The sequence below is a fragment of the Micromys minutus genome, assembly GCF_963924665.1.
Source record: "Micromys minutus genome assembly, chromosome: 3".
In the NCBI taxonomy this organism is placed as follows: Eukaryota; Metazoa; Chordata; class Mammalia; order Rodentia; family Muridae; genus Micromys; species Micromys minutus.
Window position 1 is genome coordinate 98301533 of NC_137972.1, and position 144179 is coordinate 98445711.

At 39.2% G+C, this 144179-nt stretch overlaps 1 protein-coding gene and 3 pseudogenes across 4 annotated transcripts; 2 read left to right on the forward strand and 2 right to left on the reverse strand.

Moving 5' to 3' along the window:
- The first annotated feature begins 3114 nt into the window (after nt 1-3114).
- Nucleotides 3115-3671, forward strand: LOC308418976 (diphosphoinositol polyphosphate phosphohydrolase 2-like; annotated as a pseudogene). Its single transcript has one exon. The product of its transcript is annotated as a diphosphoinositol polyphosphate phosphohydrolase 2-like (transcript).
- A 42999-nt stretch (nt 3672-46670) lies between these two features.
- LOC308418977 (PRAME family member 20-like) lies at nt 46671-53061 on the reverse strand (annotated as a pseudogene). The gene is made up of 4 exons: nt 52775-53061; nt 51733-52290; nt 50403-50945; nt 46671-46926 (listed from the first exon to the last, which is right to left on the reverse strand). The product of its transcript is annotated as a PRAME family member 20-like (transcript).
- An 8945-nt stretch (nt 53062-62006) lies between these two features.
- Nucleotides 62007-64072, forward strand: LOC308418979 (PRAME family member 3-like; the record flags this gene model as incomplete). Its single annotated transcript, XM_080914473.1, has 3 exons — nt 62007-62293; nt 62765-62980; nt 64006-64072. 3 exons carry the CDS (start codon nt 62007-62009, stop codon nt 64070-64072), a joined length of 570 nt encoding a protein of 189 aa, XP_080770599.1.
- Nucleotides 64073-133459: 69387 nt separating this feature from the next.
- Nucleotides 133460-135368, reverse strand: LOC308419181 (serine/threonine-protein phosphatase PP1-gamma catalytic subunit-like; annotated as a pseudogene). The gene is made up of 2 exons: nt 134416-135368; nt 133460-133530 (listed from the first exon to the last, which is right to left on the reverse strand). The product of its transcript is annotated as a serine/threonine-protein phosphatase PP1-gamma catalytic subunit-like (transcript).
- Nucleotides 135369-144179: the final 8811 nt, after the last annotated feature.

Here is a 144179-nt window from a genome sequence, read left to right on the forward strand (position 1 = left end):
TTCTCAGCAGTCCTGTACCTTTGGGGACTGCTGGTTCAGGTCTGGTGGTTTCTTCTTAATCACCACTAGTTTCTTTTCTCCAGCTATCCAGCATCAATTGTTTCAGCATTCTCTTATATTCTGGACTAAACCAAGAGCTATGGGGCCAAAGCACCGAGTTTTGCTCCTTTCAGGAGCTGGAACATATCCCCCTTGTTCTATTTCAGTTTCACCAGCTTTCACTTTTCCAACTCTTTCACTGCCTAAGCTTCTCTGTCCTGGATCTTACTCTGTAAATTGACCTGGAACTCAGATCTTCATGTCTGTGTCCTGTGATTAAAGGTTTGGACCACTCTTTCTCTATGTAAGCTTCTTTTCACCTAAAACTTGCTCTGTCTCAGGATAGCCTTGAACTCAGTGGTCTGCTTGGCTTTATTCCCTCTATTAAAGGTATGTACCACTATGCCTGGATCTAAATTTAGCTGGTAAGGATCTTGCCAGAAAGTCCCACTCTCTTTTATTTTTTTATTGTATATTGTCTGTATTTACATTTCAAACACTGTACAGAAACACCAGGAAACTGAAACAAATCAGAGTGCAGAGCTCACCAGTGACACTACCACAGGAAAAAAGTGTGCAATGCAGGGAAAATGGGCATAAGACAATGGACCTGGTGCTACATTAAAATCTGGCAGTTGCTGTGCACTGAAAATGAGATAGAGTCTTTCCAGATCTTAACTAAAGGAACTCCTCCATTTCTTTGAAGAGGAATACATGATGACCTGTTAACTAACTGGTTTTTATCAGGGGACCTAGCCTCTGCCTTGCAGGGTAGGGTTCTGATGGGAAATCCTCCACCAAAGCACTGATACCCTGAGATCTCTCAGACACTGAGTCACCAACCAAACAGCATACAGCAGCCTATATAAGACCCACAACACAACTTAGGTCACTTGGGTCTGGGTTTAGTCAGTGAAGATGCACCGAAACCTCAAGAAGACTGGACGCACCAGAGGATTTGGAGGTTTGAGAGGGTGGGTGGGGTGAAGACATCCTTATGGAAAGAGCAGGGTAGGGAGGAGTTATGGGATGTGTAGCACTGGCTGGGTGGAGTTCACTATGTAACCCATGGTGCCTGGAGCTTACAGAGATCCATCTCCGCTTGTGGATTTTGGGACAACAGGAGTTTGACACCTGACAAATAAAGCTGGACTTAAGAGTGAAGACTTGGAATGGCTTTTTTAATTCTTAAAAACACAGCCATTGCACTGAATAGGGCTTAAAAAGTATCTCCTCTCAGCTGTATCAGTATACACAGTGTATATAATACACAGTATATAGCCTCAGCCAAATATCAAAATTATTACCAGAATCAAAGGAAAAGCAAATCAATGTAAAAACCTCAATCCAATAGAACCAAAAACCCAAACCCCAAAGCAAAGAAAACCCAAACTAAAACTCAGACAAACAAAATATTAAGCAGTATTCTCTCGCTGCAGTTTAGTGGCACTGAACTACACCATGTGGTCAGCCTTGGAGACGGGGGAGAAAGGCAGTTTTAGATGTAATAGCCTTGAAGGCAAGTGTTGCCATGTCTCTTTGGGGGCTTTGTAGGTTAAGACTTCCGAAAGGCCAAGGATGATACTGGATATAGGCTTTTGTTCAAAATATTTTATGTTTAGTTAACTCAACCCCAGTAAATATTCATGGTGGCCCATTAGAAGATGTATAAATTTAATATTGGGCTTTTTCTACTGAATTCTGAGCAGCTCTGGCTGTGTTTCTGCCTTATCTGAAGCTTTTCCTGGTATATCCTCAGCAAGAGAGGAATCCCAAACATCTCTGTGTGGAAACCACCTCCCATGTCTACCTGGGACCTCATGTTACCTCTGCTCAAAACTTTCTACTTTTAAGGAGAGGAATACCTTCTTGATATACACTAATAATTTTGTAACATACTATAATATATTACATAATAATATAATTATAGAATAATTTTCTAGAAGTCTTGTGTACACAGAACTACACACACACACACACACACACACACACACACACACTGAATGAAGCAAACAGCACAATCCAATAACTACATACGTACAAATATACATGAATATATACATGTATAGAAACCTAATGACAGATATATACATTTTCACACAGAATGGCTAGAGCAATGGTGTAACAAGTACACTCCAAGTATTCCACACATACATACATAAATAAACACAATTGGTAGAGTGTAGGAACAATGTTCCAACCCCCTTTTGCACACACTTTGCATGTACACACATAGGCTGTGGACGGGAGAGACAATGTTCAAGCCAAACCACACCATTTGTTATTCTTTCTTCCATGGCTTGTATATCCCAGCAAAATCTTTCAAGCAGTATACAATTACAATGTGATTGTAAATAATGTTTCAGTTTCCTTTTAGTGAATGATTATGATAAAACAATATGTTTTCTACTGCATTTAAAAGAAGTAACATTACATAATATTGGTAAAGAAAACAAATTCTTCTAAAAATCTAATGTACATTCATAACCAAGCAAATTGTTTTAGATTAACAAAGTGTAAACAAGCAAAGTAGTTTTCTCAGCCCCTTTCTTCTACTGGAAGGCAGCAATTTTCTGTGACAAAGAAATAAGTAATTATTTTGTTATTTTTAAAAGTAATCTTGTAAAAAATGTAAAAGAATCACAAATCAAAACTTTTATATAAAAATCAGTCCTATCTACCTAAATTCTTAAAATTTGTATCTACTCATCAGCAATTATTAATAAATGATATTAGGAGGCTGAGGGCAAAAATGGGTATAAGAAATCAATTATTGATCTTTAGCATCTCTGCCAGGTCCCTGCCTCTGCTTCCAACTATCTCCACTTGGCATGAGCCTTGAGCTGCATTGTTTCCCCAGCAGTCACCAAGGGGGTGGTTGCAGAGGGTGCAAAGAGCGGCTGTGAGAGGCAGCGGGCTCCAGGAGAGCCGTGGGCGCCCTAGTCAAGGTGGCGTTCCTACTTAGGTCAAGGTGGCAACGCAGCCTCACTGTCCCAGACTTCCCTTCACTGCCCTGCCACTTCCTTAGGTCCGACTCCCTGGCTGGTGTTCCAGCTGCAGGAGCCCAACTCTAGGATGAAGTTGAAGCCTAACCAGATGCAAATGTATGGCTTCATGAAGCTGGCAGCCTGCCTGTGCTCCACAGTTTGGAGGAGGAAGTGCTGTTGGTGAGTAGCAGTTGGTACCCAGACCAATGGATTGTTTCAGGAGGAGGGATGGAATCAGAGGAGTAGCCTGGTGGTGCTGCTGTGAGGGAGGTGTATGAAGAGGCTGGAGTCAAAGGAAAATCAGGCAGGCTCCCAGGAATATTTGAGAATCAACACAGAAAGTCCAAATGTATGTTTATGTTCTGACAGTCACTGGAATATTGGAAGACTGGGAAGACCCTGTTAACATTGGAAGGAAGAGAGAGTGGTTCAAAGTAGAAGATGCCATCACTGAGGTTCTTCAGTGTCATAAGCCTGTCCATGCAGTATCTGGAGAAACTATAGCTGGGGTGTTCTCAGACCAATGGAAATTCCAGGGTCCCTTCCTTCCCAGATAACACCTTGTTTGTGACTGCTGCACAGCCCTCTGGGGTGCCATCTAGTAGAGCTGGGGACCCTCCCCTATCAAGTCATGGCACATGCTAAAGAGGCTTTTTTACTTTTTTTCTAACACTGCTGCTGGCAAACTCTAAATTTGTCATGCAGGGGTTTCAAATACTTTGGGAGTATTTCAGATGCTTTCAAGTCTTTTAAAATAAATAACAAAATAGCAAAAATACTTTAAGGTGCCAAAGCCATGTGGATGGTTTTAAAGACTTACTTGTAACTCTACCTCATTACTCTGGTTTTCATTTTTATAACCATTCTTAAATATTCACTTTTGTCCACTCAACATTCTATGGTTTATTTTGACAGATCAACTGATTGTTGGGTATGGTTTTGCCCTAATATTTTTCCTTTCAGTATCAAATAGTCACAAATAGTTGGAAATTAATGAAAATATTCTTGGTATTTAAAGGAAAATATCTACTTCAAAACTTGTTTAAGAGAGACATGCTCTCCAACTGCATATTTCAGCTCTTTTTGTATGGGCCAGTAGCCTTTGAGAAAGCACTTCAATTTACTCTTTCTGAAAAAATTTTCACAGCCATAAAAATGTTCCCCCTCTGACACAATGATTTGATATGAAATAGAGTGCTCTGTCTTTAGGACAAAAGGTAACTTGAATGTGGCTCAGCACAATTCATCCTGAAATTGTGTTTATGAAAATTCATTTAGCATGCTCAGCTGCTATACTTCCCATTCTAATCCTTTTGACATCGACTATATTATGGGCCACATTTCCTTTAATGGCCAGTGCTTAAATATATTTTTAGTTTCTGATTTTGTAACATTGTTTATCATTGGATTAGACTCTAACCTTGGATGCTAGTAAGTGATGACTGTATGACCCTGAATAAAATTGCTTTGTTCACCTCTTCTAGGCCTAAGACACTGTCTTGAGTGTCAGTAAGTGACTTGTCAGATAAGTGAACTGTGGGGAAATTGGAACACTTGAGTCAAGAATCATTGTACCTTGTCTTTGTGCTCACTCAACTGGCTACTCCATGAAAAAGTACCTGCATTTTCTTCATGGAGTCGTGGATTAAATGAAAGGGGTGGGAAGAGGAAAAGATCCTTAGCCATTATTAGCCTTTTGAAAATATTCTAACTGGCAAGCATAAAACAGTGTAGTTAAGACATTGGTTTTGTAGCTTGTTAACCTTTAAAGTGTAATGCCACTGTGGAAAACATTCTTACCTGTAAGGAAGACTGTAAGTTCTTGTGCCACAAATACAGCAGGACTAAAAACATTAGGTTACAAAGCAGAAAAAACTCAGCCGGTAGTATTAATTTTAAATTATGTAGTGTAATCAAATGTGATCGTCAAGACTTTTTATATTTTTCTTTGTACAGAGGTCTCATCCTCTGAGTGTTTTAAAAGAAGCATTTTAAAGAAGCCCACAGATTGACATTTTCTATTCTTTGGTTTTCTCATGATTCTCTGCAATTTCTCCATTACTGAACACAACAGAAACTGGACAGTTCTGTGTATAATACTGCTTCCAGCTAATAAACCATCACAAGTGCTTGGGAGTTGATATGTACATGATACTCTCAGAGGTAATAATGTATAAACTAATTTTATAAACTCTTCAACTGTGTAAAATACATATATATTAATGTCAACCATCTCTTTAAAAGTTAACCTACAGATATGAACATTGTTGTACAATTTCTTTGGTCAGAAAGATTTGGACTAAGGCATGTTACCTGGGTTAGGACTTTCTTCAGTGCCATTTAGCAGACACTATTTAGTCTATGCAAATAGCAAAGAATTACAGAATGAAACCTAAAGCAAACTTACAGTTAAATTTTACATAAAATTTCCTCATTATGGAATCCAGACTTTCAAAATTATAAAGGAAAGGACCTAAGGCAGTCATATATTTAGCTTCACAATTAATACTAATGCAAGAGGAGCTAACCTGTACTGCTGTAGAAAAGAAAGTTAACTTTTGTTGGATGGGAAAAGAACAAGTTGGACAGAGGAGACAGAGAGTTCTGGCCAGAAGCACAGACAAGTGGATCCAGGGGGTCCTTGTCCTTGAAGCAAAGCCATCTGAACAAGTCCCCAGGCTGTGTAGTAGAGGCTTGGTTGCCCAGCAAGGACCACCCCTTGCTCTCACTCACTGTTTCACAGTTGCTTCAAGACAAACTGCTTTCTTCATAAGAAGCTCCCTCATGCACAGCTTGCTACACTGTGCACAAAGCAAGGAGCTCAGGAAACTAGAAAATTCTTCATAATCAGGAGGCAAAATAAAACATTCCTCCACGTAAGGTGATTGTGCCAGTGATTTGTCTGGCTATCAAAAGGCTGATGATCTCATAGCCAAATGAACGCATGCATTATTTCATACTGAAAATATTCTAATAAAGGGCCAAAAATGTACACATTGTACATTTCATTCTTTGACTGATGAACATTTTGATAGTTTCAACTTTGCAGGTGCACCGAGAAATGCTGCTAAAATGTAGTGTCTCCATTTTCTCTGTGGAAACTGGCTTTTTAATCGGGAAACACTAGGTCACCTGAAGACTAAAGTTCAACTTTTTGAAGGATTGCACATGACTTCTCACAGGGCTCTGTCACTTAATGCCACCAGCAATATCTAAGGCCCTTATTCCTCCCAACTTTCCATGAAGACAATTTTAAGTCAGTGTGAACATGTTTGGAATAAAAGCAGTGACTGAGTGCAACAGGTACAGTGCATTAGACTGTCCTGGGCCTCACTTGGCTGTAAGTGAACACACACACACATATGCAGGAAACCATACACTTGTGTATATGAGCACACAGAGACACAAAGACAGAGACACACACAGACACAGAGACAGACACATAGACTCACATTCTCACATAAAAGTATCCACACCCACAAAAACCTACATAGGCACACATACCTACACATATACTTAACATGGGTACACAAAGTTCTCCCACGCATATACATGTATGTGAATCCATGTATACTTACACACACAGAATATTGTACAAAGACCTAGACATATGCCAGGCATGCTGGCGTGTGCGCACACACATACACACACACTCACACACATTCATATATACATAACCACACATAGAGGGAGACTCAGACTCACACTCATACAATCACAGAAATACATAAGAACACACCATAAATAAAAGCACAAACAACAACACACACAGAGATACACATTCACACAATCCCTCCATTACCCAGAAACGCCAGAGAGAAGACTGGCTTCTTTCTGCTGCAGGAGCAGGTATTGGGTCCTGTGATATGTCTACAAGGTTCTTAGATTCAGCCAGGCTCTGATGGCCTGTCTTGAAGTTATTTCCCTTTCCAGGATTTCTTTTCATCCTGAGACTCTCTGATCCTCAATGTAAGTTACACCCTCTGCACAGCAAATCTGAGCACACAAGAGAAAACCTTCAAGAAGAAGGACTCCTAACAAAGCCTCTAGCTAACTGCAAGTTGAGCCATCAGAGTAGCCTCACAAAACCTACAGCAACTTTTCAGTGGATTACAGCATATAAAATATGAAAACAGCAGCCAGGTCAGTCAGGAGACCAGTGAAGTTCCCTACAATTCTCTTCTAAAATGTAGTGATGTATAAGTCTGAGAAGGAAGCTGCACTCATTTTCCATTTGCCCAGAGCTCTCTTTCTTGCAATCTGCTTCAAAACAAATGACCCACAGTCCCCGGACCTCACTCTCTCAAAGCTGTGCCCTATTTCCTAAGTACCTGCATAGCAGCCTGCCTACCATAATGACATGTAGGTGATATGTGACAGTCCCATGTCCTTCAATAGAATTCTGCTTCTAGCATAGTAGGAGGGTTTGCTTGTCAATCAACCAGCTTCTTCCAAGAAGCTAACACCCCAGAAAGATTTGTTAATGATGACAGAAATGAACAGTTGGATGAGATTTTACATGGGTGGATGTAGGTATATGGTAGTGTGTGTGTGTGTGTGTGTGTGTGTGTGTGTGTGTGTGTGTGTTTAGACAGGTAGAGAGCCTGCTTCCACTGTCTCAGCCTACCTGACCCTGCTTTGCCCAAAGGTCACAAACCTTCTCATGAGACCTCACTGTCTCCTAACCTCCTTACAGGACTCTTCTAGCAAAATCTGCTCCTCTTGTAAGTTTCTTTTCTACCATCTCAATGTGTTCACTTCTTTCTTCTTCTTCCTTTCTGGAGACAGCTGTGAAGGGTGCTGAACTAGCACCAAAAAATTGTGAGCCTCAGCCTGCTCCCATCTGCCCCTTGCACTTCCAAGTACTTCTGCCAACTCTGAAAGACAGGGCTAGGCTGGAGCCCACAGTAGCCATTCCAGCATTTCCAGGAGCCAGACTAAGTCCAGAGAAAAGCCAAATTCTAGAAGATTCATACTATTTCTAAAAATTCTAATGCCAAAAGTATTGATGTACCTTTTAAGAACTAGATGTGGCTCCCACCTAATTTTAACTGTCTGTGATATTGAACAGTCATCAGCAGGTAGAACACAAACATCATCTGAGAGAAGACAGAAGACCTTCTCCATTTGGGAACACGTTCCATCTATGAGTCCCATAGAAACGAGCTCTGAAAAGTCCCTGCCAGAAACTCAGAGGCCCTTGGGTGTCTGGCATTCCCTCATAGTACAAAACATTTTTTTAATCCAGAGACTCCTGAGGCTGCAGAACATGCTAGAAGGGGTTCACAGATTTTTTTCACACTTAGCAATATTGAGTCAAAGAGATATAGGCCCAAGTCTACAAGGCAGGCTGCTTTCTAAGAAGCAGACAAACTAGAACCAGAGCCCTCACTATGGTTCACAGACAAAAAAGACAGAATCAGTACCTCCCATGATCCTGGGTCCTGGCCAGGTCAGGTGATTATCAGCAGAATTTGCATCTAAATCACTGTTATTTTCAAGTTAAGTATCCACTAAGAGAATATGAGGAGGAAAGGAAAGGGATGAGACTCGGGGATTTTGCAGCATATAGCTTTATTAAGGCCCCATCTTAGCTTTCAGCTTATCTTTACAGTGACTGTCAAAACAATCCAGCCATGGCCAACCTTGAATGAATGTTCTCCAGATTTCTGGTCTTTTTCATTCCAAAGCCTATTCCATAGACCCTAGGATGAGAGGGAGGGAAAATGGCGTCAAGTGTTAGAAAAAGCTGGTTGCTTTTGCAATACTCAAAACACCTAGAAAAGAACGATAGATACCCATGAAGTACCCAAAGATGTCAGAAGTGGATGACAGCTTCCCATGCAGTGACTTCCACATCCATGAGGTCTATAGCTTCACAGGCAGTACTAGTACTGACAGTGGGTAAAGAGGGTAGTGGATCTTCTGCTATAAGAAGCATCTAGAAGACATTTATATAGTCCACGTGGGCCCCAGAAAAGGCCAATATCTACATCCGAAGACATCTAAACAAGGTAATAGTTCCCAAACCACCCAGAACAGATGGATATATTTGCATGCAGTATCCCATGCATCTAGAAGATGGAGAAAAAGTCCACATCCAGTGTGCAAAGCATTAAAGTCCACTTCATTACCAAGAGCAAATAGAAGGCGGTGATATAGCATCATGTAGTACTCAAGTCATGCAGAACAGGAAAATACCTTTCCATATGTACCTTCCAGTAGTTTCTTTAGTATATAAAGATAAATGAGCTTGTATGGCTGATTAGCATAGGGCCAAGAGCAACCATGTTGAGGTCCACTAAAGATCTGAGTAAGAGGAAATGCTTGGAATCCACTTATGCCCCTAAAAGCAGAGCAGCTTTCCTCAAGTTGGAATCCTGTTTCCAACCACTATGGTTGGACCTGTTGCTCAGGCCATGCTGCAGTTCTACTGGCTCTGGATGCCATAAGCTAGCCCAGCCATGCTGTGCTTGGAGGACATTGTCAGCTAATATATGATGTAATCCAAGTATGTCCAGAGTACCTAGTGCTCAGCACCACCATGCTGTGATTGCCTTTGTCCAAAAGGAAAGCACCTGAATGTCCAAGACCTTGGTGCATGTCTACGGGGAGTTATTTTCTGTGTTATGGGCATCAGATGTCCATAAAATTTAAAGGAATCCACTAAGGATGCCATGCAGCAAAAGCTTACTGATAGAAACTCTTCAAAGAGGACCAATTGTGTGTGTCTGTGTGTGTGTGTTTGTGTGTGTGTGTCCCTGTGAATCCTTGGAGCACTAAGTCTATACTGGAGACTCTTTGCAGGTGATGTTCTTGCTGAGGGTTAGGGAACCCCACTTTAACCAGCACTGTCTTGGTGGTACATTAGAATTGCATGGAGAGATTATACAGCAGTCCTGATGCTGAATATCCTCCCTGGAAACACTAATTATTTGCACCAGACTTCTGTGGAGCACTAAGAAGCCAGGATTGAGAATAGGTGTTTTGAAGACAGAAAGAAAACATTAAAAGTTTTCATGTGGGCCAAGACCAGTGTCACAGACTCCTTAGGAACTTTTTACAGAGCTAGTCTTTCCCTTAAGGGATATGGTAGACTCGCTGGATCCATTCCTAGAGATTCTTTGATTTACTGGGGTCAGGATACAAGGTTTCATAAGCAATAGAAGTTCCAATATGATGGAGTAAGATGTGGCAGCCACTACATGAGGTTACTTCAGAACATATCTCAAATTCACATGAACCTTGAGTCCTGTGTTCATGAGTACTTTCGGTGACCTGAAGAGTGAGGTAGGTTCACTTATTTGCCCAAGGCAGAGAGAAATGGATGAGAGCCCCCCCCCACACCCCATGCAGTATGAAAATCATCCAGAAGAGGGAGCAACATGCTCAGTATCTAACTATCCAAAAGAAAGAAAAAGGCAGCTTTCCATGCAGTACCAAATCATCCAGACAGCTTCTCTGGTCCAAATACAGTTTGTGTATAGTCCTAAGAACAAAGAGAAGTCTGCCTCCTGATGCCCTTCAGTATGTCATGCAGCCTTCCCTCTAATCCTTTCTTGTCTGTTGCTGCCGTCTCCAACCAGCAGAAAGGAGCGATGACACAGCGTTCTTCTCAAAGTGGTTTATTCAGGAAACTTACAGCATGCAAGTGTCTTTCTGTCTCCCCTTCTCTCTCTCCTCCTCCGCCCACAAATGCAGTCCCTTGTATCCTCTCTCTACTCCACCTCCTCAGTCCATGTTGCGTGGCTGCAGTTCATAGGTCCGCGTCATCTGGCCTGATCTCATGTCATGGGTGTGCCTGCGCAGCTCAAACGGTGGGAGTGGCTAATGGGGGGGGCAGGAGGAAGTCAGGTGCTAGTCACAAGACTTGGCCAAAGTCCCAAGTGCCATCTTTGGAATGCTGCCACACCCGCTCTCCACACTTATCCTGGTCACTACAAGATTGTACTGTCAATGGAGGCATGCATGCATGCTTGCACACACAAGCACACACACATACACACACATACACACAAACACACAAACACACATTCTTAAACTCTTAAACTATGTATGTTCTCATAATACAAGCATAGTACATTTTAGTAACCCCTTTATGTTCCCAGTAATGCTAATATAAAGATTCTCCAGGATACTATGGAGGCATAAAACAAGTCTTGAATGGGATGAATATATAGTGGGCATATCACTTAGTGACCTAGATCAGTGATGTGCTTTCCACTCATAAACCAAACCTGGAATCAGGGTTCTTGACCTATTATACAATCTGCTTTAGCAAATTCCCAAAGCTGTGTAGAATAAGTTGTTTCCAATAAAAGATCACATATTGGTGGGAGACCAGCCTCTTGTTCTTGGTCACTGCTTCTGACATACACCAAAGTAAATAGCTTTTCCAATAGAAGTTCCATTTACCACAGCCTGACTGAATTTGTGTCTAAAGCTATGAGCCCTAAAGGACTCAGTAAGAGGCCTCCCAAATACAGGCTTCTTGTTGCCAAAGATAAATATTTTTGTAGAATCCTGTCCTGACAGCAGAAAGGTCAACTAGGGTGCTTATGGGTCAACTCTTTTGGTGCAGGTCTGAGGCCCTGGGTATCTGGGAAAGGAAGCAGCACACACTAGCTCACAGCTCTCTCTGCGGCAACCGCTGGAACTGTAATAGGACTTTGTTTGTTTGTTTATTAGAAATGCCTACAAACTTGCCAGAGTTGGCATATGGTTTTCATCTCAGCATGCAAAACATTTTAAATTGTTCGTGTTCCTGTTGTTTTGATTGGGTAATTTTTAAGTCCCTCCCCCCAGCTAATTGCTCTGCAGTGAGAATGTTAAGCTCCTGCTCTGGGAGCCCTGTTATTCATCTTAGTCAATGTTTTCATTCTCACCAACCACTCCACAGATGGTCCCATTATTTGTTTTCAAATAAGAAAACAGTAATAGAAAATTAGTTAATCTGAGTGCTCTTATATACGCTAGATATCATGACTGTACGATGGCCCATCCTTTCTTTTGCATTTTCTAAGCTTTACTTGTTTTAATTTTTTGAGAGGTCACTAAGACAGTAAAGATCCTGAAATTTCACTTATCAACTGAGAACCTGGAGCCATGCCTCCATCAGTCAGAAACATGACCTCTCCTATGTTTCTCTTTTCAGTCTACATCCTGTGCTCTGTTGTGCACTAATATCATTTGACATGTGAGGCAAAAATTTTAGAATTTTATAGTATCTTTGGCTCCATTAATCCAATCCTGTACAACCAGGTAAACATACAAGTTGATAGGAATCTACACATACAGACACATACACTCACACACACAACCACAAACACACACAAGGCACATAAACACATGAATTAATATATATATATTTGCCTGTACATGCATATGCAAATCTAAAAATGTATTTATTATTTTTATTATGACCCTTAAATGTTTTTTACAGTCTGAACTTTATCCTCCTCCTGATCTGCCCTCTGACAGGTCCTCATTCCATTGCTGCTTCCCCATCTCCAATGAGATATCCATGCCTCCTGAAACTCTTCAGACCCCACCAGGCCTCTCCATTCCCTAGGGTCTCAAGTCTTTCAAAGGAGAGTTACATCTCCTCACATCAAGGCCATTCCTGGTTGTCCTCTGCTATAGGTGTCAGGGCCTTGGGCCAGCTAGTGTGTGCTGGCTGGTTGGTGGCTCAGGGTATGAGATTTCTCAGGGTTTTGGGGATGATGATACTTGGAGGAGTTGGAGACAAATGGATTCTGTCTGGGATTTAGCTTTTTTTTTTTTTTTTTCTTTTTCGTGGTTCAGCATCAGGTACTGCCACTTCCTGAGTGAGTTGAAGCACAAGATAAAGATATTGTGAAATGAGAACAGAATGCTGCAAGGTGAGCAGATTGCTCTGGAAGAGTCCTGTGAAGAGGCCAGCATGAAGTTCTATGACATATGTGCAAAACAGCAGCAGGTAGGATGAATGAAGCACAGGGCAAGTTGTCTTTCTGTCTAACTGTAACCCAGTCAGACTCATGAAACCCATGAAACCATTCTCCTCTTTACCCAGGCGCTCTACTATGTCTCATCCGGTTGTTCATTTATTTGATCATTGACAAGACTGCCATTGTGTTAGCCTCTTGCAAGAAACTGAAGGATCGTCAAGCAAATTCTTCTGCTCAAATACAAGATGCATTTTAGTAAGGGAGGTAGGTTGATCACACATCACACACTTACATACAATTATGTTGTAAAGATGCTTTGTGGGAGCCTCCTTTAGAGTAGCACAGAGCTTTGAGTGATAAAGTCAAGGCCTGTAGCTCAGTTGTTTGCAAAAATTATGTGAGGTTACAGACAGGAAGCAACTTGGAAGATTATAGCCCAGTGTAATGCCCAAAAATCTCTCTCTCTCTTTTTTTTTTTTGTCTTTTTGGAGGGAGGGGGACTTTCTCTCTCTGCAATGCAAATGCTCTCTTCATCCTGCCCATATCTTATTTCATATTGATAGAGCCTGAGTAGCAGATTGTCAGTCCTGCTTTATAGGAGTGATGCTGGAGTGTTCTTTCATGGTGCTTATATGCTGGAGCTGACTGGATGACCAGGGATGCAGGGAGTCTTCCCACATACTGAGCAGTGTGTGAGAAATTTGGGGATTCAAGAGAAAATTTATTTAATTACTTCAACAAACTTTGACCAAAAAGTGTCTTTCCTAAGCATTTTCAATCAGCAAGGATTGGACAGAAGAGTTCAGGGTCTCACTTGAAACATTAAATTCTGGTGTTCCTCCACCACAGTGCTCTCTGCAGTGCTTTCTGTTCATTCATGTTTTCTGTGGTGTGTGTGTGTGTGTGTTTATTGTGATATGCATGTGTGTGCCAATATATATGTTAATGGTTGGGTTAGGAGGTGAGTTAACGACAATAAGTTTGGTCCAGTCATTCTCTGGCTCAGTCCTTAGAACCCTGGCCTCTCACTAACCTTGAAATTCCCTGCGTTAGTTAAGCTGGCTAGACAGCAGTCTTTGCATCCCCTGTCTCCTCCAAGGTACAGCTCCCTCTCTTGTATAGCCTCAACTGATTGCTACAAGGTTTAACTGCCCAGAGTGGAAGCACACAGTGGCTTTCTCTGCATTTTTTACATCTTTGTTGTTTTGTGATGAACATGTTTAGAAATCAATATAGAGGTTAAGCCACATAGATGTTTTAAAAAATTAAATATAAAATACATTTTTTTTTACTACACAAAGATAATCCCCTGGAAATTTCTGGTTTATTTCATTGCCCTCACTGTAAGGATGCATAAGATCTTACAGAGCAACCCTCTGCTGACACTGTGCTGCTGAGGATATCATGGGCTTTGTTTCTGGACAGATTCCCTCTCATAGTTGTGCACAATGCTGCTTTTCAGAAAAATCATTCCAGGTTAATTCACTAGCCTCCTTTTGAATGGCATTAAGTATCTTTCACTATCATATGCATTGTAATATGCATTGTTAAAAAGCTACTGAATGTTGACCATGGGTTAGTGGTTCTCTCTGGTGTTACCTAACGAAGGTAGGTATTGGCAGGGGACTATGACTGTTCGACTTGAAGCTTGCTTGAGGCTTTTCTTTGAACTCTCTTTCTTCAAAACTTGGTTTTGTGTAATCCAGCTTAGCTGTGTAGACTTTCTAACTTACCTGTAGGATCAGTGAGTCTCTGCATAGAAAAAGCCCCCAAAGAGGATAAAAACCCTATATTTCTGGGCAGCAGAGCATGGCTGAGTCTCAGAGCCATGTACACAGCACAGGTCTCACTACCTCCACATGCTGCAGGAAAGCTATCTTTTTGTGGGTGTTTGTGGGGTTGTGAGTGAGTGTGTGTTTGTGTGTGTGTGTGTGTGTGTGTGTGTGTGTGTGTGTGTGTGACATGTGTGAAGGTGCCTGCAGAAGTGCAGGCATTTACTCTTTCCTGTGTCTACACATATGTAAGTTCGCTTGTTCATATATCTTAAATAATGGTAGCCATCAACTTATTGCAAAACAAGTTCTCTGTCATTTCACTGTGTGTCCACCAAACACCAAACACAGCAGCCATCATTCTGCGTGTGCAAACAGGTCCCTAGAATTAATGGGGGAAAAAGCATTGTAGTATCATATTTTCAAGTATTGGTAGAGGCAAAACTGTTCATCTGCATAGAAATTCTTTGCAGGAAACCAGAGGACTGTCTAACAAGGTAGTGAGGAGCAAGCTGCCTTATAAAATCCATGTGCCTGAGAGATAAGAAAGGCTGACCAAGGGTTTCTATCTTTTTCTGCTCTTGATGAATAGTAACTGGAAGGTCAGGTGTCTCAATATATCTTCTCAGCCTCCTGGTTTGCTTTCCTCATTGCCGGCTACAAGTTTTTTTTTTTTTTTTTTTCCAGCTTTCCATAAGCTTCACTCACATATCCTTGATCTTGTAGTTTTGCCTAGAATTTATTATTTGGAAGATTGCATTGCTTGGAGTTGCATCTGCAATGATAAGATGCACCCAGCTCTGCTGATGTTCAATAACTGGTCTGCCTCTGACAGACCCTTAGGCTCATGACTATCTAAAGCACTCACCCTGTGTTCAATCTGTATCACTCTGTAATTTAATTTACTCAAAATCAGTCTCAAGGAGGGTTGGGAAAACTGAGGACCTTCATACATTGCTGGTAGATGTTGTAGCAAACACGACCTTCAGGGGCCATAGCCTGAGCCCAGTCATGTGCCTGTGGTTGATAAGGTTTAGACATGACCCTCAGAGTGCAAAACAGTCAAGAAAATGATAATTTGTATTTTAAGAACAATCAACCCTTTCTGAAGTTTTTTAGAAAAAACAGAGTCTGAGGACACCATCAATTATTTACCATGAAGCCCTAAATTCTAGTTGAGAAAATATAGGTGAAAATTATGTGGTTAATCTTTACTTCAGAGGCATCAGTAAATGGTGTTCTCTTGGGTAGTTGGGTGTTAAAGTAGCATGTAAAAGAGAAGTGCTATCTTTAAAGATTCATGCTTCTAAAACATGCAGTGTGACTTGCCATGGACTGAGGTAGACACTAACCCATTCCCTGTGAATCACTGACTTGCTTTCTGGTATGCAGGATTTATCCAGGATATGAAGTGAAGACTTCACAAGTAAGGTAAATCCAGTGTCAGGGACAGAATTCATAATTCATATTTCTCTTTTAATAAAGGATTCTTATGAATGATTAATGCTTACATTTTCACTTTTAAGAGGAATGATCTGAAAAGAGCAACAATTGAATCTCATTGCCAAAAGGCTTTTTTAGAGATGTCTACTGGCTCAGTTTTTACCTGTGCCTGCAGTTACTTAGTTCTCTAGGTTGTAGGACTATACAAAGTCATTATTGCATATAACTCTGTAGGGACAGTAACAGCTTTGAGAATATTGAAGCAGAGAATCTAAGAAATGTCACTTTCAACAGGTGAATGTGAAAAACAGAGACTTGTGAATGGTTAAAGCCTGCAATGCATAAGATTTAGCATCTAGTTCAGAGCTGAGAAAGAAGCACTCTATCCAGACAAGCAGTATTACATGCACGATATGTTAGTAAAATGAATAAGTTATGGGCTTCAGGAAAAAGACTTAAGTGAGACTGGCTGCTAGCATCTGTATGCTACAAAATTATTGGTAGATATTGGTAGAAATCAGGAAGATAAACTTTGAAATGTTTATCTCATTAGAAATGGAAAGATTTGAACTGAGTAACTGCTGTGGACCATGTAGAAAAGAGTAGTGTGTTTCCACTAAGAGATAAGAAATCCCTTCTTGCTGAATGCTCACCTGAGAGGGTCTCAGAAAAGTGCTGAGGCACCTTAGAGCTGCTGGCCATCCAGGAGGGGTCCGAGAGCGTAAATGGTTGTTTGTCTTGATTGGTCATCATGAGTAGGTTCATGGAGGTCAGTCAAGAGAATTTGACAGACTTCCAGCCAAAGCCTCTAAGATGTCTCATGCTTAGCCTTGGAAGACTGTGACCATTAAATCCCCTAAGGGCCATGTCTACAACCATCTTGAAAAGGGTATTGCTATCAGTGACTCCCTTCTCACTATGATTCCAATGCCAGCCACAGGTGGTAGGTCTGTGCAGCTAAATCTGCAGTAATAGAATACTGCTTAGTTTAATTATTGTGTTTGGTTTTGGGTTAGAGATTTGATTGCTCAGGGTATTTTGTTTTCTTTCTTTCAATTTCAAGTTTGGTTATTTTTTTGTTATCTATTTTTCTGTAATTGATTTGCTATTTTGCATAGGTTATACATTGTAATTAATGACTGCCCTTTTAAGCCCCTATTGAATAGAATGAAAATGTTTTATAATTTTGATTTTTTTACTAAAAATATTAAGTACATAGTAGTCAAATTCTCTTACTAGTATCATGCTTAGATAGTCAATGATTACTTGCTAAAGAAATTGAAATTTGGGTTTGCTGGAAAGATCACATTTTATTTTATATATACATGAAAACATTTCATGAAGCCTCATTTCTTCTAATAGGTTGTTTATATAATTATAAACCATATTTATGATCTATTTAATAGATGCCTTTTGTAAATTTTACCTACTAATATTATATGATTTTGTACAGATTATAGATTGTCTTTTGTTACATAATACATATATGTATATAAAATCCAGCCATAAAATTAAGGGAATTCATGTGATTCCAACATTCAGTCACTTTGTTTTCTATGTATATTTCATTTTCTGTCTAGATAAACTGATAGCAACAGAAGAACAGTCAAATTAAGATTATATCCAGAAATATGACCCATGATAGTTATACTAAATATCTAATAATGATGCAATTTATTGTTATTTAATAGCAGTGTAAAATAAAATTATATTATCAACTCTGTGTTTGGAGAGTATTGATTGAAATAGAAATAATAGAACTGTTATAATATTTTGAATATGGAAAAGAAATACTAGCAATATATTTTTGATGATGTTGAATAAAAGTTTCTATGACTGATTAAGTTCTGTGAAAGAAACTGGTATGGACATAATACTTATATCTAATATTGAATAATATTGGACAGATTGCATTTAGTCTTTTCTCATGTAACATTCATACAATTGATTATTTTTGTATTCTAAGCCTGAGACATGATGTTTCATGAGAATAGTATTGGAATATCACATCAAATGACATTTCATTAATCTGTAAAGCTTTTTTGATTTTATGTGTACATTATATATTTCAATTTTTGAATAGTTTAAAATTCAAGGGAGAAATATTTTTGTGCTTTCTTTAATTGCTTCTAAAGCATTTTTATTAATTATTTTATTACTTTACTTCCCAAGTGTTGCCTTTCTCCAAGTCCTTCCTCCCAAAGTTCTTTTCCCCATTCCCCCTTAACTTCACATCTGAGAAGGTGTGCTGCCCCCTCTCAGCCACTCCCTACCCAACATCATCCTTTCCTGAGTCTCAAGTCTCTACAGGATTAGATGCATCTTCTTCCACTGAAGACAGAAAAAGCTACATGTGTTACAGGACATCAGGATGCAGGAATGTGTCAATATACAAAAATCCATCAGCTTAATCCACTATGTTAAAAATTCGAAGAAAAAAAGTCACATATGCTTCTCATTAGATGCTTTTTTAAAAGCCTTGAAAAATTATTCTTTTGAATAAAAATGTGTTCTCCACTCTTAAGTCATAGGAACCTTTTTTATTCAACTGTGATGACATCATTCTGTAACCCCAGAACTATCACTCAGAGAAGGCTCTCTGTAAGTCCCATTAGGCTTGGGTAACATAATGAGTTCCCAACCAGCCAGAGCTACACAGGGTCTTAAATTCTTAATGTGAACAATGTGTTTAACTTTGTGGATACCAGTAAAATAGGTTTGGACCAAAAATCTTCCAAGAAGCATAGCAAGACTGCCTAGTCATCAGAGTGATGAACTAAGACTCTGAGGTTAGACTATATCAAAGCCAGTAGTAGCTACAATGAGACATATCCAGTTGTCTAGTGAAGGACTAAAGGGCTTTTGCCAGAAGGATCAAATTCCTGTTCCTCTGTCAGTTCATCTTTCTTCCTCCAGGTGTTCCCTTCAAGGCAATCATTCCAAACATTCTGTCCTAATCACCAGCTCCATGTCTGCTCTACCTGTATCAATGAACTGCACCTGACAACAGCTTCTCAACAGCCAGGACCAAACTGCTAACAAGGTTCTGTAATCAGTGGGGCTCCACAGCCTTGAGACAGTCAACAATGTACGGCTCAGTGCCATAACCCAGAGACAAGTTTTGAATTCATCTTGATCCTTAGTGCTTAGGGTACTTATAAATGAAAATTAAAATTATTTTCTTCAAGTAAACTCCCACCACAAAGAGAAGACTTTCTTGACTGTTAATAGCATACACAGGAAGATTGGTCTAGTCCTATTAGATCTCAGAATCTTTGGAATATTTATTTGTTAAAATTAAAGACAAAACTGTATATTATGTACACATATACATATACTTATACAGTTATATATTTATTCTTGCATGTTATTACCTTCTTGCATGTGTGTGTGTGTGTGTGTGTGTGTGTGTGTGTGTATGATTGTGAAATTTCTTACAAAGCTAAAAAGTTGGATGTTTGTAATGGATTTGATCAGTGGAGCCAAATATACTGTTAAAACACTGCCAAATTTTGCATCATGTGCCAAAAGTGATATTGGGGCATATCAGAGCACGAGATGTATAATGACCTCAGAAATAGGATGGTCATGGCTCTGATGGAGAAGCAGGCTTACTGGTGCTGAGTTTATCATAGAAATTGCAGATTCCCAGCTTTCAAAGACACTTATCAATGTCCTCTAAAAACCAAAAATAAAAACAAACAAACAAACAAACAACAACAACAGCAACAATAAAAACGAGTCCTAGAAAATTCAAAAGATTGGATGTTTTCTTACAGTCATGATGTGTTGGTTATGTGAGTGCAAAAAGGTTAAATACCTTCACTATGACTGTTTTTTTTATTTGAAATTAATAATGGAATTGTCTGTAGTGTGGTTGACCAGAATAAAAGCATTGATTAATATGAGTTATAGGCCCTTACAGAGCATGGGCTGAACATTTTAGGTACTGAACTAGTACGCAGCTGTGAGGGATAAAAAACAAAATCCAAAAACACAACCAAAAGAAAAAGGACACAAACAGGAATTCCTAAAATACCTTCTCAGTGCTGGAAATAAGGCATATGCAATCTCTGACCAGCTTTGTAGATATTTCTAATTCAGAAACCCTAAAACAAACAAACAAATAAAAACCCTCTTAGAGTTCCAGCAGTTTTAGCAGAGAGACTTGTCAGCTGGGGCGTGCTGCTCCATTTTTCCTGACACCCTTGAGCATCAAGTCTTTACCAGGCAAGCTGGGCCTAGGACCGTACTAGGTGACCATCTTGCTACCATGGTATGAATCTGTAGAAAACATTTATTGTCATCAAGGTTCGTGGGTGGTGGAAGCCTCTTTGCAGAATATCTAAGATTACTTGACCCCTAGATTTTCATATGGGATAAAGATAAACCCAGTTCTGCCTCTTAAGAAGTCTCTTGACTGGCTGAATGAATGGCAGTCATTCATTGTTAAAGAATTTTTAACTTCTCTCATTAGGTATGTGCCATTTACTGGGATACTGTGCAAACAGGAGTGACAGTCCTTACTTGAGTCATCTGGGGGCAATCACCATTCTTGGTCTCAAGCTGTATTACAGAGCAATAATAGTAAAAACTGCACTGAATTGGTACAAAGACAGGAAGGTAGATTAATGGAATAGAATCAAAGACCCAGCAATGAACCCACACACCTTTGGCCACTTGATCTTCGACAGAAAAGCTATAAGCATCTGGCAGAACAAAAAACAGCAGTTTCAACAAATGGTGCTGGTTGAACTGGCAGTCATCATGTAGAAGATTGCAAATTGATCCATTGTTAGCTTTTGTACAAAGCTCAAGCTCAAGTGGATCATGGATCTCCACATAAAGCCAGATACACTCAAACTAATAGAAAAGAAAGTGGGGTAGAGCTTAGAACACATGGGCACAGGGGAAATTTACCTGAAGAGTACATGAATGGCTTATGTTCGAAGATCGAGAATCAACCAATGGGACCTCATAAAATTGTGAAGCTTCTGTAAGGCAAAGGACACTATTATTTGGACAAAATGACAACCAACAGATTGGGAAAAGACCTTTGCCAATCCTACTTAGAAAAAGGGCTGATATCCAATATATACAAAGAACTCAAGAAATTTGACTTCAGAAAATCAAATAACCCTATTAAAGAATGGTAAACATAGATAAAGAATTCTAAACTGAGGAATACCAAATGGCTGAAAAGCACCTAAAGAAATATTTAATAACCTTAGTCATCAGAGAGATGTAAATAATAACAACCCTGAGATTCCACCTAAAATCAGAATAGCTGAAATTAAATACTCAGGTGACAGCCAATGCTGTTGAGAATGTGGAGAAAGAGGTTGTGTCAGAACATGACAAATACAAATGCAGATGCTAACAGCCAACCATTTAACCAAGAATGGAATACTCAGTGGAGGAGTTAGAGAAAAGACTGAAGGAGCTGAAGAAGTTTGCTCCCCATAAGAACAACTATACTCGTGAAGTGGAGATCCCAGAGAATAAACCAACATCCAAAGTATACACACGGACAGACCTATGGTTCCAGCTGCATTTGTAGCAGAGAATGGCCTTGTTGGATATCAATTGGAGGAGAAGCCTTTGTTCCTCCCAAGGCTCAATGCCACAGTATAGGGCAGGGAGGCAGTAGAGGGTGGTTTCAAAAGTGGGTGAATGGGTGAGTGGGGTAGTACCCTCATAGAAGCAGGGGAAGGGAAATAGGGAAAGGTGATAACATTTGAAATGTAAATAAAATATATCTAATAAAAATATGTTGCTGGACCTTCAAAGGAAAAAGAAGTAAGAAAGAAACACCTAGTTCATCTCGATATTTAGAACTGCCCAATGTATGTTAAATGTAAAAGTAGTGAAATATCACTTTGTCATAAGTTTTTGCTAAAAGGAATGAGAGTAGAATTAGGAAGCCCTCTGTGGACTACTGTCTGTACTTAGTGGTTTGGAGGAGGTATTGGTAGGCACAAATACAGGCCAGGAAGATGTATTTATATGGGACATTTCATAAGTCATTTCTACATATTTACAATTTGTTTTGTTGTGTGTTACATACACACGAATCCTGGAGAAACAGATGGAATAGGGTCTAGACCAGAACATTGCAGTTTGAAAGGTAGTTTCTGACTACAGTCTTTCTTAGGTATGCAGTCTGTATGATGCAGTGTATACATGCTGGAAAAACTGAGGTACTTATTGGAAATATCTGATGTCAACTACTTTAATGTCACAACACTTTGATGTAGTAATGAGTGTGTTTAATTCTAGGTTCAGGGAGCTGTATCCCTGTGTTCCAGGCCAGCCAGGTCTATATGTACTATGCCACAAAAAGGTCAAAGAAATGCATGTAAATGAACTGGTGGGATGGCACAGCAGGTAAAAGTGCTTGAAACCAAGCTAGTGACCAAGTTTGAAGTCCAGGAGTCATACGACAAGAGAAAATTGATTCAGAACTTGTTTTCTAGGCTCCACACAAGTGGGATTACACACAAGTTTACACGTGGAGACACAAATCCATAACTGTACAAACAATGCACAATATGTAAAAAAAAATCGAGGGAGGCACCACATTTTTTGAATTGTTGTTTCATAGAAATCATTACACTGGCCAAAATGTGTCTGTAATAAGAAGACACGCTAGTCTTCAAAAGATTTTCCTACCCATGCCTGTAGGTTCTCCTTCCCCTTCCACTCACATGGGACTCCCTTAAGTTAATCATTAGTTGCTAGAGAATGGGGTTGATATGGAAGGCACAGGACACAGAGCTAACCTGATGCAAAACCTTTGTAATCAATGCATCCTAGAATGCTTAGGTTTTTCCTAGCATAGACAAGGTTAGCTTTACCTGTCATTACACTGTGTCAAGTACATGATTATTTTCCTTCATGCTTACAGCAATCTTCTGAGATTAAAGAAAACCCATAGGAAAGACACTGAAACTATCTAAACAACTGAATTCTTTCTCATATTTTATACAGGCTTGTCCCTACCAGAAGGAAAGTTAGATTCTCCAGTAGTCACAAAGCTAAACATTAGAAATGACCTACAAAAAGACAATCATGGTCAGGTTTTAAAATTCACATTGAAATGTGCAACTACCTATGAGATAAAATTCTCTTTCTTCCAAATAAAATTGCAGCCACTGCATTCACTGAGGATTTTGCAGGCATAGTCTATGCCTTGCCTCCACATTTGAAATATACCAAGCAACTTTTACAGAAGCTGCTGTTTAGGAAGCTGAGAAAAATCACATAAAAAGTAACAATAGATCCAGGCCTTATCCCAGGCATGATGTCACCCTCAGTTCACTTAATCATATGCTTCTCATGCTGGCTAAGAGTCACTATCGTTTCTGATTTGCAAATCACTATCATTTCTTGAATTTTCCTTTGTAGAGAAACCTAGCCCTGAAAGATGCTCTGCCTCTTGAGAAAAGCTGCCAGGGAAGTGGAAATGTGTACTAAAGAAACACCTGATTCCTGATTGACCCTGCTGCTTTTAAAATCTGCCACCTGATGCTGATCCCCTAAATTTTCAAGAATTCTGCTTGCTGAACTCATTGTTAGTCTTCACCTTGTGGGGACATACAAATAGGAGTGGCTTCAAGAGTGGTGCAAACCTTGCCTTTTCCCAGCCTCCTGCTTGGCTTATCTGACCAGACAGTGTTAATGTAAGAAAACCATATAAGCATTTTCTAGTTTCATGAATCCACATTGAAATTTGCCATCAACTCTTGGCAGAGTTCATGACCACCAGGAACACCTGACCTTCCTTCTCTCCTTTGTCACCTACTGGGTTCCTCTCCATTTTCCTTTCTGTTCCTTTCCTGATTAGCCTTGGATACTCAGATTATGGGAACTTATCCCTTTCCTTCAGACTCTGTGTATGGACTCTGTCTCTCTTTAACCTCCTATGTATCAGGCTGAGTATCTGCTCTGCAGAACCAGATACCCACAGGGGCTTCATCCCAAGAATATCTGTTTGCACTGCTTACTCCACTGCTTCCCAGGTTCAGATGTCAACAGTTTGCCAAATCTCTATTTGGTTTTCATTGCCTAGGCCATTCAGCTTTCTTTCTTTCTTTTTTTTTTTTATTGAAGAACTTTATTTTAAAAAAACAAAGATAATGTACAAATTTTAAGCATTTTTTTTTAAGGTTTGATACTCTCTGCATGAAGGTCTTACTAGTTACAATGAGCAAAAAGTACATGTAAAACAGGATGTAACCCTGAATTAGTCAACGTTTTCTTGGTGTGTAAGGATTGAGCATAATGTGTTTTTTTTTTTTTTCTTGAACTTCACACAGTTTGTGAGTTGTTTGAGGGACAGTCCAAGCCTCTGGGGTTAGCATCCCACTATCAGTGACTGCATATTATGTCTGTTCTTTTATGACTGGGTTATCTCACTCAGGATAATATTCTCTAGATGCATCCATTTTCATAAGAATTTGGTCAAGTCATCGTTTCTGGTGGCTGAGTAGTACTCCATTGTGTAAATGTACCACAATTTTTGTATCCATTCATCTACTGAAGGACATCTGGGTTCTTCCGAGCTTCTGTCTATTATAAATAGAGCTGCTATGAACATTGTGGTGCATGTATCTTCGTTGTGTATTAAAGTGTCTCTGGGGTATATGCCCAGAAGTGGAATAACTGGGTCTTCAGGTAGTACTATGTCCAATTTTCTGAGGAATCACCAGACTGATTTCCAGAGTGGTTGTATAAGTTTACAACCCCACCAACAGTGGAGAAGTGTTCCTTTTTCTCCACAACCTCGCCAACATCTTGTGTCATCTGAGATTTGGATCTTGGCCAATCTGACTGGTGTGAGGTGGAATCTCAGGGTTGTTTTGATTTGCATTTCCCTGATGGCTAAGGATGTCGAGCACTTCCTTAGATGTTTCACAGCCATTCCATATTCCTCAATTGAGAAGATTTTGTTTAGCTCTGTACCCCATTTTTTAATAGGGTTGTTTGATTCTCTGGTGTCTAGCTTTTTGAGTTCTTTGTATATCTTGGATATTAGGCCTCTGTCTGATGTGGAGTTGGTAAATATCTTTTCCCATTCTGTTGGCTGCCATTTTGTTTTCTTGACCATGTCCTTAGCCTTACAGAAACTTTGCAATCTCATTAAGTTCCATTTGTTAATCTTTGACCTTAGAGCTTGAGCCATTGGTGTTTTGTTCAGAAAATTTTCTCCTGTGCCTATATGTTCTAAGGTTTTCCCTACTTTCTCATCTAATAGCTTCAGTGTATCTGATTTAATGTGGAGACCTTTGATCCACTTATACTTAAGCTTTGTACAAGGAGATAAGAAATGGTCTATTTTCATTCTTTTGCATGCTGAGAGCCAGTTGGACCAGCACCATTTGTTGAATAGGCAGCCCTTTTTCCATTGAATGTTTACAGCTCCTTTGTCAAAAATCAGGTGACCATATACGTAAGGGCTCATTTCAGGATCTCTTCTATTCTATTCCATTGATCCATGTGCCTATTTCTGTACCAGCACCATGCAGTTTTCAGCACAATTGCCTTGTAATATAGCTTGAGGTCAGGGATAGTGATTCTCGCAGATGTTTTCTGGTTGTTGAGGATGGATTTCGCTATTCTAGGACTTTTGTTATTACAGATGAAATTGCACATTGAACTTTCCAACTCAATGAAGAACTGGGCTGGAATTTTGATGGGGATTGCATTGAATCTGTAGATTGCTTTTGGTAGGATGGCCATTTTTAAAATGTTGATCATTCCAATCCATGAGCATGGGGAATCTTTCCATTTTCTGAAATCATCCACAATTTCCTACTTTAGAGGTTTGAAGTTCTTGTCAAACAGGTCCTTCACTTGCTTAGTTAGAGTCACACCAAGGTATTTCATAGTTTTTGTGAGTATTATGAAGGCTATCTTTTCCATAATTTCTTTCTGCACATGTTTGTCCTTTGAATATAGGAAGGCTACTGATTTGTTTGAGTTAATTTTGTATCCAGCCACCTTACTGAACTTGTTTATCAGCTGTAGGAGTCTGGTGGAAGTTGTGGGGTTGCTTAAGTTCACTATCATGTCATCTGCAAATAGTGATGTTGTTACTTTTTCCTTTCCTATTTGTATCCCTTTGATTTCCTTTTGCTGTCTAATTGCTCCAGCCAGGTCTTCCAGTACTATGTTTAATAGGTAGGGGGAGAGTGGGCAGCCTTGTAGAGTCCCTGATTTTATTGGGATTGCTTCAAGTTTCCCACCGTTAAGTTTGATGTTGGCTGTTTGTTTGATGTACATTGCTTTTATTATGTTTAGGTATGGGCCTTGCATTCCTGTTCTTTCTAAGATGTTAACATGAAGTGGTGTTGGATTTTGTCAAATGCTTTCTCAGCATCTAGTGAGAAAACCACGTGTTTTTTTTTCTTTGAGTTTGTTTATATGGTAGAATACATTGATGAATTTCTTTATATTAAAACATCCCTGCATCCCAGAGATGAAGCCTACTTGATCCTGGTGAATGATCCTTTTTATGTGCTCTTGGATTCCGTTTGCAAGGATTTTGTTGAGTATTTTTGCATCAATGTTCATAAGTGAGATTGGTCTGAAGTTCTCATTCCTTGTAGGGTCTCTGTGTGGTTTAGCAACGAGGGTTATTGTAGCCTCCAAAAATGAGTTAGGTAGTGTTCCATCTGATTCTATTTTGTGGAGCAGTTTGGAGAATATTGGTAGTATGTCATCAATAAATTTCTGTTAAAATTCTGCACTGAACCCATCTGGACCTGTGATTTTTTTTTTTGGATGGGAGGCTTTTGATGACTGCTTCTATTTCTTTAGCTGTTATGCGATTATTTAGATGATTTACCTGGTCCTGGTTTAACTCTGATATCTTTTATCTGTCTAGGAATTTATATATTTCCTCCAGATTTTCCAGCTTTGTTTCGTATAGGCTTTTGTAGTAGGATCTGATGATTTCTTGAATTTCCTCAGTCTTAATCATTATTTCTCTACTTTCCTTTCTGATTTTGTTAATTTGGATACTCTCTCTTTGCCCTCTAGTTAGTCTGGCTAATGGTTTATCAATCTTGTTAATTTTCTCAAAGAACCAGCTCTTGGTTTTGTTGGTTCTTTCTTCAATGGTTTTATTTGTTTCTATTTGGTCTATATCTGCCCTAAGTTTGATTATTTCTTGCCTTCTACTAATCTTGGGTGTATCTGCTTTCATTTGTTCTAGAACTTTCAACCGTGCTGTCAGAAAGCTAGTGTATGCTCTCTCCAGTTTATTTTTGGAATCACTCAGAGCTATTAGTTTTTCTCTCAGTACTTCTTTCATTGCATCCCATAGGTTTGGGTATGTCATATTTTTATTTTCATTAAATTCTAGAAACTCCTTAATTTCTTTCTATATTGCTTCTTTGACCCTGCTAGAGCATTGTTTACTTTCCATGTGTATATGAGCTTTTTGTTGTCTTTGTTGTTATTAAAGACCAGCGTTAGACCATGGTGATCTGAAAGGATGCATGGAAGTATTTCAGTCTTCTTGTATCGTTTGAGTGTCTGTGTCCAATTATGTGGTCAATTTTCGAGAAGGTGCCGGGAGGTGCTGAGAAAAATATGTTTTTTGTTTTTTGTTTTTTTTTTTTTGTTTTAGGATGATATGTTCTATAAATTTCTATTAATTCCAGTTGGTTCATAGTCTCTGGTAGTTTTAGAGTTTCTGTTTCTATGATCTGTCTATTGGTGAAAGTGGGGTATTAAAGTCTCCCACTATTAGTGTGTGGGGTTAAATGTATTTTTTGATTTTTAGTAGAGGTTCTTTTAAGAATATGGTTGCTTTTGTATTTGTAGGATATATGTTAAGGATTGAGATTCCTCCAGACAGATTTCCCATGTAATGAGTAAAAAGTGTCCTTCTTAACTTTTTTGATAACTTTTGGTTGAAAATATACTTTATTTGATATTAGAATGGCCACTCTAGTTTGCTTCTTGGGGCCATTTGCTTGGAAGGTTTTTTCCCAACCTTTTATTCTGAGATAGTATCTGTCTTTGTCTTGAGATGAGTTTCCTGTATGCAGCAAAATGCTGGGTTTTGTTTATGTATCCCGTCTGATAGCCTATATCTTTTTATTGAGGAGTTGAGTCCATTTATGTTAATAGATATCAAGGAATAGTGGTTGCTGTTTCCTGCTATTGTTGCTTTGGTAGGTTGAATTGTGCCTGTGTGTCTTTCTTCTTTTGGTTTTCTTGCTTAGCAGTTTTTGCATGTTGACTAGGATGTAGTTCCCCTCATTGTATTGGGTTTTCCACCTATAATTCGTTGTATTGCTAGGTTTGTGGTCAGATATTGTGTAAATTAAGTTTTTTCTTGCAATATCTTCATCTCTCCATCTTTGGTGATTGAGTGTTTTGCTGGGTATAGCAGCTTGGGCTGGCACTTGTGCTCTCTTACTGTCTGCATGTTGTCTGTCCAGGCTCTTCTAGCTTTCATAGTCTCTGTTGAGAAATATGGTGTGATTATGATTGGTCTGCCTTTATATGTTACATGACCTTTTTCCCTTACTGCTTTTAGTATTCTTTCTTTGCTTTGGGAACTTGGTGTTTTGACTATTATGTGCTGGGAGGAATTTCTTTTCTGGTCCAACCTATTTGGTGTTCTGTAGGCTTCTTTTATGCTCATGGTCATCCCATTCTTAAGGGTACGGAAGTTTTTTTTCTACAATTTTGTTGAAGATATTTAATGTGCCTCTTAGTTGATATTCTTCTCCCTCTTCTACTCTTATTATCCTTAGGTTTTGTTTTATCATTGTGTCCTGGATCTCCTGGACATTTTGCATTAGGAGCTCTTTGGTTTTTGCATCTTCTCTGACTGTTTTGTCTATGTTTTCAATGTTGTCTTCAGCCCCCGAGATTCTCTCTTTTATCTCTTGTAGTCTGTTGGAAATGCTTGCATCTGTGACTCCTGATTTCTTTTTTAGGATTTCTACTTCTAGGGCTGTCTCTTTTAGTGTTTTCCTTATTGTGTCAATTTCCATTTTAAATTCCTTCTTCCATTCCTTCATCTCTTTGGTTCTGTTTTCTTCTAATTCTTTGAGTTCATTGAGTGTTTTTCTTGTTTTTTCTTTAAAAGCTTCTAATTCTTTATGCTTTTCCTCCCGTTCTTGTTTAAGGATCTCTATCATCATCTTGAGGTAGGATTACGTGTGTGAGTCTTTTTTTTTCTGGAGTGTTTTGCATTCTGCTGTTTGCTGTGATGGGAGAGCTCAGTACTGGTGTTGCCAGATTGTCTTGGTTTCCCTGGGGTAAGTTCTTTTGCTTTTGTCTTGCCATCTTGTTGTCAGTGATTGGTTCTTGCCTTTCCCTTGTACCTGGCCTGTGTCCCTGGATCTCTGCTATTTCTGTTTGCGGATGGTCCAAGACCTGTTTTGCACTCCAACGCCACCAGGTGGGAACAGAGAGCCCAATACTAGTTTCCTGGTCCCTGGATCAGGCAGGGCAGGGACACACTTTCCATGGCCACTTGGCAGAGATCTCTCTGACCCCTGGCTAGTCGGAACCCCTTCTCTCCAGTCCTGTATCGCTGGGTCTCCCCTTAATGTCTTTCTTTATTTTTTCTTTGACCATGCTAACATTGAGTAGTGCATTGTTCAGCCTCCATGTATATGTGGGCTTTATGTTGTTTTTGTTGTTATTAAAGACCACCCTTAGTCCATGGATATCTGATAGAATGCATGGGAGTATTTCAATCTTCTTATGTCTATTGAGGCTTGTTCTATGTCCAACTATATGGTCAATTTTGGAAAACGTGCCATGAAGTGCTGAGAAGAAGGTATATTCTTTTGTTTTACGATGAAACGTTCTGTAAATGTCTATTAAATCTAATTGGTTCATAACCTCTGCTAGTTTCACTGTTCCCCTGCTCAGTTTCTGCTTCCATGATCTGTCCATTGATGAGAGTGGGGTTTTGAGGTCTCCCACTATTATTGTGTGAGATGAAATGTATGTTTTGAGCTTTAGTAGGCTTTCTTTTATGAATATGGCTGCTCTTGTATTTGGAGCATATATGTTAAGGATTGAGAATTCATCCTGATGAATTTTCCCTATAATGAGTAAAAAGTGTCCTTCCTTATCTTTTTGGTAACTTTTGGATGGAAATCTACTTTATTCATTATTAGAATGGCTACTCCAGCTTATTTCTTGGGGGCTGTTTGCTTGGAAAGTTTTTTTCCCAACCTTTTACTCTGAGATAGTGTCTGTCTTTGTCTCTGAGATGAGTTTCCTGTATGGAACAAAATGTTGGATTCTGTTTATGTATCCAGTCTGATAGTCTATTTCTCTTTATTGGGGAACTGAGTCCATTTATGTTAAAAGATATTAAGGAATAGTGATTGCTATTTCCTGCTATTTTTGCTTTTAGTGGTAGAATTATGTCTGTGTATCTTTCTTCTTTTGGTTTTCTTGCTTAGTTTCTTGCTTTTTCTAAGATGTAGTTTCTTTTTTGGGTTGAGTTTTCCATCTACTATTCTTTGTAGGGCTTGATTTGTGTTCAGATATTGTTTAAATTTAGTTTTGTCCTGGAATATCTTGGTCTCTCCATCTATGGTGATTGAGGGTTTTGCTGGATATAGTAACGTGGGCTGGCATTGGTATTCTCTTAGGGTCTGTATGATGTCTGTCCAGGATCTTCTAGCTTTCATAGTCTTTGTTGATAAGTCAAGTGTAATTCTGATTGGTCTGCCTTTATATGTTACATGTCCTTTTTCTCTTACTGCTTTTAGTATTCTTTGTTTTGAACACTTGTTGTTTTGATTATTATGTGCTGGAAGAGTTTCTTTTCTGGTCCAATCTGTTTTGGGTTCTGTAGGCTTCTTTTGTGCTCATGGTCATCTTATTCTTGAGGGTAGAGAAGTTTTCTTCTATGATTTTGTTGAAGATATTTACTGTGCCTTTTAGTTGATATTCCTTGCCCTCTTCTATACCTATTATCCTTAGGTTTGGTCTTCTAATTGTATCCTGAATCTCCTGGACATTTTGCATTAGGAGCTTTTTGGTTTTTGCATCATCTCTGATTGTTTTGACTATGTTTTCTATGTTGTCTGCGGCCCCTGAGATTCTCTCTTACATCTCTTGTAGTCTGTTGGTGATGACTGCATCTGTGACTCCTGATTTCTTTTTTAGGTTTTTCATCTCCAGGGTTGTCTGTTTTTATGATTTCTTTATTGTTTCTATTCCCATTTTCAATTCTTTCATCTGTTTGGTTGTATTTTCCTATAGTTCTTTTAGTGATTTTTGTGCTTTGTCTTTAAAAGCTTCTATTTGCTTATGTGTGTCCTCTCGTGCTTGTTTAAGGGAGTTATGAATGAGCTTCTCCAAAATCTCCATCATCGTCTTGAGGCATGATTGCAAGTCTGAGTATTCTTTTTCTGGAGTGTTTGGCAATCAACTGTTTTCTGTGGTGGGAGAGCTGGGTTCTGATGTTGCCAGGTTGACTTAGTTTCCATTGCTTAAGTTCTTTCATTTTCCTCTTGCCATCTTGTTATCTGTGATTATGTGTGGACTTGTTGTCAGTGACTAGAACCTGTCTCTAGTGGATCTGAGGGCCCATGGGCTCAGGAAGAAAATTGCTTCTGAGTGTTAGGCTTTTAGTGGGCAAGTTTTTTTTTTTTTAATGGATATAGCTGTAAAACTGGTCAGAGTTGATACATACCCTAATCTCAGCACTCAGAAGGTTTATTTAATTGTTGTTGTTAGTACTCCTGTTGTGTTTGTTTGGTACCTCCCCCTAGCTAATTGCTCAGTATCTAGAATGTTAAGCCCATGGTATGTTAGGCCTTTTACTCATTCTTAGTCAATGATTAAATTCTTATTAACTGTGCCACCGATGGTCACAATATTTACATCCAATTAAAGAAAACAGGTATAGTTAAGATGTATGGTCTCAGATAACTAACACATCATGAGATATAATCACATCCCAATCTCTGAATTACATAATCTTATGTTTTTTTTTAACGACTTTATTTTACAAAACAAAGATAAATGTACAGATTTTAAACAATTTTTGGTTAAAATTATACATTTTTGTCAATACTGTTTTTTCAGACATTGAAATAATTTTTACATAAAACCTTGTGAATATATTTTTTTAGTCAGTACTTGATTTTTTTCAAGGGCTTGACAGTATGCATTGAAAACCTAATAGTTACAATAAGCGTAAAGTACATGCAAAACAAAACGCAACATGGAAATAGTCAAAGTGTTCTTGTTTTATAAATATATGTATATTTTTTTGTTTTCTTTATTTCTTGGACTTCATACAGTCTGTGAGTTGTTTCTGGGGGAGTGCAAGCCTCTGGGGTTAGCATCCCACTATCAGTGACTGCATATTATGCCTGTTCTTTTGTGACTGGGTTATCTCACTCAGGATGATATTCTCTAGATGCAGCCATTTTCTTAAGAATTTGGTTAAGTCATTGTTTCTGGTGGCTGAGTAGTATTCCATTGTGTAAATGTACCACAATTTTTGTATCCATTCATCTTCTGAAGGACATCTGGGTTCCTTCCAGCTTCTGGCTATTATAAATAGAGCTGCTATGAACATTGTGGTGCATATATCTTTGTTGTGTATTAAAGTGTCTCTGGGGTATATGCCCAGAAGTGGAATAGCTGGGTCTTCAGGTAGTACTATATCCAATTTTCTCAGTTATCGCCAGACAGATTTCCAGAGTGGTTGTATTAGCTTGCAACCCCACCAACAGTGGAGAAGTGTTCCTCTTTCTCCGCAGCCTCGCCAGTATCTGCTGTCATCTGAGTTTTGGATCTTGGCCAATCTGACTGGTGTGAGGTGGTATCTCAGGGTTGTTTTGATTTGCATTTCCCTGATGGCTAAGGATGTCGAGCACTTCCTCGGGTGTTTCTCGGCCATTCTGTGTTCCTCAACTGAAAACGTTTTGTTTAGCTCTGTACCCCATTTTTTAATAGGGTTATTTGATTTTCTGGTGTCTAGCTTTTTGAGTTCTTTGTACACCTTGGATATTAGGCCTCTATCTGATGTGGTGTTGGTAAAGATCTTTTCCCATTCTGTTGGTTGCCGTTTTGTTTTCTTGACGATGTCTTTAGCCTTACAGAAACTTTGCAATCTCATTAAGTCCCATTTGTTAATCTTTGACCTTAGAGCTTGAGCCATTGGTGTTTTGTTCAGGAAATTTTCTCCTGTACCTATGTGTTCTAAGGTTTTCCCTACTTTCTCATCTAATAGTTTCAGTGTATCTGGTTTAATGTGGAGATCTTTGATCCACTTACACTTAAGCTTTGTACAAGGAGATAAGAAATGGTCTATTTTCATTCTTTTGCATGCTGAGTGCCAGTTGGACCAGCACCATTTGTTGAATAGGCTGTCTTTTTTCCATTGAATGTTTACTGCTCCTTTGTCAAAAATCAGGTGACCATATACATGAGGGCTCATTTCTGGATCTTCTATTCAATTTCATTGATCCACATGCCTATTTCTGTACCAGTACCATGCAGTTTTCAGCACAATTTCCTTGTAATATAGCTTGAGGTCAGGGATAGTGATTCCCGCAGATGTTTTTTGTTGTTGAGGATGGATTTCGCTATTCTAGGTCTTTTGTTATTACATATGAAATTGCACATTGATCTTTCCAATTCCATGAAGAACTGGGTTGGAATTTTGATGGGGATTGCATTGAATCTGTAGATTGCTTTTGGTAGGATGGCCATTTTTAAGATGTTGATTTTTCCAATCCATGAGCATGGGAGATCTTTCCATTTTCTAAGATCCTCCTCAATTTCTTTCTTTAGAGGTTTGAAGTTCTTGTCAAACAGGTCCTTCACTTGCTTAGTTAGAGTCACACCAAGGTATTTCATAGTTTTTGTAACGATTATGAAGGGTACGTTTTCCCTAATTTCTTTTCCACATGTTTGTCCTTTGAGTACAGGAAGGCTACTGATTTGTTTGAGTTAATTTTGTATCCAGCCACTTTGCTGAACTTGTTTATCAGCTGTAGGAGTTCTCTGGTGGAATTCTTGGGGTCACTCAAGTACACTATCATGTCATCGGCAAAGAGTGATGTTTTTATCTCTTCCTTTCCGATTTGTATCCCCTTGATCTCCTTTTGCTGTCTAATTGCTCCAGCCAGGACTTCCAGTACTATGTTGAATAGGTAGGAGGAGAGTGGGCAGCCTTGTCAAGTCCCTGATTTTAGTGGGATTGCTTCAAGTTTCTCGCCATTAAGTTTGATGTTGGCTGTTGGTTTGCTGTATATTGCTTTTATTATGTTTGAGTATGGGCCTTGGATTCCTGTTCTTTCCAGGACTTTTAACATGAAGGGGTGTTGGATTTTGTCGAATGCTTTCTCAGCGTCTAGTGAGATGACCATGTGATTTTGGTCTTTGAGTTCGTTTATATGGTGGATTACGTTGATGGATTTCCTTATGTTAAACCATCCCTGCGTCCCAGGGATGAAGCCTACTTGGTCATGATGAATGATCGTTTTGATGTGTTCTTGGATTCGGTTTGCAAGGATTTTGTTGAGTATTTTTGCATCAATGTTCATAAGTGAGATTGGTCTGAAGTTCTCTTTCATTGTAGGGTGTTTGTGTGGTTTCGGTACGAGGGTTATTGTAGCCTCAGAAAATGAGTTGGGTAATATTCCATCTGATTCTATCTTTTGGAATAGTTTGGCGAGTATTGGTGTTATATCCTCAATAAAAGTCTGATAAAATTCTGCACTGAACCCGTCTGGACCTGGGCTTTTTTTGGATGGGAGGCTTTTGATGACTTCTTCTATTTCTTTAGGTGTTATAGGGTTATTTAGATGGTTTACTTGGTCCTGGTTTAACTTTGGGACCTTTTATCTGTCTAGGAATCCATCCATTTCCTCCAGATTTTCCAATTTTGTGGAGTATAAGTTTTTGTAGTAGGATCTGATGATTTCTTGAATTTCCTCAGTTTCAGTTGTTATGTCCCCACTTTCCTTTCTGATTTTGTTAATTTGGATACTCTCTCTTTGCCCTCTAGTTAGTCTGGCTAGGGGTTTATTAATCTTGTTGATTTTCTCAAAGAACCAACTCTTGGTTTTGTTGATTTTTTCAATGGTTCTTTTTGTTTCTATTTGGTCTATTTCTGCCCTAATTTTGATTATTTCTTGCTGTCTACTCTTTTTGGGTATATCTGCTTCCTTTTGTTCTAGGGCTTTTAGCTGTGCTGTCAGGTTGCTGATGTGAGCTCTCTCCAGTTTCTTTTTGGAGGCACTTAGGGCTATGAGTTTTCCTCTCAATACTGCTTTCATTGCATCCCATAGGTTTGGGTATGTTGTGTTTTCGTTTTCGTTGAATTCTAGAAAATCCTTAATTTCTTTCTTTATTTCTTCTTTGACCCTGCTATCCTTTAACAGAGTATTGTTTAGTTTCCATGTGTATGTGGGCTTTTTGTTGTCTTTGTTGTTGTTAAAGACCAGCCGTAGACCATGGTGATCTGAGAGGATGCATGGGAGTATTTCAATCTTCTTATATCGATGGAGGCTCATTCTGTGTCCAATTATGTGGTCAATTTTTGAGAAGGTGCCATGGGGTGGTGAGAAGAATTTGTATTCTTTTACTTTGGGATAGTATGTTCTGTATATATCTATTAATTCTATTTGGTTCAAATAGTTTTTGAGTGTCCTTGTTTAGTTTCTGTTTCCCTGATCTGTCCATTGGTGAGAGTGGGGTATTAAAGTCTCCCACTATTATTGTGTGGGGTGAAATGTATTTTTTGAGCTTTAGTAGGGTTTCTTTTATGAATGTGGGTGCTTTTTTATTTGGAGCATATATGTTAAGGATTGAGAGTTCCTCCTGACAGATTTCCCCAGTAATGAGTAAAAAGTGTCCTTCCTTATCTTTTTTGATAACTTTTGGTTGGAAATTTACTTTATTTGATATTAGAATAGCCACTCCAGCTTGCTTCTTGGAGCTGTTTGCTTGGAAGTTTTTTTCCCACCCTTTTACTCTGAGATAGTGTCTGTCTTTGTCTCTGAGATGAGTTTCCTGTATGCAGCAAAAGGCTGGATTTTGTTTATGTATCCAGTCTGATAGTCTATGTCTCTTTATTGGGGAGCTGAGACCATTTATGTTAATAGATATCAAGGAATAGTTGTTTCTGTTTCCTGCCATTATTGCTTTTTTGGGTTGAGTTGTGTCTGTGTTTTTTCTTCTTTTAGTTTTCTTGTTTAGAAGTTTTCTTGTTCTTACTAGGCTGTATTTTCCCACATTGTATTGGGTTTTCCACCTATAATTCGTTGTAGTGCTGGGTTTGTGGTCAGATATTGTGTGAATTTTGATTTGTCTTGAAATATCTTCGTCTCTCCATCGATGGTGATTGATAGTTTTGCTGGGTATAGCAGCTTGGGCTGGCACTTGTACTCTCTTAGTGTCTGCATGATGTCTGTCCAGGCTCTTCTAGCTTTCGTAGTCTCTGTTGAGAAATCGGGTGTAATTCTGATTGGTCTGCCTTTATATGTTACCTGACCTTTTTTCCTTATTGCTTTTAGTATTCTTTCTTTACTTTGGGCGCTTGATGTTTTTACTATTATGTGTCGGGAGGTATTTCTTTTCTGGTCCAACCTATTTGGAGTTCTGAAGGCTTCTTTTATGCTCATGGTCATCTCATTCTTGAGGGTAGGGAAGTTTTCTTCTATGATTTTGTTGAAGATATTTACTGTGCCCCTTAGTTGATACTCTTCTCCCTCTTCTATTCCTATTATCCTTAGGTTCAGTCTTCTCATTGTGTCTTGGATTTCCTGGACATTTTGGGCTAGGAGCTTTTTGTTTTTTGCATCTTCTCTGGATGTTTTGTCTATGTTTGCAATGTTGTCTTCTGCCCCCGAGATTCTTTCTTTGACCTCTTGTAATCTATTGGAAATGCTTGCTTCTGTGACTCCTGATTTCTTTTTTTGGAGTTCTGACTCTAGGGTTATCTCTTTTAGTGTTTTCTTTATTGTGTCAATCTCTGTTTTAATTTCCCTCTTCCATTCCTTTATTTCTTTGTTTCTGTTATCCTCTAGTTCTTTGAGTTCTTTGAGTGTTTTTCTTGTTTCTTCTTTAAAAGCTTCTGAATCTTTTTGCTTTTCTTCCCTTTCTTGTTTAAGTAACTCTATCAGCGTCTTGAGGCATGATTTCAGGTCTGTGTCTTCTTTTTCTGGAGTGTTTGGAGTTCCGATGTTTGCTGTTATGTGAGAGCTGGGCTCTGGTGTTGCTAGATTGTCTTGGTTCCCTTGGGATATACTCTTTCTCTTTCCTCTTGCCATTTTGTTGTCAGTGATATGTTTTTACCTTTCCCTTGTATCTGGTCTGTGTCCCTGGTTCTCTACTGGTTGAGGTGTCAGATGGGTCGAGCCCTGTTTTATGTCTCAGAGTCGTCAGGTGTGAGCAGAAGTTCCAACGTTCTGTTTCTGTTTGCTGGATCAGGCACGGCAGGGCAGGGCAAGGCAAGGGGTGCACTTTCCTTGTGTACTCCACAGAGATCTTTCTGCTCCCCTGCAGCCCAGGTCTCCCACCCACCAGTTGCTCAGCCTCTATGAGCTGCTGTTCTGCCTGGCAGGTCGGCCAGGCTCCACTCTGCGTCTGGAAGTCGCCTCCGGGTGGAAACCGAAGTTCTAATTTTCTGTTCCCAATCGCAGTTGCTCAGCCTCTATGAGCCGCCGTTCCACCTGGCAGGTAGGCCAGGCTCTGCTCTTATAATCTTATGTTTTTAAAACTACAATTCTCCACAGAAGTCTCCAGTAGGGTGGCAGAGAGCCTGCCATGGCTAAAAGAATGGCTGCCCCCTGAAGGCCAAGGCTGGCCCATCAGTGCCTATGCAGTCTGAGGCAGAGGTCTGTCAGAAACACAGGAGCACATGTACAGAGCTGGTAGGAGACTGTATTTTCGATGAGTCCTGAGACCTGGATGAACAGAGGCCTCTAGACTCCTTCTAAAGGCGAGCAGAGCCACATAGATGTGAGGGAAACAATGAATCTTTGGGTTTCAAGTCCTCCATTTTATTGATCTTTTCTGTGTACAGAATATGTAACTGATAAAGGCATCTTACTTTATAAAATCAGTCACTCTAGATAATAAAGTGTTTGCAGATATAAACATAATAGAGTTAGTAGAAGAACAAACAGTGTGCCATTTTGTTACAGAATTTTATTTCATTTTTTTGTTATAAATTTTTAGTTATTCAATTTGCATTCTGCTCACTGCCCCCTGACACACAGTTACTCTCTCCTACAATCTTTCCCCAATACTCCTGGAACATTATTCTATAAGTGTATGAGGACCAGCTATCTCAGGACATCCCTTCTTCTACCAAAGCCACTTTACCCTGTCCTGGAGACCTGTGCTGAGGGTGCTGGTAATGGATGCTTTATACTTGGCTTTCTTATTCTACTTTTCTGGCCTTGGGAATTTCATGCTGAACTGTCATTGAACTTGGTACTTCATCCAGATGGTCCACAGCAGCACTGATTTTGTTAATATTCATGAGAGAATATTTCCATCAAACCTACACCCACTAGTGTCAAAACAATAAAAAAGGTTATGGGATAAGATACATTTATTGCAGGAATTACCAAATCTTCTCAGAAGTATAGAAGCCTACAAATATGGCAAAGCTAAGTGAGGTCACACAGGTGACCTAAGAGCATATTGCTGCTTTCCTAAACTACCTTCTAGAGGCTTATCATGTCTCTAACCCCATAGATCTATATGTGCTGGACATCAGGCAAGGGGTCAACATTTATTGCATTTGTCACTCATTTTGACACAAATATTAGAAATCCCAAGTTACAGGGATTTGAAGGTATGAATAAGCCCCAGGGGATAGAGAAAGATCAAAAATTGTGTGACAACAGAGAAATGATTGAGAATCAGAGAAACAAGACTTTTACTAAGACCACAGCCATAGTTTATTATATCTGAATAATAACCCTCTGGTAAAAAGATCAAGTAGGAGGCCATAGGCCTCCAAGATCTATCCTGTTCCCTCTGGGGGCAGCCATTTTTTCAGCCATTGCAGGCCCTCCACCACACCAGAAACTTCCTCAAACACCTGGCTGGCATTTCTAAAAGATATAGCTGGGCTAGGTTTCACCTGACTACAGCATTCAGGGTCCAGAGGACCCACCAAGCAGCCTCCTACATACAGGCTCCTTGTTGCTAAAGGAAGATATTCCTGTAGAATCAGAATCCTGTCTTGACAGCAGGAAGGGCAACTAAGGTGCTCTTAGGTTCAACTCACTTGGTGTAGGTCTGAGGGCCTGAGTATCTGGAAAAGGAAGAAGCACAGACTAGCTCATTGCTCTCTCTGCTGCAACCGATGGAACTGTAATAGGATTTTGTTTGTTTGTTTGTTCACTAGAAATTCCTACAAACTTGTCAGAATTAGCATATGCTTTTTTTTGAAACTATAGAACAAAATTTAATATAGACCAGTTAATAACAATAAAGGAAATTAATTTAAATAAAGAAAAGCCAAAGGATTTGGAGAGTACATAAAAATAATAAAAACATAAATTTGAACTCTTTTTCATGAGTCTAAACTGAACAAACTAATGTGAAAAATACTGTGTAATTGTGAATATGGTTTATGTAGTGAAGTCTGCTGACTGGCAGACCGAATACACCAACAATGTTCAAATGGCTTTGACTAAATTTTCAAAAGACTGGGAAGGACAATATACAGTGTAAATTATAATAAAATTGTTCATTATATGTAGCATGTTTGCATTGTAGAACATGTGTATAGCATGTATATATCTTTTATTTAATTTTACTTCTACTCTTCTTCTTTTCCAGAAAACAACCTTTGCACTCCATCAGGATCTGGTTAGAGGACTTGCTTTCTCCTTTTTGCTATATGCTAACCATGGCATATGCTTTTAATCTCAGCATGCAAAAAATTTTTAAATTGTTCTTGTTCCCATTATTTTGATTGGGTAATTTTTTTTATCCCCACAGCTCTGTAGTGAAAATGTTAAGCCCTCTGGGAGCCCTATTATTCATGTTAGTCAATGCTTTTATTCTTACCAACCACTCCACAGATAATCCTATTATTTATTTTCAATTAAGAAAACAGTAATGGAAAAGTTAGTTAATCTGTGTGCTCTCATATATGCAAGATATCATGACTATATGACAGCTTATCCAATCTTTTGCATTTCCTAAGGTTTTCTTGTTTTAATTTTTTGAGAGGTCACTAAGGCAGTGAAAATCCTGAAATTTTATAGGTCAACTGAGAACCTGGAGCCATGCCTCCATCAGTCAGAAACATGACCTCTCCTATGTTTCTCTTTTCAGTCTACATCCTGTGCTCTGTTGTGCACTAATATCATTTGACATGTGAGGGCAAAATTTTTAGAATTTTATAGTATCTTTGGCTTGATTATTCCAATCCTGTACAACCAGCAAAACATACAAGTTGGTAGGAATCTACACACACACACACACACACACACACACACATACACACACACACACACTTGTGCGCATGCACGCAGACATGTACCCTTTCCTGTGTCTACGCACATGTAAGTTCACTTGCTCCTGAAACATCTTAAATGATGGTAGCCATAAACTTTCTGTAAAAAAGCACTCTGTCATTTTAGTGTGCATCCATCAAACATCACATGCAGCAGCCGTCATTCTGCATGTGCAAACAGGTTCCTAGAATTAAAAGCATCATAACATCATATTTTCAAGTATTTGTAGAGGCAAAACTATCTGCATATAAACCAAAGGACTGTCTAACAGGGTGGTCAGGAGCAGGCTGCCTTATAAAATCCATGTGCCTGAGAGATAAGAAAGGCTGCCAAAGGGTTCCTGTCCCTTTTCTGCTCTTGGTGAAGAGTGCCTGACTATTGGAAGGTCAGGTGGCTCAATATATATTCTCAGTCTCCTGGTTTGTTTTCCTCATTGCCTGCTACAAGAATTTTCCAGCTTTCCATAAGCTTGACACACTTATCCTTAGTCTTGTAGTTTTGCCTGGATTTTATTATTTGAAAGATTGTGTTGCTTGGAGTTGCATCTGCAAACAGCAGATGCCCCAGAGCTATGCTGAGGTGCAATAACAAGGTCTGCCTCTGACAGACCCTTAGGCTCATGATAGTCTAAAACACTCACCCTGTGTTCTGCCTGTACCACGCTGCAATTGCTGTTATTCAAAAATCAGCCTCAGGGAGGGTTGGGAGAAATGAACATCCTCATACATTGCTGGTGGATGTTGCAGCAAACATGATCTTCAGGGGCCATGGCCTGAGCTTGTCCCCAGTCATTTGCCTGAAGTTGATGAGATTTGGACATGACCCTCAGATGACAAAAAAGTCAAGAAAATGATAATTTTTCAGAACAATGAACACTTTCTCTGGATTTTTGGAAAAGCAAAACAAAACAAAACAAAACAAAAAACAAAACAAAACAAAACAAAAACAAACAAAAAAAAAAAAAACAGATTCTGAGGACCAATTATTCACCATGAAGCCTTGAATTCCAGTTGAGAAAATAAAGATGAAAATTATGTGGTTAAATTGTTCCTCAGAGTTATCAGAAAATGATGTTGTCTTGGGCAGCTGGATGTTAAAGAAGCATGTAAAAGAGCAGTGCTGCCTTTGCAGATTCATGCTTCTAAAACATGCAGCTTGACTTTCCATGGACGGAGGTAGACACCAACCTATTTCCTATGAATCACTGACTTGCTTTCTGGCATGCAGGATTTATCCAGGATATGAAGTGAAGAATCCACAGGTAAGGTAAATCCAGTGTCAGGGAAAGAATTCATGATTCATATTACTCTGTTGATTAATCTTATGGATGATTAATGATTACATTTTAACTTTTAAGAGGAATGATCTGAAAAGAGCAACAGTCAAAACACTACCAAAAGGCTTTTTCTTTTCTTTTCTTTTTTTTTTTTTTAACCTGGCTCAGTTTTTACCTGTGTGCCTGCAGTTGCTCAGTTCTCTAGGTTGTAGGCTGTACCAAGTCATTATTGCACATAACTCTATAGGGACAGTAAGAGCTTTAGGAATTCTTTAAGCAGAGAATCTAAGAAATGTCACTTTCAACAGCTTAATATGAAAAGCAGAGACTTGTGAATAGTTAAAGCCTTCGATGCTTGCTGAATGCCCACCTGAGTGGGGTTCAGAGCAGTGCTGAGGCACATCAGAGCTGCTGGCCATCCAAGAGGAGTCTGAGAGTATAATTGGTTGTTTGTCTTGATGGGTCCTCAAAAATAGGTTCATGGAGATCAGTCAAGAGAATTTGAAAGACTTTGAGGCAAAGCCTGTAAAATGTCTCATGCTTAGTCTTGGACCATTAAGCCCCCTAAGAGGCATGGCTACCTACATCTTGAAAAGATTATTGCCATCAGTGACTCCCTTCTCACTATGATTCCAAAGCCAGCCACAGGGGGTAGGTTTGTGCAGGTAAATTGTGTTTGGTTTTTGGTTAGAGATTTGATTGTTATGGGTGTTTTGTTTTCTTTCTTTCAGTTTCAAGTTTGGTAAACTTTTTGTTATCTATTGTCCTGTAATTGATTTGCTATTTTGCAAGGCTATACATTGTAATTAATGACTATCCTATTAAGCCTCTATTGAATAGAATGAAAATGTTGCCTTCCTCCAAGTCCTTCCTCCTAGAGTGCTACACCCCATTCCCTTTTACCTTCACTTTTGAGACAGTGTTCTGCCCTCTCTTAGCCACCCCCTACCTTACATCATCCTTCTTTTGGGGCAAAAATTCTCTACAGAATTAGATGCATCCTCTTCCACTGAAGACAGAAAAGGCTACATATGTGACAGAGACATCAGTATGCAAGAATGAGTTGATATACAAAATCCATCAACTTAATCCATTATGTTAACAAATCCAAAGAAAAAAATGTTTCTCATTAGATGGTAAAAAAGCATTGACAAATTATCCTTTTGAATAAAAATGTGATCTTCAACTTTTCAATCAGAGGAACCTTTTTTATTCTGAACTATCATTCAGAAATGGTTCTCTGTAAGTTGCATAGGGCTTAGGCTTCATAATGAGTTCCCACCCAGCCAGAGCTACAAAGGGTGTTATATTTTCCATGTAGACAGTGTGTCCAACTTTGTGGATACCAGTATGTTGCAGTATATATTTAAAAATATAAATGGCTTATCTCTTTATCAGCCCTGAGATCTCACTCCTCAGGCCCGGTTTTAGTTCAGAGCCTTGCATACCTCTGTCGCCAGTTCCAAGCCACCACCCGGATCTCACTCCTTTAGCACAACTCCCTTCCCTGGCAGTTTTCTACCACCTGTTCTCTGCCTCTGTCCCCGGGTGTTTCTGTACCTCAAAATCTTACATAAATACAACTCTACAGCCTGATAGCTTTTCATACAGGTGTATATATTCAATTCTCAATCCACAAACCCTCTACACAGCAAGATTACATCAAATAGACAAAGATACAAACTGCCCTTCTATATGAGTTATTAGACTTATAAATTCCCTAATGTTCATAGCTATTTATCGCCAATCAATCTCACCTGGGTCTACCTAGTCTTTGTGAATCTCCACGTTTCCATGACCTCTACCCTCGTCCTCAGACCTCCTCTCTCTTTACCTCCCTCACCCAGCCCAGTCACTATCTTTCTTTTATTTGATTAATTAAAATGGAAAGGTTCAGATGAAGCCACCCCTTGATACTTTACTAGGCAGCCCTTCTTGGGGAAGTGGAATTAACATGAAGATACAAACAGCTTCAGGACAATCTACACCAGTAACTTAGGTTTGGACCAAAGAATTTCCAAGAATACCAAGAATCCCTCTTATGAACTAAGACTCTGAGATTAGACTATAGGCAGCTAAATCAAAGCCAGTAGTGGAGCAACAATGAGACCTTTCCAGTTGTCTAGTGAAGGACTAAAGGACTTTTGCCAGAAGGATCAAATTCCTGTTTCTCTGTCAAACCAGCTTTCTTTCTCCAGGTGTTCCATTCAAGACAGTCATCCCACACATCCTGTCCTATTCTCCAGCTCCATGTCTGCTCTGCCTGTACAAACCAACTGCACCTGACAACAGCTTCTTGACTGTCAGGACCAAATTGCTAACAAGGCTCAGTATCAGTGTGGCTCCACAGCCACGTTTGAAGATTGTCAACAAAGTATGGTTCATTGATTGTGAGCCAAAGACTTCCAGAAACTCAAAAGAGGTGTCTCAAAAATGATCATGTAACATTCTGGAATTCACCCCCGAGAAGGGCAGATCACCATGGCTGCTCCCTTCCCACACCGTATAGCATTCCTGTAACCCAGTCTGTGGTAACCAGTGACACAGTTGAGTCACCCACTTGGATATGTATGTCACCATGGAGACCCTCACAGCACAGATCACTAAAGAGCTGTCACCTCACCCCAATCTTATTGTCTTCCAGATCTGTAACTGAGGCAGATCCTGCCCCTGCACCCAACCCTCTCATTCTCCCAGATCTGCCCTAACCAGGGACAAAGGTGAGATATACATTTTAAATCCCACACCAGCTGTGATTCCTACAGAGCAAAACATACATGGTATCTATCCTGCTCTGCTTGAGCCCAGTAGTTCTTCCAGTCTGGAGCTTCATCTGCAACTGGGGCAGATCCTTCCCCTGTCTCCCAGAAACTGCTGTGCCCTAACCAGGAACACAAACAACTCTGCGCTATCCAGGGACAAAGGAGGTCTGCTCTAACAAGGGACAACACTTCCTGCCAGGTCACAAGGCTCTACAAGCCTCTGCTCCAGTCAGAGGGACACAGGCCAGTTAACACCAGCAATGACCAGATGGTGAGAGGCAAACAGAAGAACATAAGCAACACACACCAATGCAATCTGGCAGCATCAGAACATAGTTCTCCCATCACAGCAAACCCTGGGTCCCCTAACACAGTAGAAAACAAAATTATAACCCAAAATATAATTTCACACTGATGATAGAGTTCAGTAAAGAGGAAAAAAAAACCTTAAAAACACAGGAAAACACAAGCAAACTGGTAGAAGCCCTTAAAATGAAACAAATCCCTGAAAGAAATACAGCAAAACTCAATCGAGTAAGTGAAAAAATTGAACCAAACTGTCTAAGCCCTATATACAGAAATAGATAAAATAAAGAAATCACAAATGACGGAATCCTGGAGATTGCCTACAAAAGAGATCACATAATACAAGAGAGCAAAAAGAGACTCTCAGGCATAGGACCTACCACAGAACATATTGACAAGCCTGTCAAAGAAACACACAAACAGGCCTGTTCTTTCAATAGAAACAAAGATTCTTCTGAAGCGAGGCCACACACTCTTTCCTCTGCAGTTTGGACCAAAACAAAGCCTTGTTGTTGGGGGGGGGGGGGGGGGAAGTTATCTTTTCATGGCATCTTATAAATAAATTACAACTGAAACTGTAATCTTCTAAGGCCAAGTCTAAAATCAAACAATAGATCAAATAAAAGATATTTGTTTGAAGGAGGGGAACAGATAAAAAAAAAAACATCAAACAGTCAGCTTTAAATATCATTAAAGGTACACGAGTACCAAAAGGTCACACGGTATTCGGAATATAGTGCAACATTGAGGTTATTAATATATCACATTGGATGGCTTTAAATAAGTAAGTAAAACTATGTTTACTTGAACTAAGAATGAGAGGATATTCTAGTAGGGCTGATAATACTGAGTGTTTCCCTCGATTTAGGGAAGGATTTACACGAAATGTAGTTGTACAGACTGTCCTAATTACATTTTCCACCTTAAGCATTTTGACACCTCCATCAACTTTCTAAAGAAGAAGGTGGATTGTTTTGCTGTTTTTAATAGACTTGCTTCTCACAGAATGAATGAGATAAAACTGGAGAGGGGAAACCTATTACTAGTCCTCCCATCTATAAAACACGTGAGTAAGCTTCTGGCTGTGTCACTGTTTAAGTACTCAGACTAAAAGAAATTTCGTCTAAACAGCCTGTCTACTATAAACCTGTACTTTCCACCAGAGCGTATTTTTCACACTCGGTACCCAGAGTCATCATTTCTACTATTTTTTCTCCTGAGTAGCACAATTCCTAGGGCTCCGTGGCTTCCCTGCCATTTCCAAAAACTACTGAATTCAAAAAGCGACGAAGGAGCAGCTCATTTCCCCAAGGATGTCATCTTCCAGCTAGAACCTCACAGGAGCCTCTCCTGGGCCCTCACCATCCCCAGCTCAGCCCCAGGTAAACAGCGAGGCCGGCCGGCCCTGGTCCCACAGTCCTGCCCGCCCTCCCGCCCCCCCCCCCCCCCCCCCCGCCAGCTTCCCACTGAGCGAGGCCCCGACCTCACCGGAGGCGGCGGGGGAGGTGCGGCTCTCCCTCCGTGCTGCAGGCGGGCGCCAGGGTGACAGCGCTGTCCCTCCAGAGGCGGGTCTGCGCGCAGGCAACAGGGTGTCTGGCGGCGGCCGGCGGCGCGCAGGGAGCCGCAGCACGGGAAGCACAGGGTCCACGCCTGCTCCTAGTTGATGGGCTGGCTGTAGAGCCGCAGGATCCCCTCCAGTCTCAGAGCGTCCCTTGGTGCCCACGCCGCACTGAGCTGTGGTCCCAGGGCTGAAGAGCTGCGCCCTGCGGTCCACGTCGCTGCGCTCGCTGCCTGTGCTCGGGTGCCGCGTCTCCTCAGCGCTGCAGCAGCTTCTCTACCAGCCGCCGCCTCAGTGTCCCGTGGCTCTAAGCGCTGACCAGCACGCAGCCGGCCTATAGTGCTGCGTTTCTTGCTATAAGATGAAGTTGTGAGGATTGTTTTGAAGCTTTATGGCTATACTTAGTATGTACTTATAGGTGATAAATTGCATATGTAACTTACACAACCGATATTCTTTCAGTCAGACATGAACCTACAGACATAAATAGGTCATATTTATTTTAGTTTATCTCCATCCATCTGCACATTTTTCTTTCTCCTGTCTTATTAATGTATGCTTAATGTTTACATTATAAAATCGTTTATATATATATAGCACAGTTTGTCTTTCATTCCTGAGCAGGTATTAGATGAGGTCAAGAGAGACCAGAAAGAAAATGCTGAGGGACTCTAGTTCCCTGTCAAGAGGAAGTTTCTTGCATTTTCCTATCAGGTTTTCAAACTAAGTAAATAGAATGATATTGAGTTTCAACTCAGAAGTCTCAATCTGTAGGGTTCTGAGATGACTGTTGTATATTATTACAACCTGTTTAATGGTGTTCAGAGATCCAGTGAATGGAAAGGGACAAATAGAGGAACAGGGATTGGAGAAAAGATCATCCACAGTCTGCCTCATCCCATATGCAGCCACTAGACCCACACACTATTGTTGATGCCAAGTAGTGCTTACTGGCAGGAACCTAATATGGATGCCTCCTCAGAGGCTCTGCCATACTGATACGTAGGATGGTGCTTGCAGTTAACCATTGGAGTGAACACAGGGACCCCAATGAAGGAGCTCGAGAATGGACTGAAGGAGCTGAAAGGATCTGCAACCCCATGGGAAGAATAAAATTATCAACTAAACAAACCCACCACAGCTTCCAGGAACTAAAACACCAACCAATGAGTTCACATGGAGAGACCACGGGCCCCAAGTGCATATGCAGCAGAGCTTAGCATTCTCTGGCATCAATGGGAGGAGAGGCCTTTGATCTAGCCAAGGCTCATTTTCATAGTATAAGGGAATGCCAAGGCACTGAGGTGAGAGAGGATGGTTGGGACACAGAGCACCTTCATGGAGGCAATGGGAGGGAGAGGGCAGATGGGTTTGGGGGAATGGAGATAATATCTGAAATGTAAATATGGAGAAATCTAATAGAAAGAAAAGAATCCAGGCTGCTCTTTCAGATACATCAGTTCAATTCTAGACAAGTGCCTGGGAGCTCGCAACCATCCATACAGGATTCTAATGCCTTCTTCTGTCATACCAGCATAAAGGGAAACAGAATATGAATACACATAAACTACATGCAGAAATAAATGCCGTATATTGACAAACTCCTTAGTTTTCTCAAACTCACCCATGGTGCAGGAACTCAAACCCTGGAGCCCAGAGCAAATGAAGCTATTTCTCACCAACCGAGCTCAGTTGACACACCTGAAACTCCACATTCTGTTCACAGAGCCACACAACTGGTACTGATCAAAATTGCCTTTTAAATTATTGGGCCTTTTATTTTCTTTGTGAACTTAAGTCCTTTTTTAATTTAAAGAATTTTTTAGCTGGGCATATATCTGCATGTGCAATGTGCATATTAGTGCAAGTAAAAGCTGGGATCCACAAAGGCCTGAAAAGATCCTATCACCCGAAGTCTGAGCTCCATTTGAGAGCCACCTGATTTTTAGCTTTGCAACCAAACTTTGGTCCTCTGCAAAAGCACCAGGTGCTTTTACCCTGTGAGCAATTTCTCCCAATCTATGGGTTGTTTGTTTTAAGAATATGAAAGCATGTTTGTTGTGGGAGAATGTTAGGTGAGTTCACTGGTCCCAAGGAACCGGACCAAGAAACGTGACATGAAGAGGGACAGGTTGTGGGTGAAGACAGAAAGAAGGAGCCTGTCTTAGTTATGGTTTTATTGCTGTGAACAGACACCATGACCAAGGCAAATCTTATAAATTAAAACATTTAATTGAGGCTGGCTTACAGGTTCAGAGGTTCAGTCCAGTATCAAGGCAGAAGCATGGCAGCATCCAGGCAGGCATGATGCAGGAGATGAAAGGTCTACATATTCATCCAAAGGAAGCCAGGAACAGAATGAGTTATCCTCAGGCAGCTAGGAGGAGTGTCTCCAAACCTGTCCCCAGAATGACACACTTCCTCCAACAAGGCCACACCCTCTACTAGTGCCACTCCCTGGTCCAAGCATATGCAAACCATCACAGAGCCTGAGAGAGGTTTGTTGTTTTTGTTCATTTTTGTTTTCTTTCTCTGTAACTTAGCCCAGCCTAGATAGCCATATGAGCCCCACTCTAGCTGATAACTTTATCCCTCTCCCAATACTGTGAATTGTGACAGTTGATAGGAAGCTGTTCAGCATATTGTGAGTCCAGGGTGTCCTCAGGGAATTTCATGCAAAGTGTGGAGCACTGTAGATTCTGCAGTTTGAGCAGCATGGTTTTACCAAGGTGCTAGTAGTTCTGTCCTTGTGACTTGGACCATTGGTTTTCCCTGAGCTTCAGAATAGGAGGATGGAGAACCTGTTAGGTTTTCTTGTTGTTAATGTTCTTTGTTTGCTCGTTTGTTTTTGTGAATTCTGTCTTTGGCTGAGGGTTTCCCCAGAGCCTGGCTAAGGCCAAGATCCTGCTACCAATCCTTGTCCTATGTCTGGTCATGAAACTTCAATCCCCTAGCAGGTCTGTTGATCAGAGGTTTTATTATATGAGCTTGCTGCCTGTACTGGCTTGTTTTGTGTCAACAAGACACAAGCTGGAGTTGTCACAGAGAAAGGAGCTTCGGATGAGGAAATGCCTTCATGAGATCCAGCTGTAAGGCATTTTCTCAACTAGTGATGGAGGGGGGAGGGCCCAGCCCACTGTGGGTGGTGCCATCCCTGAGGTGGTGGACCTGGGTTCTATAAGACAGAAGGTTGAGCAAGCCATGGGAAGAAGCAAGCTAGTAAGCAACATCCCTCCATGGCCTCTGCATCAGCTCCTGTTTCCTGACCTGCTTGAGTTCCAGTCCTGACTTCTTCTGGTGATGAGCAGCAATGTGGAAGTGTAAGCCGAATAAACTCTTTCCTCCCTAGCCCTGTCAAAGACACACTGGTACACTGGTGTTTATGTGGGTGTAACTTAAAAATGCTAGTCTTCTGTGGATTACTCTAGAGACTAGGGTTAGCCGTGGATTTCTTGGGGTGAAACTTGGAACTACGCTAAGTACCATACTACTGTATTCAACTGAGACAAGAGTAATTACATGTAAACAAACAAGACATGTTCTATTTATTCATTAAATCTCTCAGTGAAGAACAAAATGTTTACAAGGCTATGACAAAGCATCTCAAAGCTGCCATGTTGTCTTTCTGAATTCACTATGTCCCTGTTCCCACAGTCCAGCCAACCATTCCCTAAGTCAAGCTCAGCCCCCAAGATCCCAGTCACTGTACATCCTTTTGTTTCCAACCATCTGAGTACTGTCTAAAGTCACAGTCCCCGAGCATCTCTGAGTGAGAGATGTGTCCCAGAGTGTCATTTATTCAGGTCCAGAAGTCCTGTATCCATTTTTACTGCAAGCAATGACAAAGTCTGGGCCCCTGGCCATAGAGATTGTGCTCACCACACTTGTGGCACATATCTGTGGCAAAACAGATGCTCTTGGGCTGCCTTATGGCCCTGAGTGTATCCATGAGCTCCAGACAAAGTTGGGCAAAGCTCTCTCCAGAGACACGACCCAACTCATCATAGGACTCCAGAGGGGCAGGGTATTGTTCCACAGTGACCTTGCTCCAGTTGGTTGTGTGCTGAAAAAGGTCCTTCAGGATGGGCATGGAGAAGTCACTGTTGTAGAAGTTTGCCTTGATAAGCTAAGGGCATTTTCTGGGGCAGGAAGGAGGACACTGAGTTGGGGGTCCCAAATTCAGTGTCTCAAGAGTGTCTGCCACTTTCTCGAGAAGAATTCTCAGAGGCATATGATCCAAAGAATGTAAGATCACAACTCTCAAATTCAGATGTAGTTAAATGAGGCTTTGAAAGCAGGAGAATGAATCCAAGTCTCTCTGTGATATTAGGCCATCAGTAATGGAGATGGTCTACAAGGGTGTCTTCAGGCACCTAGGGATAGAACAGGGGGTTAGTTAGTTCTGAATAAATTTTCTGTAAAGTTTTGGCGAGGATTTACGCAGTGGTACAAGGAACCAGCCATGTCAATGTCACGTTACTAAATGATCGAGGACACCATCAATGATACTTTCTGTTGGAAACTGCTCACTCATGCTAACCCCACACATCATATACTGGGCTCACTATCAAGCTGAAAAACAGTTCTGTCCATAATCCCAGAAAGCTCACAATAAAACTTCCATCTCTAAAAAGTACTGATAGGATCTTGATATTTTCGGTGGGCTAAGTGAATCTTCATTCTGTCATTCTGTCTGCAGTCACACTTGCTCCCATTTATCAGATAGTCCCTGTACCTCCTGTGCCACCCACTAGGACTTATATGGGCTCAAAACATTTCACCATGGGGGAAGATAGATGGAGGCAAATAGATCTGAGCATATAACTCATGTGTTAGTGAGTCCCCAAAGTCCTCCCTACACTTCCCTCCCTGTTCCCTTTCCATTTGATTGGGTGGACAGGATTCTAAGAAGAATTACAACCCATTCTTATTAGATCTGACCTATGCTTTACCCCAAATTTCTACTTCATCATGGCTCATTTGAGACATTGATTTCACTTGTAAAATTTACCTTGTATAACACAGTGTACAGGGAAAAAAAACTTATGAGTCTCTGATGGTTTGTTTCTAGTGTCTGGCTGGTATGATGTACCACTAATCCTTAGGATAAAAGAGACAGATATGCTTTCGTAGCTGATTCAGCTCTCTATTCTTGCTTACCCTAGGATCTGATTCATGCTGTCTCTGAGAAAATGGACAGACTTCATGAAGAGATGCTGAAGACAGTTGGATTTGGAAAACTGAGAAATAAACTTGTTGATACACTTGAGTTCTGTGATGCTTCTTCTGTTGTTAACAGGAAAGGTGATTTGTAGAGTAGTCCCAGTAAGACTTTATGAAAACTTTTCATCTGCCCAAAGTAGGAAGCAAAATGTGGCAGCTGTGACACAGTCCACTCAGTATTCAGTTCTAATTCTGTGATGTGCTCTGGATCAAAACATCCAAGATCTCTCTCATAACTTGGACTTGCAGAGCCTATATCTTCATGTTTGTACAGCAGAAATGGAGGGAGAGTTTCTCTGCTGGGCCCACTTCAAGAAGTATGCCTGTACTTCATTGAGGCAGGACGTGATACATAGGTCCACTGTGACCTTTAGATGCTGCCTCGGGGTATATCTGGGAAGGACCTTCACTACTTGCTTCTTTTCCAAGCTCTTTTCTGAAAAGACATTGTCCTCTGCACCAGCCCATATGTTCCAGAAGGCATGGTACACATCTCTCAGGTCAAAAACTTGAAGTTTCCCTTTTATGTGGGTGAAATAAATGTAAGCAGACACTGAATCAGCTTTTAGTGCATATATCTAAACTCAGCTCTTCTCATGCTAAGGTGTATGCTTTTAAGCACCTGATATCCAAGATGAACTCAGGCTTGCTATAGAAGCTTCCCCAGGCTTCTGCACACTTGACTACTTTTCTTCCACTAAGGTAAACTTTATTTCTCCTTAGTCACATTACTAATGGATGTAAGAAGGCCCGGGGTAGTCTCATTCTATTTTGAGGCTACACCTACTCTAGCCCATATTCAACTCTAATCCTCTATCTAACTGTCCTCAATACAAGTAAACAACAGCTTTCAAGAACCCTGTATCCCTGTATAATGATGTGTTCGGAAGCATTTTCCACTTATGACAAAGCCAATCTCCTGACACTCTCCACTGTGTATGCCACATAGTCCCTTCTATAGTACTGAATTATTGCTTACCTAGAGTGAAGACTTCTTGTCTTTCGCCTGTCTATTCCATCTAGCACAGCCTGCAAGTTTTCTGGGTTAGGTATCTTCATCAATGCCCCCACAGGGAGATAGAGAAAAGGATAGGCTGCCATCATTGCCATCATGAGCTTGGTGTATCTGTGATCGTAGGCTTCCTTACACTGTGCTGGGAAGAGCCGAGTAGACAGATGCTCAAGAGAGGACACGGCCAAAGCCTCATTTTTCAACAGAGTTTGAATTGCCAGTTTCTGGAGTGTGGCTGGGGTCTGAACACTCATCCTCTAAGGTCTCCAGTCAGAATCTTCCTGGGGAAGGAGTTAGCAAAAATATACTTTCAAGACAAAGTTTTTAACTGTCACATTAACTATTAAGCGTTTGAGTTACTGCTCTGGCAATGTAGAGACATCAATTTACCTATTCATGCTAAACAGGTGGTGGAAAGGCAGACTCCCACACTGGCACCATGGGAGCCGTTCCATTGCTTAAATGAGTACATAATCTTCAATTTTCAAAAGATTATTATGTGTGACCCTTTCTTGAAAACAAAGAAAGAATGAAAGTATGATAGAAAAATCCGAGAGACATCCTGTACTCAATGCACATGTACTAACTAAAATATATAACAGAGGGGAGATAATACCTGAAGCGACCACTCCCAGTGGTTAGGCATGGCCCCCATTTGAGAAAAAAGGCTCCAAACCCATTTCAAAATATTTAATATAGAATTATTTCTGTTTAAAGAAAATGCAGGGATAAAAATTGGCACAGAGATTGAAGAAATAAGAAAAGGCCATCTAGAGACTAGTATATTTGGATCCATACAATCAGCAGATATCAAAGCCTGATATTATTGCCGATGCCAAGATATGGCTGTCCTCTGAGAGGCCATGCCACCACCTATCTAAGAAAATCACAGACATTCACAGCCAACTCTTGGTTTGAGCTTGGAGACCCCAATGGAAGAGATAGGGAAGGACTAAAGGAGTTGAAGGGAATTGTGACTTCACAGGAAGAAAAACAAAATAAACTAACAAGACCTCAGAGCTCACAAAGACTAAGTCACTACCCAATTAGTAAACATGAGTAGGTCCTTGGCTCCTGATACATTTCTAGTAAAGGAGTGTCTTATCTGGCATCAGTGGGAGGGGAAGCCCTTAGTTCTGTGGAGTCTTGTTGCCCTAGTGAAGAGGGATGCTAGAAAAGTGAGTCAGGAGTGGGGTGGTGGTTTGGGGAGCAACCTCTTAGAAGTAAAGGGAAGGAAGGTTGGGAGGGGGCTTCCTAAGGGGAGACCAGGCTGGGGGACAAAATTTGAAATGCAAGTAACTAAAATAATCAATTTTTTAAATGGAAAAAGAAATGAGGAGGAGGAATGGGATAAAGAACATTTAGAGGGCAGACTGGGAGGAAGATAATGACTGGTCTGCAAAAAGTTGAAGAAATATTAATTTTTTAATAAAAAATACAAAAAAAGCAAAATAAAAAAAAAACCAAACCAACCAATAAGCAAAAATTTTGTAAAACAAATAGAAAACAAACAATAAAACAACAATAACAAAATCCTTGTCCAGTAGACTGATCAATATTGAACTCTCAGGAAGCACAATATTATTCCTACAATATTCAATGTTTCCTGGGTAACAAAACCAGACCTTGTTGAAAAACAGCTCTGTGAAAATGATGCAAAGCCTAAGGTAACACATTTGATTAACTCACAAGTGTAATTCCAGCTAATGCTAGTTTAAGGAGATCAAAGTTACATGGTCTACAGGTCTACAGAGTGAGCCAGCGTCTCAGAAAACCAAATAAAGGACATCCTGGGGGAACATGTTAGTATGATCTAATTTCTAGCTTACCCAGAGCCACGTGGTCAGTTCTAGGAGAGTTTGAACAACAAAGAGAATCCTTATCTCAAAATATATATATATCAAGCACACTAATGAAATACACAACTATCATAAAAATATATTGGAGATGAGGCTAAAACTTCATTTGGAATGAAACACAGGGTCTTCGATTTGTTCCTCTAAAGAGACAGAAATAAAAAAATCCTGTCCTATCCTGGAGTCTAAATATTTCTACATCAAACTGCAGGATGCAAGGGAAAAATAAAATAAAACAAACAAACAAACAAAAAACACTGCATACCGGTTCTGTGTACTGCAGATAGGGCCAAACTCCCAGCCAAACCAGGGCTTTATCTGGGCTCCAGGTCTCTGAGTGTGTTGTCAGATTCTACTAAAGCCTTTATATACCTCTCGGCCTATCTCTCCCTATTGCAGCCACACATCCAACCACAAACTGGAATTGGATTAGGTTTCTAAACTCCATCTTTTTAATTCAGTAAGTAACATTCATTTCATTAATTGAATCAGAGCTCACTGTGAGACTACTTCTACAACAGCCAACTCCTTAAACTTTTCATTTGTTAATTAATGACAAATTACTTCATTTGTGGAATTGTTCCTCTATTTGTTTAATTATTACATAGTTTTAAGTTTGGTATGAAGGATTGTGTCTTGTCCTAAAGCTAAGGTAGTTTTAGAAATCTAAGTTCTAGCAATCCTTCTGCCTCAGTGTGCTTCTTCCTGCTAGTATTAGTGTTGTCAATCACTACACCTGGGTGAATTTTATTCATATGATGAAAATCAGTCTGATTTTAAGTCAGCTCAGGGTTTTGATTTCTTATTCAAAAAAGACATAGTATAAGTCATAGATATTATTGTCACTGGATTTGTAACAGTTTTTTCTAGTTAGAAATATTTCCTGAAGTTCAGGGACTGAGTTGAGGCTATTTTCAATAAACATCTTCAACAGCACCTACTGAAAAGGCAGAGGCAAATGCATGGCTTGATTCCACTAATATCCTATGGGCTTGATGTGTACTCAGTTTGTAGAGAGCTACCAAGCACACAGGGAGTGTAAAAAACAGTGTTCAGGGGCTCTGAGACTTTTCCAAATCACCCCATTCTTAAAATGTGAGATCCTAAAGACACAGAAATGGTTAAAGTCAGACTCGGAGATTTTCCAGTCATTCCAAGGCTATGAGATCCCACCTCTGCCTGATAAAACAAACAAACAAACAAACAAACAAACAAAAAAACAACAACACAGAATATACTGACTGATAGCCACCTGGTCCTCTAGAAAGCCTTAAATAGGGTCCTGACGCATGTCATAATTAACTCATGCTCTAATCACCCAATTCTGAGAAAAAAACAAGGACAAAACCCCTCAAAGTTTTGAAATATATAAAGAAGATTCTGAAAATGTAAAAACAAAGTTTTAATGGACAGGTCAGACTATACTGACTAAGCTGAGTTAAGACAAAACAAAAATGACAGCTTTAGGAACAGCTACCCTACCCCCCCCCCCACACACATGGAATTCCAAGGAAATCTGCAAATTGTCAACAACCTTACTGCCAAAGTTTTTCTCCCCTCCCCCCCACCCCTGCTTCCTCTCTTCTTCCTGAAAATTGTACTGCTGACTAATAGCAAAATATGAGTTCACCTCCCTCACAAAAAAAAAAAAAAGTATATAAAATGTATGCTTTTTGAGTTCTGGGTTATCTCTCTCTGTGAGGATGAGAAACCCAACGTACATAGAATAAACACCTCTTGTAGTTCCAGTGGTCTATCATTCACTTGTGTTCTGTGGGTCCTGCTCCTGAGCTAAGACTGCTCTGGGTCTTACAACAGGAGTCCTCTCTGCAGCAATGCATGCAGCAGACATGGTAACCATGCCTGCAACCTCTCAATTCAAGATCTGGAAAGCAGAGGATCAATTCACAGCCATCCTCAGCCATACTGAAATAGAAGAGCGGCCTGAGCCTTACATATGTGTCCATTTCTAAAGAGACACAAAGGAAAAACAAAAAACACAGGTATAGTTGCTATTTCTGGTTGTCAACTTGACTATATCTGGAATGAACCACAATCCAGAATTAAGAGGCCCACCTTTGATCTTAATCTTGAGGCATAGAGGCTATGAATCTCAAGACAAAGCAAGTTGCAGACCCAGTTGTGGTGATACACACCTTTAATCTGGGACACACCTTCAGTTGGAGACCAAATAAGGACACTGGAACAAGCAAGGCAGTCTCTCTTTGCCTGCTTGCCTTGTGGGACTGAGCTTCTGCTAGATCCTTGGGCTTCACAGCTGCTGCCGACCATTGTTGGGGAGTTGGACTACAGATTGTAAGTTACCAAAAAAATTCCTTGCTATATGGAGACTACCCATACATTCTGTGACTCTAGAGAACCCTGACTAATAATACAACAGGGTACGAAGGAGGTACTGCCATTGGGTTCCAGAAAACAGAGAGCATGTGAGGTGGAATCAGGCCAGCATGCTTACTCAAGACAAAACTAGGAGTGGGAACATGCTGAGGAGTAGGTTTCAGAGTGATAAGTTTGTTAATTTTCCATTTCCAGCACCAACATTGTGGCTTAAAATAATCTGACTCCAGTTCCTGGAAATCCGAAGCTTCCTTCTGACCTTCTTGGGCACTACGCATGCATTTGGTGCAAATTCATAATTGCAGGGAAATCACCAAGACACTGGGAACAAATCTTTAGAGAAATATATCTGTAAGGAGAACAGTGGCAAACTCCTTTAATCCCTGCACTCTGCAGGCAAATGTAGACCAGGTTCAGTGAGTTCAAGACTAGCCTTATTTAAGTAGCTAATTACTAACCAGTGAAGCCTATGGAGTAAGAATATGTTTTAGAATTAATCCAGAGCTGCTTAGGGTAGTACATGACTTGAATCCCAGCACTCTGGATGCAGCGAGAAGTAGATCTTTAGAGTCCAGACTGATCTACAGAACGAAGTGTGGGAAAGGTAGGGCAAGAAAATAGAGAAACCCTGTCTCAAAAACCAAACCAAACCAAAGAAACCAAAACAAAATCTAGTTTAGATGGGAGGTGCTATTATAACCTTTAATCTCAGCATGAGGGAGGCAGAGGTAGGTGGACCTCTGAGTTTCTGCTAGCCTTGTCTACAGAGTGAGTTCTGGGGCAGCCAAGTCATTAAACAAAAACCATGTCTTGAAAAAACTAAAAACAAAAATGAAAAAAAAAAAGTTCTCTAAGAAAAACTTTAAAAGAGCTTAGTAGGCTGTGAGGTGGCTCAGTGGTCCATGGACCTTGCTACCACGCCTTAAATCACGGTGTAAGAAGAGAAGCTACTTCAGGTTCTAGTCCTCCCACATCAACATGCATGCTCCTCTGCCAGCCCACCAATGTATTCCTCACACCCAGGTAAAATAAGAAGACCAGGATGGCTATGGCCTATGTTACGCGGCAGTCTGCCTGTATATGGAAAGTTTCTCATGTTTCTGCTGTTACCAGGAAACTTTCTAATTCAAAATCAATTACATATTATGTTCTGTTCTGTGCTATTAAAGAAGAATCATGTTAGACATCAGTAGATCTGTTTTGTATAGTTACCCACAATAAACTTAGACCCGAACCAGCCTCCTAACAGCACTTTCTGCACTGATGTATAAGCTTATGTGGTACTTGCCTTTCAAAGCTGCTCCTGGGATGAACCCAAACACAAGAGTGACACCCATACCCATGTAAAAAAGTATTTGGAATAAGATTTCTATTCTGGGTATTGGTCCAGATAAGTGTAAATTCCCAAGAAGTCCCTGGGATCTGACATCCTACCTGTCAGAGCAAGACATGTATGGGGGTAACTGACATCCTTGCTGGTAAGTTAAAATATGCATGTTTAAAGTCCCATTGTATTCGACAGGAATATTAGAAAAGCCCAAGTCCACTGGCACAGCTAAATACCCCAACCAATGGGAACAGAATCTGTGTTCAACATAGATATGTTCTTAGGGATTTCCACTGACTCTAAATACTGAATGGTGAAATAACTTGAAACAGATGTTTGTGGATTTTGGGCTTGAGAACTCTGTAAGACAGTAGAACACTCTGACTGAATTTAATTAGCCATGGGCTTTGTCCAGTTTGCTTATTCTCCCAAAATCCAGGGTGTCAGAACTCTGACATTCAGAGCTTGTCCACGGTACTATCACAGTTTCAAAGTCTCCATATTGAGATCCACTCTTGTTCTTAACCCCAGTACCTAGTATTTACAGTTGGCTAGGTGAAACCCTTCCAGTCTACAACCCAGGCTGGACTCAAACTAGATATAGTCCTGTTTCTGCCTCCATGTGTAGTATGAGCCTTAACCCTGACTAGCTCCCATCCTTGGTGGTACCATCTCAACACAATGTGTGAAGGTGATCCTTTCTGGTTTTCTTCTTAAGATTCATAGAATATGTATTAGAGGGATGGCTAAGCAGTTATAAGCATTGACTGTGATTCCAGAGGACCTGGGTTCATTCCCATAACATATATGATGGCTCACAACTCTCTGTGATTCCAGTTCTAGGGGACCCAACACCTTCATACAAAACTACATTCAAGCAGCACATCAGTGCATGCAAAAAAAAAAAGATAATAAATTATATAAAAATTCAAAAATAGGTTTACATAATATTTAAACTCCTTTTTAATATTTTTATACCATATAGTACTACGTATGTCTAATGGACATCAGAAGTTACACTCATAAATGGGGTTATAGACATTTGGGAGTTTCTTTGTGGATGCTGGAAAATGACCTTTGGTTCTCTGTAAGAGCAGCCAGTACTCTTGAATGCTTAGTAATTTCAGAGCCTTGCCCCTCTTTGTGTTTTTTTTTTTTTTAATTGAAAATAGATGTTTTTCCATACCAATATGTTCTGATTACATCTTTTCAACACCCAACTCCTCTGCCATCCTCTTCACCTTCTCTTCCATCTAAATCCACACCTTTTCTGTCACTCCCAAACAACAAATAGGCAACTAAAGAATCCTAAAAAGGAGCCAGATGTAGTGGAACATACCTTTAATCCTAGTACTTAGGAGAAGAGGCAGGAATCTCTGAGAGCTGGTCCAGCCTGATCTACAAAGTGAGTTCCAGGACAGCCAGAAGAAAGTCATAGCTTAACAAACAAACAAACAATCAAACAAACAAAGAATCCTATAAAACCAAAAAGAAACATATTGGAATATGACAAAATAAATAGGAAAAAGAGACTAAGAACTTCCGTGAGGAACAAATGCAGATGCAGAATGGGTTTACATACACAATAATCTAATAAAGACAAAATTTGTTAGCCACGAATGTATGAGGAAAGAATCAGAATGGGGTAAGGTCCCTGTAGGAAGTCCAACAGAGTCACTTTACCTGGACACTTGGGGCTCTCAGAGATGAAACCATTACCCAAAGAACATACATGGGCTGGACCTAGGTCTCCACACACAGATGTAGACGAGGAGCATCATCTTGAAGTGGGTCACCTAACTTCAAAAGTTGTTGCCTGTTTGTGGGATATGTTGTTCTAGATATTTGAAGTGCCAGGGTGAGGGATATCCAGGCAACCTCCACTCACTTAGAGGAGTAGGGAAGGAGATATGGGGGATGGAATGTGTGAGGGTGTGACCTCAAGGGGTGCAGTACATGGGTGTAAGCCATCCTCCTGCCTCAGCCTCTGAGTGCTGTCAGATTAGAAGACTGTCAAAGCATGAAGTTCAGCTCTGTATTCCAGAACACTTAAATAACTGTGTAAAGTGTGACCAAGCCTGCTCAGTCAGTCCTGGGTCTCAAGGGAGAGTGCGGACTGAAAAGCAAAGGACAAGTGGACAACACCATGACATGACTTCAGCCAGTGCTGAGCCTGAGGGAATGTATTTTCCCCAGTCTGCATATATACCATTCTAAGTACAAGCAAAGAGCAAGGTCAGTTTTAGATCAAGGAACAGACTGCAATAACAAAGCTCCCTCATCAGTGTTGACCAGGATAAAACGAATGTCACACATTTCCTCTGCTGACTTTGCCTTGAGCTTTGTATTAGCCACACCACCCACAAAACAATCTTATCTGAGCCTACTTCCCTGTCCTAGCCCAATATCCTATCCTTGCCAAATTCCTACAAGGAGGTCCCTAAAAGCTCTCCACAAAATTATTTGTCATGTCCTTTTACAAGCGGATTTTGTGGTTTGTTCATGTATTTATAAGAACAGATTATGGCCCCCAGGTGACTTTCCCTTTGAAACATGCTGCTCACACATGAAGATCACAGTCAGGTGACTTGTACCACATAGTACTCCTTCAGCAGGAAGGTCAAGGCAAGATGATCCCTGTGTGTTGGAATTCTAAATTATCTCTAGCTATAGAACAGTTGTCTAGGAATGCAATCTCAAGAGCAGGAAAATAAGAATCAATTGTCACTCAATCAATAGCCAACCAACCAAGCAAATAAATAAATTCAAGCTTGAAGAGTGGAGTCATAATTTTCATTCTTGTCATTTTTTGTTTGTTTGTTTGTTTGCACTGACACAGAAAGTTTTGATTCAATCTAGAGATGGAATAATCTTACATAGTATTAACTGTCTAGGACTTAGATATATAACCATATGGCAGTTAGTGGCTGGGAGACACGATACAATAGTGACAGGTAAGCAAAAAAGTATGTAAAGGCTATAGGGGAACCAGAGGACACACTCAAAAGACCTGGAGCCTGCAGTTACAACCAGTCTCTACTGGAATTAAGAGACCTTTCACAGTGCTCATGATTTGTAATGCCCTTTCCTCCCATGATACTGAAAACTTGAAAAGGGTAGATTAGAGGCAGATTGTGACAGGAATTTTATTTGTTTTAATTTTTTTTTATCAAGGCTTTATATGTCGATGTCAATAATGAAAGAAATACTATTTTTTCTGTTATATTTTTTGAGTTATTTGGCAATTTTGTATCATGAAGTGGAAACAGTTTCCAGTCTATTCTAGTCCAATCTGTTGTTTGAGGACATGTCAGATAATCTATGTCACATTGCATAGATGTTGTTTAGCTTTCAAGCTGCTAGGAAACCCTTCCAATGGGGATGGGATTGAGGATTGCGTGGAGAATTATTCAGGTTTGGATAGAACAGTGGGGAATGCGAAGCCCTTGGTTGTACTTGTAAGAGCTTCCTCATGCTGTCAGTTGAAAGTTTGGGACAGAGAAGACCAGTAAGTGCAGGTGCATATGATGTCTCCACCATTTCCAGAGAAGTTACTCTAACCTGGAAGGGTTCCTGGGGTGTGAGGAAGGTTTCTGAATACTATCTTGAAAATATATTTTGGACTGACTGATTTTCCAGGAATTAGAGACCTTATAAGATGAGTGTTTGGACTCCACCCAAACACCAGAAGCTGGCAAGGCAGGCTCTGCTGAAAGATGAAGATTTGTTCATTTCTGCAGTAGAGGAGCTGCCCCATGAGCTCTTACCCGCACTGTTCAAGGAGGCCTTTGCTGGCAGACACACCAAGATTCTGAAGGCAATTGTGGTAGTCTGGCCTTTCCCCTGTCTCCCTGTGGGGGCATTGATGAGGACCCCCAACTTGGAAACCTTCCAGGCTCTGCTAGATGGAGTAGACATTCGACTGACAAGAACATTTCAGCCCAGGTGAACAATAACCGATTACTGCTGAAGGGAACCCATGGAGTACACAAAAGTGATTGTGGGGTAGTGAGAATGGTTTCTTCCTCAGTAGATAAGATGCTTCTGGTAGGATCTTTGAGTGGGAAGGGATGCAGGGAGCTGGAATGGTGCTGTTTGTTTATCTATCCTAAGGGCATTTGAATATGGATCAGAGCTTAGAGTAGCTAAATAAAGCCTAACAGTAGAAGGAGTCTTTCCCTGGCATCACAACCACTAATCATGGGACTAAGTTAATATAAACATTTTAGTTGACAGAAAGTGTTCAGGTCTACATGTACAGGTCAGGGAAACCTTACATGCAGGAGCACATGTTTGACACTCAGAACTGAAAAAGCACAAACCTTGGCAGAGTTAGTGCTGAATTTAGAAACATTGAGTAACAGCTAGCTCGGGGTCTTGTTGTGACTGCTAATACTTCATGTTTTTTAAACACAGAAGACACAAACTTCAAGTTCTAGAGTTGAGGAATATACACCATTCCTTCTGGAACATATGGGCTGGTGAAGAGGAGTCTGATTACTCCGAAGAGACTGTGGATGAGAAGCAAGTAGTGAAGGTCCTTCCCAGACATGAGCGGAGGGAGGGTCTGAGTGTGGTCACTGACTTTTGCATCCATTACCGTCTGAAAGAACAAGAAGCATGCTTATTGCAGTGGGCTCAGCAGAGAAAGGACACCATACATTTCTGTTGTGTAAAGCTGAAGTTCTGTTCTCTGTCTGTCCATGGTATCCAAAAAATTTTGGAGGTTTTCCATCCAAAGCACATAGAGGAACTGGAACTCAACATGAAGTGGACTGAGTACACAGTGCCACATTTTACTCCTTGGTTCGAGCAGATGAGTAATCTCCATACATTGTCCCTGGCCCCCACCCCCAAGAACATCGTTAAGCCTGGCAGGAGCACAAGTGTTAGAAAAAGGAAGCATGTCATCATGTTCCTTTCCCAGTTCTCCAATCTCAAGGGACTCTAGCATCTCTCCATGAATAGCATGTGCTTTCTCAGAGGCCACATGAAACAGGTCTTCAGGTAAGCAAAGATGGTTATCTCGGTGAGCTTGCAGAGTAAATATTGCCCTTTTATTTTAAGAATTCATGGTCCATCATGCCTGTCTGCCCCTGGAACATTTAGGGAGACATTAGAATATTGAAGGTATGTGTAGTGTGAATTTCAAATGGGCACTTATGAAGCAGAGGACTGAAATGAGGTAAGGAATAGGTCAGATATGGTCAGGATGGGATGTAATTCTTCTTAGAATCATGGCTACCCAGTTAATACTAGAGGAAGAGAATGTGGTGAGGAGACTAAGGACTAACCCCACACAGTGGGTTGGTCAGAAGTGTGTTGTGATCTGTTATAACAGCCTCCAGTATACATCTGCTTCCCATGGAGGAATGGTTTTAGGCCAAGAATGCTTCAGTGCAGGGGACAGGGGAGGAAAATTTGGGTCTGTGTATGACAAAAGTAATTTGCAGAGTTCTTAATTTAATGCATTTTCTGCTTCACGTGAATGCCAGATGAAACATAGTGCTGACTTGTCTCAGCAGGATCCAATACAAAATGCCTTAGATAGTGTTGTTGATTATTTGGTCAAACTTTAATTGAGGCTGTGACCTCTTTCTACTTTTATCCACACTCTCCATCACCATTTGCTAAAACTGACCTTTCCTTCTCCATAGGTCTCTGGTGATGCCCTTGGAGACCCTCTCCATCACTCACTACCAGATTTCACAGTCAGACTTGTGATCTTTCTCTTCCTGTCCCAGGCTCTTTCAGCTCAAATATCTGGACATGAGAGGCATAGTCTTATTGGGTTTGGATATTGTACCTCTCTGAGTTCTCCTAGAAAATATGGCAGACACGTTGCAGTCCCTGGGCTTAAAGGGTTGTAGGATAAATGACTCTCAACTCACTGTCCTCTTACCTGCCCTCAGCCACTGTTCCCAGCAAACCTCAGAGCATACTCAATATAACTAGGCATGTACTGAGCTTTATCCTGCCCTTAGAAAGCATGTACAGAAGAAAGAAAGGAATATGAGAGACAGAATGGTTGTTGTAATGTTTTTGTATGCACCCCACATTTACCCAGATGTCCAGATGTGTCACACAATGGATAAGTTTCATTTTTTTCCTCTCAATAATATGAAAAATCTGACATACATGGAACAAAATAACTACAGCTCTGGTATGGAGGAAGACCTCCCAAATTGGGAAACTATAACTTTTGAATGTGAAGAAATCTCAGATTAGCTTAATCTGAGATTCAAAGACTGCTCAGAGGGTTGGAAACAAAAGAATGTCCAGTAACTAGAATCTTGGATGCTGAGTTTGACAGAAGGAACAGTCAGAAGAACTGTGGGAAGAGGGGACTTGTGGAGACAGAAGCACAACTTGGCAGTTTGATTGGATTCTGACATGATTGTTTAACTAGATGATCTTTAGCAATGTGTAAACTTTGTGTCCTTCCTTGTAGTATTTAGTGAATAAATAAATCATTGATACTTTGTTTAGATGTCATTACTGTTTTCTGAGTGGAATAAATTAAGTAAATTTAATGAGTCTGCACCAACTGACCTCCTGAGGAGTCAAAATGTACACATTGGTGCGAGGCATGTTACGATTGAAAATCATGGGTAGGTGGGTAAAGTTATCAGCTAAGATGGTTCACATGTGGACATCTAGGTTGGCCTATGGTAAAAAAGAATAATAGAAACCACCTCTATGTATCTCTCACTCCTTGTTTCTTTCTCTCCTGCCCCTACACACTCTCCCTGTCAGCCTGTCAGCTTTGCAGGCCTTGTTATTTGGAACCTGTTGATTTCCTGGAGGTTTGCTCACAATAAACTTCTTTCATGCTCAGCAGAGAATCAATAAAACAAACAAACAAACAAACAAAAGCCCAGGAACTGATAGATGAAGTGAAATTACTCATGTTTTAAGTGCACATGTTTCTTTAAAGGAAAACCGGAGTTTGGTTGCAGAAGTAATATCAAGTGGCTGTCAGCTGGATCTCTGGCTTCAGGTTGTAGGCCCATGTATGTAGATTGTTATCAGGTTTTACAGGCACAATATGCACAACACCTATGTATTCACCTAATTGATAATATCTTGGAAAAAAAAACTGTTTCACAAACACTTCGAAAAACCAACTAATTAATTAAAATGGTGATGTTCACTAGCAAGGTATTTGCCAGACTTGGTCTGGCTCCAATATTACTCCAATACACACCACAAAGAAGAGAGTTTGTGGTGTTTCATGTGTGTGCTTTGAGCTCAATTGGTGAACAATTGTCTAGACTATACTGGGTTCCAGCTTGAGGTCTGCACCATGGAGGAACAAAAGAGTACAAAGGGTTTATATAAGAAAACTTGGTGTCTGTCTGTCTGTTTATCCAAGTCTGTATCTATCCATCTGTGTCTCTGTCTATATGTTTATCCATGTTTGTATATATACATCTGTCTGTCTGTCTGTTTATCTATCTATTCGGTGAGACCACACTCATGTAGATACCTAGATCACACAACCATGACCCAACAGACAAATTTAAATTTCAGTCCTATTTTCCATATAAATATTGACACACAATATTAACTAAAATACTGGTAATCTACATTCAAGGACACTTCAAAAACATGAACTATCCTGATTCAATAGGCTTCATCCCAGGGATGGAGGAATGGCTCAACATAGTAAAATAAATACAGCAGTAATCCACCATAGAAACAAACAGAATAAAGGCCACATACCATCATAAGATGCTAAAAAAGCCTTTGACTAAATCCAGCACCCCTTCATTATAAAAGTGCTATAGGGTAAAAGCCATATACACAACCACAAGAAATCAAATATACAGAAATCTGATAACCAACATAAAATTAAATGGAGAGAAAGGTAAAGCAATTCTTCAAAAAACAGGGATAAGAAAACACAGTGCCTTCTCTCCCTATCAAATCAATATAGAATTTTGAATTCCACATAAAGCTATAAGAAAAATAATGGGATTAAGGAGAAACAAGTTGGAAAGTAAGAAATCACAGTATATCTATTCACAGATGATATGTTAGTATATCATAAAGACCCTGGAAATTCTAACCATAGAACTGCTGCATCAGATAAAGACCTCCGGCAATGTGGCTAGAAAGAAAGTTAATTCAAGTAATTCAAAGGCCTTCATTATCATAAAAGATAAATAGGCTAAGAAAGAAATGATGAAAACAACACCTTACAAAAGAGCAAAACTATATGAAATTTATAGGTGTAACTATCTGAGCAAACAAACTACCTGTATGAAAAAAGTCAACTTTCTGAAAAAATAAAGAAGCTACTAGAAGATGCAAAGGTCGCTCATGCTGCTGCATTCAGAGGATTAATGCAGTACAAAATGCTATCTTACCAACCCCATCTTACTGATTCAATGCAATACCCATTAAATCCCAACCCAATTCTTAAAGATTTTAAAGTAGCAATGCTCCATATGGAAAAATAAAATGAAAACACCATAAAAGCTAAAACAATCCTCCACAATAAAAGATTTTTCTAGAAGTGTCACCACCTCTAATCACAAGTTGTATTAAACTGCAAGAGGAAAATAAAAACTGCATGGTATTGGCATGAAAACAGACAGGTGAGTCAATGGAATGGAAGTGATTATTAGAAATAAAGCCACACAACTATCAACTGTGAACACTTGAATTTTAAACAGAGAAAGCAAAACAGACATTAGACAAAAGACAGCATCTTCAGCAAATGGTGCCCATCTAAATAGATAAGTGCATATAGAACGAGGCAGGTTTCTCTATTTTTATCATCCTCCAATACTCTTAAGTCCATTTGGTCAATGATGTTAACACAAAACTGGATATACAACTTCTAATACAAGAGAAAGTTGAGGGTTAACCTTGAACAAATTGACACATGAAATAACTTCCTGAACAAAAACCCATATCTCAGGCAACAAGATAAATAATTAATAAGGGGAACTGGTACTGAAAAGCTTCATTGGGGCATAGGAGTATATCAGCAGGCCAAAATAGCAGTCTAAAGGTTAGAAGACTATCCTTACCAATTCTACATCCAAACCCTATAAATACAACAAAATATTAGATACCCACACAGAAATTTTCCCAATTTAAATATAGAGTACTGAAGAGCACTCCAAGGAATCTCTATTTGCTGAGGAGCACGTAAATAAATGTTCAACATTCCAAATCATCATACAAATGCAAGTAAAAATAACTCTATGATTGCATCTTACACACTTCACAATGGCTAAGGTCACAGCCTCAAGTGACAGCTCTTGTGGGGTGGTGATGAAGCAAGGGGAACACTTCTCAACTGCTGGTTTGAGTGCAAACTTGGGAAAGCAATCTGACAGTTTTTCAGAAATTTGAGAATTGTTCTACTTTCTAGACTCACGTATACCACTCCTACATATATATACCCAAAGAGTACCCAAAATACGACAAAGACACTTGCTCAGCTATGTTCATAGCAGCTGTCCCTGAACTGAAGACACCAGGCCTTCTGAATCACAGCAGAACTGATGCACATATGAACTCAGAGAGACAGAAGCAGCGTGCACATGACTCCATGGATTTGCACAACAGGACATGACAGGATTGAGAGAGAAAGGAGACAGAAGTTCCAATTATTAATCCAGAAGATATCTCCAATCCATAAAGACTTCAAAATGAATTACTACCCCCTATTTAATGGAGTTTCCTTGTGGACACAAATATCACTCTTACAGAGAGGCTAAGTGCCAAGCACAAAACAAACTCACTGGCATTTTGGCAGCTCACTGTCAAAGAACAAATTGTCAAGTGCTTTGGTTTCTTTATTTTGGTTTGCTTTGAGATTACAGGTCTTTTGCTTGTCTATTAGATACCAAATTTATGTTTTCTTTGGATTCCTGTGTCTTTGAATATGTTCTGTATCTTTTCCTCTTTTATTGCTGTTGTTGTTTTTCTTTTGTTTTTTCATTTTGTTTTTAGGGTTTTTTTGTTTTATTTTTCTGTTAGTTTATTTATTTTGTCATACTCAATCTTGTGTGTTTTTCTTTTTTTGTTTGTTTATTCCTTTATATTTGTTGGTCTTTCGAAGTCAGGGTCTCTGTGTGAATCAAGCTTTTATGTAGCTCACTGGGAAGACCAGGCTGGAGGTCTTCCTGAGTCTTCCTCTCAAGTGTTGGATGAGACATGGTACCACCACACCTTGCTCTGTCTCAGGACTCTTTAAGTGGCTGTTTCTTTCTTTTTTTTTCTTTCTCTTTTCTTTTTCTTTTTCTTAGGAAAGTCAGAAATGGTGTGGATTGAGATGGAATAGAAGTACAGGGTAATCTTTGAGGAGATGGGGTAGAAGAAGCCATAATTCCAGCACATTGTATCAAAAATTTATTTTAGGCAAAGGAAAAACAAAGAAATGAGCTGAAAGTATGACTGAGCAGTTAAGAGCAAGGGATGCTCTAACAAATAACTCAGGTTCATTTCCCAGCATTCACATGGCAGCTCCTGTGTGATCTATCCCCAGAGCTCTTAATTGATGAACTATTTCTCCAGCCCACATTAGGGAAACCTGAAGGGTCAGCTTGGTACATTAGCTACAGACATTACAACTATCAGAGGAGATCGACAGACTAAAGGAGGCCTAGACAGTTTGTTCTTTAGTCTGAGTGTATAATAAGTTATAGATGGATACTATCTCATCTAACTACCAATACAGAATGGGTGCTAGGGACCAATATCAGAGAGCATCTCAATATTCAGACTTAATAAATGATATAGTACAATTCCAGAATTTCTGATATTGGAAGATGTAGCAACCTGGATCATGAGAGAGCTAGTAACATGGAAAAATCCAATGGCTCCTTAGAGTGAGTCAGAGGCCTAAGATCATGTTATTTCTAAAATTGTAGTTAGCAAGCCTTTTCAAGGGTGTCCTGGATTGGAAGGCAACTGATCTGTATTCTGTACTGTCAAGGGAATCCAGTGTAGTTGATGCTGTCCTCCTGAAGAAGTCATACTAAATTGACCCCTGAGGTTATTCTCTAGGCACACCTAGAAGAGAGTTTCCTGATTTTCAAAGGTTGAGGACACACACTAGATGCTGTCAGTGTCCTGTGATAGCCACATTTCTGGAGAAAGAAAATGGAGATACAAAGCTCAGCCTTTCCTCTGGATTCAAAGTCTTCACTTCCTGTTCTCTTCCTGTTGTGTGCCCCTACCAAATGCCTGCCTGATTTTAACTCTAGAGAGACAACTGCCTTTGCTACTTTTAATTTAAGTCCATGTCGGGTTATTGTTATAATGCCTCCATGAGCCTCTCTAAAACACTTTCATTTTCTCAATGCCTATAATCATACCCTCTGCCCAAATTTAGACCACCTTAGACCTGTTAGCAGAGCCTGTCTGTAGACAAGGAGTATCCTCTTACCTTCAACTGTGCTAATATCCCAGTTAGGCCATCAGAGGAAAGCAAACCAATGGGTGTGGGACAAGGAACCAACTTTTTGGCCTCTTCTGTAGTGAAGGGAAAATGTAGAATATGGTATCCTTAAACTGTTTCATATGAAAAAGTCTGTCACAATCAAATTCACTTTATCAAAGTCATCTCATCAAAGGCCTCTGGTCAAGTCATCTTGTAATGAGAAAAACACACAAACACACACACACACACACACACACACACACACACACACACACACACACACACACAAACCTTCCCTTTCTATCTGGCAGAAACAAGAAACAACCAGAAATGAGAAATAGCCAGAAGGTGCCACACACCCACAAGAATCAAAAAACATGTTGGTGGGCATGTCTAAACTCCACTGACCCCCACAGCCACCCCAGACTGAGGCATAAGACATCTTTTGGAACCTCTGTAGCCACAGCTTCTAGATATTTCTTTCCCTAACTGCAACCAGTGAAGGACACAAAACCAAGACCTTGGTACAAGAGAGGTAGACACTTCTGTGCCCTGAGCCCACCGAACACAAATTGAGGCTCAGGACTTCTCCTGGTCCCACCATGGCTGCTGCTCCCAGACAAATCTATACTGATCACAGTTGGACGTGGAAACAAACTCAAGGTCTTGTACACAGAAGGATGTGACCTCATTTAGAATCAGTGAACAAAAAAAAGATTTACCAGAAACAAAATTCAGCCAAGACTAAAACCAAAAAAAAGAAATAAAGAAAAAAAAAAAAAAAAAAAAAAAAAAAAAAAAAAAAAAAAAAGAATGCAGTCCATAGTACTGTAGTAACAGGACAAAACCAGAAGGTGGCGCTCACAAAAAACAGATATGGTGCCACCACTCAGAATCTGGGAACAGATTCAGCAAAAAACAAAACAAAACAAAACAAACAAACAAACAAACAAAAAGAATCCCAAAACCAGAAAAATAATACAGCATGTACTACCATAAAACATCCGGAAGTCGGTGCTTACACACAAATAACAAACTCAGTACTGCACAAAGGCTTACTCAGACCTGGGAGAAATGCTGTGGAAACATAAGTCATTCATCTTTACATTACTTTCCCTTGCATTCTGAGGGTCTCACAAAATGTTTCAAATATTCAGACAATTTAACGGACAACCAATCACACGCTTCTCTACCAATGTCCAAGAACTCACACACCTCCTCACATTGAAAGCTTATGACACTCTGACAGATACTTCAGCATGACTAATACATAGACGGATTACCCTGGCAACACCAGCCCGAAGTATCCACACAGACAAATCAACTTAGCGTGGCTGGAGGGTTCCACATTTATATCTATACAAGGTTGCTTCTTTTCTGCTCTACAGATCTCACAGAGAAAGCTCATATAACTCATAACTCACACGGAGAAAAAGAAGAAAGTTTAGTACATTGTTAAAAATATTAAAACACAAATTCCTAGCCTAATTTTGCTGATTTCAAGGCCCTCCAGATCAGTATTTTTTGCATGTTATGAAGAACTTTATGGCCAACCCACCAAAATGTTGTGACAGGGAAGTGCTTGTGATCCCCAAAACAGAAATGAGTAAATATAATACAACTCACTGCAGGGTCTTTTTACCATTCTAGCAAGCCTTGGTCTCTCCCCTGCCACAGTGCACCAACACCCTGTGGGAAGATTTTGATGGTGTTTGGTCCTGAATGTCTATCAGGGCAAAGCTGTATAGTAAGCAAAAAACAGGGAGTATGTGTGCAAGCACCTAATTGGAAAGTAACTGTGGCCTTTAATATAATTCATTGGTATTGGGATGATACCAATCAAAACGGGTCATAACATTAACTTGATTCCTGCTCTCCTACTCCTTAAGCAGGGGGCAGGCTTATAACCTGGGGCTACAGATTTGTTTTGTGAATAACCTGGAAGCACTGGTCGTATTGAGAGTGTAATACTTTAAATGCTGGTGGTGATGAGAATTAGCCTAGAGACTATAGCTATGTAACACCCTCTTAGTTTATCTGAATTTAAATTACATCAGGTTCACTAAAATGGACTCTGAACTTGAAAATTTTGGCATCTCAATTCAAAGTCTCGAATAAGCACTCCTGAATCAGAGGACTGAAGTGAGGTAAAGAATCGGTCAGATCTGGGAAAGATGGATTGTCATTCTTCTGGCAATCATGGCCAACCAATGGATGGTGACACTTCTAAAAAAAATCTTTTATCGTGGAGGATTGATTTAGCTTTTATGGTTTTTTTAGTTTTCCATAGGGAGAATTGCTCCTTTAAGATCTTTAAGAATTGGGTTGGGATTTAATGGGTTTTGCATTGAATCAGTAGAATGCTGTTGGTAAGATAGCATTTTGTACTGCATTAATCCTCTGAATGCAGGAGCATATGTGACCTGTGCATCTTCTAGTGGCTTCTTCAATTTATTTCTTCAGAAAGTTGACTTTTTCATAAAGGTAATTTGCTTGCTCGGATAGAGTTACACCTATAAATATATAGCTTTGCTCTTTGGTAAGGTGTTGTTTTCATCATTTCCTTCTTAGCCTATTTATTTTTTATGATAAAGAGGGCCTTTGAATTATTTGAATTAACTTTCTTTCTAGCCACATTGTTGAAGGTCTTTATCAGCTGCAGCAGTTCTATGGTTAGAAATTCTAGGGTCAGTTCCCAGAGATAAAGGCCTGATGAGAAGGAGATCTGAATTGCCAGGGGGCAGAGAGATCTCTGCGGAGTGGGCAAGGAAAGCATGCCCCTGCCCTGCCTGACCCAGAAACCCAGCATTCCCACCCGGTGGCTTTGGGGCCCAGAACAAGGCTCGACCATCCTCCACCTGGACCAGCAGAGATCCAGGGACACAGACCTGTTACAAGGGAAAGGCAGGAACATATAACTGACAATGAGATGGCAAGAGGAAAGCAAAAGAGCATATCCCAAAGAAACCAAGACAACCTGGCAACACCAATACCAAGCTCTCCCATCACAGCAAACAGCAGAATGCCAAACACTCCAGAAAAGAAGACACAGAACTAAAATCACACCACAAGATGATGATAGAGTTCTTTAAACAAGAATGGGAAGAAAAGCAAAAAGTGTCAGAAGCTTTTAAAGAGGAAACAAGAAAAACACTCAAAAGTCATCCAACTAGAGGAAAACAGAACAAAAGAGATGAAGGAATGGAAGAAGAAATTTAAAACGGAAATTGAGACAATAAACAAAACACTAAAAGAGATAACCCTATAGGTAGAACATCTAAAAAAAAAAAAAATCAGGAGTCACAGATGCAAGTATTTCCAATAGACTACAAGAGACGGAAGAAAGAATCTCGGGGACTGAAGACAACATTCAAAACATAGACAAAATAGTCAGAGAAGATGCAAAAACCAAAATGCTTCTAACCCAAAATGTCCAGGAGATCCAGGACACAATGAGAAGACCAAACCTAAGGATAATAGAAATAGAAAAGGGCGAAGACTATCAACTAAGATGTACAGCAAATATCTTCAAAAAAATCCTGGAACAAAACTCCCCTAACCTTAACAATGAGATGACCACGAGCATAAAAGAAGCCTACAGAACCCCAAATAGGTTGAACCAGAAAAGAAATTCCTCCTGACACATAATGGTCAAAACACCAAGTGTCCAAAACAAAGAAAGAATACTAAAAGCCGTAAGGGAAAAAGGTAAGGTAACATATAAAGGCAGACCAATCATAATCACACCTGATTTCTCAACAGAGACTATGAAAGCTAGAAGAGCCTGGACAGATATCATGCAGACCCTAAGAGAGTACAAGTGCCAGCCCAAGCTGCTATACCCAGCAAAACTATCAATCACCATAGATGGAGAGATGAAGATATTTCAAGACAAATCTAAATTTACACAATATCTGACTACAAACCCAGTACTACAACAAATTATAGGTGGAAAACCCAATACAATGAAGGGAACTACATCCTAGTAAAAACCAGAAAACCCCTAAGCAAGAAAACCAAAAGAAGAAAGAGACACAGACACTTCTCTTTCTACAAAAGCAATAATAGCAGGAAACAGAAACCACTATTCCTTGGTATCTATTAACATAAATGGTCTCAACTCCCCAATAAAGAAACATATGCTATCAGACTGGATACATAAACAAAATCCAGCATTTTGCATCATACAGGAAACTCATCTCAGAAAAAAAGACAGACACTATCTCAGAATAAAGGTTGGGAAAAAAACCTTCCCAGCAAGAATCCCCAAGGAGCAATCTGGAGTGGCTATTCTAATATCAAATAAAGTACATTTCCAACCAAAAGTTATCAAAAAAGATAAAGAAGGACACCTTTTACTCATTACAGGGGAAATCTGTCAAGAGGAACTCTCAATCCATAGCATATATGCTCCAAATACAACAGCACCCACATTCATAAAAGAAACTGTAATAAAGCACAAAAAATACATTTCACCCCACACAATAATATTGGGAGACTTTAATACCCCACTCTCTCCAGTGGACAGATCATGGAAACAGAAACTGAACAAGGACACTCTAATATTAGCAAAGACTATGAACCAACTGGAATTAATAGATATCTATAGAACATATCATTCTAAAGTAAAAGAATACAACTTCTTCTCAGATTCCCATGGCATCTTCTCGAAAATTGACCACATAATTGGACACAGAAGGAGCCTCAATCCATATAAGAAGATTGAAATACTCCCATGCATCCTCTCAGATCACCATGGTCTAAATGGTCTCTAACAACAACAAAGACAACAAAAAGTCCACATACACATGGAAACTAAACAACACTCTGTTAAACGATAGCAGGGTCAAAGAAGAAATAAAGAAAGAAATTAAGGATATTCTACAATTCAATGAAAATGAAAACACAACATACCCAAAAAAATGGGATGTAATGAAAGCAGTACTGAGAGAAAAACTCATAGCTCTGAGTACTTTCAAAAAGAAATTGGAGAGAGCATACATCAGCAACTTGACAGCATGGCTGAAAGAAGAAAAGGAAGAAGATACATGCAAGAGGAGTAGATGGCAAGAAATAATCAAACTAAGGGTAGAAATAGACCAAATAGAAACAAAAAGATCCATTGAAAGAATCAACAAAAGCAAGAGCTGGTTCTTTGAGAAAATCAACAAGATTGATAAACCCCTAGCCAGACTAACTAGAGGGCAAAAAGAGAGTATCCAAATTAACAAAATCAGAAAGGAAAGTGGAGACATAACAACTGAAACTGGGGAAATTCAAGAAATCATCAGATCCTACTACAAAAGCCTATACTCCACAAAGTTGGAGAATCTGGAGGAAACGGATGAATTCCTAAACAGATACAAGATTCTAAAGTTATACCAGAACCAGGTAAACCATCTAAATAATCCCATAATGCATAAAGAGATAGAAGAAGTCAACAAAAGCCTTCAAACCAAAAAAACCACAAGTCCAGATGGGTTCAGTGCAGAATTTTTCAGACATTTATTGCGGACATAACACCAATACTCTCCAAACTAATCCACAAGATAGAATTAGATAGAATACTACCTAACTCATTTTTTGAGGCTACAATAACCATCTTACCTAAACCACACAAAGACCCTACAAGGAAAGAGAACTCCAGACCAATCTCCCTTATGAACATTGATGCAAAAATACTCAACAAAATCCATGCAAAACGAATCCAAGAATACATCAAAAAGATCATTCACCATGACCAAGTAGGCTTCATCCCTGGGATGCAGGGATGGTTTAATATAAGGAAATCTATCAATGAAATCCACTATATAAACAAACTTAAAGTACAAAATCACATGGTCATCTCACTAGATGTTGAAAAAGCATTTGACAATATTCAACAGCCCTTCATGTTAAAAGTCTTGGAAAGAACAGGAATCCAAGGTCCATACCTAAACATAATATAAGCAATATACAGCAAACCAGCAGCCAGCATCAAACTTAATGGTGGGAAACTTGAAGCAATCCCAGTAAAATCAGGGAATTGACAAGGCTGCCCACTCTTCTTCTACCTATTCAACACAGTACTGGAATCCTGGTTGGAGCAATTAGACAGCAAAAGGAGATCAAGGGGATATTAATCAGAAATGGAGAAGGAAAAACCTCACTCTTTGCAGAGAACATGATAGTGTACTTAAGTGACCCCACAAATTCCACCAGTGAACTCCTACAGCTGATAAACAAGTTCAGCAAAGTGGCTCGATATAAAATTAACTCAAACAATTCAGTAGCCTTCCTATATTCAAAGGACAAACATGAAGATAAAGAAATTAGAGAAATGATACATTTCATAACAGTCACAAAATCTATGAAAAACCTTGGTGTGACTCTAACTAAGCAAGTGAAGGACCTGTAGGACAACAACTTTACACCTCTAAAAAAGGAAATCGTGGAAGATCTCAGAAAATGGAAAGATCTCCCATGCAAATGGATTGGAAGGATCAACATTTTAAAAATGGCTATCCTATGAAAAGCAGTCTACAGATTCAATGCAATCTCCATCAAAATTTCAACCCACTTCTTCATAGAGTTGGAAAGATTAATATGCAATTTCATCTGGAATAATAAAAGACATAGTAGAATAGTAAAATCCATCCTCAACAACAAGAAAACATCTGTGGGAATCACTATCCCTGACCTCAAGCTATATTACAATGCAATTGTGCTGAAAACTGCATAGTACTGGTACAGAAATAGGCATGTGGATCAATGGAATAGAATAGAAGATCCAGAAATGAGCCCTCATGTATATGAGCACCTGATTTTTGACAAAGGAGATGTAAATATTCAATGGAAAAAGGACAGCCTTTTCAACAAATGGTGTTGGTTCAACTGGCACTCAACATGCAGAAGAATGAAAATAGACCCTTTTTTATCTCCTTGTTCAAAGATCAAGTGACAGTGGACCAAATATCTCCACATTAAATCAGAATAACCTGAAACTATTAGATGTGAAAGTAGGGAAAACTTAAAACACCTAGGCTCAGAAGAAAATTTTCTGAACAAAACACGAATGGCTCAAGCTCTAAAGTCAAATATTAACAAATGGGACTTAATGAGATTGCAAAGTTTCTGTAAGGCTAAGGACATTGTCAAGAAAATAAAACGGCTGTCAACAGAAAGTGAAAAGATCTTTACCAACTCCACATCAGATAGAGGCCTAATATCCAAGGTATACAAAGAACTCAAAAAGCTACACACCAGAGAATCAAACAACCCTATTAAAAAATGGGGTACAGAGCTAAACAAAACATTCTCATTTGAGGAATATGGGATGGCTGAGAAAAATCTAAGGAAGTGCTCAACATCCTTAGCCATCAGGGAAATGCAAATCAAAACAACCCTGAGAGTCTACCTCACACCAGTCAGAATTGCCAAGATCCAAAACTCAGATGACAGCAGATGCTGGCAAGGTTGCGGAGAAACAGGAACACTTCTTCACTGTTGGTGGGGCTGTCAACTGATACAACCTTTCTGGAAATCAGTCTGACGTTTCCTCAGAAAATTGGACATAGTACTACCTGAAGATCCAGCTATTCCACTTCTGGGCATATAGCCCAGAGACACTCCAATATACAACAAAGATACATGCACCACAATGTTCATAGCACCTCTATTTATAGTAGCCAGAAGCTGGAAAGGTCCCAGATGTCCTTCAGTAGATGAATGGATACAAAAAGTGTGGTACATTTACACAATGGAGTACTACTCAGCCATCAGAAACAATGACTTAACCAAATTCTTAAGAAAATGGTTGCATCTATACAATATCTTGTTGAGTAAGATAACCCAGTCACAAAAGAACAGACATAATATGCAGTCACTGATAGTGGGATGCTAACCCCAGAGGCTGGGACTGCACCAGAAACAACTCACAGACTGTGTAAATTTTAAGAAAAAAAGAAAAGAAAAGAAAACAAACAAACATATAAAAAAATTATGCTCAATCCTTACATACCAAGAAAACATTGACTAATTCCGGGTTACTTCCTGTTTTACAAGTACTTTTTACTCATTGTAACTAGTAAGACCTTAATGCAGAGTATCAAACCTTAAAAAAAAAAAAAGAAAATAAAGAAAGAAAAAAGCCAAGCACTGATAAAAATGTATTTGTATACATTTATGCAAAAATGGTAAAATTTTTTTATCTTTGTTTATTAAAATAAAGTTTTAAAGAAAAAGAAAAACAAAACAATAAAAAGAAATCTAGGGTCTTTATTTATACTAACATATCATCTGTGAATAGATATACTGTGTCTTCTTTCTTTCCAACTTGTTACTCCTTAATCCCTTTATTTCTTTTATAGCTCTAGCTAGAATACAAAATTTTATATTGGATTGATATGGAGATAGTTCACTGTCTTTTCTTATCCCTGGTTTTTGTGGAATTGTTTTACCTTTCTCTCCATTTAATTTTATGTTATTTATCAGATTTCTGTATATTTGATTTCTTGTGGATGTGTATATGGCTTTTACCCTACAGTACTTTTACCACAATGGGGTGCTGAATTTTGTCAAAGGCATTTTTAGCATCTTATGAGATGGAATGTGGCCTTTTTGTCTGTTTGTTTCTATGGTGGATTACACTGCCGTATTTATTTTACTATGTTGACCCATCCCTGCATCCTTGGGATGAAGCATACTGAATAGGATAGTTCATGTTTTTGTAGAGTTCTTGAATGTGGATTACCAGGATTTTATTTAGTGTTGTATCAATATTTACATGAAAAATTGGTCTGAAATTTAAATTTGTCTGTTGGGTCATGGTTTTGTGATCTAGGTATCTATATGAGTGTGGTCTCACCGAATAGATAGATAAACAGGCAGGCAGACAGATGGATATATATATATATATAAACATGGATAAACATATAGACAGAGACACAGATGGATAGATACAGACTTGGATAAACAGACAGACACCCAGTTTTCTTAAATAAACTCTTTGTACTATTTTGTTCCTCCATGGTACAGAACTCAAACTGGAATCCCGTATAGTCTAGACAATTGTTCACCAATTGAGCTCAAAGCACACACATGAAACACCACAAACTCTCTTCTTTGTGTTGTGTATTGGAGTAATATTTGAGCCACACCAAACTTCTGCAACCAAACTCCGGTTTTCCTTTAAAGAAACATGTGCACTTAAAAAATGAGTTATCTCACTTCATCTATCAGTTCCTGAGCTTTTGTTTGTTTGTTTGTTTGTTTGATTGATTCTCTGCTGAGCATGAAAGAAGTTTATTGTGAGCAAACCTCCAGGAAATCAACAGGTTCCAAGCAACAAGGCCTGCAAAGCTGAAAGGCCGACAGGGAGAGAGTGTAGGGGCAGGAGAGAAAGAAACAAGGAGTGAGAGATACATAGAGGTGGTTTCTATTATTCCTTTGTGCCATAGGCCAACCTAGATGTCCACATATGAACCATCTTAGCTGATAACTTTACCCACCTACCCATGACTTTCAATTGTAACATGCCTGGCACCAATATGTACATTTTGACTCCTCAAGAGGTCAGTTGGTGCAGACTCATTAAATTTACTTAATTTATTCCACTCAGAAAACAGTAATGACATCTAAACAAAGTATCAATGATTTATTTATTCACTATATACTACAAGGAAGGACAAAAAGTTTACACATTGCTAAAGATCATCTAGTTAAACAATCATGTCAGAATCCAATCAAACTGCCAAGTTGTGCTTTTGTCTCCACAAGTCCCCTCTTCCCACAGTCCATCTGACTGTTCCTTGTTTAAAACTCAGCATCCAAGATCCTAGTCACTGGACATTCTTTTGTTTCCAACCCTCTGAGCAGTCTTTGAATCTCAGATTAAGCTAGTCTGAGATTTCTTCACATTCAAAAGTTATAGTTTCCCAATTTGGGAGGTCTTCCTCCATACCAGAGCTGTAGTTATTTTGTTCCATGTATGTCAGATATTTCATATTATTGAGAGGAAAAAATGAAATTTAGCCATTGTGTGACACATCTGGACATCTGGGTAAATGTGGGGTGCATAGAAAACCATTACAACAACCATTCTGTCTCTCATATTCCTTTCTTTCTTCTGAACATGCTTTCTAAGGGCAGGATAAAATTCAGTACATGCCTAGTTATATTGAGTATGTTCTGAGCTTTGCTAATATTATGGAATTACACATCTATAATTTCCAAATACAACTAATCAGAATGAAGGTCAGTTAGCACTATTTAGTGTATCTTGTAAAAATATCTTCTGTCAGAGCCCAATATTGAGCAGCAATTTTCTGTTTTCTCCTGGATTAGATATTTCTGTGAACTGTTTAATGTCTAGGTAAGGTCCAGCTCCTGGTCTGCTATCCTAATAGATCAATCTTCAGGTATGTGTTCAAAATATCTGGTATCTGACTGGTACTATTGTCTGTGTGGTTTTTGGCTCTTCCTAAAACCCAAGATCATTTAAGCAAGTAAAGACAATGTCAGTTCTCTGGGGCATAGACACAACGCCTACCACATGAATGACACATTTCTCTTGCAAAGGAGATGCTGTTGGGTTGTCTTATGGCCCTGAGGGTATCCATGAGGTCATCACAAAGTTGAACCAAGAGCTCTGTGGTGGGGAGACCCATGCCATCATAGCACTCCAAAGGAACAGGGTACTGTTCCACATTCAATCTTCTCAAGTTCGCTGTGTCCTTCAAGAGGTCTCTCAGGATGGGCATGGAGAAATTATTGTCATAGAAGCTGACCTTGGTGAGCTGGGAACAGTGGCTGAGGGCAGGTGAGAGGACAGTGAGTTGTGAGTCATTCATCCTACAACCCTTTAAGTCCAGGGACTGCAAGGAGTCTGCCACATTATCTAGGAGAAAGCGGAGAGGTACAATATCCAAACCCAATAAGACTATGCCTCTAATGTCCAGATATTTGAGCTAAAAGAGCCTGGGACAGGAGGATAAAGAACCCAAGTCTGACTGTGAAATCTGGTAGTGAGTGATGGAGAGGGTCTCCAAGGGTATCACCAGAGACCTATGGAGTAGGAAAGGTCAGTTTTAGCAAATGGTGATAGAGAGTGTGGATAAAAGTAGAAAGAGGTTGCAGTCTCAATTAAAGTTTGACCAAATAATCAATGACACTATCTAAGGCATTTTGTATTGGATCCTGGTGAGACAAGTCAGCACTATATTTCATTTGGCATTCACGTGAAGCAGAAAATGCATTAAATTAAGAACTCTGCAAATCACTTTTGTCATACACAGACCCAAAATTTCCTCCCATGTTCCCTGCACAGAACCATTCTTGGCCTCAAACCATTTCTCCATGGGAAGCAGATGTACACTGGAGGCTGTTATAACAGATCACAACACACTTCTGACCAACCCAATGTGTGGGTTAGTCTTTAGTCTCCTCACCACATTCTCTTACTCTAGTATTAAATGGGTAGCCATAATTCTAAGAAGAATTACATCCCATCCTGACCATATCTGACCTATCCCTTACCTCATTTCAGTCCTCTGCTTAATAAGTGCCCAGTTGAAATTCACACTATACTTACCTTCCGTATTCTAATGTTTCCTTAAATGTTCCAGGGACAGGCAGGCATGATGGACCATGAATTCTTAAAATAAAAGGGCAATATGTACTCTGCAAGCTCACCCAGATAACCAGCTTTTTTTCAGCCCGAGTCTGGTCTCTTCTTGGTCTCTGCTTTCCTTGCAAAATTGTGTGAGCAGGCAGTTAAACCTGCTTGTTTGTGAATCCAAAAGGCACTGGGATTGGTGTCACCACAACACTGGTTGACATCACAGAAGATACTAGTACTCTCCTAGATACAAGAGATTGTCAAAGGAAAGGATTACTGATGATGTCACTGGGAACTGCCATGGACTGCCTGCTAAATAGCTCTCCCCAAACTGACCAATTTCTTTGGGGCCCTTCTCTGCAGCCTCACATGTCACCCAGGGAACACCGTTTGGCAACCTCCCCTTCCAAAGCTAGAGATTTCTCTCTGCTTCATTGGAATTCATCTAAGCTTTAGATGAGTAGAGTTGGTTAGGACCTTGACATGAGTAAAAATTTTCTTAGCACCTGAATCTCTAATTACACTTGGTGAGGGCGATTTTTCTCAATAATAAATCCACATGAGAAAAAGCATACAGTCGAATTCCTCAGGTTTTTCCTGTTACCCAGAGCCCAGTATCTTTCTACTACAAATTTAATACCACAAAACCTGAATGATATTTACATATTGTGTATTCCTTGATAACAGGAATTTTTTTCAATATACACATTCATAAATTTCACAAAATCTATGGTTTAAAATTATATTTGTCAATGAAAAGTTTTCTTGGAGACATAGAGTATCAACTACAGGACTAATATAAAATAGTAACTTTAGGTCCCTCTTTTAAAATATTATCTTGGTTTTCCTTTCCTTCTCAAATGTAACCTGACCATTAAAGTGGTCATCAGGAGCTAAGGTCATGCTGTACTGTGTGTTACTACATGGTATCACATAGCCATCCCTTCTTTAATATTTATCTTTATGAGATCACAAGTTCAGTCATGAGAATGTTGAGTGTGTCCCATGATACTCTCCTCATAGCAAACACATGAATCAGAAGAATGGGCAGGGAGTGGAGTGACCTGAGCTCAGGTTTAACTTCAATTTTGATGGATCCATAATGTCAGAAGGGAGTCCATTTGGCATTGTCATCTGTGGCTTCTGCATCCTTATACTGGGTGGGCTGAATCTGAGGTATAATGCCACCTAACCTCACAAACATAAGAGTGAAAATCATATATGTCCTTTCTGAAAAGAACTCTGCCTTAGACTACCATCTGGCATTACACAATATCACTATACAAAGCTCAAAAGAGAGGGGGAGATTGTTGATGCCTTAGAAGTTGATAGATTTATCTTCCAATTATGGAAGAAACTTTTGCACTGTGACTTTTCCTTTGCTCATGCACTAAAGTAGGCTCCCTTATTTCATGGTCTGAAAGATCTTGGACGACCCACCAAGGAGCCTACTTCATAGATGCTCCTTTTAACCAAGGTAAGAGTTTCTACAGAAACATGGCATGGTAGCAGGAAAGTTAACTAGGCTTTTCTCTGTTCCAGCTCACATGGTATAGGACTGGAGCCCCGGAGTTTCTGGGGGAAAAAACACTGCACAAAATTTCTCAAGACTCTGTTAGTACTGTTAGAACTGTTACAGAATTTTTGTTTGTTTGTTTGTTTGTTCCTTTGAAATATCAATGAAGCTGGTTAGATTTGGCACGTGCTTTTAATCTCAGCATGCAGAAGTTTTCTTAATTGTTCTTGTTGCTGTTGTTTTCTTCTTTTCGGTGTCATTTAATCCCTACACTTAACTGTGGTTTACTTAGGATGATAAGTCCATGCTCTGGGAAATCTACTATTTATATTAGTCAATGTTTTTATTCTCATGATCCACTCCTAAATGGTCCAATTATTTAGTTTCATATAAGAAAAAATTCATAGAGAAGGTTATTAACCTATATACACTCACATAAACAGCATATCATGACTGTACGATTGCAAACCAATCTTTTGCATATACTAACCTTTCTTTTTTAAAGGATACTGAGTACTCACTAAGAGTGTAGAGATCCTGAAATTTCACTGATGAATTCTGAAACTGGAGCCATACCTTCAGCAGTCATAAACATGATATCCCTTACATTTCTGTGGTCAGTATATATCCTGTGCCGTGTTGTACATCAGTATCATTTTGATATGTGATGCAGAATTTGTTAGAAATTTAATAGTGTGCTTGGCATCCCCATTCCAATCTTGTACAAACATCTATATGTTTTCCTTGGAAAGAATCTATACACAAATAGACATACATAAACACACACACAAACACACACACATTTACACAAACACAAGAGGCTCAAAAACACATGATTTCATATATGTGTTTATATATCGATATGTAAATGAAAACTTATATTTTATTTTTCTGAATCCTTTTTTACAACCCAATCATTATCCCCTCTTTGTCTTTCCTCTGACAGTTAGTCATCCAATTCCTATTCCCATGTCCTCAAGAGGAGTCCATACAACTCCATATGCCCCAACTCCACCACCACTCCCCATTTCCTGCGGCCTCAAGTCTCTCAAGGCTTAGGTGCATCTTCAGAGGGTCTGTCAATTGTTTCTTGTGTGTTTTGAGTTTTGGGCTAGTATCCACTTATCACTGAGTGTGGAAGGTGTGTGTTCTTTTGTCACTAGATTACCTCATCCAGGAGGCTATATTATAGTTCTATTCATTTGCCTAAGAATGTCACAAAGTTCTTGTTTCTAATAGCTGAGTAGTACTGCATTCTGTAAATGTACAACATTTTCTCTCTCCATTCTTTGTTGAAGGACATCTGGGTTCTATTCAGCTTCTAGCATTACAAATATGGCTACTATGAACATAGCAGATTCTGTGTTCTTGTTATATGTTGAAGCATCTCTTGGGTATATTCCCAGCAGTAATATAGCTGGGTTTTCAGGTAGTATGATGTTCAATTTTCTGAGGAAACACCAGACTGATTTCCAGAGTGGTTGTACCAGATTGAAATGCTATCAACAAGGGTTCCTCTTTCTCCACATCCTAGTCCGCATCTGCTGTCATCTGAGTTTTTTATCTTAGCCATTCTGACTGGGTGAGGTGGAAGCTCAGGTTTGTTTTAATTTGAATGTTTCTGATGACTAAAGATGTTAAACATTTCTAAAAATGCTTCATATTCATTCAATATTCTGCAGTTGTGAATTCATTGTTTAGATCTGCACCCCATTTTTAATAGGGTTACTTGATTCTGTGGAGTCAACCTTCTTGATTTCATTTTACACATTGGATATTAGTCTTCTGTCAGATGTAGGATTGGTGAAGGTCTTTTTCCTAATCTGTTCATTGTCATTTTCTCCTATTGACTACTGACATTGTCCTTTGCCTTAAAAAAGCTTTCCAATTTTATGAGGTCATATTTGTCAATTTTTGATCTTTGAGTATAAGCCATTAGTGTTCTGTTCATGAAATTTTCTCCTCTGCTTATATGTTCGAGGCTCTTCCCCACTTTCTTTTCTGTTAGTTTCAGTGTATTTGCCTTTATGATTATTTTATTATTCTTTCTCTATTGATTGTTTTTACATTTTTAAAAAGAATTTCTGTTCCTATGTTACATTTAATATTATACCTAAACCTTCTCCTCATTTACGACTAATTTGTGATAGGATTTATTACTTGATCAATATACTTCAAAAGTTAAGGCCAGAAAGACAGAGAAGTCTAAAGGATTCCACAGATGGGAGGAAAACCTGAGGAAGCAACATGATGTACATCAAGATAAGGTGCAGACTCAGGACAGAAGCAGTAGGTGCTGCACTGGCCTTACATTTCTTCTTACCTCACCAAGAACACTTCCCTAATGAAGGTAGAGCAGGGAGGGAACCACATTGCTTGGAAGACTCCATTATTTCATTGAGTAGGGTAGAGAGGGGATACCCTGATATTGCTTCTTAATTTATTTAAAATTATTGTCGCACACATTAGTTTAATGTTGGCTATATTTATTGAATTGAACGTTTATTATGCTGAGGCATGTTTCTCATATTCCTAGATTCTTGAGGTCTTTAATCATGAGGTGATGATGGACTTGTCCAATATCATTCTTTGCAGGTACTGAGATGACATTACAACTTCCATCTTTGCCATTAGTTTTTTGCTGAGACACTCTTATTTGATTTCTATTTATTGTTATCCATGCATAACTATATCCTAATTTCAAGTTGTGTGGGAGAGCTTTTATTTGTATATTTATTCAATTTAGAGACAAAGTCTTTCCATGTCACTCTGCCTGTCTTAGAATTTATTATTTAGACGATGTGGGTGTTGAACTCACAGAGATCTGGCTGTGTCTTCCTTTCAAGTGCTGTGATTAAAGCCTTGTTATGCTACAACAGCAGGCTATTGAACTTGTTCTTGAATGTAGCTTTCAAATGCTTTTTCAGCTTATATGTCAATTAGGAATATCAGTATTGCTTTTGTTGCTAGTTGTGGTAATGGTGGTGTACTTTTTTCCAGGTTTTAGATGGGGGGTGCGCAAAAATGATCTTGTCGAAGCTGGACAGATACCAGATACTAAAGTTAAACCAGGATCAGGTAAATCATCTAAATAATCCCATAACACCTAAAGAAATAGAAGCAGACATCAAAAGCCTACCAACCAAAAAAAGCCCAGGTCCAGAGGGGTTTAATGCAGAATTTAATCACATATTTATTGATGATCTAATACCAATACTTTGCAAACTATTTCATAAAATAGACTCAGATGGAACACTATTTAACTTTTTTATGAGGCTACAATAACTCTTGTTCCTAAACCAGACAAAGACCCTAGAAGGAAAGAGAACATCAGACCAATCTCAATTATGAACATTGATGCAAAAATGCTCAAGAAGATCCTTGGTAATCGAATACAGAACACATCAATACAATCATTCACCATGATAAAGTAGGCTTCATCCCTGGGATCCTGGGATGGTTTAATATAAGGAAATCCATCAATTTAATCCAACATATAAACAAACTCAAAAAAAAAAAAAAAAAAAAAAAACAAAACTACATGGTCATCTCACAAGATGCTGAGAAAGCATTTGACAAAATTCAACACCCCCTCATGTTAAAAGTCTTAGAAAGAACAGGAATCCAAGGCACATTTCTAAACATAATAAAAGCAATATACAGCAAACCAACAGCCAACATCAAAGTTAACAGTGGGATACTTGAAGCAATCCCACTAAAATCAGAGACGCAACAAGGCTGCCCACTCTCCCCATACCTATTCAACATAATACTGGAAGTCCTGGCCAGAGCAATTAGACAGCAAAAGGAAATCAAAGGGATACAAATTGGAAAGGAAGAAGTAAAAACATCACTATTTGCAGATGACATGATAGTGTCCTTAGTGATCCCCAAAACTCCACCAGAGAACTCCTACAGCTAAAAAACAATTTCAGCAAAGTGGGCAGATAAAAAATAACTCAAACAAAACAGTAGCCTTCCTCTACTCAATGGACAAACATGTGGAGAAAGAAATTAGGGGAAAAATACCTTTCTCAATAGTCACAAATAATATGAAATACCTTGGAGTGATTCTAATTAAGCATGCAAAGGACCTGTATGACAAGAACTTCAAACCTCTAAGAAAGAAAATTGAGGAAGATCTCAGAAAATGGAAAAATCTCCCATGCTCATGGATTGGAAGGATCAACATTGTAAAAATGGCCATCCTACCAAAAGCAATCTACAGATTCAATGCAATCCCATCAAAATACCAACCCAGTTCTTCAGAGAGTCAGAAAGAGCAATGTGAAAGTTCATCTGGAAAACAAAAGACCTAGAATAGCGAAATCCATCCTCAACAGCAAGAAAACATTAGTAGGAATCACAATCCCTGACCTCAAGCTCTATTACAGGTCAATTGTGCTGAAAACTGCATGGACTGGTACAGAGATAAGCACGTGGATGAATGGAATATAATAGATGATCCAAAAATTAGCCTTCACATATATGGTGACCTCTTTTTTTGAAAAAGGAGCTGTAAACATTCAATGGAAAAAGGAGAGCCTATTCAACAAATGCTGTTGGTCCATCTGGCACTCAGCAAGCAGAAGAATGAAAATAGACCCTTTCTTATCTCCTTATACAAAGCTCAAAAAAAAGTGGATCAAAATCTCCACATTAAACCAGGTACACTGAAACTATTAGATGAGAAAGTAGGAAAAACCTTAGAACACATAGAAACAGGAGAAAATTTCCTGAACAGAACACCAATGGCTCATGCTCTTAAATCAAAGATTGATAAATGGGACTTAATGAGATTGCAAATTTCTGTAAGGCTAAAGACACTGTAAAGAAAACAAAATGGAAGCCAACAGAGTGGGAAAAGATCTTTACAAACCCCACATCAGATAGAGGCCTAATATCCAAGGTATACAAAGAACTCAAAAAGCTAGACACCAGAGAGTCAAACAACCCTATTAAAAAATGGTGTACTGAGTTAAACAAAAAGTTCTCAATCGAGAAATATTACATGGCTGAGAAACATCTAAGGAAGTGCTCAACATCCTTAGCCATCAGGGAAATGCAAATCAAAACAACCCTGAGATTTTACCTCACACCAGTCAGATTGGCCAAGATCCAAAACTCAGATTACAACACATGCTGGTGAGGATGTGGAGAAAGAGGAACACTTCTCCACTGTTGGTGGGGTTTTAAACTGATACAACCACTCTGGAAATCAGTCTGGGATTCCTCAGAAAATTGGACATAGTACTACCTGAAGATCCAGCTATTCCATTTCTTGGCATATATCCAAGAAACACTCCAAAATACAACAAAGACACATGCACCACAATGTTCATAGAAGATCTATTTATAATAGCCAGAAGCTGGAAAAAACCGAGATGTCCTTTGTTAGATGAATGGATACAAAAATCATGGTACATTTACACAATGGTGTACTACTCAGCCATCAGAAACAATGTCTTAACGAAATTCTTTAAAAAATGGATGCATCTAGAGAATATCATCCTGAATGAGATAACCCAGTCCCAAAAGAACAGACATAATATGCAATCACTGATAATGGGATATTAACACCAGAAAGCTCTGACCACCTCAGAAACAAGTCACAGACTGTGTGAAGTCAAGAAAATGAAAGAAAGAAAGAAAGAAAAACAAAGAGAATATATTTTAATTAAAATAGAACTGTATCACATCCCCCTTTCCTCCCTCTAGCACCTCCTAGTTTCTCTCCTAAACACTCAAATTAATAGCCTCTTTTCCTTTATTAACGTTACATATATACATTTGTGTATGTATATGTATGCACAAATACTTACTTACAACCTTAAAAAAAGAAAAAAAAGAAAGAAAAGGAAAAAACATTATGCTTAATCCTTATACACCAAGAATATTTAACTAATTGCAGGTTAAATCCTGTTTTACATGTACTTTATGCTCATTGTAACTAGTAAAATCTTAATGTACATCATCAATCAGTTAATAAAAAAAAAGCACTGACAAAAATGTATTCATATAGTTTTATGCAAAAATGTTTAAAATTTGTACATTTATCTTTGTTTTTTTTAAAATAAAGTTGTTCAAAAAAGAAAGAAAGATTTGTAGCAAAATATAATAATGAATCTATTTTGTCTTGGGCTTTTATGTTTGTTTGTTTCTTTAGAACATATTTACATGGTTTACCAATCTTTTGTATCCCAAATTTGTGAATCTTGAATGCTATCGGAGGGACCTGCACTGGTGCAGCACAAAGGGGCATTGCAAAGAATCTCCATTACCACCACCTTACATTAGAATTCATATCATTCCTATCTTCAGGAGCACTACAAGATTCAAATGTATACTCAAAGATAGAAAGGTAGAAAGCAGGGGATTTGGTGAATCCTCTTTGTAGGGAGTAACTATAATAGTAATTAAGAGTCCCATAACCATTTATGCCGGAAGAAAATGGACAGAAATAGTTGAGGCACTTGGGTACTTTAAACCATCCTCAATTATGTTAGAGAAAGCAGAGATGTAAAACTGAATCCATTGCAATCATTATAGTCAAAGTCAGGTTGCAACTTAAGTGTGAATTTATACTTCTGAGTGACTTTTCTTCTCTTAACAGAATACTGGCTGACACTTGCCTGAATATCTCCACCAACTGTCTTTCCTCAATCATAGGGCATTCGGTGTGCTTTTTCTGCACTGTTGAGTTTGAATTGGAGACCAGGCATCTATGACTCGGCTGCCACCTCGTGGCTATGTTTCTAATTACATGAGCGGTCACTTCCTTAAACAGGGAGCTAAGATCTTTCTTTAAATATACCTGGAAATATGGCACAGTGGCAAATACTAATGTATTTGCAGAGGTTCCTTTTTGATGCCACTTTGTGCTACTCCAGTGCAAGTCCGTCCTCCAGCATCTAATTGCTTCAGCTTAATGGCTGCCATCGAAAGCATCACTTCCCCAGAGAGCTAGCTAGCTCATCAGCGGAGTGTTCAAAACAGCAGTTCTCAACCGGTGGATCATATAACTACACTATTACTCATAACAATATTAAAATTGAAATTAGAAAAAACTTATGTCAAATAATTGTATATTGGAGAAATACAACAAATTAGGAAGGTTGTTAAAGCGTCACATGATTAGGGAGGTTCGGACCAGTTCATGGTCTAAAGGCTGAACTTTCTTCTTTCATTGCAAATCCGATTAGGGTAAGGTAAGAATTTTGTATCTCTGCTACCACTTCTCTTTTAAAAGTAAGGGAATAAGGTTTAGAATGTGAAGTTCTGGTATCTAACCCTCTCATGGTTTGTGTTGGTGTGTCTTGCTTTTCCTTATGTCTCACTTCTTCCTGATATCATGGAGTCAAGTTTCTGATCCAGATTTCTAGATTGATGCTGTTTTGCTTGTAGTCTGTCATGTTCAGAGTCAGTTTTATAATTTTTATGAGTTGATCTTGATAAATGTTTTTAGTCATTTTTAGTAATCACCTTTCAGTGCAAACTCTCTTAGTTAGGATTTAGCTGCTGTGAACCTGCTCCATGACCAAGGCAAATCTCATTTAAAAAACCTGTAATTGAGGCTGGCTTATAGTTTCAGAGGCTCAGTTCATTATCATCAATACAGTAGCATAGCATCTTCCAGCCATTCACAATATAGGAAGAGATGAGAGTTGTATATATCTTTTCATAGACAAACAGAAGAAGACTGGAATCCAGAGAGCTAGAATGAGGTTCTCAAATCCTATGAATCCAATGACATACTTTCTCCAACAAGGTCAAACCTTAATTTTTCATTTACTATTCATCTTATTTGTTTACATTTCAAATGTTATGTCTCTTCCTAGTCTCCCCTTGAAGAGCATCTACTCCTACCCCCTGCCACTAAGAGGGGACTCTGCCATTCACCCTCCCACTCTGCCTCACTCCTCTGCATCCCTCTTTTATCAGGCTTCAAGCATTCACAGGACCACGGGTCACTTCTCTCACTGATGCAATATTAGGCAGTTCTCTGCTTCATATGTAGCACAAACTATGCACTGACTCATTTGTTCTCTTTGTTGGTTTAGTCCCTGGGGGCTTTGAGCAGGTTTCTCAAGGTCTTGCACTGACTTCCCTACAGTGAGCACCTGTAAATAGGATCTAAGAACAGAAGCCAACATTTTCACCTCTAAGTAACCTTCTTTTTTAAAAAAAAAAACAACTTTATTTTACAAAACAAGGATAAATGTACAGATTTTAAACATTTTTTTGCTTAAAATTATACATTTTTGTCAGTACTTTTTTTCAGATTTTAACATAATTTTTACATAAAACTATATGAATATATATTTTAGGCAGTACTTGATTTTTTCAAGGTTTGATAGTATGCCCCTAAAACGTAATAGTTACAATGAGCATAAAGTACATGCAAAAGAAAGTGTAACATGGAAATAGTTAAAGTTCTCCTGTTTTGCAAATATTTTTATTGGTTTGTTTTCTTTATTGCTTGGACTTCATACAGTCTATGAGTTGTTTCTGGGGGAGTGCAAGCCTCTGGGGTTAGCATCACACTATCAGTAACTGCATATTATGTCTGTTCTTTTGTGACTGGGTTATCTCACTCAGGATGATATTCTCTAGATGCAGCCATTTTCTTAAAAATTTGGTTAAGTCATTGTTTCTGGTGGCTGAGTAGTATTCCATTGTGTATATGTACCACAATTTTTGTATCCATTCATCTTCTGAAGGACATCTGGATTCCTTTCAGCTTCTAGCTATTATAAATAGAGCTGCTATGAACATTGTGGTGCATATATCTTTCATGGTTTGTGTTGGTGTGTCTTGCTTTTCCTTATGTCTCACTTCTCCAAGCACCTCAAGGTCATGTACAAAATAGGTTGCCATAAACATACAACACCTAACTTATCTCACAGACCAACACCTGCCAAGGCTTCTTAAAATTCAGGAAGAGAGATGACACACCCCTTCGATGTGAAGAAACTTGGCTTAACTTAGAAGGCACAATACAGTCAACAGGGCACTGAGCATAATGAATACCTGTAGTTCAAATCATTGTAAGCGTAGAGTCTGAGGATTTGATGAAGTTCATCTCTCTCAAACGTAATCTTCTCGAGGTCAAATTTAAGTTCCTCCAAATGCTTACCAATGGAATGTTGGGATGTTTCCTTGCTTTCAGACTCTGTAGATAGATAAACAGAAATGAACTGGCATATTTGATAGCGCAGGGGAAAGAGACACCATCATGAGTTCCACAAAGAAGGTTGATGAGAAGGAAAATCTGGAGACAGGGTGAGTTCCTATCTTCAAGCTGGGCTGCTGAGCTCTGTCCCTCTTCCCAACCACCATCTCCATACATGTGCCACACTCCTTAGTACACACCCACTTGCACTAAAATCCATAAGTTACCCAGACACAAAGATTTAAGGGACATTGTAAGCTCATATCAGATGTGACACAGGTAAATCCTGGAGTTCATAGTGCTTAGCACCAAAAAACTCTAATGGTGTGTTCAAGGCCAAAGTGTCTGAATTATCCATACATGACCAAGGTAGCATCCTTCCCTGCTTTTGTCATAAGAGACTCAGGTGATCTATAGTAATCTAGAGGATGAAGTGCTTCAATTCCCATCCTGGAAGAGACACATTGTTACTCTAACAGTGCCTCTTCCTGCCATTCTTTGCCAAATCCCACCCCACCCCAAAATTAAAAGGCTCCTAGAAAAGTAGCTGCAGGCTTGTCAATTCCTGGGTCTCTGTCAAAGTAATCATCAGAAATTATTGTCTCTTGGTCTGCCAATGGGGAATTCCAAGGTTCCATCCTGTAAGGACTGGAAGTCCCACACCAAGCCAACCTACTCCAGGAACTCCCCAACTCTGCCCAGGACTCACCATGCCTTCCCACAAATGATTTCATTCTTCTGGTCTTACAAGAAGACAGAAGACCAGCTCCCTTCTGCCTAGGATTGGTCTCTCCTTGATCGCCACTTTTCTTCTGAAATGGCCTGAGCAGCCAAGAAAACATGCCTGCTTGTGAACCCAAAAAGCACTGGAAGAATATCCCCCAAGCAGTTGTTGTCACAACACTGCTGACATCACAGAAGATTCTAGTTCTCTCCTAGATACAGAAGAATGTTCAAGGAAGGGATTACTGATGATGTCACTGGGAACTTCCTTGACCTACCTGCTAACTAGATCTCCCCAAATTGATTACTTTCTGAAGAGTCCTTTCCTGGAGCATCTCATGGGACCCAGGGAACAATTTTTGGCACTTAGTGGCTGGCAGGCACGATACAATAGTGACACGTAAGCAAAAAGGTATGTAAAGGCTGTAAGGGAACCAGAGGACAAACTCAAAGATCTGGAGAATGCAATTACAACCAGTCTCTACTGGAATTCATAGACCTCTCACAGTGCTCATGATTTGTAAGTCCCTTTCCTCCCATGGTTCTGAAAACTTGAAAGGGGTAGATTAGAGGCAGATTGTGACATGAATTTTATTTGTTTTAATTTTTTTTTATCAAGGCTTTATATGTCGATGTCAATAATGAAAGAAATACTATTTTTTCTGTTATATTTTTTGAGTTATTTGGCAATTTTGTATCATGAAGTGGAAACAGTTTCCAGTCTATTCTAGTCCAATCTGTTGTTTGAGGACATGTCAGATAATCTATGTCACATTGCATAGATGATGTTTAGCTTTCAAGCTGCTAGGAAACCCTTCCAATGGGGATGGGATTGAGGATTGAGTGGAGAATTATTCAGGTTTGGATAGAACAGTGGGGAATGCGAAGCCCTTGGTTGTACTTGTAAGAGCTTCCTCATGCTGTCAGTTGAAAGTTTGGGACAGAGAAGACCAGTAAGTGCAGGTGCATATGATGTCTCCACCATTTCCAGAGAAGTTACTCTAACCTGGAAGGGTTCCTGGGGTGTGAGGAAGGTTTCTGAATACTATCTTGAAAATATATTTTGGACTGACTGATTTTCCAGGAATTAGAGACCTTATAAGATGAGTGTTTGGACTCCACCCAAACACCAGAAGCTGGCAAGGCAGGCTCTGCTGAAAGATGAAGATTTGTTCATTTCTGCAGTAGAGGAGCTGCCCCATGAGCTCTTACCCGCACTGTTCAAGGAGGCCTTTGCTGGCAGACACACCAAGATTCTGAAGGCAATTGTGGTAGTCTGGCCTTTCCCCTGTCTCCCTGTGGGGGCATTGATGAGGACCCCCAACTTGGAAACCTTCCAGGCTCTGCTAGATGGAGTAGACATTTCACTGACAAGAACATTTCAGCCCAGGTGAGCAATAACCAATTACTGCTGAAGGAAACACATGGAGTACACAAAAGTGACTGTGGGGCAGTGAGAATGGTTTCTTCCTCAGTAGATAAGATGCTTCTGATAGGATCTTTGAGTAGGAAGGGATGCAGGGAGCTGGAATGGTGCTGTTTGTTTATCTATCCTAAGGGCATTTGAATATGGATCAGAGCTTAGAGTAGCTAAATAAAGCCTAACCATAGAAGGAGTCTTTCCCTGGCATTATCCCAACCACTAATCATGGGACTAAGTTAATATAAACATTTTAGTTGACAGAAAGTCTTCAGGTCTACATGTACATACAGGTCAGGGAAACCTTATATGCAGGAGCACATGTTTGACACTCAGAACTGAAAAAGCACAAACCTTGGCAGAGTTAGTGCTGAATTTAGAAACATTAACAGCTAGCTCAGGGTCTTGTTGTGACTGCTAATACTTCATGTTTTTTAAACACAGAAGACAAAAACTTCAAGTTCTAGAGTTGAGGAATATACACCATTCCTTCTGGAACATATGGGCTGGAGAAGAGGAGTGTGATTACTCAGCAGAGACTGTTGATGAGAAGCAAGTAGTGAAGGTCCTTCCCAGACACATGAGGAGGGAGGGTCTGAGTGTGGTCACTGACTTTTGCATCCATTACCGTCTGAAAGAACAAGAAGCATGCTTATTGCAGTGGGCTCAGCAGAGAAAGGACTCTATACATTTCTGTTGTGTAAAGCTGAAGATCTGTTCTCTGTCTGTGCATAGTATCCAAAAAATTTTGGAGGTTTTCCATCCAAAGCACATAGAGGCACTGGAACTCAACATGAAGTGGACTGAGTACACAGTGCCACATTTTACTCCTTGGTTTGGACAGATGAGTAATCTCTATACATTATCCCTGGCCCCCACACCCAAGAACATCCTTAAGCCTGGCAGGAGCTCAAGTTAGAAAAAAAATGTTTGTCATCATGTTCCTTTCCCAGTTCTCCAATCTCAAGGGACTCCAGCATCTCTCCATGAATAGTATGTGTTTTCTCAGAGGCCACATGAAACAGGTCTTCAGGTAAGCAAAGATGGTTATCTGGGTGAGCTTGCAGAGTACATATTGCCCTTTTATTTTAAGAATTCATGGTCCATCATGCCTGCCTGTCCCTGGAACATTTAAGGAAACATTAGAATACGGAAGGTAAGTATAGTGTGAATTTCAACTGGGCACTTATTAAGCAGAGGACTGAAATGAGGTAAGGGATAGGTCAGATATGGTCAGGATGGGATGTAATTCTTCTTAGAATTATGGCTACCCATTTAATACTAGAGTAAGAGAATGTGGTGAGGAGACTAAAGACTAACCCACACATTGGGTTGGTCAGAAGTGTGTTGTGATCTGTTATAACAGCCTCCAGTGTACATCTGCTTCCCATGGAGAAATGGTTTGAGGCCAAGAATGGTTCTGTGCAGGGAACATGGGAGGAAATTTTGGGTCTGTGTATGACAAAAGTGATTTGCAGAGTTCTTAATTTAATGCATTTTCTGCTTCACGTGAATGCCAAATGAAATATAGTGCTGACTTGTCTCACCAGGATCCAATACAAAATGCCTTAGATAGTGTCATTGATTATTTGGTCAAACTTTAATTGAGACTGCAACCTCTTTCTACTTTTATCCACACTCTCTATCACCATTTGCTAAAACTGACCTTTCCTACTCCATAGGTCTCTGGTGATACCCTTGGAGACCCTCTCCATCACTCACTACCAGATTTCACAGTCAGACTTGGGTTCTTTATCCTCCTGTCCCAGGCTCTTTTAGCTCAAATATCTGGACATTAGAGGCATAGTCTTATTGGGTTTGGATATTGTACCTCTCCGCTTTCTCCTAGATAATGTGGCAGACTCCTTGCAGTCCCTGGACTTAAAGGGTTGTAGGATGAATGACTCACAACTCACTGTCCTCTCACCTGCCCTCAGCCACTGTTCCCAGCTCACCAAGGTCAGCTTCTATGACAATAATTTCTCCATGCCCATCCTGAGAGACCTCTTGAAGGACACAGCGAACTTGAGAAGATTGAATGTGGAACAGTACCCTGTTCCTTTGGAGTGCTATGATGGCATGGGTCTCCCCACCACAGAGCTCTTGGTTCAACTTTGTGATGACCTCATGGATACCCTCAGGGCCATAAGACAACCCAACAGCATCTCCTTTGCAAGAGAAATGTGTCATTCATGTGGTAGGCGTTGTGTCTATGCCCCAGAGAACTGACATTGTCTTTACTTGCTTAAATGATCTTGGGTTTTAGGAAGAGCCAAAAACCACACAGACAATAGTACCAGTCAGATACCAGATATTTTGAACACATACCTGAAGATTGATCTATTAGGATAGCAGACCAGGAGCTGGACCTTACCTAGACATTAAACAGTTCACAGAAATATCTAATCCAGGAGAAAACAGAAAATTGCTGCTCAATATTGGGCTCTGACAGAAGATATTTTTACAAGATACACTAAATAGTGCTAACTGACCTTCATTCTGATTAGTTGTATTTGGAAATTATAGATGTGTAATTCCATAATATTAGCAAAGCTCAGAACATACTCAATATAACTAGGCATGTACTGAATTTTATCCTGCCCTTAGAAAGCATGTTCAGAAGAAAGAAAGGAATATGAGAGACAGAATGGTTGTTGTAATGGTTTTCTATGCACCCCACATTTACCCAGATGTCCAGATGTGTCACACAATGGCTAAATTTCATTTTTTCCTCTCAATAATATGAAATATCTGACATACATGGAACAAAATAACTACAGCTCTGGTATGGAGGAAGACCTCCCAAATTGGGAAACTATAACTTTTGAATGTGAAGAAATCTCAGACTAGCTTAATCTGAGATTCAAAGACTGCTCAGAGGGTTGGAAACAAAAGAATGTCCAGTGACTAGGATCTTGGATGCTGAGTTTTAAACAAGGAACAGTCAGATGGACTGTGGGAAGAGGGGACTTGTGGAGACAAAAGCACAACTTGGCAGTTTGATTGGATTCTGACATGATTGTTTAACTAGATGATCTTTAGCAATGTGTAAACTTTTTGTCCTTCCTTGTAGTATATAGTGAATAAATAAATCATTGATACTTTGTTTAGATGTCATTACTGTTTTCTGAGTGGAATAAATTAAGTAAATTTAATGAGTCTGCACCAACTGACCTCTTGAGGAGTCAAAATGTACATATTGGTGCCAGGCATGTTACAATTGAAAGTCATGGGTAGGTGGGTAAAGTTATCAGCTAAGATGGTTCATATGTGGACATCTAGGTTGGCCTATGGCACAAAGGAATAATAGAAACCACCTCTATGTATCTCTCACTCCTTGTTTCTTTCTCTCCTGCCCCTACACTCTCTCCCTGTCGGCCTTTCAGCTTTGCAGGCCTTGTTGCTTGGAACCTGTTGATTTCCTGGAGGTTTGCTCACAATAAACTTCTTTCATGCTCAGCAGAGAATCAATCAAACAAACAAACAAACAAACAAAAGCTCAGGAACTGATAGATGAAGTGAGATAACTCATTTTTTAAGTGCACATGTTTCTTTAAAGGAAAACCGGAGTTTGGTTGCAGAAGTTTGGTGTGGCTCAAATATTACTCCAATACACAACACAAAGAAGAGAGTTTGTGGTGTTTCATGTGTGTGCTTTGAGCTCAATTGGTGAACAATTGTCTAGACTATACGGGATTCCAGTTTGAGTTCTGTACCATGGAGGAACAAAATAGTACAAAGAGTTTATTTAAGAAAACTGGGTGTCTGTCTGTTTATCCAAGTCTGTATCTATCCATCTGTGTCTCTGTCTATATGTTTATCCATGTTTATATATATATATATATCCATCTGTCTGCCTGCCTGTTTATCTATCTATTCGGTGAGACCACACTCATATAGATACCTAGATCACAAAACCATGACCCAACAGACAAATTTAAATTTCAGACCAATTTTTCATGTAAATATTGATACAACACTAAATAAAATCCTGGTAATCCACATTCAAGAACTCTACAAAAACATGAACTATCCTATTCAGTATGCTTCATCCCAAGGATGCAGGGATGGGTCAACATAGTAAAATAAATACGGCAGTGTAATCCACCATAGAAACAAACAGACAAAAAGGCCACATTCCATCTCATAAGATGCTAAAAATGCCTTTGACAAAATTCAGCACCCCATTGTGGTAAAAGTACTGTAGGGTAAAAGCCATATACACATCCACAAGAAATCAAATATACAGAAATCTGATAAATAACATAAAATTAAATGGAGAGAAAGGTAAAACAATTCCACAAAAACCAGGGATAAGAAAAGACAGTGAACTATCTCCATATCAATCCAATATAAAATTTTGTATTCTAGCTAGAGCTATAAAAGAAATAAAGGGATTAAGGAGTAACAAGTTGGAAAGAAAGAAGACACAGTATATCTATTCACAGATGATATGTTAGTATAAATAAAGACCCTAGATTTCTTTTTATTGTTTTGTTTTTCTTTTTCTTTAAAACTTTATTTTAATAAACAAAGATAAAAAAATTTTACCATTTTTGCATAAATGTATACAAATACATTTTTATCAGTGCTTGGCTTTTTTCTTTCTTTATTTTCTTTTTTTTTTTTTAAGGTTTGATACTCTGCATTAAGGTCTTACTAGTTACAATGAGTAAAAAGTACTTGTAAAACAGGAAGTAACCCGGAATTAGTCAATGTTTTCTTGGTATGTAAGGATTGAGCATAATTTTTTTATATGTTTGTTTGTTTTCTTTTCTTTTCTTTTTTTCTTAAAATTTACACAGTCTGTGAGTTGTTTCTGGTGCAGTCCCAGCCTCTGGGGTTAGCATCCCACTATCAGTGACTGCATATTATGTCTGTTCTTTTGTGACTGGGTTATCTTACTCAACAAGATATTGTATAGATGCAACCATTTTCTTAAGAATTTGGTTAAGTCATTGTTTCTGATGGCTGAGTAGTACTCCATTGTGTAAATGTACCACACTTTTTGTATCCATTCATCTACTGAAGGACATCTGGGACCTTTCCAGCTTCTGGCTACTATAAATAGAGGTGCTATGAACATTGTGGTGCATGTATCTTTGTTGTATATTGGAGTGTCTCTGGGCTATATGCCCAGAAGTGGAATAGCTGGATCTTCAGGTAGTACTATGTCCAATTTTCTGAGGAAACGTCAGACTGATTTCCAGAAAGGTTGTATCAGTTGACAGCCCCACCAACAGTGAAGAAGTGTTCCTGTTTCTCCGCAACCTTGCCAGCATCTGCTGTCATCTGAGTTTTGGATCTTGGCAATTCTGACTGGTGTGAGGTAGACTCTCAGGGTTGTTTTGATTTGCATTTCCCTGATGGCTAAGGATGTTGAGCACTTCCTTAGATTTTTCTCAGCCATCCCATATTCCTCAAATGAGAATGTTTTGTTTAGCTCTGTACCCCATTTTTTAATAGGGTTGTTTGATTCTCTGGTGTGTAGCTTTTTGAGTTCTTTGTATACCTTGGATATTAGGCCTCTATCTGATGTGGAGTTGGTAAAGATCTTTTCACTTTCTGTTGACAGCCGTTTTATTTTCTTGACAATGTCCTTAGCCTTACAGAAACTTTGCAATCTCATTAAGTCCCATTTGTTAATATTTGACTTTAGAGCTTGAGCCATTCGTGTTTTGTTCAGAAAATTTTCTTCTGAGCCTAGGTGTTTTAAGTTTTCCCTACTTTCACATCTAATAGTTTCAGGTTATTCTGATTTAATGTGGAGATATTTGGTCCACTGTCACTTGATCTTTGAACAAGGAGATAAAAAAGGGTCTATTTTCATTCTTCTGCATGTTGAGTGCCAGTTGAACCAACACCATTTGTTGAAAAGGCTGTCCTTTTTCCATTGAATATTTACATCTCCTTTGTCAAAAATCAGGTGCTCATATACATGAGGGCTCATTTCTGGATCTTCTATTCTATTCCATTGATCCACATGCCTATTTCTGTACCAGTACTATGCAGTTTTCAGCACAATTGCATTGTAATATAGCTTGAGGTCAGGGATAGTGATTCCCACAGATGTTTTCTTGTTGTTGAGGATGGATTTTACTATTCTACTATGTCTTTTATTATTCCAGATGAAATTGCATATTAATCTTTCCAACTCTATGAAGAAGTGGGTTGAAATTTTGATGGAGATTGCATTGAATCTGTAGACTGCTTTTCATAGGATAGCCATTTTTAAAATGTTGATCCTTCCAATCCATTTGCATGGGAGATCTTTCCATTTTCTGAGATCTTCCACGATTTCCTTTTTTAGAGGTGTAAAGTTGTTGTCCTACAGGTCCTTCACTTGCTTAGTTAGAGTCACACCAAGGTTTTTCATAGATTTTGTGACTGTTATGAAATGTATCATTTCTCTAATTTCTTTATCTTCATGTTTGTCCTTTGAATATAGGAAGGCTACTGAATTGTTTGAGTTAATTTTATATCGAGCCACTTTGCTGAACTTGTTTATCAGCTGTAGGAGTTCACTGGTGGAATTTGTGGGGTCACTTAAGTACACTATCATGTTCTCTGCAAAGAGTGAGGTTTTTCCTTCTCCATTTCTGATTAATATCCCCTTGATCTCCTTTTGCTGTCTAATTGCTCCAACCAGGATTCCAGTACTGTGTTGAATAGGTAGAAGAAGAGTGGGCAGCCTTGTCAATTCCCTGATTTTACTGGGATTGCTTCAAGTTTCCCACCATTAAGTTTGATGCTGGCTGCTGGTTTGCTGTATATTGCTTATATTATGTTTAGGTATGGACCTTGGATTCCTGTTCTTTCCAAGACTTTTAACATGAAGGGCTGTTGAATATTGTCAAATGCTTTTTCAACATCTAGTGAGATGACCATGTGATTTTGTACTTTAAGTTTGTTTATATAGTGGATTTCATTGATAGATTTCCTTATATTAAACCATCCCTGCATCCCAGGGATGAAGCCTACTTGGTCATGGTGAATGATCTTTTTGATGTATTCTTGGATTCGTTTTGCATGGATTTTGTTGAGTATTTTTGCATCAATGTTCATAAGGGAGATTGGTCTGGAGTTCTCTTTCCTTGTAGGGTCTTTGTGTGGTTTAGGTAAGATGGTTATTGTAGCCTCAAAAAATGAGTTAGGTAGTATTCTATCTAATTCTATCTTGTGGATTAGTTTGGAGAGTATTGGTGTTATGTCCGCAATAAATGTCTGAAAAATTCTGCACTGAACCCATCTGGACTTGTGGTTTTTTTGGTTTGAAGGCTTTTGTTGACTTCTTCTATCTCTTTATGCATTATGGGATTATTTAGATGGTTTACCTGGTTCTGGTATAACTTTAGAATCTTGTATCTGTTTAGGAATTCATCCGTTTCCTCCAGATTCTCCAACTTTGTGGAGTATAGGCTTTTGTAGTAGGATCTGATGATTTCTTGAATTTCCCCAGTTTCAGTTGTTATGTCTCCACTTTCCTTTCTGATTTTGTTAATTTGGATACTCTCTTTTTGCCCTCTAGTTAGTCTGGCTAGGGGTTTATCAATCTTGTTGATTTTCTCAAAGAACCAGCTCTTGCTTTTGTTGATTCTTTCAATGGATCTTTTTGTTTCTATTTGGTCTATTTCTACCCTTAGTTTGATTATTTCTTGCCATCTACTCCTCTTGCATGTATCTTCTTCCTTTTCTTCTTTCAGCCATGCTGTCAAGTTGCTGATGTATGCTCTCTCCAATTTCTTTTTGAAAGTACTCAGAGCTATGAGTTTTTCTCTCAGTACTGCTTTCATTACATCCCATTTTTTTGGGTATGTTGTGTTTTCATTTTCATTGAATTGTAGAATATCCTTAATTTCTTTCTTTATTTCTTCTTTGACCCTGCTATCGTTTAACAGAGTGTTGTTTAGTTTCCATGTGTATGTGGACTTTTTGTTGTCTTTGTTGTTGTTAGAGACCATTTAGACCATGGTGATCTGAGAGGATGCATGGGAGTATTTCAATCTTCTTATATGGATTGAGGCTCCTTCTGTGTCCAATTATGTGGTCAATTTTCGAGAAGATGCCATGGGAATCTGAGAAGAAGTTGTATTCTTTTACTTTAGAATGATATGTTCTATAGATATCTATTAATTCCAGTTGGTTCATAGTCTTTGCTAATATTAGAGTGTCCTTGTTCAGTTTCTGTTTCCATGATCTGTCCACTGGAGAGAGTGGGGTATTAAAGTCTCCCAATATTATTGTGTGGGGTGAAATGTATTTTTTGTGCTTTATTACAGTTTCTTTTATGAATGTGGGTGCTGTTGTATTTGGAGCATATATGCTATGGATTGAGAGTTCCTCTTGACAGATTTCCCCTGTAATGAGTAAAAGGTGTCCTTCTTTATCTTTTTTGATAACTTTTGGTTGGAAATGTACTTTATTTGATATTAGAATAGCCACTCCAGATTGCTCCTTGGGGATTCTTGCTGGGAAGGTTTTTTTCCCAACCTTTATTCTGAGATAGTGTCTGTCTTTTTTTCTGAGATGAGTTTCCTGTATGATGCAAAATGCTGGATTTTGTTTATGTATCCAGTCTGATAGCATATGTTTCTTTATTGGGGAGTTGAGACCATTTATGTTAATAGATACCAAGGAATAGTGGTTTCTGTTTCCTGCTATTATTGCTTTTGTAGAAAGAGAAGTGTCTGTGTCTCTTTCTTCTTTTGGTTTTCTTGCTTAGGGGTTTTCTGGTTTTTACTAGGATGTAGTTCCCTTCATTGTATTGGGTTTTCCACCTATAATTTGTTGTAGTACTGGGTTTGTAGTCAGATATTGTGTAAATTTAGATTTGTCTTGAAATATCTTCATCTCTCCATCTATGGTGATTGATAGTTTTGCTGGGTATAGCAGCTTGGGCTGGCACTTGTACTCTCTTAGGGTCTGCATGATATCTGTCCAGGCTCTTCTAGCTTTCATAGTCTCTGTTGAGAAATCAGGTGTGATTATGATTGGTCTGCCTTTATATGTTACCTTACCTTTTTCCCTTACGGCTTTTAGTATTCTTTCTTTGTTTTGGACACTTGGTGTTTTGACCATTATGTGTCAGGAGGAATTTCTTTTCTGGTTCAACCTATTTGGGGTTCTGTAGGCTTCTTTTATGCTCGTGGTCATCTCATTGTTAAGGTTAGGGGAGTTTTGTTCCAGGATTTTTTTGAAGATATTTGCTGTACATCTTAGTTGATAGTCTTCGCCCTTTTCTATTTCTATTATCCTTAGGTTTGGTCTTCTCATTGTGTCCTGGATCTCCTGGACATTTTGGGTTAGAAGCATTTTGGTTTTTGCATCTTCTCTGACTATTTTGTCTATGTTTTGAATGTTGTCTTCAGTCCCCGAGATTCTTTCTTCCGTCTCTTGTAGTCTATTGGAAATACTTGCATCTGTGACTCCTGATTTTTTTTTTTTTTAGATGTTCTACCTATAGGGTTATCTCTTTTAGTGTTTTGTTTATTGTCTCAATTTCCGTTTTAAATTTCTTCTTCCATTCCTTCATCTCTTTTGTTCTGTTTTCCTCTAGTTGGATGACTTTTGAGTGTTTTTCTTGTTTCCTCTTTAAAAGCTTCTGACACTTTTTGCTTTTCTTCCCATTCTTGTTTAAAGAACTCTATCATCATCTTGTGGTGTGATTTTAGTTCTGTGTCTTCTTTTCTGGAGTGTTTGGCATTCTGCTGTTTGCTGTGATGGGAGAGCTTGGTATTGGTGTTGCCAGGTTGTCTTGGTTTCTTTGGGATATGCTCTTTTGCTTTCCTCTTGCCATCTCATTGTCAGTTATATGTTCCTGCCTTTCCCTTGTAACAGGTCTGTGTCCCTGGATCTCTGCTGGTCCAGGTGGAGGATGGTCGAGCCTTGTTCTGGGCCCCAAAGCCACCGGGTGGGAATGCTGGGTTTCTGGGTCAGGCAGGGCAGGGGCATGCTTTCCTTGCCCACTCCGCAGAGATCTCTCTGCCCCCTGGCAATTCAGATCTCCTTCTCATCAGGCCTTTATCTCTGGGAACTGACCCTAGAATTTCTAACCATAGAACTGCTGCAGCTGATAAAGACCTTCAACAATGTGGCTAGAAAGAAAGTTAATTCAAATAATTCAAAGGCCCTCTTTATCATAAAAAATAAATAGGCTAAGAAGGAAATGATGAAAACAACACCTTACCAAAGAGCAAAGCTATATATTTATAGGTGTAACTCTATCCGAGCAAGCAAATTACCTTTATGAAAAAGTCAACTTTCTGAAGAAATAAATTGAAGAAGCCACTAGAAGATGCACAGGTCACATATGCTCCTGCATTCAGAGGATTAATGCAGTACAAAATGCTATCTTACCAACAGCATTCTACTGATTCAATGCAAAACCCATTAAATCCCAACCCAATTCTTAAAGATCTTAAAGGAGCAATTCTCCCTATGGAAAACTAAAAAAACCATAAAAGCTAAATCAATCCTCCACGATAAAAGATTTTTTTTAGAAGTGTCACCATCCATTGGTTGGCCATGATTGCCAGAAGAATGACAATCCATCTTTCCCAGATCTGACCGATTCTTTACCTCACTTCAGTCCTCTGATTCAGGAGTGCTTATTCGAGACTTTGAATTGAGATGCCAAAATTTTCAAGTTCAGAGTCCATTTTAGTGAACCTGATGTAATTTAAATTCAGATAAACTAAGAGGGTGTTACATAGCTATAGTCTCTAGGCTAATTCTCATCACCACCAGCATTTAAAGTATTACACTCTCAATACGACCAGTGCTTCCAGGTTATTCACAAAACAAATCTGTAGCCCCAGGTTATAAGCCTGCCCCCTGCTTAAGGAGTAGGAGAGCAGGAATCAAGTTAATGTTATGACCCGTTTTGATTGGTATCATCCCAATACCAATGAATTATATTAAAGGCCACAGTTACTTTCCAATTAGGTGCTTGCACACATACTCCCTGTTTTTTGCTTACTATACAGCTTTGCCCTGATAGACATTCAGGACCAAACACCATCAAAATCTTCCCACAGGGTGTTGGTGCACTGTGGCAGGGGAGAGACCAAGGCTTGCTAGAATGGTAAAAAGACCCTGCAGTGAGTTGTATTATATTTACTCATTTCTGTTTTGGGGATCACAAGCACTTCCCTGTCACAACATTTTGGTGGGTTGGCCATAAAGTTCTTCATAACATGCAAAAAATACTGATCTGGAGGGCCTTGAAATCAGCAAAATTAGGCTAGGAATTTGTGTTTTAATATTTTTAACAATGTACTAAACTTTCTTCTTTTTCTCCGTGTGAGTTATGAGTTATATGAGCTTTCTCTGTGAGATCTGTAGAGCAGAAAAGAAGCAACCTTGTATAGATATAAATGTGGAACCCTCCAGCCACGCTAAGTTGATTTGTCTGTGTGGATACTTCGGGCTGGTGTTGCCAGGGTAATCCGTCTATGTATTAGTCATGCTGAAGTATCTGTCAGAGTGTCATAAGCTTTCAATGTGAGGAGGTGTGTGAGTTCTTGGACATTGGTAGAGAAGCGTGTGATTGGTTGTCCGTTAAATTGTCTGAATATTTGAAACATTTTGTGAGACCCTCAGAATGCAAGGGAAAGTAATGTAAAGATGAATGACTTATGTTTCCACAGCATTTCTCCCAGGTCTGAGTAAGCCTTTGTGCAGTACTGAGTTTGTTATTTGTGTGTAAGCACCGACTTCCGGATGTTTTATGGTAGTACATGCTGTATTATTTTTCTGGTTTTGGGATTCTTTTTGTTTGTTTGTTTGTTTGTTTTGTTTTGTTTTGTTTTTTGCTGAATCTGTTCCCAGATTCTGAGTGGTGGCACCATATCTGTTTTTTGTGAGCGCCACCTTCTGGTTTTGTCCTGTTACTACAGTACTATGGACTGCATTCTTTTTTTTTTTTTTTTTTTTTTTTTTTTTTTTTTTTTTTTTTCTTTATTTCTTTTTTTTGGTTTTAGTCTTGGCTGAATTTTGTTTCTGGTAAATCTTTTTTTTGTTCACTGATTCTAAATGAGGTCACATCCTTCTGTGTACAAGACCTTGAGTTTGTTTCCACGTCCAACTGTGATCAGTATAGATTTGTCTGGGAGCAGCAGCCATGGTGGGACCAGGAGAAGTCCTGAGCCTCAATTTGTGTTCGGTGGGCTCAGGGCACAGAAGTGTCTACCTCTCTTGTACCAAGGTCTTGGTTTTGTGTCCTTCACTGGTTGCAGTTAGGGAAAGAAATATCTAGAAGCTGTGGCTACAGAGGTTCCAAAAGATGTCTTATGCCTCAGTCTGGGGTGGCTGTGGGGGTCAGTGGAGTTTAGACATGCCCACCAACATGTTTTTTGATTCTTGTGGGTGTGTGGCACCTTCTGGCTATTTCTCATTTCTGGTTGTTTCTTGTTTCTGCCAGATAGAAAGGGAAGGTTTGTGTGTGTGTGTGTGTGTGTGTGTGTGTGTGTGTGTGTGTGTGTGTGTGTGTGTTTGTGTGTTTTTCTCATTACAAGATGACTTGACCAGAGGCCTTTGATGAGATGACTTTGATAAAGTGAATTTGATTGTGACAGACTTTTTCATATGAAACAGTTTAAGGATACCATATTCTACATTTTCCCTTCACTACAGAAGAGGCCAAAAAGTTGGTTCCTTGTCCCACACCCATTGGTTTGCTTTCCTCTGATGGCCTAACTGGGATATTAGCACAGTTGAAGGTAAGAGGATACTCCTTGTCTACAGACAGGCTCTGCTAACAGGTCTAAGGTGGTCTAAATTTGGGCAGAGGGTATGATTATAGGCATTGAGAAAATGAAAGTGTTTTAGAGAGGCTCATGGAGGCATTATAACAATAACCCGACATGGACTTAAATTAAAAGTAGCAAAGGCAGTTGTCTCTCTAGAGTTAAAATCAGGCAGGCATTTGGTAGGGGCACACAACAGGAAGAGAACAGGAAGTGAAGACTTTGAATCCAGAGGAAAGGCTGAGCTTTGTATCTCCATTTTCTTTCTCCAGAAATGTGGCTATCACAGGACACTGACAGCATCTAGTGTGTGTCCTCAACCTTTGAAAATCAGGAAACTCTCTTCTAGGTGTGCCTAGAGAATAACCTCAGGGGTCAATTTAGTATGACTTCTTCAGGAGGACAGCATCAACTACACTGGATTCCCTTGACAGTACAGAATACAGATCAGTTGCCTTCCAATCCAGGACACCCTTGAAAAGGCTTGCTAACTACAATTTTAGAAATAACATGATCTTAGGCCTCTGACTCACTCTAAGGAGCCATTGGATTTTTCCATGTTACTAGCTCTCTCATGATCCAGGTTGCTACATCTTCCAATATCAGAAATTCTGGAATTGTACTATATCATTTATTAAGTCTGAATATTGAGATGCTCTCTGATATTGGTCCCTAGCACCCATTCTGTATTGGTAGTTAGATGAGATAGTATCCATCTATAACTTATTATACACTCAGACTAAAGAACAAACTGTCTAGGCCTCCTTTAGTCTGTCGATCTCCTCTGATAGTTGTAATGTCTGTAGCTAATGTACCAAGCTGACCCTTCAGGTTTCCCTAATGTGGGCTGGAGAAATAGTTCATCAATTAAGAGCTCTGGGGATAGATCACACAGGAGCTGCCATGTGAATGCTGGGAAATGAACCTGAGTTATTTGTTAGAGCATCCCTTGCTCTTAACTGCTCAGTCATACTTTCAGCTCATTTCTTTGTTTTTCCTTTGCCTAAAATAAATTTTTGATACAATGTGCTGGAATTATGGCTTCTTCTACCCCATCTCCTCAAAGATTACCCTGTACTTCTATTCCATCTCAATCCACACCATTTCTGACTTTCCTAAGAAAAAGAAAAAGAAAAGAGAAAGAAAAAAAAAGAAAGAAACAGCCACTTAAAGAGTCCTGAGACAGAGCAAGGTGTGGTGGTACCATGTCTCATCCAACACTTGAGAGGAAGACTCAGGAAGACCTCCAGCCTGGTCTTCCCAGTGAGCTACATAAAAGCTTGATTCACACAGAGACCCTGACTTCGAAAGACCAACAAATATAAAGGAATAAACAAACAAAAAAAGAAAAACACACAAGATTGAGTATGACAAAATAAATAAACTAACAGAAAAATAAAACAAAAAAACCCTAAAAACAAAATGAAAAAACAAAAGAAAAACAACAACAGCAATAAAAGAGGAAAAGATACAGAACATATTCAAAGACACAGGAATCCAAAGAAAACATAAATTTGGTATCTAATAGACAAGCAAAAGACCTGTAATCTCAAAGCAAACCAAAATAAAGAAACCAAAGCACTTGACAATTTGTTCTTTGACAGTGAGCTGCCAAAATGCCAGTGAGTTTGTTTTGTGCTTGGCACTTAGCCTCTCTGTAAGAGTGATATTTGTGTCCACAAGGAAACTCCATTAAATAGGGGGTAGTAATTCATTTTGAAGTCTTTATGGATTGGAGATATCTTCTGGATTAATAATTGGAACTTCTGTCTCCTTTCTCTCTCAATCCTGTCATGTCCTGTTGTGCAAATCCATGGAGTCATGTGCACGCTGCTTCTGTCTCTCTGAGTTCATATGTGCATCAGTTCTGCTGTGATTCAGAAGGCCTGGTGTCTTCAGTTCAGGGACAGCTGCTATGAACATAGCTGAGCAAGTGTCTTTGTCGTATTTTGGGTACTCTTTGGGTATATATATGTAGGAGTGGTATACGTGAGTCTAGAAAGTAGAACAATTCTCAAATTTCTGAAAAACTGTCAGATTGCTTTCCCAAGTTTGCACTCAAACCAGCAGTTGAGAAGTGTTCCCCTTGCTTCATCACCACCCCACAAGAGCTGTCACTTGAGGCTGTGACCTTAGCCATTGTGAAGTGTGTAAGATGCAATCATAGAGTTATTTTTACTTGCATTTGTATGATGATTTGGAATGTTGAACATTTATTTACGTGCTCCTCAGCAAATAGAGATTCCTTGGAGTGCTCTTCAGTACTCTATATTTAAATTGGGAAAATTTCTGTGTGGGTATCTAATATTTTGTTGTATTTATAGGGTTTGGATGTAGAATTGGTAAGGATAGTCTTCTAACCTTTAGACTGCTATTTTGGCCTGCTGATATACTCCTATGCCCCAATGAAGCTTTTCAGTACCAGTTCCCCTTATTAATTATTTATCTTGTTGCCTGAGATATGGGTTTTTGTTCAGGAAGTTATTTCATGTGTCAATTTGTTCAAGGTTAACCCTCAACTTTCTCTTGTATTAGAAGTTGTATATCCAGTTTTGTGTTAACATCATTGACCAAATGGACTTAAGAGTATTGGAGGATGATAAAAATAGAGAAACCTGCCTCGTTCTATATGCACTTATCTATTTAGATGGGCACCATTTGCTGAAGATGCTGTCTTTTGTCTAATGTCTGTTTTGCTTTCTCTGTTTAAAATTCAAGTGTTCACAGTTGATAGTTGTGTGGCTTTATTTCTAATAATCACTTCCATTCCATTGACTCACCTGTCTGTTTTCATGCCAATACCATGCAGTTTTTATTTTCCTCTTGCAGTTTAATACAACTTGTGATTAGAGGTGGTGACACTTCTAGAAAAATCTTTTATTGTGGAGGATTGTTTTAGCTTTTATGGTGTTTTCATTTTATTTTTCCATATGGAGCATTGCTACTTTAAAATCTTTAAGAATTGGGTTGGGATTTAATGGGTATTGCATTGAATCAGTAAGATGGGGTTGGTAAGATAGCATTTTGTACTGCATTAATCCTCTGAATGCAGCAGCATGAGCGACCTTTGCATCTTCTAGTAGCTTCTTTATTTTTTCAGAAAGTTGACTTTTTTCATACAGGTAGTTTGTTTGCTCAGATAGTTACACCTATAAATTTCATATAGTTTTGCTCTTTTGTAAGGTGTTGTTTTCATCATTTCTTTCTTAGCCTATTTATCTTTTATGATAATGAAGGCCTTTGAATTACTTGAATTAACTTTCTTTCTAGCCACATTGCCGGAGGTCTTTATCTGATGCAGCAGTTCTATGGTTAGAATTTCCAGGGTCTTTATGATATACTAACATATCATCTGTGAATAGATATACTGTGATTTCTTACTTTCCAACTTGTTTCTCCTTAATCCCATTATTTTTCTTATAGCTTTATGTGGAATTCAAAATTCTATATTGATTTGATAGGGAGAGAAGGCACTGTGTTTTCTTATCCCTGTTTTTTGAAGAATTGCTTTACCTTTCTCTCCATTTAATTTTATGTTGGTTATCAGATTTCTGTATATTTGATTTCTTGTGGTTGTGTATATGGCTTTTACCCTATAGCACTTTTATAATGAAGGGGTGCTGGATTTAGTCAAAGGCTTTTTTAGCATCTTATGATGGTATGTGGCCTTTATTCTGTTTGTTTCTATGGTGGATTACTGCTGTATTTATTTTACTATGTTGAGCCATTCCTCCATCCCTGGGATGAAGCCTATTGAATCAGGATAGTTCATGTTTTTGAAGTGTCCTTGAATGTAGATTACCAGTATTTTAGTTAATATTGTGTGTCAATATTTATATGGAAAATAGGACTGAAATTTAAATTTGTCTGTTGGGTCATGGTTGTGTGATCTAGGTATCTACATGAGTGTGGTCTCACCGAATAGATAGATAAACAGACAGACAGACAGATGTATATATACAAACATGGATAAACATATAGACAGAGACACAGATGGATAGATACAGACTTGGATAAACAGACAGACAGACACCAAGTTTTCTTATATAAACCCTTTGTACTCTTTTGTTCCTCCATGGTGCAGACCTCAAGCTGGAACCCAGTATAGTCTAGACAATTGTTCACCAATTGAGCTCAAAGCACACACATGAAACACCACAAACTCTCTTCTTTGTGGTGTGTATTGGAGTAATATTGGAGCCAGACCAAGTCTGGCAAATACCTTGCTAGTGAACATCACCATTTTAATTAATTAGTTGGTTTTTCGAAGTGTTTGTGAAACAGTTTTTTTTTCCAAGATATTATCAATTAGGTGAATACATAGGTGTTGTGCATATTGTGCCTGTAAAACCTGATAACAATCTACATACATGGGCCTACAACCTGAAGCCAGAGATCCAGCTGACAGCCACTTGATATTACTTCTGCAACCAAACTCCGGTTTTCCTTTAAAGAAACATGTGCACTTAAAACATGAGTAATTTCACTTCATCTATCAGTTCCTGGGCTTTTGTTTGTTTGTTTGTTTGTTTTATTGATTCTCTGCTGAGCATGAAAGAAGTTTATTGTGAGCAAACCTCCAGGAAATCAACAGGTTCCAAATAACAAGGCCTGCAAAGCTGACAGGCTGACAGGGAGAGTGTGTAGGGGCAGGAGAGAAAGAAACAAGGAGTGAGAGATACATAGAGGTGGTTTCTATTATTCTTTTTTACCATAGGCCAACCTAGATGTCCACATGTGAACCATCTTAGCTGATAACTTTACCCACCTACCCATGATTTTCAATCGTAACATGCCTCGCACCAATGTGTACATTTTGACTCCTCAGGAGGTCAGTTGGTGCAGACTCATTAAATTTACTTAATTTATTCCACTCAGAAAACAGTAATGACATCTAAACAAAGTATCAATGATTTATTTATTCACTAAATACTACAAGGAAGGACACAAAGTTTACACATTGCTAAAGATCATCTAGTTAAACAATCATGTCAGAATCCAATCAAACTGCCAAGTTGTGCTTCTGTCTCCACAAGTCCCCTCTTCCCACAGTTCTTCTGACTGTTCCTTCTGTCAAACTCAGCATCCAAGATTCTAGTTACTGGACATTCTTTTGTTTCCAACCCTCTGAGCAGTCTTTGAATCTCAGATTAAGCTAATCTGAGATTTCTTCACATTCAAAAGTTATAGTTTCCCAATTTGGGAGGTCTTCCTCCATACCAGAGCTGTAGTTATTTTGTTCCATGTATGTCAGATTTTTCATATTATTGAGAGGAAAAAAATGAAACTTATCCATTGTGTGACACATCTGGACATCTGGGTAAATGTGGGGTGCATACAAAAACATTACAACAACCATTCTGTCTCTCATATTCCTTTCTTTCTTCTGTACATGCTTTCTAAGGGCAGGATAAAGCTCAGTACATGCCTAGTTATATTGAGTATGCTCTGAGGTTTGCTGGGAACAGTGGCTGAGGGCAGGTAAGAGGACAGTGAGTTGAGAGTCATTTATCCTACAACCCTTTAAGCCCAGGGACTGCAACGTGTCTGCCATATTTTCTAGGAGAACTCAGAGAGGTACAATATCCAAACCCAATAAGACTATGCCTCTCATGTCCAGATATTTGAGCTGAAAGAGCCTGGGACAGGAAGAGAAAGATCACAAGTCTGACTGTGAAATCTGGTAGTGAGTGATGGAGAGGGTCTCCAAGGGCATCACCAGAGACCTATGGAGAAGGAAAGGTCAGTTTTAGCAAATGGTGATGGAGAGTGTGGATAAAAGTAGAAAGAGGTCACAGCCTCAATTAAAGTTTGACCAAATAATCAACAACACTATCTAAGGCATTTTGTATTGGATCCTGCTGAGACAAGTCAGCACTATGTTTCATCTGGCATTCACGTGAAGCAGAAAATGCATTAAATTAAGAACTCTGCAAATTACTTTTGTCATACACAGACCCAAATTTTCCTCCCCTGTCCCCTGCACTGAAGCATTCTTGGCCTAAAACCATTCCTCCATGGGAAGCAGATGTATACTGGAGGCTGTTATAACAGATCACAACACACTTCTGACCAACCCACTGTGTGGGGTTAGTCCTTAGTCTCCTCACCACATTCTCTTCCTCTAGTATTAACTGGGTAGCCATGATTCTAAGAAGAATTACATCCCATCCTGACCATATCTGACCTATTCCTTACCTCATTTCAGTCCTCTGCTTCATAAGTGCCCATTTGAAATTCACACTACACATACCTTCAATATTCTAATGTCTCCCTAAATGTTCCAGGGGCAGACAGGCATGATGGACCATGAATTCTTAAAATAAAAGGGCAATATTTACTCTGCAAGCTCACCGAGATAACCATCTTTGCTTACCTGAAGACCTGTTTCATGTGGCCTCTGAGAAAGCACATGCTATTCATGGAGAGATGCTAGAGTCCCTTGAGATTGGAGAACTGGGAAAGGAACATGATGACATGCTTCCTTTTTCTAACACTTGTGCTCCTGCCAGGCTTAACGATGTTCTTGGGGGTGGGGGCCAGGGACAATGTATGGAGATTACTCATCTGCTCGAACCAAGGAGTAAAATGTGGCACTGTGTACTCAGTCCACTTCATGTTGAGTTCCAGTTCCTCTATGTGCTTTGGATGGAAAACCTCCAAAATTTTTTGGATACCATGGACAGACAGAGAACAGAACTTCAGCTTTACACAACAGAAATGTATGGTGTCCTTTCTCTGCTGAGCCCACTGCAATAAGCATGCTTCTTGTTCTTTCAGACGGTAATGGATGCAAAAGTCAGTGACCACACTCAGACCCTCCCTCCGCTCATGTCTGGGAAGGACCTTCACTACTTGCTTCTCATCCACAGTCTCTTCGGAGTAATCAGACTCCTCTTCACCAGCCCATATGTTCCAGAAGGAATGGTGTATATTCCTCAACTCTAGAACTTGAAGTTTGTGTCTTCTGTGTTTAAAAAACATGAAGTATTAGCAGTCACAACAAGACCCCGAGCTAGCTGTTACTCAATGTTTCTAAATTCAGCACTAACTCTGCCAAGGTTTGTGCTTTTTCAGTTCTGAGTGTCAAACATGTGCTCCTGCATGTAAGGTTTCCCTGACCTGTACATGTAGACCTGAACACTTTCTGTCAACTAAAATGTTTATATTAACTTAGTCCCATGATTAGTGGTTGTGATGCCAGGGAAAGACTCCTTCTACTGTTAGGCTTTATTTAGCTACTCTAAGCTCTGATCCATATTCAAATGCCCTTAGGATAGATAAACAAACAGCACCATTCCAGCTCCCTGCATCCCTTCCCACTCAAAGATCCTACCAGAAGCATCTTATCTACTGAGGAAGAAACCATTCTCACTACCCCACAATCACTTTTGTGTACTCCATGGGTTCCCTTCAGCAGTAATCGGTTATTGTTCACCTGGGCTGAAATGTTCTTGTCAGTCGAATGTCTACTCCATCTAGCAGAGCCTGGAAGGTTTCCAAGTTGGGGGTCCTCATCAATGCCCCCACAGGGAGACAGGGGAAAGGCCAGACTACCACAATTGCCTTCAGAATCTTGGTGTGTCTGCCAGCAAAGGCCTCCTTGAACAGTGCGGGTAAGAGCTCATGGGGCAGCTCCTCTACTGCAGAAATGAACAAATCTTCATCTTTCAGCAGAGCCTGCCTTGCCAGCTTCTGGTGTTTGGGTGGAGTCCAAACACTCATCTTATAAGGTCTCTAATTCCTGGAAAATCAGTCAGTCCAAAATATATTTTCAAGATAGTATTCAGAAACCTTCCTCACACCCCAGGAACCCTTCCAGGTTAGAGTAACTTCTCTGGAAATGGTGGAGACATCATATGCACCTGCACTTACTGGTCTTCTCTGTCCCAAACTTTCAACTGACAGCATGAGGAAGCTCTTACAAGTACAACCAAGGGCTTCGCATTCCCCACTGTTCTATCCAAACCTGAATAATTCTCCACTCAATCCTCAATCCCATCCCCATTGGAAGGGTTTCCTAGCAGCTTGAAAGCTAAACATCATCTATGCAATGTGACATAGATTATCTGACATGTCCTCAAACAACAGATTGGACTAGAATAGACTGGAAACTGTTTCCACTTCATGATACAAAATTGCCAAATAACTCAAAAAATATAACAGAAAAAATAGTATTTCTTTCATTATTGACATCGACATATAAAGCCTTGATAAAAAAAAATTAAAACAAATAAAATTCATGTCACAATCTGCCTCTAATCTACCCCTTTCAAGTTTTCAGAACCATGGGAGGAAAGGGACTTACAAATCATGAGCACTGTGAGAGGTCTATGAATTCCAGTAGAGACTGGTTGTAATTGCATTCTCCAGATCTTTGAGTTTGTCCTCTGGTTCCCTTACAGCCTTTACATACCTTTTTGCTTACGTGTCACTATTGTATCGTGCCTGCCAGCCACTAAGTGCCAAAAATTGTTCCCTGGGTCCCATGAGATGCTCCAGGAAAGGACTCTTCAGAAAGTAATCAATTTGGGGAGATCTAGTTAGCAGGTAGGTCAAGGAAGTTCCCAGTGACATCATCAGTAATCCCTTCCTTGAACATTCTTCTGTATCTAGGAGAGAACTAGAATCTTCTGTGATGTCAGCAGTGTTGTGACAACAACTGCTTGGGGGATATTCTTCCAGTGCTTTTTGGGTTCACAAGCAGGCATGTTTTCTTGGCTGCTCAGGCCATTTCAGAAGAAAAGTGGCGATCAAGGAGAGACCAATCCTAGGCAGAAGGGAGCTGGTCTTCTGTCTTCTTGTAAGACCAGAAGAATGAAATCATTTGTGGGAAGGCATGGTGAGTCCTGGGCAGAGTTGGGGAGTTCCTGGAGTAGGTTGGCTTGGTGTGGGACTTCCAGTCCTTACAGGATGGAACCTTGGAATTCCCCATTGGCAGACCAAGAGACAATAATTTCTGATGATTACTTTGACAGAGACCCAGGAATTGACAAGCCTGCAGCTACTTTTCTAGGAGCCTTTTAATTTTGGGGTGGGGTGGGATTTGGCAAAGAATGGCAGGAAGAGGCACTGTTAGAGTAACAATGTGTCTCTTCCAGGATGGGAATTGAAGCACTTCATCCTCTAGATTACTATAGATCACCTGAGTCTCTTATGACAAAAGCAGGGAAGGATGCTACCTTGGTCATGTATGGATAATTCAGACACTTTGGCCTTGAACACACCATTAGAGTTTTTTGGTGCTAAGCACTATGAACTCCAGGATTTACCTGTGTCACATCTGATATGAGCTTACAATGTCCCTTAAATCTTTGTGTCTGGGTAACTTATGGATTTTAGTGCAAGTGGGTGTGTACTAAGGAGTGTGGCACATGTATGGAGATGGTGGTTGGGAAGAGGGACAGAGCTCAGCAGCCCAGCTTGAAGATAGGAACTCACCCTGTCTCCAGATTTTCCTTCTCATCAACCTTCTTTGTGGAACTCATGATGGTGTCTCTTTCCCCTGCGCTATCAAATATGCCAGTTCATTTCTGTTTATCTATCTACAGAGTCTGAAAGCAAGGAAACATCCCAACATTCCATTGGTAAGCATTTGGAGGAACTTAAATTTGACCTCGAGAAGATTACGTTTGAGAGAGATGAACTTCATCAAATCCTCAGACTCTACGCTTACAATGATTTGAACTACAGGTATTCATTATGCTCAGTGCCCTGTTGACTGTATTGTGCCTTCTAAGTTAAGCCAAGTTTCTTCACATCGAAGGGGTGTGTCATCTCTCTTCCTGAATTTTAAGAAGCCTTGGCAGGTGTTGGTCTGTGAGATAAGTTAGGTGTTGTATGTTTATGGCAACCTATTTTGTACATGACCTTGAGGTGCTTGGAGAAGTGAGACATAAGGAAAAGCAAGACACACCAACACAAACCATGAAAGATATATGCACCACAATGTTCATAGCAGCTCTATTTATAATAGCTAGAAGCTGAAAGGAATCCAGATGTCCTTCAGAAGATGAATGGATACAAAAATTGTGGTACATATACACAATGGAATACTACTCAGCCACCAGAAACAATGACTTAACCAAATTTTTAAGAAAATGGCTGCATCTAGAGAATATCATCCTGAGTGAGATAACCCAGTCACAAAAGAACAGACATAATATGCAGTTACTGATAGTGTGATGCTAACCCCAGAGGCTTGCACTCCCCCAGAAACAACTCATAGACTGTATGAAGTCCAAGCAATAAAGAAAACAAACCAATAAAAATATTTGCAAAACAGGAGAACTTTAACTATTTCCATGTTACACTTTCTTTTGCATGTACTTTATGCTCATTGTAACTATTACGTTTTAGGGGCATACTATCAAACCTTGAAAAAATCAAGTACTGCCTAAAATATATATTCATATAGTTTTATGTAAAAATTATGTTAAAATCTGAAAAAAAGTACTGACAAAAATGTATAATTTTAAGCAAAAAAATGTTTAAAATCTGTACATTTATCCTTGTTTTGTAAAATAAAGTTGTTTTTTTTTTTAAAAAAGAAGGTTACTTAGAGGTGAAAATGTTGGCTTCTGTTCTTAGATCCTATTTACAGGTGCTCACTGTAGGGAAGTCAGTGCAAGACCTTGAGAAACCTGCTCAAAGCCCCCAGGGACTAAACCAACAAAGAGAACAAATGAGTCAGTGCATAGTTTGTGCTACATATGAAGCAGAGAACTGCCTAATATTGCATCAGTGAGAGAAGTGACCCGTGGTCCTGTGAATGCTTGAAGCCTGATAAAAGAGGGATGCAGAGGAGTGAGGCAGAGTGGGAGGGTGAATGGCAGAGTCCCCTCTTAGTGGCAGGGGGTAGGAGTAGATGCTCTTCAAGGGGAGACTAGGAAGAGACATAACATTTGAAATGTAAACAAATAAGATGAATAGTAAATGAAAAATTAAGGTTTGACCTTGTTGGAGAAAGTATGTCATTGGATTCATAGGATTTGAGAACCTCATTCTAGCTCTCTGGATTCCAGTCTTCTTCTGTTTGTCTATGAAAAGATATATACAACTCTCATCTCTTCCTATATTGTGAATGGCTGGAAGATGCTATGCTACTGTATTGATGATAATGAACTGAGCCTCTGAAACTATAAGCCAGCCTCAATTACAGGTTTTTTAAATGAGATTTGCCTTGGTCATGGAGCAGGTTCACAGCAGCTAAATCCTAACTAAGAGAGTTTGCACTGAAAGGTGATTACTAAAAATGACTAAAAACATTTATCAAGATCAACTCATAAAAATTATAAAACTGACTCTGAACATGACAGACTACAAGCAAAACAGCATCAATCTAGAAATCTGGATCAGAAACTTGACTCCATGATATCAGGAAGAAGTGAGACATAAGGAAAAGCAAGACACACCAACACAAACCATGAGAGGGTTAGATACCAGAACTTCACATTCTAAACCTTATTCCCTTACTTTTAAAAGAGAAGTGGTAGCAGAGATACAAAATTCTTACCTTACCCTAATCGGATTTGCAATGAAAGAAGAAAGTTCAGCCTTTAGACCATGAACTGGTCCGAACCTCCCTAATCATGTGACGCTTTAACAACCTTCCTAATTTGTTGTATTTCTCCAATATACAATTATTTGACATAAGTTTTTTCTAATTTCAATTTTAATATTGTTATGAGTAATAGTGTAGTTATATGATCCACCGGTTGAGAACTGCTGTTTTGAACACTCCGCTGATGAGCTAGCTAGCTCTCTGGGGAAGTGATGCTTTCGATGGCAGCCATTAAGCTGAAGCAATTAGATGCTGGAGGACGGACTTGCACTGGAGTAGCACAAAGTGGCATCAAAAAGGAACCTCTGCAAATACATTAGTATTTGCCACTGTGCCATATTTCCAGGTATATTTAAAGAAAGATCTTAGCTCCCTGTTTAAGGAAGTGACCGCTCATGTAATTAGAAACATAGCCACGAGGTGGCAGCCGAGTCATAGATGCCTGGTCTCCAATTCAAACTCAACAGTGCAGAAAAAGCACACCGAATGCCCTATGATTGAGGAAAGACAGTTGGTGGAGATATTCAGGCAAGTGTCAGCCAGTATTCTGTTAAGAGAAGAAAAGTCACTCAGAAGTATAAATTCACACTTAAGTTGCAACCTGACTTTGACTATAATGATTGCAATGGATTCAGTTTTACATCTCTGCTTTCTCTAACATAATTGAGGATGGTTTAAAGTACCCAAGTGCCTCAACTATTTCTGTCCATTTTCTTCCGGCATAAATGGTTATGGGACTCTTAATTACTATTATAGTTACTCCCTACAAAGAGGATTCACCAAATCCCCTGCTTTCTACCTTTCTATCTTTGAGTATACATTTGAATCTTGTAGTGCTCCTGAAGATAGGAATGATATGAATTCTAATGTAAGGTGGTGGTAATGGAGATTCTTTGCAATGCCCCTTTGTGCTGCACCAGTGCAGGTCCCTCCGATAGCATTCAAGATTCACAAATTTGGGATACAAAAGATTGGTAAACCATGTAAATATGTTCTAAAGAAACAAACAAACATAAAAGCCCAAGACAAAATAGATTCATTATTATATTTTGCTACAAATCTTTCTTTCTTTTTTGAACAACTTTATTTTAAAAAAAACAAAGATAAATGTACAAATTTTAAACATTTTTGCATAAAACTATATGAATACATTTTTGTCAGTGCTTTTTTTTTATTAACTGATTGATGATGTACATTAAGATTTTACTAGTTACAATGAGCATAAAGTACATGTAAAACAGGATTTAACCTGCAATTAGTTAAATATTCTTGGTGTATAAGGATTAAGCATAATGTTTTTTCCTTTTCTTTCTTTTTTTTCTTTTTTTAAGGTTGTAAGTAAGTATTTGTGCATACATATACATACACAAATGTATATATGTAACGTTAATAAAGGAAAAGAGGCTATTAATTTGAGTGTTTAGGAGAGAAACTAGGAGGTGCTAGAGGGAGGAAAGGGGGATGTGATACAGTTCTATTTTAATTAAAATATATTCTCTTTGTTTTTCTTTCTTTCTTTCTTTCATTTTCTTGACTTCACACAGTCTGTGACTTGTTTCTGAGGTGGTCAGAGCTTTCTGGTGTTAATATCCCATTATCAGTGATTGCATATTATGTCTGTTCTTTTGGGACTGGGTTATCTCATTCAGGATGATATTCTCTAGATGCATCCATTTTTTAAAGAATTTCGTTAAGACATTGTTTCTGATGGCTGAGTAGTACACCATTGTGTAAATGTACCATGATTTTTGTATCCATTCATCTAACAAAGGACATCTCGGTTTTTTCCAGCTTCTGGCTATTATAAATAGATCTTCTATGAACATTGTGGTGCATGTGTCTTTGTTGTATTTTGGAGTGTTTCTTGGATATATGCCAAGAAATGGAATAGCTGGATCTTCAGGTAGTACTATGTCCAATTTTCTGAGGAATCCCAGACTGATTTCCAGAGTGGTTGTATCAGTTTAAAACCCCACCAACAGTGGAGAAGTGTTCCTCTTTCTCCACATCCTCACCAGCATGTGTTGTAATCTGAGTTTTGGATCTTGGCCAATCTGACTGGTGTGAGGTAAAATCTCAGGGTTGTTTTGATTTGCATTTCCCTGATGGCTAAGGATGTTGAGCACTTCCTTAGATGTTTCTCAGCCATGTAATATTTCTCGATTGAGAACTTTTTGTTTAACTCAGTACACCATTTTTTAATAGGGTTGTTTGACTCTCTGGTGTCTAGCTTTTTGAGTTCTTTGTATACCTTGGATATTAGGCCTCTATCTGATGTGGGGTTTGTAAAGATCTTTTCCCACTCTGTTGGCTTCCATTTTGTTTTCTTTACAGTGTCTTTAGCCTTACAGAAATTTGCAATCTCATTAAGTCCCATTTATCAATCTTTGATTTAAGAGCATGAGCCATTGGTGTTCTGTTCAGGAAATTTTCTCCTGTTTCTATGTGTTCTAAGGTTTTTCCTACTTTCTCATCTAATAGTTTCAGTGTACCTGGTTTAATGTGGAGATTTTGATCCACTTTTTTTTGAGCTTTGTATAAGGAGATAAGAAAGGGTCTATTTTCATTCTTCTGCTTGCTGAGTGCCAGATGGACCAACAGCATTTGTTGAATAGGCTCTCCTTTTTCCATTGAATGTTTACAGCTCCTTTTTCAAAAAAAGAGGTCACCATATATGTGAAGGCTAATTTTTGGATCATCTATTATATTCCATTCATCCACGTGCTTATCTCTGTACCAGTCCATGCAGTTTTCAGCACAATTGACCTGTAATAGAGCTTGAGGTCAGGGATTGTGATTCCTACTAATGTTTTCTTGCTGTTGAGGATGGATTTCGCTATTCTAGGTCTTTTGTTTTCCAGATGAACTTTCACATTGCTCTTTCTGACTCTCTGAAGAACTGGGTTGGTATTTTGATGGGATTGCATTGAATCTGTAGATTGCTTTTGGTAGGATGGCCATTTTTACAATGTTGATCCTTCCAATCCATGAGCATGGGAGATTTTTCCATTTTCTGAGATCTTCCTCAATTTTCTTTCTTAGAGGTTTGAAGTTCTTGTCATACAGGTCCTTTGCATGCTTAATTAGAATCACTCCAAGGTATTTCATATTATTTGTGACTATTGAGAAAGGTATTTTTCCCCTAATTTCTTTCTCCACATGTTTGTCCATTGAGTAGAGGAAGGCTACTGTTTTGTTTGAGTTATTTTTTATCTGCCCACTTTGCTGAAATTGTTTTTTAGCTGTAGGAGTTCTCTGGTGGAGTTTTGGGGATCACTAAGGACACTATCATGTCATCTGCAAATAGTGATGTTTTTACTTCTTCCTTTCCAATTTGTATCCCTTTGATTTCCTTTTGCTGTCTAATTGCTCTGGCCAGGACTTCCAGTATTATGTTGAATAGGTATGGGGAGAGTGGGCAGCCTTGTTGCGTCTCTGATTTTAGTGGGATTGCTTCAAGTATCCCACTGTTAACTTTGATGTTGGCTGTTGGTTTGCTGTATATTGCTTTTATTATGTTTAGAAATGTGCCTTGGATTCCTGTTCTTTCTAAGACTTTTAACATGAGGGGGTGTTGAATTTTGTCAAATGCTTTCTCAGCATCTTGTGAGATGACCATGTAGTTTTGTTTTTTTTTTTTTTTTTTTTTTTTGAGTTTGTTTATATGTTGGATTAAATTGATGGATTTCCTTATATTAAACCATCCCAGGATCCCAGGGATGAAGCCTACTTTATCATGGTGAATGATTGTATTGATGTGTTCTGTATTCGATTACCAAGGATCTTCTTGAGCATTTTTGCATCAATGTTCATAATTGAGATTGGTCTGATGTTCTCTTTCCTTCTAGGGTCTTTGTCTGGTTTAGGAACAAGAGTTATTGTAGCCTCATAAAAAAGTTAAATAGTGTTCCATCTGAGTCTATTTTATGAAATAGTTTGCAAAGTATTGGTATTAGATCATCAATAAATATGTGATTAAATTCTGCATTAAACCCCTCTGGACCTGGGCTTTTTTTGGTTGGTAGGCTTTTGATGTCTGCTTCTATTTCTTTAGGTGTTATGGGATTATTTAGATGATTTACCTGATCCTGGTTTAACTTTAGTATCTGGTATCTGTCCAGCTTCGACAAGATCATTTTTGCGCACCCCCCATCTAAAACCTGGAAAAAAGTACACCACCATTACCACAACTAGCAACAAAAGCAATACTGATATTCCTAATTGACATATAAGCTGAAAAAGCATTTGAAAGCTACATTCAAGAACAAGTTCAATAGCCTGCTGTTGTAGCATAACAAGGCTTTAATCACAGCACTTGAAAGGAAGACACAGCCAGATCTCTGTGAGTTCAACACCCACATCGTCTAAATAATAAATTCTAAGACAGGCAGAGTGACATGGAAAGACTTTGTCTCTAAATTGAATAAATATACAAATAAAAGCTCTCCCACACAACTTGAAATTAGGATATAGTTATGCATGGATAACAATAAATAGAAATCAAATAAGAGTGTCTCAGCAAAAAACTAATGGCAAAGATGGAAGTTGTAATGTCATCTCAGTACCTGCAAAGAATGATATTGGACAAGTCCATCATCACCTCATGATTAAAGACCTCAAGAATCTAGGAATATGAGAAACATGCCTCAGCATAATAAACGTTCAATTCAATAAATATAGCCAACATTAAACTAATGTGTGCGACAATAATTTTAAATAAATTAAGAAGCAATATCAGGGTATCCCCTCTCTACCCTACTCAATGAAATAATGGAGTCTTCCAAGCAATGTGGTTCCCTCCCTGCTCTACCTTCATTAGGGAAGTGTTCTTGGTGAGGTAAGAAGAAATGTAAGGCCAGTGCAGCACCTACTGCTTCTGTCCTGAGTCTGCACCTTATCTTGATGTACATCATGTTGCTTCCTCAGGTTTTCCTCCCATCTGTGGAATCCTTTAGACTTCTCTGTCTTTCTGGCCTTAACTTTTGAAGTATATTGATCAAGTAATAAATCCTATCACAAATTAGTCGTAAATGAGGAGAAGGTTTAGGTATAATATTAAATGTAACATAGGAACAGAAATTCTTTTTAAAAATGTAAAAACAATCAATAGAGAAAGAATAATAAAATAATCATAAAGGCAAATACACTGAAACTAACAGAAAAGAAAGTGGGGAAGAGCCTCGAACATATAAGCAGAGGAGAAAATTTCATGAACAGAACACTAATGGCTTATACTCAAAGATCAAAAATTGACAAATATGACCTCATAAAATTGGAAAGCTTTTTTAAGGCAAAGGACAATGTCAGTAGTCAATAGGAGAAAATGACAATGAACAGATTAGGAAAAAGACCTTCACCAATCCTACATCTGACAGAAGACTAATATCCAATGTGTAAAATGAAATCAAGAAGGTTGACTCCACAGAATCAAGTAACCCTATTAAAAATGGGGTGCAGATCTAAACAATGAATTCACAACTGCAGAATATTGAATGAATATGAAGCATTTTTAGAAATGTTTAACATCTTTAGTCATCAGAAACATTCAAATTAAAACAAACCTGAGCTTCCACCTCACCCAGTCAGAATGGCTAAGATAAAAAACTCAGATGACAGCAGATGCGGACTAGGATGTGGAGAAAGAGGAACCCTTGTTGATAGCATTTCAATCTGGTACAACCACTCTGGAAATCAGTCTGGTGTTTCCTCAGAAAATTGAACATCATACTACCTGAAAACCCAGCTATATTACTGCTGGGAATATACCCAAGAGATGCTTCAACATATAACAAGAACACAGAATCTGCTATGTTCATAGTAGCCATATTTGTAATGCTAGAAGCTGAATAGAACCCAGATGTCCTTCAACAAAGAATGGAGAGAGAAAATGTTGTACATTTACAGAATGCAGTACTACTCAGCTATTAGAAACAAGAACTTTGTGACATTCTTAGGCAAATGAATAGAACTATAATATAGCCTCCTGGATGAGGTAATCTAGTGACAAAAGAACACACACCTTCCACACTCAGTGATAAGTGGATACTAGCCCAAAACTCAAAACACACAAGAAACAATTGACAGACCCTCTGAAGATGCACCTAAGCCTTGAGAGACTTGAGGCCGCAGGAAATGGGGAGTGGTGGTGGAGTTGGGGCATATGGAGTTGTATGGACTCCTCTTGAGGACATGGGAATAGGAATTGGATGACTAACTGTCAGAGGAAAGACAAAGAGGGGATAATGATTGGGTTGTAAAAAAGGATTCAGAAAAATAAAATATAAGTTTTCATTTACATATCGATATATAAACACATATATGAAATCATGTGTTTTTGAGCCTCTTGTGTTTGTGTAAATGTGTGTGTGTTTGTGTGTGTGTTTATGTATGTCTATTTGTGTATAGATTCTTTCCAAGGAAAACATATAGATGTTTGTACAAGATTGGAATGGGGATGCCAAGCACACTATTAAATTTCTAACAAATTCTGCATCACATATCAAAATGATACTGATGTACAACACGGCACAGGATATATACTGACCACAGAAATGTAAGGGATATCATGTTTATGACTGCTGAAGGTATGGCTCCAGTTTCAGAATTCATCAGTGAAATTTCAGGATCTCTACACTCTTAGTGAGTACTCAGTATCCTTTAAAAAAGAAAGGTTAGTATATGCAAAAGATTGGTTTGCAATCGTACAGTCATGATATGCTGTTTATGTGAGTGTATATAGGTTAATAACCTTCTCTATGAATTTTTTCTTATATGAAACTAAATAATTGGACCATTTAGGAGTGGATCATGAGAATAAAAACATTGACTAATATAAATAGTAGATTTCCCAGAGCATGGACTTATCATCCTAAGTAAACCACAGTTAAGTGTAGGGATTAAATGACACCGAAAAGAAGAAAACAACAGCAACAAGAACAATTAAGAAAACTTCTGCATGCTGAGATTAAAAGCACGTGCCAAATCTAACCAGCTTCATTGATATTTCAAAGGAACAAACAAACAAACAAACAAAAATTCTGTAACAGTTCTAACAGTACTAACAGAGTCTTGAGAAATTTTGTGCAGTGTTTTTTCCCCCAGAAACTCCGGGGCTCCAGTCCTATACCATGTGAGCTGGAACAGAGAAAAGCCTAGTTAACTTTCCTGCTACCATGCCATGTTTCTGTAGAAACTCTTACCTTGGTTAAAAGGAGCATCTATGAAGTAGGCTCCTTGGTGGGTCGTCCAAGATCTTTCAGACCATGAAATAAGGGAGCCTACTTTAGTGCATGAGCAAAGGAAAAGTCACAGTGCAAAAGTTTCTTCCATAATTGGAAGATAAATCTATCAACTTCTAAGGCATCAACAATCTCCCCCTCTCTTTTGAGCTTTGTATAGTGATATTGTGTAATGCCAGATGGTAGTCTAAGGCAGAGTTCTTTTCAGAAAGGACATATATGATTTTCACTCTTATGTTTGTGAGGTTAGGTGGCATTATACCTCAGATTCAGCCCACCCAGTATAAGGATGCAGAAGCCACAGATGACAATGCCAAATGGACTCCCTTCTGACATTATGGATCCATCAAAATTGAAGTTAAACCTGAGCTCAGGTCACTCCACTCCCTGCCCATTCTTCTGATTCATGTGTTTGCTATGAGGAGAGTATCATGGGACACACTCAACATTCTCATGACTGAACTTGTGATCTCATAAAGATAAATATTAAAGAAGGGATGGCTATGTGATACCATGTAGTAACACACAGTACAGCATGACCTTAGCTCCTGATGACCACTTTAATGGTCAGGTTACATTTGAGAAGGAAAGGAAAACCAAGATAATATTTTAAAAGAGGGACCTAAAGTTACTATTTTATATTAGTCCTGTAGTTGATACTCTATGTCTCCAAGAAAACTTTTCATTGACAAATATAATTTTAAACCATAGATTTTGTGAAATTTATGAATGTGTATATTGAAAAAAATTCCTGTTATCAAGGAATACACAATATGTAAATATCATTCAGGTTTTGTGGTATTAAATTTGTAGTAGAAAGATACTGGGCTCTGGGTAACAGGAAAAACCTGAGGAATTCGACTGTATGCTTTTTCTCATGTGGATTTATTATTGAGAAAAATCGCCCTCACCAAGTGTAATTAGAGATTCAGGTGCTAAGAAAATTTTTACTCATGTCAAGGTCCTAACCAACTCTACTCATCTAAAGCTTAGATGAATTCCAATGAAGCAGAGAGAAATCTCTAGCTTTGGAAGGGGAGGTTGCCAAACGGTGTTCCCTGGGTGACATGTGAGGCTGCAGAGAAGGGCCCCAAAGAAATTGGTCAGTTTGGGGAGAGCTATTTAGCAGGCAGTCCATGGCAGTTCCCAGTGACATCATCAGTAATCCTTTCCTTTGACAATCTCTTGTATCTAGGAGAGTACTAGTATCTTCTGTGATGTCAACCAGTGTTGTGGTGACACCAATCCCAGTGCCTTTTGGATTCACAAACAAGCAGGTTTAACTGCCTGCTCACACAATTTTGCAAGGAAAGCAGAGACCAAGAAGAGACCAGACTCGGGCTGAAAAAAAGCTGGCCTCCTGTGTCAGTGCACAAATTAAAGAATGCAATCCTTCTGGGGAAGACACAGTGAGTCCTGGGAAGAGTTGTGTAGCTTGCTGGAAGTGGTAGGCTTGAGCCTATTCCAGGATTATTCCTTAGAGGATGAACCCTTGCCATTTTTCATTGTCAGACAAAGTGTCAATAATTTCTGATGATTAGTTTGACAATCAGCCACTATGGTAGGAATATTAATCGACACTCATCCTCCAGTAGTCTGACAGGAGATTTAGAAATTTTGATCTATAAGAAACACATGGAAAAATTATAACTTTAAAGTTTTCTCTCATGTCTCAGATGAGATTTGCCCTCTGCATGCTGACAGTTTAAGCATATCGGAGTTCTATGCTCCCATACAGACCATTCCCTCCACCTTCATGTACATAAATTCTCTAGAGTCAGGATTTTCAGAAGTACTTTGATTCATGTCAAATGTGGCTGGCCTCTGGATTTGACCTGCTTCTAATTGGTGCTGACATGTATACTGTGTCTCTAATTGAGATTGTCTGGAGATCATGTCCCTTGCAGGGATGATGGTACTTGGAAGAGTGTCAGGCAAATGGAAGGTGGCTGGGATTTACCCCTTTTTAAACGTGTTCAGCATCAGGCACTGCCACCTGTTTAGTGAATTTACTCAGTTGAAGAACAAAGTATGAATCTTGTTGAAAGAGCACAAAATACTGATGCTGGAACAGACTTAACTGTAATCATCCAATGAGGAGGTAAAGAGGTTCTGTGAGGAGTCCAGAAAAAATATCATGTAGGATTGTGTATCTGGGGCTGGCAGCCCTCATATCTAACCAAAAACATATACAATTCAGTGTAACTGTCCAATGACTTATCCAAGCACTGACCTGTGTCTCTTCCATGTGTTCATTTACGTGATCATTTACAAGGCTTTTTGTGGAGGTCATCTTTTTCAAGAAACTGCATGTTTGACAACCAAATACTCCTGCTCTTCAAGAATCTGTGTTACATTAGCGAACATAGGTTGACCACACATCGCACCACTACGTGTGATTATGTTTGAAGGGTGCCATGTGGAAGTCCCTCTTTAGAATAGCACTGAGCTTTGAAGGATGAAGTAAAGGCCTGCAGCTCATTTCCTTTACAGAAATCATGTGAACATCCAGGAAGCAAATAGTTAGCAAGTATGTCAGCCCTGTGGAAATGACAAATAAGTGGTTATCATTGTCCTCTTTTGGTGGGTTTGTTCTTTCTCCCCTCTTTACTCTGTATCTCAAGATTGTCTCTTCATTCTTTGTAGAATTTGAGTCACTCTGACAGATCCTGAGTAGCAGTTTGTCAGTCTTGTTATCTTGAGTGCTGATAGAGAGTTTGTCTTGATGTCTCTGACTGGAGCTTGTCCTTCCTGTGGGCCTGTGGGCTGTGGGCCTGAGAGAGAGGATATTCCTGGTTGTTCAACTCCATTGCAGGTTGTGGTTTTAAAAGTGAGAGCACTCCTAGGTGTTCAATTCTATGAAGCAGGTGAGGTTCCAGATGGCAGTGGGATGCTGCTAGCTCTGTTTGCAAATGGAGATGGAAGGTATTCTACGTTATTTCCTTTTAGCTGAAAGTACTTTAAATGCCTTTTAACTTCATCTGCACTGTTATTATTAATTATAGTTATTATTGTTTCTTTAAGAACTCATTTGTCTAAACTGGTTGTTAATTTCTGGCTTGCTATAGTCATAATCGATATTCTCTTAGAATTTTAATGACCAATGAGAAGAATGCAGTAGGGAGTTGGGGTGTGAAGAAGGTGCAGGACATGTACAAAGCTGCAATTCTGTTGTCTAGACATTCTCAAGGACTGCAGATGTGGGCTCACAGATGCATCTTTGCACTCAAAGACATATATTGTTCGTAAAATCAGAATTACCATTAATCTTGTTCTATTTAGAAGAATGAAGTAGTTATTTCTTCTCTAGGCTAACATTATTTTCATGGTCTTATTTTAGTAGTACACTTTTACTTTTAAGCTGATTTCCTTGTGATGTACAAGCTGTGATTTCTTATGCTCTTGCTGAATCTCTTTTCTAGTCTTGACAGTAGGTAGTGAAACCACTAAACTGAACCAATTCATACCTACCAGGAATAACACTTGGAAAATTCAAAGCTTCCATGGTGAAATCTCACATGACCGAAAGAGTAGCAAGATGGCAAGGACATTTCTTGCCTGTTATAGAAAGAATGAAGGTAGCTCCTGGAAGGTGTATGTAAGCTGAGCAGATTGGTAGATTTACAGCAGCAGTGGAGAAGTGAATAATGACAAGAGAGGGGCCAAGACAAGTAGCTCAGAGTGATCAGGCAAAGGAGGTCTGAAAAGTTTCTTGCTTTGTGACATGAGATAGCCACTGGTAATTTGGAAGGGCCCAGTTTAGGGCAATTATCATTTCATAGAAGATTAGGAATGCAGGAAGTATGACTCTCCAGAAGTAGAGGGTAACTTGGGGTAGAAAAAGCAAGTAAGAAAGCCTTTAAACCCAGCAAGAACTGTTCACATTCTGATGATGAGAACAGCAAAAGGGAGTGAGTGCATGTCATACAAAGACACATTAACCAGGAGGCCTCAATCTTCAGATTGCTTAATGTTTTAGTACTAAAATTTAGCACCAGAAGAGAATGTATCTAATGATGCCCAGAGTATTCTTAAATAACTATAATATGTATGTAGAAATAATAAAAATAAAATGCGGTAATGTAAAATATATAACAATGTTACAACAAAAACAATATAAAACACATGGAAACAATAAAATTAGGAAAATAATATATATAGATTTTCTTATGTGATATAAATTTGTTATCACATACATAAATAACATTAATATAAGTACAACAATTAAATAAGATGTTTGTGTTTGATAAACAAAATCAAAGATTTCATCTTTTACTCACTGAGTAGAAACAGAGAATACACAGTACACACATGATTGCAAGAAAATAGGAATCTTTCCGGTCATCATTTATGACAATGTAAAAGTAACTTATGCTTTACAAACCACTAATGCCAGGTGTACCAGCATTCATCAACCTCGAAGTATACTTCCTGCAGATGGAAACTGTATAGGAAAAGAAAGGGTCATCTTGTTTAAAATCCCATGTAAAAGGATACTGTTATTGATTAAAGGACCTAGCAATTAATAAGAACACAATTCACACTTTTTACCTTAAATTTCTTCTTGTTTTGGCTCTAAGTCTCTTGATTTCTTCTAATTGAGGCATGAGAGGTCCCTCAATCCACTGGCATTCTTCCTCAGAGAAGTCTCAAATTTCTGTCCTCCATCCTAGAGTAAATTGTTCCTTTTATCTGCTTTGTCCTCTTACAGGATGTTGTATAACTGCTTAAATAGCTCCAGGAACACTCATCCTATTGCATTTATATCATATTGGATGGGATATCACTTCAATGACTGTGGGTGAACTACAGAGAACACTCAAATAAAATAACAAGAAAAAAGTCTTAGAATATGGATTTTTGCCTGTTTCCTCTGAAGTGCAGTACTGTGCATGTCTGACGGAGGATCTGCTCTCATCTGCTATGTGCCCCGGTCTCTTCCTCTTTCAGGCTGCTTCCCACCTAGGAACTCACACAACACCAGGAAAACAATGAACCACAGTCCCCAGACCTCGCACATGCAAAGCTGTGCCCTGTTGCCTACCATAGTGACATATAGGTGATATGTGACAGTCCCATGTCCTTCAATGGACTTCAGCTTCTAGTATACCAGGAGGGTTTGCTTTTTAATCAGTTTCTTCCAAGAAGTTAATGTCCAAGAAAGACTTGTAAATGATGAAAAAAATGAACAGTTGAATGGGATATTAGGGGTGTGGGTACAAGTATGTGCATGGTAGTGTGTTTGTGTATGTATTTGTGTGCTTGTGTGTGTTTGTATGTATATATATATATGAGTATACTTGTGTGTCTGTGTGTCTATATGAGCTCCATCAGGGGTGTTCATGTGTGTGTGTGTGTGTGTGTGTGTGTGTGTGTGTGTAAGATAGATAGATAGATAGATAGATAGATAGATAGAGAGAGAGAGAGAGAGAGAGAGAGAGAGAGAGAGAGAGAGACAGAGAGAGACAGAAAAAGACAGAGAGTGACAGAGAGACAAAGATTAGGCAGAAAAAGAGCCTGCTTCCACTATCTTAGATGACCTGATATTGCTATGCACAGAGATCACAGAGCTTCACATGGGACTCCTCACAGTCTCCTCACCTTCTCACAGGACTCTTCCAGCAAAATCTGCTCCTCTTGAAGGTTTCTTTTCTACAATATTAACATGTTCACTTCTTCCTTTCTGGAGGTGGCTGTGGATAGTGCTGATCCAGCATCAAATTTTGCGAGCCTCGGCAGCTTCCATTTGCCACTAGCACTTCCAAATACTACTGCCGACTCTGAAAGGTTGATGGTTCCTAGACAGGGCCAGAATGGAGCCCACAGTAGCCATTTCAGCATTTCCAAGAGCCAGGCCATGTCTAGAGAAAATCCAAGTTCAAGAAGATTCATACTACTTCTGAAATTTCTAATACCAATAGTATCTTTGTACCTCTGAGAACTAAATGTGGCTCCCATTTGATGTTAACTGCCCATGGATTAGGTCTTCTAAATCATTGATATCTTAAGTACAGTATCCACTAAGAGAATATGAGAAGGAAAGGAGAGAGACTCAGGGATTTTGTAGCATAGAGGTTCATTAAGGCTCCGTCTCAGCTTTCTGCTTATCATTACAGTTCCTGTAATAACAACCTGGCCATGGTCACCCTTGAATGAATATTCTCCAGATCGCTGGACTTTTTCATTCCAAAACTTTGTCATTAGACCCTAGGCTGGGAGGTGGGGGGAAATGAGATCACGTGTTACAGGGAGCTAATTGTTATTGCAATACTCAAAACACCTAGAAAAGAATGATAAATGCCCATGAAGTACCCAAAGATGTCAGAAGTGGTGACAGCTTCCCATGCAGTGACTTCCACATCCATGAGGACTATAGCTTCTCAGGAAGTACTGACAATAGGAAAATGAGGGAGAAAGAACTCCTGCTATGCAGAAAGCATGTTGAAGAAGTCTATATAGTCCCATGTGGCATTCAATGACCTGAGAAAAATGTAAATATACCCCAATATAATTCCCAAGACATCTGCAATAAGTGATAGATCCCAAAACACCCAGAAGAGATGGATACATTCACATGCAGTATCCCAAGAATCTCAAAGATGGAGGGAAACGCCACATACAGTATGCAAAACATTAGAGTGCACTGCATTACAGAGAGCAACTGGGAGATGGCCATAGAGCATATTCTGTAGTACTCAAGTCATGCAGAACAGGAAAATGCCTTCCGACGTATACCTTCCAGGATTCTCTTTAGGTATATAAAAATAAATGAACTTGTATGGTTGAGTGGCATAAGGCCAGGAGAGACCATGCCTAGAGATCTGAGTAATTCACATTGAAAACTATCTGCCTTAATTGGAAGAAAAAGCCCTCTACTTCTAAGGCATCAGCAATGATCCCCTCCCTCTATTTTTTCACCTAATGTGAAACTCCAGGTGGTGGTCAATGGCACAGTTTTTTTTTTTGTTTGTTTGTTTGCTTTTTTTTTTCCAGTAAAGGCATACATGATTTTTCAGTCTTTTGACTGTGAGGTTAGGTGGCAATATAACACAGATTCAGCCCACCCAGTGTAACAAAGCAGAAACCACAAATGACAATGCCAAATGGACTCCCTCCTGATCTCATGGACACATTAAATTTGAGGTTAAACCTGAGCTCAGGCAACTCCACTCCCTGCCCATTCTCCTGATTTTTATGTTTGCTCTCAGTAGAGTATCATGGGACAACCCCAAGATCCTCATGCCTAGACTTGTGATTTCAGGAAAACAGATACTGCAGAAGTAATGGCTATTTTGCTATTACATATTAAAGCACCGTCCAGGATGACCTTTATTCATTGATGCCCAATATAAGTCTCTGGTTAAACTTAAGAAAGGGAGAATGTCCAAGTCAATATTTCAAAGAGTAGACTGAAAGTGTACAATTTTATATTTGCCCCATAGTTGATCTGCAATGTTCCCATGAAAAGGCATTTTTCATTGCAAAAAATGAGATTATTAAACAAAGATTTTTTTTAACAAGCTCGCATTTAATAAGCCTGAAATCATTCTCAGCACATGGCATTGTACACGGGCATCTGTGGAAACAGATTCATTTTAACAGGTCGTAGTTTTAAAAAGTCATAGATACTGTGAGTTCTGTATAAACCGGTGGATGGCAAGTTAGTTCCTTTTGATTTATAAGACTCAATGTCACCGCAGAATAAAGAATTTAGCCAAAGAAAGCATTATTGGTCACTCGTATAGGACAGTGTTTTTTCTATAATTTGAAGCTTTCTGAATGGATGGGTTCAGGCCTGATCCAACTGTAAAAAGATTACTCAGTGAATAGACTATATGGGAACTGTACAAAGTGTCATTAACTTCCATCATTAAGAGCTTACCCAGCACTAAATCACTATTGCTAGTTAAAATAACCTGCTTCTGAGTCCCCACGGAGGCAGCCTGTGCACGCAGCCTAAATGCCCTGGCCACCTCATGTCCAGGGCGTGCCAATACAGTCCAACAGAAACTTTGGCTTTAGGAAGGAATCACAGACATTGAAAAGAATGGCGTTAATCATCAGTAAGTGTGCAGTGGGAGGAAGTGTGCTTCAGACAGCCTGGGCAGTGTGGGTTGCAGGTCACTCCTGCTGACACAGCTGCAGACACTAATTTGTACATGATGAGACAGTGAGAGAAAGCAGGCCCTTCCAAACAAACTTGAAAAAATATTCACAGTGGTTTGAATCAACAGAATGCATTTATGACAATTACATGTACAGACTCACGCACCCTAGGGCTCTCTTTATATCCTAAAGAAAACAAGCATTTACATTATTCATGATTTATACTAAGTTTTAAAAAAAGGTCAACTGCACACTCTCCCCTCGGTCAGAAAAAACTGCCAGGGTGTACAGCTTAACACCATCACCAGAGCTGTACACAAAAGGAACAGGTAAAACACACACACACACACACACAAAAAAAAAAAAAAAAAAAAAAAAAACTTTTTTGAGAATGGAGTGCTTCACTTGCTGCTATAACCAGCAAGTGCCAGCAGTAATCAAAATGGAGAAGGGCCCAACAGGTCTGCCTGGGCAAGCTGACCAGCACATCACAGTTTAAAAAGGAAGGTTATGTACGCTATGTTACAAGTCCCAACTAGGCAGTTACAAGTGACATCTATTTCTTTGCTTGCTTTGTGATCACCCGTGGCCGTGTGACAGGTCTCGGTGACAGGTCTCGTGGCGTTGGGCTTCTTTTTCTCTGCAGGCTTTAAAATCTGGAAGGAGCACATGAGGGTCTCGTCCACACTCATCATGGCGCCCGCATTGTCAAACTCGCCACAGTAGTTGGGTGCAGAAAACAGAGTCACTACCTGCCTCTTTGCAAAAAACTCATACCCATCTTCAACCACCTGATGGGCTCTACATAAAAGATCCAAATCATGCTTATGGAGAAATTTTGCAACCACTTCTGCACCAAATGTGAAGGACACTCCTCTGTCATTTTCACCCCAGCCTAAGACATCTTTATCGGGGTCAGACCACAAAAGATCACAAAGAAGACCTTGATCTGTACCTCAGTCGGTCTCATAATTCGCCGAATCTGCTCCATAGATTGAAGATCTGGTGATAAACGTCCTCCATGACAGCAGAATATCTTCTCGTCCACGATGGCTGCTATCGGTAAGCAGTTAAAACAGTCTGTGAACGTTTTCCACAGCTTAATGTTGTATCTCCTCTTACACTCATCATAAAATCAGTAGGTTCTATTGATGCTGGCACATTCATGGATTCCTCTGAGAAGAAAAAATTCTCCAGATACTTGATTTTGTAGGCCAGCAAGAGGCAGATTTTCTCTAGTGACTGTTTGCCTCTGTCCACATAGTCCCCGAGAAACAAATAGTTGCTTTCCGGAGGGAAGCCACCATATTTAAATAGAAGGAGCAAATCATAATACTGCCCGTGGATGTCACCACATATCTTGAGTGGTGCTTCAAGTTCTAAAAGGATAGGCTGACTGAGGAAGATCTCCCGAGATTTCAGGCAGAGTCCTCGGATTTCGTTCTCCTGGAGTTGGACATTCTTGCCTGGCTTGAACCCTCTTCCAGCAGCCATTGGATGATACTGTCAAATGTTGAGTTTATCGATATCCGCCATCCTTCACACCACGGAGCCCCAAGAGCGGTGGTGGCAGCGGCGGTGGCAGCAGCAGCCCCGGCGGGTCCCCCCCCACACCTCCCCCAGCTGCCCCGCTCCCGGCTTCCTCCTCCTCTCTCCACTGGAACCACGAGCTTAAACAAAGATTTTTAGAAATAGATGGATTTCTAGTGTCAGCTATCAATGAATGCACAGTAATTAAATATTATTCAAGTTTTATATACTTAAAGGTATAGGAGAAAGATTTTGGCCTTTGGCAAACAACAAAGACCTGGGGGATTAGACTGTATGTTACATACATAGTGTCAGGTGATATAATTATTCGTGAAGAAATTTCTCTCATCTAAGGTCACTAGAGATTTGATTGCTAACAAAAATCTGTTAAATATGTCAGGGTCCTAACCAACTCTCCCCATGCAAAACATTGGTGACTTCCATAGAAACAGAGAGAAATCTCTAGTTTTGATGGGGAAGTTGCCAAAAAATGTTCCCTGGGTCCCATGAGATGCTCCAGGAAAGGACTCTTCAGAAAGTAATCAATTTGGGGAGATCTAGTTAGCAGGTAGGTCAAGGAAGTTCCCAGTGACATCATCAGTAATCCCTTCCTTGAACATTCTTCTGTATCTAGGAGAGAACTAGAATCTTCTGTGATGTCAGCAGTGTTGTGACAACAACTGCTTGGGGGATATTCTTCCAGTGCTTTTTGGGTTCACAAGCAGGCATGTTTTCTTGGCTGCTCAGGCCATTTCAGAAGAAAAGTGGCGATCAAGGAGAGACCAATCCTAGGCAGAAGGGAGCTGGTCTTCTGTCTTCTTGTAAGACCAGAAGAATGAAATCATTTGTGGGAAGGCATGGTGAGTCCTGGGCAGAGTTGGGGAGTTCCTGGAGTAGGTTGGCTTGGTGTGGGACTTCCAGTCCTTACAGGATGGAACCTTGGAATTCCCCATTGGCAGACCAAGAGACAATAATTTCTGATGATTACTTTGACAGAGACCCAGGAATTGACAAGCCTGCAGCTACTTTTCTAGGAGCCTTTTAATTTTGGGGTGGGGTGGGATTTGGCAAAGAATGGCAGGAAGAGGCACTGTTAGAGTAACAATGTGTCTCTTCCAGGATGGGAATTGAAGCACTTCATCCTCTAGATTACTATAGATCACCTGAGACTCTGATGACAAAAGCAGGGAAGGATGCTACCTTGGTCATGTATGGATAATTCAGACACTTTGGCCTTGAACACACCATTAGAGTTTTTTGGTGCTAAGCACTATGAACTCCAGGATTTACCTGTGTCACATCTGATATGAGCTTACAATGTCCCCTAAATCTTTGTGTCTTGGTAACTTATGGACTTTAGTGCAAGTGGGTGTGTACTAAGGAGTGTGGCACATGTATGGAGATGGTGGTTGGGAAGAGGGACAGAGCTCAGCAGCCCAGCTTGAAGATAGGAACTCACCCTGTCTCCAGATTTTCCTTCTCATCAACCTTCTTTGCGGAACTCATGATGGTGTCTCTTTCCCCTGCGCTATCAAATATGCCAGTTCATTACTGTTTATCTATCTACAGAGTCTGAAAGCAAGGAAACATCCCAACATTCCATTGGTAAGCATTTGGAGGAACTTAAATTTGACCTCGAGAAGATTACGTTTGAGAGAGATGAACTTCATCAAATCCTCAGACTCTATGCTTACAATGATTTGAACTACAGGTATTCATTATGCTCAGTGCCCTGTTGACTGTATTGTGCCTTCTAAGTTAAGCCAAGTTTCTTCACATCAAAGGGGTGTGTCATCTCTCTTCCTGAATTTTAAGAAGCCTTGGCAGGTGTTGGTCTGTGAGATAAGTTAGGTGTTGTATGTTTATGGCAACCTATTTTGTACATGACCTTGAGGTGCTTGGAGTCTGTTTTTTCACTCAACATCTGAAAGGACCTGGTCACACTTGCTGCCTCTCGGTGTGTGAATGAAATGCTGCAGATCACTGCTTTACTCTGATTTTGTTTATGATACACTGAATCTATGGTACCTCTCTAGATGTTTTTGACTTTGTAATTGTGTTTGTGTGTTTTTGTTTGTTTGTATATGAACATATTTGTGTGTGTGTTTGTTAAGGATCATGGGGTCTGGAACCATTGTTGGGGTCTGGGGATCTGTCTGGTGCACAGTTTGCAGGTCATGATAGTGATGAGTCCATGAAGGCCAAATATATCAACAAAGAATTGCTCCTCATGTTTACATTGATGGCACATAGGAATCTTCTGGGGAGAAGGTGTTATATAGTCTTTTCCCTGTAGAAACTTCTTATGTCCTTTGGAAATTCAGGTAAACCAAGGAATGTAATTTTATGCTTTAAAAACAAAAGAAATGTCATCAGCACTTCCTGTTGGACACAAGCCTGTGTCAATGAGTGGTATGCACCAAAATTAGTTTTACAAAACTAATCTATTCCTCAGGCTCACCTGGGGAGCTCCTGAAATCCAGCTCTCTACATGTTGTTCCCTGTCTCTGCTGTCTTGTGCCCAGGATAATACTTTAATCAGCACCAATAGGACCCAGTTCAATGGAGCAAGGTTGTGACTTATACTTCACTGTTAGTAGATGATACAGACCAATTTTACATAACTCTTGGATCCTAAGTGCAGACTTAATTTTTTTTTTTTTTTCTGGCTATATCACAACACAGGCTGAATGAGGAATTCTATCTGCTTAATTCACAACATGAGGAGGAAAGGATTTATTTGGAGAATATTACTAACACAGTTTGTGATGCCATGGAGAATTGCGAGAAGCTCACAGAAGAGAACAATTTCTACCAGTGAGTCACTGTCAGAGCTGAGACCCCAGCCCTAGGGAAGGAATGCTTTTGTGCTGGAAGGACCTTGAACAAAAGTCAGGGATCTGGTTCTCTACTGTCTGCTTCTTACCAGGAAGCCTGCCTGGATGAAAGTGTCTTGGAATTCTACTTCTTTGCCGCAATTGTGCTATGTATGGAAAGTGTATAAGATCCTCCAATTTTTAATCCTTCCCATCTCAGGATCCTCTAGATACAAAAGATTAGCACTATGATGTGAATATCAATTAACCCTGATTCTCAGGGTTGTGACAGGAGATTTAAACATCTGGAATCAATGAAATACACATGGGAAGATTTTAGCATTTGGGTCTTCTCTCTGCTCTCAGAGGGAATTTGCCCTCTACATGCTGATGATTTTAGAATAACATGGACATATCAACATCTTTATTGATGTACATAACTGCTCTTTGTGTCAAGAATTTCAGAATTGCATTGGTTCATGTGGAATGTGTCTGGTCTGTGGATTTGTCCTGCCTCTAATTGGTGCTAACATTGATACTGTGGCTCTAGTTGGGGATGCCTGCAAACAGGTCCCTTTCAGGGATGATGGTACATAAATTGGCAGACAAATGGATGCTGGCTAAGATTTACCATTTTTGTTGTTGTTGTTGTTCAGCAACAGGGAGTGCCACCTGCTTAGTGAATATACTCCATTGAAGAATGAAGTAAGAATCTTGGCGAATGAGAATAGAAGACTGCTCCTGGAGAAGAGGAAACTGCAAGCATCCAATGAAGAGGCAAAGAGGTTCTGTGAGGAGGCCAGAAATAACTCCTCTGTACGAAGTGCCAAGCAGCAGCAGGGAGGGTAAGGTATCAGGTGCAGCCTAAGATCATGTCTAATCATAAACATACTCAAACCAGTGCAACTGTCCACTGACTTAAGGAGGCACTGACCTATATCTCATCCAAGTATTCATTTATGTGATTACTTACAAGGCTGTGTCTGTGGTGGTCACTTTTTTCTTTTTCTCAAGAAACTGAATATTAGGCAAGCAAATGCTCATGCTCTTTTATAATCTGAAGTACCTTATGGGATATAGATTGACTACACATCAAATACCTCACGGCATTAAGTTAGAATGTTATTATGTAGGAACCCCTCTTTAGAGTAGCATAGAGATTTGATGCATGAACCTGTATCTTTGTTGCCATGTGGGAGGCCAGATAATGACCATCTGATTTTTCCAGTCATTGTCTACCTTAGTCCGTTGCGATATATGTCTCTCAATGAACCTGAGACTTGATGTTTCATGCTCACCAGCAGTCTTTGCATCTCCTTTTCCTTTTCCAGATTGAGCTCTGTCTTTTATCTGACTCAAAAAATCGTTGAACATTACAAGTATTTTAAAAATAAATACTGTATTTCTTTACTTTACCTGCATGGGAGTATCTCCCAAAAAGATTCTGGTGTGTCTTATTGACTTCACCAATACCATGCATAGAACCCTACATTGAATCCCTCTGATGATTTTGCTTTGCTGACTCTATCATAGCCATGGCTTTGTGTTAGGATATTTTCCCCTCATAATTGTGCAGGGTGCTGCATTTGAGAAACTTCAGTGCACGTCATTTCACTAGCCTCCTTCAAACTGACATTGAGGATGCTTCATTTTACTCTTTTTAATTGGATATTCTCTGTATTTACATTACAAATATTATAGCCTTAACCCCCCACTCCTCTAACTCCTCTACCTCAACTTGTTTCCATGAAGGTGCTCCATCTCTCAATCACCCTCTCACTACAGTGCCTTTGCTGATGATGATGTTGTTCTTCCCATGAGGGTGCACATCTTTCAGCTATTTCAGTCCTTGCTCTTGGTTTTTCATTGTGGTTCCCATGTTCAGTGTGATGTTTAGCTGCAAGCATCTTCATCTATCTGCATGAAACTGGGAGAGCCCCTTAGGAGACATCCATGTCTGGTTCCTGCCATCAAAGATTTCTTGGAATCAGCAAGAGTGCTTGAGATTGGTGGTTGAATATGAGGTGGTTCTCCACGTGAGGCAGTGTCTGTAGATCTTTTCTTTGATCCCTGCTCTTCTATTTGACCTATATTTCTTCCTCTGATTTGTTCTCCCTTCTAAGAAGGAGTGAGGCATCCACATTCTGGTCTTCCTTCTTTTTGAGCTTCATATGATTGTGGATGGTTTCTTGTGTATTCTGAGCTTTTATTCTGAGGGTGTGGGGGGATAGTATCCACTTATAAGTGAACACATACCATGAGGTTTTTTTTTTTTTTTTTTTTTTTTTTTTTTTTTTTTTTTTTTTTTTTTGTGATTGGGTCACTTCACTCATGATTATAGATTCAAGTTTCTTCCATTTGCCTAGGAATTTCATGAACTCGTTGTTTTTAATAGCTGAGTAGTACTCCGTTGTGTATATGTACCACAAGTTTTGAATCCATTCCTCTATGGAGAGGCATCTAGGTTCTTTCCAGCTTTTGGCTATTATATGTAGGGCTGCTGTGAACACTGTGATGGTTGTGTCCTTATTTGCATTTCCCTGATGATTAGGGATGTCAAGTATTTCCTTAGGTGCTTCTCAGCCATTCGATATTCCTCAATTGACAACTTTTTGTTTATATGTGTACCCCATTTTTTAATAGGATTGTTTGATTCTCTGGAGTCTAACTTCTTGAGTTCTTTGTATATAGTGGATATTAGATCTCTCGCAGATGTGGGGTGGCTAAAGTTTTTTTTCCCAATCTTTTGGCTGCCATTTTTTTCTTGACAGTGTTTTTAGCCTTACAGAAACCTTGCAATCTCATTAGTTCCCATTTCTAGATCCTTGGTCTTAGAGCACAAGCCATTAGTGTTCTGTTTAGGAAATTTTCTCCTATGCCTATGTGTTCTAAGGTTTTCCCTACTTTCTCTAGTAAAACTTTCAGTGTACCTGGTTTAATGTGCAGATCTTTGATTCACTTGCTCTTGAGCGTTGTACAAGGACATAAGAAAGGGTCTATCTTCATTCCCCTGTATGCTCAGTGCCAGTTGAACCAACCCCATTTGTTGAAGAAGATGTCCTTTTTCTACTGAATGTTGTCAGTTCCTTAGTCAAAAATCAAGTGACCATATATGTGAGGGCTCATTTCTGGATCTCCTATTCTATTCCATTGATCCACATGCCTATCTCTGTACCAGTATCATGCAGTTTTAAATAAAATTGCCTTGTAATATTGCATGATGTCAGGGATGGTGATTCCTGCAGATATTTTCTTGTTGTTGAGGATGGATTTCAATATTCTAGGTTTTTTGTTATTCCAGATGAATTTCAAATTGCTCTTTCCAACACTATAAAGAATTGGGTTTGAATTTTGACTGAGAATTCTTTGAATCTGTAGATTTCATTTGGTAAGATGGCCATTTTTATAATATTTCTCCTTCTAGTCCATGAGCATTTGAGATTCATCCATCTTTTGAGTTCTTCTTCAATTTTCTATTTCAGAGGTTTGAAGTTCTTGTCTTACAGGTCCTTCACTTGCTTAGTTAGTGTCACACCAAGGTATTTCATATTGTTTATGACAATTGTGAAGAATATATTTCCCTAATTTGTTCTCAGCATGTTTGTCCTTTGAGTAGAAGAAGGCTACTTATTTGTTTGAATTAATTTTATATCTATCTACTATGCTGAAGTTGTTTATCAGCTGTAAAAGTTCTCTGGTGTAATTTTTGGGGTCACTTAAGTACACTATCATGTAATCTGCAAATAGTGATATTTTTAGTTCTTTCTTTCCAATTTGTATCCCTTTGATTTCCTTTTGCTGTCTAATTGCTCAGGCCAGTACATCCAGTACTATGTTGAATAGGTAGGGGGAAGAGTGGGCAGCCTTGTTTAGTCCTGGTTTTAGTGGGATTGCTTCAAGTTTCTCACAGTTTAGTGTGATGTTAGCTATTGATTTGGTGTATATTGCTTGATATGAGCCTTGGATTCCTGTTCTTTACAAGACTTTTAACATGAATGGTTGTTGAATTTTTTCAAATGCTTTTTCTGCATCTAGTGAGATAATCACATGTTTTTTTTTTTCCTTTGAGTTTTTTTATTTGGTGGATTATATTGATGGATTTCCATATATTAAACCATCCCTGCATTCCAGGGATGAAGCCTACTTCATCATGGTGAATGATTGTTTTCAAGTGCACTTCGATTTGATCATTTATTTAGGGTTTCCTGTCATTTGATATTCACTTCTTCAGAATTCTCTGTGTAGATCTTTACCCCATTTTTAATAGGATTCCTTGATTCTCTAGGGTATAACTTCTTGAGTTCCTTGTATATACTGAATACTAGTGCTCTATCAGATGTAGGATTGGTAAAGATCTTTACCCAATCTGTTGGTCGCTGTTTTGTCCTTTTGAGTGTGTTCTTTGCCTCACAGAAACTTTGCAATTTCATGAGAACCCATATGTTGAAGGATGTTTTAATATTACATCAACTGTAATGTGCTGAAATTTCCTGGGTAATGACCATGAATCACTGTGTTCATCTGCTCCCACCAAAGTCTTCTATGAAGGAATCAGAGTAATTTTAGTTTGAAGTCTAGGATGGATCAATATGGAGCTTGCTGAGAGTTTTTCTCTTTTTTGACAATTTGATATTGTGTTGTCTGGGTTTTCTATGTTAAGCCTGTACTTTTCTTGTAGGACCAGCAAGTAATCTGCACAGAAAAAGTTCCTGAAGAAAAGCAAGTATAGGCTGACATAGCAAAGCTAGTGTTAGTTTAAGAGACTTGTATACTGCATAATTCCCACTACAAGCAATTTGCAGGATTAGAACCATCATTTCATTGGTGTGTGTATGGGAAGAGGGTTGTGGTTTTGTATGTGTGCAACACTTTTGAGTGAGCATTTTTATGCTAGTTTTTTGTGTCTGTCAAATGAATGTGATTTTGAAAATGCTTGTATGTGTGTGTCAGTGTGAGTCTGTGTATCATTGTGTATCTGTGTATCATTATGTGTTTGTCTGTGTGTGTGTCCCTGTGTGTTCTTTCGTTTAGAAATGCAATTGGGTATATCTAGAGGACAAGTTTAATGAGAAAAGCACTCTGAGATTTCACAATGTGTAAAGCAGCCCAATTATTAGGATTTTGACATAGCTCTCTAGAAAAGAAGGATAAAATACTCTTGTAAAATCAGATTTTCAAATAATAATGTTCAAATCTACTGATCTGCAATAAAATCTTTGGAGTAAATCAAGAGCATGTAAAACACAGAGGTAAGAGTGAGGCTTCTGTTTGAAATCCATGTGTTATGTTCCTTCTCTGCTCTTGGTGAATTATGAAAGCCCACTGGAATGTTATGTGGCTCATTGTGTCTTTGTAGCTCTCCAGGTGGTTCTCCTCATTATCTGCTACCATTTCTTTTCCACTTGCTTCACTATGACTTTTCTTTTACACTTACTTTAGATTTTATTGAGAGATTGAGTTATATGTAGTTGTTTGTGCATTCAGCAGAAGTCCGAAGTTATGTCATGGTGCAAGAACAGAGCTGTTTCAGGAGCCCTTTAGGTCATGATGATCTGAAGCACTCACACTATCTTATCTGTGTAGATTTCTGTAAGTGCTGTCACTCAAATAATTTTCTCTAAGTAAATTCAGCCTCAGTAAGGGTTGGAAGAAATGAGGACTTTCAGACAGGTCTGCTAGTATAAAATTAGTTAAGCCAGTGAGAGTCCATGTTCAGAAAGTGGAATAGAATTCCCCTTTGACCCAGCGATTACAGATCATGGAGTAGCTTTCCACAAATCAACTAGAGGGCAATATAGTTGTATTGGGCCTCAGAATAGCCCCAAAATAAAATTATGCAAATGCCAGTCAGCCAATGAGTGAAAATGTACAATGTGGAACAGCCTTTTTATGGGGTATTGCTCAATTTGAGATGATTCATGCCAACATTTGGCCTTCAAATACTCAGCCTCCTCTTACTCAAAATATCCCTGACATAATTGGGTTATGTGGAAAAATATTG